At 35.8% G+C, this 144179-nt stretch overlaps 6 protein-coding genes across 9 annotated transcripts in view; 1 reads left to right on the top strand and 5 right to left on the bottom strand.

Annotated features, from left to right (window-relative positions):
- Positions 1 to 2153, bottom strand: part of vat1 (vesicle amine transport 1) — a 33818-nt gene extending 31665 nt beyond the window's left edge. Inside the window, exon 1 of the mRNA XM_051102153.1 lies at positions 1423 to 2153. Within this exon, the coding sequence (XP_050958110.1) occupies positions 1423 to 1878 (456 nt within the window). The 5' untranslated portion in view covers positions 1879 to 2153. The remainder of the gene's footprint in view (positions 1 to 1422) is intronic.
- Positions 2154 to 11989: 9836 nt separating this feature from the next.
- Positions 11990 to 31082, top strand: rnd2 (Rho family GTPase 2). The gene is made up of 5 exons (XM_051106542.1): positions 11990 to 12433; positions 14291 to 14378; positions 22792 to 22901; positions 28113 to 28247; positions 29987 to 31082. The coding sequence occupies exons 1-5, from the start codon at positions 12329 to 12331 to the stop codon at positions 30254 to 30256; spliced, it is 708 nt and encodes a 235-aa protein (XP_050962499.1). The 5' UTR covers positions 11990 to 12328; the 3' UTR covers positions 30257 to 31082.
- Positions 31083 to 45021: 13939 nt separating this feature from the next.
- Positions 45022 to 94779, bottom strand: mrc2 (mannose receptor, C type 2). Of its 3 annotated transcripts, XR_007827443.1 has the most exons (30): positions 94451 to 94779; positions 81716 to 82150; positions 77244 to 77417; positions 76921 to 77085; positions 76641 to 76754; positions 75525 to 75668; positions 75052 to 75243; positions 73591 to 73745; positions 70978 to 71082; positions 67454 to 67569; positions 67190 to 67338; positions 66859 to 67073; positions 65233 to 65375; positions 64708 to 64795; positions 63032 to 63194; positions 62724 to 62887; positions 62371 to 62539; positions 62065 to 62207; positions 60989 to 61103; positions 60575 to 60732; positions 58254 to 58362; positions 57921 to 58159; positions 57678 to 57843; positions 56596 to 56745; positions 56392 to 56511; positions 56118 to 56297; positions 54806 to 54832; positions 51998 to 52639; positions 47212 to 47283; positions 45022 to 46330 (listed from the first exon to the last, which is right to left on the bottom strand). XR_007827443.1 is itself a non-coding variant. In XM_051106084.1 (28 exons), exons 1-28 carry the CDS (start codon positions 94569 to 94571, stop codon positions 52419 to 52421), a joined length of 4440 nt encoding a protein of 1479 aa, XP_050962041.1. In that variant the 5' UTR covers positions 94572 to 94779; the 3' UTR covers positions 48404 to 52418. The 3 variants fall into 3 exon arrangements, 1 of the variants encoding a protein (XP_050962041.1); XR_007827442.1 differs by having other exon boundaries at positions 45022 to 47283; XM_051106084.1 differs by lacking the exons at positions 45022 to 46330; positions 47212 to 47283 and having other exon boundaries at positions 48404 to 52639.
- A 6958-nt stretch (positions 94780 to 101737) lies between these two features.
- tlk2 (tousled-like kinase 2) lies at positions 101738 to 122774 on the bottom strand. Of its 2 annotated transcripts, none has more exons than XM_051105922.1 (21): positions 122135 to 122774; positions 121159 to 121241; positions 118870 to 118941; positions 116783 to 116849; positions 116596 to 116639; positions 116387 to 116485; positions 114914 to 115021; positions 114734 to 114826; positions 114483 to 114593; positions 113695 to 113831; positions 112291 to 112443; positions 112138 to 112204; positions 110994 to 111091; positions 110770 to 110851; positions 110382 to 110473; positions 108972 to 109061; positions 107817 to 107986; positions 107553 to 107688; positions 107276 to 107387; positions 107060 to 107167; positions 101738 to 102903 (listed from the first exon to the last, which is right to left on the bottom strand). In XM_051105922.1, the coding sequence occupies exons 2-21, from the start codon at positions 121237 to 121239 to the stop codon at positions 102730 to 102732; spliced, it is 2094 nt and encodes a 697-aa protein (XP_050961879.1). In that variant the 5' UTR covers positions 121240 to 121241; positions 122135 to 122774; the 3' UTR covers positions 101738 to 102729. The 2 variants fall into 2 exon arrangements, with proteins under 2 accessions (XP_050961879.1, XP_050961880.1); XM_051105923.1 differs by having other exon boundaries at positions 110994 to 111088.
- Positions 122775 to 123268: 494 nt separating this feature from the next.
- Positions 123269 to 129800, bottom strand: mettl2a (methyltransferase 2A, methylcytidine). Its single transcript, XM_051105924.1, has 9 exons — positions 129593 to 129800; positions 129187 to 129275; positions 128039 to 128265; positions 127607 to 127656; positions 127459 to 127519; positions 127221 to 127360; positions 124303 to 124409; positions 123831 to 123896; positions 123269 to 123700 (listed from the first exon to the last, which is right to left on the bottom strand). Exons 1-9 carry the CDS (start codon positions 129754 to 129756, stop codon positions 123552 to 123554), a joined length of 1053 nt encoding a protein of 350 aa, XP_050961881.1. The 5' UTR covers positions 129757 to 129800; the 3' UTR covers positions 123269 to 123551.
- Positions 129801 to 138531: 8731 nt separating this feature from the next.
- Positions 138532 to 144179, bottom strand: part of itgb3a (integrin beta 3a) — a 16048-nt gene continuing 10400 nt past the window's right edge. The window contains exons 11-15 of the mRNA XM_051106559.1: positions 142968 to 143190; positions 142343 to 142440; positions 141141 to 141260; positions 140774 to 140940; positions 138532 to 140473 (exon numbers count right to left, since the gene is read on the bottom strand). Of these exons, the coding sequence (XP_050962516.1) occupies positions 140408 to 140473; positions 140774 to 140940; positions 141141 to 141260; positions 142343 to 142440; positions 142968 to 143190 (674 nt within the window). The 3' untranslated portion in view covers positions 138532 to 140407. The remainder of the gene's footprint in view (positions 140474 to 140773; positions 140941 to 141140; positions 141261 to 142342; positions 142441 to 142967; positions 143191 to 144179) is intronic.

Raw genomic sequence — 144179 nt, 5'->3', positions numbered from 1 at the left:
ACTATCAGGTCTCTGAATGTGAGAAGCAGCAATTGTTTGCTTGCTGACATGGTAATACAGCGAGAGCGAGAGAGAAAGAGAAAGAGAGAGATAGGCTGGACGGTGACCTTTAAATTCAATATCGGTGACAGAGGAGGCTGAGGAAGGGCTGAACCATTATCTTCCTCCTCCGCATCACCCACCAGCCAACGCCTAGTGCTCGCTCCCTCTTTCTTTCACTCACTCGTGTTAACACGCGCTCAGGCTTTAATCTGCAATTCACACAACTCTTGAACATCTTACCTCGACTGGTTCTCATTAAACATGTTTATTCCCGGTAACACAAATATCAAATCCTTTCAAGCGACTCTCACACAGAGCCGGTGCATGGCGTTGCCATGATACGTCGCCATGGAGACCAGCGCAGCGACCACCAGGCATGACTCATCGATTTGTTCATATGGAGCGCATAGAAAGTCAATTAGTCCACGTCATACTAAGACTCCACTGTGTTCTATTGAGCTTTATTAGGGCTGAAAGTAACTCGAGATTTGAATTTATTTATACTGCTTAACCACACAGATATCCGCTGGCCAACTATATCAAATATGGTAATAATAAGAAATTGTATTGCGCTGGCGCCGTGCCTACAGAAATAGGCGTTGACGTTTATATGAAGGGAAGAAAAACTTCAATTATTGTTTAAAGAGGCCAAAATGATGAAGAAGAAAAAAATCTGGCAAGACTGATGAATGATGTCAGAGTGTATGTCGGTGTCACAATGCGCTCGGCTGATGACAAAGGGCGTGCCTCGCCCTTTTTTTCTGCCCACTTGACACCGGCATCGCTCGCACAAATGGCTAAAAGTGAATTAAAACCATCGAAAGCACAATTTCGCCACTTTTTAGAACCGTCTGGAATGAAGGAGGATGCTGCGCGTCTCAGGTGCGACTTCACAAACGCTGAGAGAAAGAGGGGCGGTGGTTGCATCCACAATGTGACGCGACAAAACTAAACGCTTGCATTAGAGAACGCGACGCGAGAAGCGTTTGCATAACTGTGCATATAAAGTATCATCAGACAGTTTGTTGCGTTCAACTCGCCGCCTGCACGAGCAAAGCTCGCTCTCCCGTGAACGTTTAGCGTTCCGGCCCATTGCTCGGGTCAGCGCGACAAGAGCTCCGGTGATTCTGAAATGAGGCTATCGGTGCCCCTCCCGCTCCTCTTTTGTCTCCGGTGGCGATGTGACAGAGTTTGAGAATGAGTTGTCTGTTTGAATAGCTGACATTTATTTAAAAGGTATAAATAATTATGAACAATGGGGAAACATTTTCATAACAGGTTTTGTGCGCAGGTTGTGTACGAGCAATAAAATAAACACCGTAGGGCGAATATGAATTAATGAATGCATGTATAAATGAACGAAGCGATGACTTTACTCACTTTTCTGTCAGTCACGTCTTCACCGACAGCCTCGATGATCCCGGAGCACTCCATGCCCGGGGTTACTGGCGGGGACGGGAGCCGGTCGTACAGTCCCTGTCTCGCCATCAGGTCTGCGAAGTTCAGCCCGCACATTTTTACGCGCACCATCACCTCGCCGCTCTTAAGAGCCGGCTTCCCTTTCTTCACTTGGAGCTTCACCTTATCATACCCGCCGTAGCCGGTGAGCACCAGAGCGCGGTAGCTGAACGTGTCCTCCTCTGGGGCTTTCTCGGCAGCGGGCGCTGGGGTGTCGTCAGCGGCGGCTGCTGCGGCGGCCTCGGTGGACGCGCTGGTGGGCGGTGGGTCTGGTTTGCTCTCGGTTTTTGGGGACTCGGCGGGCGTCTTGGTCTCCTGCTGCTGCTGCTTCTGCTCCTCGGCGTTTTGCTGCTGGGCAGGTGCGTCTTCGCCGGACATGGTCGGAGTTTGAGTCGAGAACTTTTGAGGAGAAAGGACTTGGCGTTTGTTTTCCTGCCTCACTAATGCAGAGCTTCAAACCACCTCGAATTTACGAACGGCTTCGCGGTCCACGGGTTTCTCAGCTTTTGCAAAAAGGATGCTGGAGCCTGAGAAGGTGGAGGACAGGGAGACAGAGAGAGAGAAAGAAAGGGAGTGGAAGATGCCTCACGACGACTGGTGAGTGACCCGAGGCTCTGACAACTATTGAGAAAAAACGAGGCGAGGCGAGGCGTGGCGAGCTGCAAAGCCCGGAGAAATGGATTTAAGGCGGGGGGAATAATGGATTGAAGTCCAATGAGGGAGTCTGTGTGCTGACAGGCAGCTGTGCTGACTTCAATTTAGTAAATGCAGTAAAGCTGTTTTTACTATACTCAGCTGAAATTCACACAAGGGAACGAGAGGAATTCTGGCTGAGTGTTAAATACACTTTCACAAATTAATCGTTTTCTTCTTTAGGAATGTGTGCAGTTGAAATGCAACCAAGCATAAGCTGTTTTTTTTTTTATCTATGCTTCATGAAATTTTAATAGTAAAGTGATTTATAGGTTTAATTTAAAAATGTTAGGTTGTTTTAACTCAACTTTGGGTCAGATATGGACTAACCCAAATGTTGGGTTAGTCCATATTTGACTCAAAGTGGGGTTAAAAGATTTCTATTTTAAATAAATTTTATTCATCAAAGAATCCTGAAAAAAATATCACAGGTTCCAAAAAAATATTAAGCAACACAACTGTTTCCAGCACTGATAATAAATTAGTATATTAGAATGATTTCTGAAGGATCATGTGACACATAAGACTGGAGTAACAGCTGATGAAAATTCAGGTTTGCATCACAGGAATAAATTATATTTAAAGTTTATTAGAATATGTATAAAATTTATTATATATTGTAATACCATTTTGCAGAATTAGTGTTTTTTTCTGTATTTTTGATTAAATAAATGCAGTCTTGGTGAGTCTAAGAGACTTCTTTAAAAAACAAGTCTTACTGATCCCAAACTTTTGAGTGGTAGCGTGCATCTCGCTTAAGTTAATATATAGAGATATTTACATTTCAGAAAACATTTTGTCCAGTTAGTTGTTTTATTTCTTCTCTGGCAATGTAAGTAGTTTCAAGAGAAGCCAAAGCATTTGATTTTTATGTTCCTGAGGCAAGCATGTACCTGAAAAATGTTGATATATGCAGCTCAAAGTAAAGTCAATGTGTTGTATAATCATATTTTCTTATTTTTAAAAAAAATGCACAACAGAAAATTATAATAAAAAGCATAAGATAGTTTTAAAAAATGCAATAGGTTTTGATGTATTGATACTGTATGATTTTTTTACATCAACCACCAGTGCAAATCCAATATTCGTCCCAATTTTTGTCCCAAAACCATTAAAAAGCAAATCCAATACATGTATACCCAATCACCTGTCAAAAATGTATGGATTCAGTTCAGATCACAAACAGTGTTGTTCAGGATGTGCAGGTTGGAGGTTAGTATTTGTTTCAGTGCTGTGTAGGCAATCAGCACCGTGATTGACCAATGAAATCTGGTTTTGTGGTAAAAAAATAAATCAAACATTCAAATTTCTGTGTGGAGAGTAAAAATATCTTTCCCTAGGAAACCAAAAAGTTGCAGAATGCTTGGGTTGCACATGCATGCACAGCTCATAGCAGCTATAGCAGAGTTTCAAGTGTTATTTTTGTTAACATGAATGTAGTGGAACGGATGTGTGCATCTGCGAGCATGTGTGTAGAGGCGTGTATGTCCTTCGCGTGGCTGTGGAGGCATGCTTATGAGCATGTTTGTGTGCAACCAGAAGGCCAAGAGGAAATGTCTATTTATTCCTTCTATTCTCCAAGACCGATCTGGAAATCACAGTAAATTCACAAGCTATTGTTAACGCTTGAAGGCGGTGCATTGCGCTTTCTGCGTTTGTGAGTGCTCTGACATAAAACAACCGTGCTAGGAACAACTCCGACCTGCTTTTTCACACTAAATCAGCCACCACACCCCATCACACTTTACACAAACATACATACATACAGGCAAACACTTTAATAGTAAAGGTCACTGAAACTGCACTCTGACTCATCAACAAGTGCAAAGGAAGTGCTTTGAGAGAAACAGGAAGTGAACTGTAGGGCACAGGGCTGAGTGAGTTCTGAAGCAATGCATGTCACGCTATAGGACAAAGATTAAATAAGTGGAATTCTATTTTCTTTCATCACGTTGGCAGCATTCTAGAAAATTACATTGCTTTGGAAATCTAAAAACTAGCGATCTTGGAAACCACCCAATGTCTTGCAAACTGCAGCTTAGCTGCTTGAGCTCTGGCCCTAAATCTTTGCAAATAATGTCTGGTGTTTGTGTGCCAGTCTCACTCTACCCGCCAATGGTGACATAAATCGTCTAATGGCTAAAGAGTTGGGCAAAGTCCTGCTGGCAGGCAATCCCTACTTGCCAAATGATAAGAAAGTCAATTGCCTCAAGCAGTGAAAATAAAAAATATCTAGTAAATGGATGTCTCATTCTGGATTTCATTCTTTTTTATATATATAAATTAGAATTATATTTTTATTTACTTAAACTTTTTTTTATCAATATCTATCTGTATTTTAATCATAAATATAATCATAAATTATGCTGATAATTTTAATTAGGCATATTTTATCTATTAGAAATGATCTATTATATATCTATAATTGTTAATCATAAATGCAATCATAATTTATAATTATAGTTGTAATCATTCTCTATCTATCTATGCAAAATAATTGTTTTAATCAAATTATAATTTTATTTTATTATTATTTTATTGAATTATTCTTATTTTGTCAATATCTTTCTATGCAAAATAATTGTTATAATCATAAATTATAATCATATTTAACAATGCTCATTTTATAAATAATTATTTGTCTATGCAAAATAATTGTTTTAATAAGAAATATAATCACAAATTATGAATATAATTGTAATTATGCTTATTTCATCAATATCTATAAATCTATGCAAAACTGTTTTGATTATAAATTATAAATTATGATTATAATTTTATTTCATTATGCTTATTTTGTCAGTATTTATCTATGCAAAATAATCCTAAATATAATTTGATTTAGTTATTCTTGTTATCAATATCTATGCAAAATAATTATAATCATAAATTATAATCATATTTAATAATGCTTGTTTTATTAATATTTATTTGTTTGTGCAAAATAATTGTTTTAATCATAAATATAATAACAAATTATGATTCTAATTTTAATTGTGCTTATTTTATCACTATCTATAAATCTATGCAAAATTATTGTTTTAATTCTATTAATAATTGTATTTCATTATGCTTATTTTGTTATGTGTATCTATACAATATTATTGTAATTTTATTCAATTTATGCAAAATAATTGTTTTAATCATAAATATAATAACAAATTATGATTCTAATTTTTACAAAATAATTGTTTTAATAATTGTAAATATAATCTATGAATCTATTTGATCAATATCTATGCAAGATAATTCTTATAATCATAAATCTAATCATAAATTATAATCATATTTAATAATGCTCATTTTATTAATATTTATTTGTCTGTGCAGAATAATTATTTTAATCACAAATTATAATTTTAATTATGCTTATTTTATCAATATCTATAAATCTATGCAAACTTATGGTTTTAATTCTAAATTATTGTTATAATTTCATTTCATTGTGTTTATTTTGTCAATATTTATCTATGCAAAATAACTGTTTTAATCCTAAATATAATTATTAAATACTATTATAATTTTATTTTATTATTTTTATTTGATCTATATCTATGCAAAATAATTGTTGGCTAAACTGTGATTATAATTGTATTTCATTATTCTATATGTATGCAAAATATGCTAAATAATTCTGTTCTCACATATATTCAGAATTTCTTTAATACTTAATGTGTATCAGCAATGGCTTGAGCTATAATAGTGCAACCTCTGAGCAATAACATTTTCTCAGTGTAACCTTCTGGTAATTAAAACATCAAACTTAACCTCTTTCCAGGGTGACATATAAGGGGTAATAAAAGTTTACAAGGGCATTTGATTGGAGAAGATTGAACAAGAATAGAGACAGAGAGAGAGAGTAATCCTGACAATAGTTAACCCTATAGACCATAGCTGTGCGTGAATAAGCACCCTCTGCAGTCCGGTTAAGCTGTAAGTGGGTTAGGCTGTGTGCATCTGATGCATCCTGGGCCTGATATAGGTTGTGCACACAAACCAAGACAGAGAGAATGAGGCTGGAGTGCTGGATGAAAATTAGCTTTCCTTGGCCCCTTGAGATCCAGAGACGCGAGGTACATGCTCACACATACACTACAGTTGTAAATTAAGTGGACTACTTGTTTAAACTTGCTAAGACTTGTGCCAGATTCACATGCACAACAAAAAGAGGATGCTGCTACTGTTTATAAGAGGCTAAAGACACTAAGATACCCACTGACTGCTCTCCCTCTGACCCTAAACAAGACCAACAGCCCAGGAAACAGGCTTCTGTGTGTCCACAAGGAAAATATTTCAAGAGACAGTCCTTTACGTAACCAGGTCCACAGCACACTCATATTAAGTGCCCGACTGGACAGAAAAAGCACAGGAAATTGACATGACATTTTAAGTGGTGACAGGAGTTTCCTTCAGTGTGATACTGTACGTTAAAGGAATAGCTCGCCCAACAATGGATCCTGAATGGGTGCCGTCAGAATGAGGTTCCAAACAGCTGATAAAAACATCACAAGAATCCACACTCTTGTGCTTGTGAATGGGAATATTATATGTCACTCATCACTGTTTCTGGGTCCAAACGCTCCCTCAGATACCGAAAAAAAGTCACCTAAAAATCACTCCAAACACCCAACCATAGAGAAATACAGTAGAAACACTTAAAACACCTTAGCAATAGCATAGCAATGACCTGGTAACCACTCATGACACCATTATACAGTACCATCAAAAATTCGTCACAGCACAAGACCAATGAACTTCCCTTAAATCAGTGGTTTTCAAACCAGTCCTGGAAGTACCCCTGCCCTGCAAATTTTGTATGTCTCCCTTATCAGACACACTCAATTCATGTTGTGCAGTTTCTACTAACCAGCTGATGAGTTAAATCAGGTGTGTTAGATGAGGGAGACATACAAAATGTGCAGGGCAGGGGTGCTTCCAGGACCGGTTTCCTTAAATGAAAACTCTCAAAATAGCCAAGAACCTATATAAAATCCTTTACACAATAAAGTATACACTCTCTTTTATATATTAATTTCATGGCTGCCCCCAAATAGTTGACTAACCGTTAGTTGACGAGAAGAGGCTTGATCGACCAAAACTGTATTAGTTGCTCAGTCGCAGACAAAAAAAATTTCACAGGAAGTGCTGATGTCATGCAGTCCGTGACGGACAGATCATCGTGCAGGACATCCGATCATTTATCGACCCTCAAATATGGCTTATCATCCGAAATATGTAAGTAGTAGCAACTTTACATGGCAGCTCAATCTAATGTTAATGAAGAAAAAATAGCACTTTTCAACTGTCTGTATGGAGTGTGAAAGCCAAATATAGCATGCTCACTGTATAACAGATAGAGGTGCCGGTGTGGTTGCTTGCTCTTAAAATACTCCATCATTTTTGGTTCTACAGATAAAATTAAAACATCTTTTGAATCTGTAAAGACTGTACGTTCATTTGTGTACACTCAGAATAACAATGAAACATTGCGCTTTTGTAAAATAATGAAAGCAAACAGTATGCGCTTTTTGCCGTCTCAGTCTCTTTAAACTTTAGCGAAGAAAAAAATTAACCGAAACTCCATGTACAGACATGAAACATATATCTATCCACCTTTTTCTGAACGTGGAAGTCTCACCTGACTGGAGCGGTGCTTTACATTTCCGGTCTCTGGTGTTTCTAGTCAAATTAACATCTTTTCTGAGCCGAAAACGTTAAACCTGTGCACATATTTATATTTAGTTATACTGAAAAGGTTTAAAATCAGTCGACCTTTTTTACACCATTTTAACATGGATTTCTATGGAGACCGGAACACGAAAGCACCCAAACGGAAGTTAGAATCCTTCATGGCGCCGCTAATCGGTTACTCGGAGGAAAAAGGTGGAGCGAAATGTCTACTTTCAAAGGAATCTGTTCAAATGGAAAAAAAAAATATTCTCGGATTATGTCATCCGTCCCTGGTGAAAAATCCAGCATATGCTGGTAGGCATGTTTTGATGCTGGAATGCTGGTTAGGTAGGTTTTGATGCTGGTTTAAGCTGGTCCTTTGCTGGCTCATGCTGGTCCTTAGCTGGTTTATGCTGGTCCTTAGATGGTTTATGCTGGTCCTTTGCTGGTTCATGCTGGTCCTTAGATGGTTTATGCTGGTCCTTAGTTGGTTTATGCTGGTCCTTTGCTGGTTCATGCTGGTCCTTAGATGGTTTATGCTGGTCCTTTGCTGATTCATGCTGGTCCTTAGCTGGTTTATGCTGGTCCTTTGCTGGTTCATGCTGGTCCTTAGATGGTTTATGCTGGTCCTTTGCTGATTCATGCTGGTCCTTAGATGGTTTATGCTGGTCCTTAGTTGGTTTATGCTGGTCCTTTGCTGGTTCATGCTGGTCCTTAGATGGTTTATGCTGGTCCTTTGCTGATTTATGCTGGTCCTTAGCTGGTTTATGCTGGTCCTTAGATGGTTTATGCTGGTCCTTTGCTGGTTCATGCTGGTCCTTAGATGGTTTATGCTGGTCCTTAGTTGGTTTATGCTGGTCCTTTGCTGGTTCATGCTGGTCCTTAGATGGTTTATGCTGGTCCTTTGCTGATTCATGCTGGTCCTTAGCTGGTTTATGCTGGTCCTTAGATGGTTTATGCTGGTCCTTTGCTGGTTCATGCTGGTCCTTAGATGGTTTATGCTGGTCCTTAGTTGGTTTATGCTGGTCCTTTGCTGGTTCATGCTGGTCCTTAGATGGTTTATGCTGGTCCTTTGCTGATTCATGCTGGTCCTTAGCTGGTTTATGCTGGTCCTTTGCTGGTTTATGCTGGTCCTTTGCTGGTTCATGCTGGTCCTTAGATGGTTTATGCTGGTCCTTAGATGGTTTATGCTGGTCCTTTGCTGGTTCATGCTGGTCCTTGACCAGCTTAAACCAGCACCAAAACATACCTAACCAGCATTCCAGCATCAAAACATACCTACCAGCATATGCTGTTTTTTTCACCAGGGGTATGACAAGTATTTATTTATGCTTGTTTGTTTGTTTCAGGGCTGTATAATCAAACCCTCTGATACCAGAAGCTAGGCTAAAGTGCAACTGGCTTTACATACAATAAACCAGACAGACTGTACAAGAAATAGCGCTGAAAGAAATTGTGAGGACAGTACAGTTACGCAGTTCAGAAGGCCATAAACCCATTGTGTGAAAGTAAACATTGGTGACAGCAGGAATGTGCTAACCTCCTGTGGTTAGCAAAGGCCCATTTATAGTTTTTAAAATTTCTTTCTACAACTACAGAATAATATAATTATGTGTTTTTATCGGTGACAGCAGCTCAGAGCTAAATAAAACAACATAAAATGCTCGCCAAACATGGTGCTTACCAAAATAACGTAAGTGCTTGGCCTTGTGGTATTTGTCTCCCCCTGTTGGTAAGAGAGGGAAGGCGCTTAATGGGTGTGGCTGTGGATGATGGGTGTCTGTAGTGGTTGGGTTTAGGGGGTGAACTGAATGCCTGAGAGAAATACACAATACAGAAGTATTCAGAATCACGGAATACCATTTAAATTCCTGACCAGTACTGAATGAAATGTTACTATAATCTCTTTTTTATTTTTGTATTTTTATTTTAATACGATTTTAAAAGTAAGCTTAAGACCACATCACTATCTTAAAATACAATATAATAGCTCCATAATGACATTTAAAACAAATGAATTATTGCATTCGTATACAAACCTTGATGTGAGCTAAACTGAGCAAACGCAGATGCCCCCTCTTCAATCAGATTTAATACTTGTTATTCTATACTCAAAATACACAAAGTGAGCGCATGCACGTCGATCAACAATGATGAATCTGCAGTATCGAAATTGAACAGGAGATGGCGGTATTACATTTACAATGAATTTTAAAAAATTGAGTCTTGTAGACGCAACCTTGCACTGAAAACTTGTTTGGCAGAAACATACATTTAAATTAAAGCTATTAAAAAGTTACACTTTATTTTGATAGTCCACTTTAGGCATTCTATTAACTAAAGTAAAGTAACTTTGCAACTTCATGTCAACTAATTCTCATTAATTTGCAACTACATGTCTACTAACTCTTAGACCTGTTAGGTTGGGTTTAGGGTTAGTAGGATAAGCTGACATATAACTGCAAAGTTTAGAAGAGTGTTAGAAGATATTAAGCAGACAGTCTACTAATACTCTAATGACTGACATCCAGTTGCAAAGTTACTTACTGTTAGTAGAATGTCTAAAGTGGACTATCAAAATAAAGTGTTACTAAAGATAAAAAGCAATGGAACTAAAACTGCAACTTTGTTAACATGCTAACATGTTAAAAAAAAAGGTAAAAGCATAAAATGGTTATTATTTTTAAATATTTTAATTACATATACATGGCAAGTGGAGCCAGATAGATTAATTAAAATTTGTAGTCCATTACTGATTACAGATTACATGATAAAAACTGTAGTTAGTAACATAATCTAGATTACTCTTTTTTTGGTAATGTAATCTGACTACTTTTTTAGAGCACTTTTAGATCAGTTTTTAGTGAGTTTATAGAGAGTGAATAGTGAGTTCATAAAAATCGAATAATTAATTCAGTCATAAAATTGTAAAATAAAAGCAACACTGAAAATGTAAATATTTTATTTGTTTACCTGCAAGTCACTGTGACCAATAACCGACATCAGAGAGCTGTAAAGATGAGAATGAATTGTAAAATTATTGAAATATTAACTGTGGTATTTCAAGCAAATAGGGAGAAAATACGATTGCAGTTTTTCGACATACCCTAACTGTCTTGAGCCAGAATACACAGAGTTCAGAGAGAGCAAGACAAGATGGGCATTTGAGATTAAAAAGTATTTAAATTGTATTTTTTTTTTTTTTTTTGATGAAAATAAATAGTTTCACTAAAAAAGACCCTTCTTTCTCGGCTGGGATTGTTTACAACTGCATTAATCATTTGAAACCACATTTAAACAGCATTTTGGAAGTTCAAACTCGGGGCATCATATCAGTCCATTATATGGAGAAAAATGCTGAAAAGTTTAACTCATAAAACATAATTTCTTTACTGCTGAAGAAAAAAAGACATGAACATCTTGGATGACAAGGGGGTGAGTACATTATCTGTAAATTTGTGTTCTGGAAATGGACTTTAAGTCAAACAGTAACTAAAAATAATAGCAGTATAGCATGTCTCATAAAATATAACAGTTCAACATCTCTCCATTTTTATCAATTTACCGTTTTTATTATATTTTTTTGTCTTGAGTGTTGTGGTTCTAGGAAGATAAGGTTATTACCCAAAGAGCCAAAATGTGCTGGAGAAGCAATTAAATTAATCAAAGATATACAACAGGGTTTTCAGATGACTCATGCTATTCTTTTAAAAATCACCATTTTCTGCTTATAAAGAGAAGGTAGTCCTATTTGCAAACTTTCCTAATCTAAAATAGGCTGCAGTCTAGGTAACCTCACCAGAACTTTCTCAACACTCTGTAGCTAACACAAAACAATAGAGCATTTTACAGTAAGATTTAGAAACAGCATTATCATTTTTAATGCAAAATACGAATTTAAAATCAATTCATAGAGACTGCACTTACAATGAAGCAATGAAATTTCATTGCTTGTTGCGACTTTTTGACATTTTGTTAAATTGCACTAATGTTCCAAGTGAATGATTTTAATTTAATGACATTTTCTTGATATTTTTCATGACCTTGGGAACCCTGGATGGGCGAATCGGCGATGTGTTAAATCACATCGTTAAAACAATTTCCATACGCGAGCCAGAGGGGTCGCTTAATTTACACCATGCCCTAACCACAGCAGGAAGGCAAGATAACCACATCGTGTCATTAGAAATCAAGGGTAGTGAGTCAAGAGGCAGCAGCACGACCCTGCAAGCCCGGCTCATGACGCGCGAGAGGGGGTGAGACTCAGCGCGTGGTGTCACCGTGGGAACCGGGAGACTGACAGGCGGGCAGGGGAGGGGCGCACGCCACTGTGTGAGTGGACTCTCTCCCTGGCACATACCCGTCCACTCACTGTCTCTCCTCTGAATCATTCATTCGGCATTATAAAGGACCGTTAGCAGGCAGCGGATGGTGCTCGTTAAGCGCTAGGACTGTGCTGATAGTGATGATGGAAGGACAGTGCAGCCGCTGTAAGATCGTGGTGGTCGGTGACACTCAGTGTGGAAAAACGGCGCTGCTGCATGTGTTCGCCAAGGACAACTACCCAGAGGTGAGCGGACCATGCTATTTATCTTTAACACCCATCTTACTGTAAAAAGAAAACATAAAATAAGTTACTAAGTATGACGAATGGAGTGATGACAATACTCAGAGAATGTGTTAAAGCAGCCTGATATGAACTGTAGGTTGCATTAAAAGTTGTGTGATTTAAGTTCATAATATGTTATGAGTGATGTCCCGTGCTTGTCTATTAAGGGACTGGTCACACTGGAGTGCAAATGGATAGAAAGATGAGCAAGAGCCTCGCGTTTTTAACTTGGCACGGAGCCGTTCACTCCACGAGACGCAGAAGTGAGACTGTTAGTAACCAGGGTGCGAATGAAGATGGTCTCAAAATAATAAAAAAAACAAGAGGAAGAAAGAAAAAAACCCTTTACGCATTATTTTTACATACGCATTGTATTCGCGTTTTTAAACATACGCTTTTATAAGTTGGGGCCAGAATCATAAACAGCGACTATGTTTTATGAACTAGTCTGACAGTTTAAGTTAACCAAGGGATAATTCGCGATTCATTCTATTCTATTCTATTCTATTCTATTCTATTCTATTCTATTCTATTCTATTCGCATTTATTTTCCAACTGTCAAATAAAAAAAGACAGATAAACCAACAACTTGTAATAACCAGCGCAGTGTCCACCTTTTTCTTCAAAGGGTCATGAAACCTTAAAACACATTTTTTGAGATGTTATGACCTGGACCACAAAACTAGTCGTAAGTAGTTCGGGTATTTTTGTAGCAATGGCCAACAATACATTGTATGGGTCAAAATTATCAAATTTTCCTTTATGCCAAAAATCATTAGGATATTAAATAAAGATCATGTTCCATTAAGATATTTTGTGAATGTCCTACTATAAATATATCAAAGCTTCATTTTTGATTAGTAATATTCATTGCTAAGAACTTCATTTGGATTTTTTTGCACCCTCATATTCCAGATTTTCAAATAGTTGTAACTCAGCCAAATATTGTCTTACAAACGATACATCAATGGAAAGCTTATTTATTCAACTTTCAAATGATGACTATCATGGCCCTTATGACTAGTTTTGTGGTCCAGGATCATATATATATATATATATATATATATATATATGTGTGATCCTGGAATTGGAATTGGATCCTGGAAAAAAAAAAAAAAAAAGAATTTTTTATTTTTTTATTTTATTTTTTGGACCAATTTCGTTCACGAAAAAAGTGATTTATATGTGAAGAATTCAGATGCAAAACCAGGTAAAAGCCATCTCGGTCAAAAATGAGATAATGATACTGAGTGAATGCTCCTGACACATATTATACGTCCATCAAATACTTTTTCTTCAAACTTGCTAAATTCCAGCCTCAACCCACTCAGAAGTGCCAGTACTTACGTAGAAACCTATACAAAGTAGCCAGAAAGAAATGCTCATTTTAAAGAAAAATGTCAGATGAACATCTGCACTCTACATGTGTTAATTTGGAGTGGTGATTGACTGCCATAGACATCGACATAACCAGAGCTTTTCTTAGCTTTTCTCATTCAATAAGATAACACATTAAAATAATATGGTAAGACACACCAATTTGCAATATCAAGCAGCAAAACAAGCTGTTTTGTACAGCTAAAAATAGCTTGATGTAGCTGAGCCCAGAAGACAGACCCAAGTGGGTAACCACATAGCAACTGTAGGCTATAGGCGATGATTCACATTGGAAGGTACATCAATAAAACATAAACATCGTCATTATTTATTGGTTTATTCTTTATACTTAGCAATGGGATCATACAAAACTTTTTAAATATTTTAAATAGTTGATGTTTTGTTAAAGTGGACTAAGTAATATGATTTTTTTCATTGCAGAATTACGTACCCACAGTGTTTGAGAACTACACAGCGAGCTTTGAGATCGACAAGCACCGCATTGAGCTGAACATGTGGGACACATCAGGTGAGATCTGGCTTGGTATTAAAATTAAACAGTTACTCAGAATATCACGCTACCATACCACACATATTATTTCTGCAGTTTGTATCCACATTTATTTTGTCTGTAAGGGCATGGCCACTTGTAAATTTCATGGGTGTGGCTTCCGGTCTCATCCGCATCCAGCTATTTTTAACTGTACAAAACAACTCATTTTGCTGCTTGATATTGCAAATTGGTGTGTCTTACCATATTATTTTAATGTATGATATTAATTATACACAGTATACACAGTAGTTGCTAGCGCTACAGTTTTACCATTTTCTGCACACTGTTACTCTTCTCAGTATTTCTCTATAACAGCTAATGAACAGGAAGTCTCACCCACAGGATTACTTTCTCATTGAAGAATTAAGGTGGATACTGTTCATAGTAAACAATTTTTTTTTTAAATTGCAGTAGACAACAGGGCATATGATTATATATATTAAAATCAATATAAACTTAGGCAGTATGCAAAAGGTAGTACTAGTATTCCAGGACCAAACATGTCCAATTCAGTGATGCATTGTGACTCAAGCATTGTGCTCTTTAGTGGCGTCAAACTGATTTGGAAAGTCAGGGAGCGTAAATTTTGAAGCCTCTGCATGAATAGATAAACAGATAGATGCAATAGCAAAAGTTCTACTGTAACAAATCATGGTGCCAGTGTCGTCTATCCATGGACACGGTTCATTCCTGTCCCTCCTGGCTGTTGACCGCTCCCATGGCCTGGCTGACCCCTTGTGAATTTGTGCGAGAAAGATTGAACACAGCTTTTTGGTTGTCTGGAGTGTCTCAGAGGAGTGTTTCAGCAACATTTTCTCAAATAATATGTGATGTCTGAACTACAAAGAGTCAGGAAGAAGAACTCTCGCTGCTTTGATTTAACAATACACAATAGACAATGCAGGGTTTATGAATGCAGAGTAGGATATGATCCTGTTATATTGCTCTTGAGTTCTGGACTGTATCTGTGGGTGAGATCTCTAATATAAATGGCTTTGTGTGGATTCAAGCTTCTCGTCTATAAAACAAGCCAACAAGTTAGCCAGAACTCCAGTAATATGTTCAGGGCTGTGTATGCGTGTTTGGACAGTACTGTCAGTGTGGATTTTAGCACACTTATGGTGTTAAGCTACACCACTGCTGACACACAGTCGTCCTGACACACACTTTGGGGGTTTCTCAGCAAGCGTGACCCATAAATCCCCCGCTCTAGGCCTCTGCATGTTTCCCCACCCTGCTATAAAAGTCCTTTATGGGAATTTCTTTTCTTGTCATCTCCATTTTTAAGTTCCTATGGGAATGTTTTCCTCTCCTGCTGTTGTTGTTGGTCTGTAGGGTTGTGCTGGGTCAGACTGTAACCCTGTCTAGAGTAAATCTTCGCTTTACTGTAAGTGCTCTCATACCGCAGTCTGGGACACAAGAGACTGTTTCAGCATGGACTGTGTGATAATAAAGTTCAGCTGGTTATGAACTTTATCACTGTTTAAAATGTTGTCATTAAGCCCTCTTGACAACAGCCAGGCACCCAGCTTCTTTGTGTGCAAAAGTATATGTATGTTTACATCGTTTTATTGTCCAATACAGTGACCTAAAATGATTAACTCTATAAGCTGGTGGAACACCTTGTAGACCAAATTTAAGGCAAACAGAACCAAAGTATTTGAATATGTGTATGGTCACTTACATTACAGTAAATGTGCTTTTTGTGTGACTTGTGCCATCAAATGTCTCAAAAACAATGGCTATATTTGGAAATGCATACTACTGTTACTATTTTTGTAGTATGTATTCTGTGCACATTTTTGCATGCATAGAATACCCAGATGACCTTCTACATTTCAAAAAAATGTGCAGTATACTCTCTGCATGAAATACTGTATCCAACAATGCAATAAACTTGACTTGACCTTCTATCTCTAACGTGATGAACGAGCCAGACATAAAATCAGCTACAAAATCTTTTTCTTGACAAAAGTTAGTATGTTTTTTAATTAAATTTGGATTTTTTTATTCCCAAGTTAACCACTGCTTTTTATCATTTCTGCACATTAGGCTGGGATAAAAAGACGCAATTTAACATTAAAAAATTTTAAGTGCTACAAAATTATGAAACCATCTGAACAAATCTGTCACTACAAGTGAGCTAAATCTGATTAAAAAAAAATGTCACTTTAATAAATATATTTTAAAATCTACATACAATCAAATTTCCTTTTTATTATACTATTTTTATATACAATAAAATAATAAATACATTAACAATTAATAACAATGAAAATACTAAGATAACAATTGCATATGTGTCCATGGACCACAAAACCAGTCATAAGGGTTGTTTTTTTAAACTGAGATTTATACATCATCTGAAAGCTGATTAAATAAGCTTTTCTATTGATGTATGTTGGCCAAGATACAACTATTTGAAAATCTGGAATCTGAGGGTGCAAAAAAATCTAAATATTGAGAAAATCACCTTTAAAGTTGTCCAAATGAAGTTCTTAGCAATGCATATCACGAATCAAAAATTAAGTTTTGATGTATTTACGGTAGGACATTTACAAAATATCTTCATGGAACATGATCTTTCCTTAATATCCTAATGATTTTGGGCATAAAAGAAAAATCTATAATTTTGACCCAATTTGCTACAAATACACCCATGCGACTTATGACTGGATTTGTGGTCCAGGGTCACATATAGTTGTCTCTCCACATTCAGCTGAATGCCCTTTCAAAAGGTATTAATATGCACCAATATGCATTAAATACACATTTTAGGTAAAAGTATGTACCTTTAAGGTACTAATATGCGTCTTCTTAGATCTAAATAAGGTTACCGTGCCAGCAATGTAACATTTCTGTACCATTTTTTTCTTAGAGTGTGGGATAAAAGGAAACATTTTGACATGAAAGCTACAAAATAGTGTAACTGTGGATAAATCTTAATGTCAAGATTTGTTGGGATTTGTAATGAATGTGTGTGAAAGGTGAATTTGCAGTTGTAAAATCGAGAGTTGGATGGGTGTTTTGGCCCAGCCATCTGGAGAACTAGGGCAACTAATGATTTGATGACTAATGAGAAATGAGTAATGAGAATGCTGAATGGTAATGAGAGACTCCCTTTGTTTCTCTGTGTCTGATTTGTTTTGTTTGTTATATGCTTTCTTCAGCCTTTTCCTCAGTCATTTTGAATGGTCCCTCGGTTTGTATTATCAAACAAATAACATGCTGACAGAAATCCACTTACAAGGAAGTGTACAGGTCTGTAATTGTACGACTTCCATTGTATTCGCATATCTGTCAATGCAGTTTTTGTTTGTTTTGAGATACAGAGAAATGCGTTGAAAATGGTAATTGACAGCATGCTACAGATGTTGTTGATAGAGTTTACAAGGAACATTAAAATCATCATTTAGTAACATATCATTCCAGAGCTGTATGACATAATATATTTTTTTAAATGTCATTAACAAGACATTTTACTAACTACAAGTAGCTTTGCATGTACAGTTGAGGTCAAAAGTTTGCATACACCTTGCAGAATCTGCAAAATGTTAATTATTTTACCAAAATAAGAGGCATCATACAAAATGCATATTATTTTTTATTTAGTACTGACCTGAATAAGATATTTCACATAAAAGATGTTTACATAGAATCCACAAGAGAAAATAATAGTTCAATTTAGAAAAATTACCCTGTTCAAAGGTTTACATACACTTGATTCTTAATACCGTGTTGTTACCTGAATTATCCACAGCTGTGTTTTTTGTTTGTTTATTTAGTGATAGTTGTTTGTGAGTCCCTTGTTCATCCTCGACTGTCTGCTGTTCTGTAGAAAAATCTTTCAGGTCCCACAAATTCTCTGTCAGCATTTTTGTGTATTTGACCCCTTTCCAACAATGACTGTATGATTTTGAGATCCATCTTTTCACACTAAGGACAACTGAGGGACTCATATGAATTACAGAAGGTTCAAACACTCACTGATGCTCCAGAAGGAAAAACCATGCATTAAGAGCTGGGGGTGAAAACTTTTGAACAGAATGAAGATGTGTACATTTTTCTTATTTTGCCTAAATATAATATTTTTGTCGTTTAGTACTGCCCTTCAGAAGATACTTACATGTTTCTCAGAAGACAAAATAAGTTAAATTTACCTTGATGCATAGTTTTTCCTTCTGGAGCATCAGTGAGCATTTGAACCTTCTGTAATATTTGCATATGAGTCCCTCAGTTGTCCTCAGTGTCAAAAGATGGATCTCAAAATCATTCTTATGTTGAAAGGGTTTAAATACACAAAAATGCAGAAAAACCAATGAATTTGTGGGACCTGAAGGACTTTTCTGAAGAACAGCGGGCAGTTTATGAACATGAACAACTATCACTAATCAAAAAACAAAAAAACAACAAAACAAACAAAAAACAAAACAAAACAATAAAATAAATGATGTGTAATCAAAATGTCAATAAACATTCTTCAAAATATCAAACAGGTCATATAGGTTTGGAATGACATGAAAGTCAGTGAATGATGAAAGAATTAAAAAATTCAGATGAACTTTCCCTTTAGGTACACTTTCTTAAGTTTATTCAAATGTGCAAATTTTTGAATTTAGGTCACTTGAGTTCTGCCAAAATAGTCTAGTCTGTGTATAGGCCACATACACACTACACTGTTAATTCACATTTTAGTGCTTAATCCTGTTCGGTACACAGAGTTCAATAATTTATAGGAGTGACAAATGCATTTTACAACTGAATTGACTCCTGAAAAATGCAGGTAGTGAAAAGTACATTTGCAGTAATTCTACCCAGTGTAACAACCAGTAGTTGTTATGGACATATTTAATGAGTTGTGTCTCTCTACAGTATGCACGGTGTAAGAAATCACAGTGAACAAGGTCCATCTTGACTCATCAGTGTTGCCAGATACAATAAAAAACAGCAAATAAGAACAAGCCCATAATAAACAAATCCAAACGGGTAATTTTGGAAATAAGCCACATAGAAAAATATTGCGACCTGCACCTGACTACTTTATAAACTCTCACAGATGTTTAAAAAGCGTCACTTATAATGAGTGGACATGGCAACCCTGGAAGAGCACGCTCTGTAAAGCATCCTTCTAAACATAAACAAAACACAATGGCTCTGTCAACGTGGTTTAGGTGAAATTGCTGAACGTAATGAGTCTTTGGTCACTCTAATAGTGCTTAGGTCAAAAATAGCGAATGCCAAACGCATGAGTAGGTAAAACACTGCTATGGTTACCACAGTGTCAGTCATCCTAGTTTCTTTTCTGTATACACAGATAACTGTAATTTAGGCGATTCACTCCCATATTTAAATGCAGTTGTCACTCCTGAAATGTTATAGTGTGTATGTGGACATGCGACATTTCAGTCATAAGAGCTTCATCAGGCATTGTTTCTGACTACATCCTTCTTTTCAGTTTAACCTTTTTATGCATTACCCTTAGGCCTGTTTAGATCTAGAAAATGCAAACATAAACACACATTCACACAGGTTATCACGCTGTGTCTCTGATGGGTCTTAATGAGGTGTCTGTCGCTGTTTGTGTGAGCATATGTGTGCTGCTACTGAGCTAACTGACACTCTTGTGCTTACGGCTACATCTTCAACAATCTGTAATGACGTCCCATTGAGTTTTGCTTCATCCACACACACACACACACACACACACACAGCTGCACAGCTGGCGAGAGGTGAATCTAGGGACTGGAGGAGGAGAATGTTTACTGGCAAACATTCAGGTCAGCGTTTCATACGGACACACTGTTTTTAACCAGACACAAATTATGTCTAGCACTACAGACTTAATCACAGTAATAATGTCTCGAAAATAAAACAAAGAAAACAACCGGCCGAGAATTCTGTGGAGACATTTAACACCCACTGCAAACAAGACAGGAAATGAGTGGTTTTTAACATGGTGTGAATGTTTTTGGATTGGCAGAGGAGAGTGACCATAAATGAGAATGACTTCAAATTGTTAAATAGAAAAACATATAAAAAAAAGATGACAGGAGTCTTACAAAAAGAGCATACACACATACAAGATGCAGAGCAGCTGTACAGTAAACACTGTTTCTGTGTGTGTGTGTTTATTGAGCTATACTTTGGGGACAAATCTGTCCCGAGAAGTGAGCTAAATTTGGCATGAAATAAATTTGACAATGTCCCTTTGGGGACTTTCCATTCATAGGTAAGAAATAAAAGGAAATTGGTTCATTTAAAAATAAATAATAATAATAATAATAATAGTAATGTGCTTTGAGTGCCAAGAAAAAGCACTATATAAATATTATGAATTATTATTATTATTATTATTATTATTACATGGAATTTATTATTACTATGAATAAAATCTCTCTCTCTCCCTCGGCTTATTATGAATAAAATAAATATATAAAACAAATTCAAAATAGTAATTATTTTTATTATTATTATTATTATTATTATTATTATTACATGGAATTTATTATTATTATTAATAAAATAAATTAATTAAAATAAATTAATTATAGTAATTATTATTATTATTATTATTAATAACATCATTAAATTTAATCATGCCACCCTTTGGGGACTTTCTATTCATAGGTAAGAAATAAAAGGAAAATGATTCATTCAAAACAAACAAACAAACAAACAAACAAACAAACAAACTATCTAACTAACTAATGAATGAATGAATGAATGAACGAATTAATTAATAATTATTTTTATTTCATACATGATTAAATAACATTTTATTTTAAAAAATATATTATTATTATTGTTATTATTATTACTTCCCCCTCCAAATGTGTAAAGTGCTTTGAGTGTCAAGAAAGTACTACATAAATATAATGAATTATTATTATTATTATTATTATTATTATTATTACATGGAATTTATTATAAGTATATATGTATATATATATATATATATATATATATATATATATATATATATATATATATAAAGTAATTCCTTTATTTTTATATAAAAATAAATTAATAATAGTAATTATTGTTGTTGTTATTATTCATAAAATAATAGTAATAAATATTATAATAAATATTTTACTATGTGTGTAATTTATTATTATTATTAATAAAATAAATAATAATAATAATAATAATAATAATAATTGTTATTATTATTATTTCATACATGATTAAATTCAATGTTATTACAATTTTTATAAAAAATATTTCAAATTTTGTTGTCATTATTATTATTACTTCCCCCTCCAAATGTGTAAAGTGCTTTGAGTGTTATTTTTATTTATTATTATTTTTATTAATTGTTACTTGTATTATTGTTATTATTATTATTTCATACATGATTAAATTAAATTGTATAAGGATTAATATCCATTTTGTTGTTATTATTAATTATTATTACTATATATATATATATATAGTAGGTTTACTTGGGGTAGGGGTAGGGTTTTGGTGATTATAATGGGGTTTATGTAAAAAAAGACAATAGAAGTCTATGGTATGTCCTCATTTAAATAGCTAAGTAAACAAGTTTATTTTACAAGCTGTTGTAGAGAGAACAGAAAAAAACTGTTTCTGTGTCCCTGTGGACTAGCACACTCAACTTGGCAACAAATAACAAACAAGCAATATGACGACAGAAACCGTCTTTTTTCATTCCAGTCTGTCTCTCTACACACCTTTATTAGTTTTTTCCCGTCCTTATTTGCACTCTCATCTAAGAAATTAGATTTGACCATCTTTCCCTGCCCGTGGTTGACAGACCTGCCAGAGAGGATTGTGGGACATGCAGCTCATAGGGTGGCTCCTGAGGCCAGCCCATAATAACTGATAGCTTTGATCAGCGCTTCAAACACTCATTGTCACTCTCACACTTCCTCTCTCTCCCTATCGCTCGCTGTCTATGTCTGGATTTGTGTCCTCACTCGAGGGAAGGACAGGAGAGTGAGAGATGAATGCAAAGTTCGAGAGAGGAGATTAGGAAAGACAGAGAGTATGCCAATTTTAGACAGTGGCAGATCATAACCCCATTCAAAGTACTGAGCACATTGTGTGTCCATATTTTCTATGTGTCCTAAAATGTGCACAGCATACAGTATATATACTTTCTTCTGCAGAAATAGTATGGATGCTAATGTTAAAAATGCAATTCTGAACACAGCCAAAGAGAAAGAATTTACTGTGCTGGAATTAAACTTTAGAAACATCAGTCTTTTATATCATCTGCCCTGCCGTGTGACCCACTGTACATAATTCGTACGTGCCGCAGCATTCGCGAGCTCCATTAGCAGTGTTTCCTCTGTGATTCGAACATCAGCTTTGTCGTAATGAAGCGTTTTTTATCCTGACCCCTCACTGTGCTTGTGTTCTGCAGGGTCCTCGTATTATGATAATGTACGGCCCCTGGCGTATCCAGACTGTGATGCTGTGCTTATCTGTTTTGATATCAGCAGACCGGAGACGCTGGACAGCATTCCTAAGAAGGTCAGAATCTCCTCTCATTTCCTTTTTCTCTTCTCTTACCCTAAAAAAGAAAAATATCAGTATATACAAATGCAACCGCGCATTTTGGAATGACGTTATGAGCTGTAGTTGTAAACACGCGCATACTTGCAGCATTTGTCTCTCGCTGCGAAAACACAATGTAATTGTCGACTAAGAGAAGTTTTTGTTTGTGGGTGTTTATCAGTGGGAGGATGACGGCATTGTGGATTTACACAAAAACACAAGCTTTACCTAAACACAGATGCCAGCAATTATGTGGTGATGAGGGTGTGAGACTAGCGCTGAAGGGTTGCAATGGGTTTTTCGATTTGAAGTCTTTTTTAGTAGATGTCTGATGAGAAAAAGACATCAATGCTTTTATTACGGAAGCAATTCTGATTTTTTTTCAGAATTGCATGATATAAACTCACAATTCTGACTTTTTTTACTCAGAATTATGAGATGTAAATTTGCAACTGTGAGAAAAAGAACTCAGAATTGAGATATAATTGCTTCTGTAATAAAAGCATTGATTTCTTAAGAAAAAAAGTGACCTCAAACTTCTAAATGTCTTTTTCTCATCAGACATGTACTAAAAAAGACTTCAAATCGAAAAACCCATTGCAACCCTTCAGCGCTAGTCTCACACCCTCATCACATGCAATTCTGAGTTTTTTTCTCACAATTGCAAGTTTAATTCTGACTTTTCAACTCACAAGTGTGAGTTTATATCATAATTCGGAGCACAAAAGTCAGATTTGTGAGTTTATACCTAAGAATTGTCAGAAAAGTCGGAATTGTGTGATATAATTCTGAGGAAAAAAACTCAGAATTGAGAGATATAAATGTGCAATTCTGACTTTTTTTCTCACAACTGCGAGTTCATAACATGCAGTTCTGCCTTTATAACGCAATTGTGAGTTATAAAGTCAGAATTGTGAGATATAAACATGCAATTTTGACTTTTTTTTTTTTCAGAACGCGATATTATAACACAATTGTGAGTTATAAACTCTTATAAGAGAGATATAAACGTGCCATTCTGAGTTTTTTTCTAACAACTGAGTTAGAATTGTCAGAAGTCAGAAATTGATACAAACTCGCAATTCTGACTTTTTTCTCAGAATGTGAGATATAAACTCTGAGTTATGTTAAAAAATAAAAATAATATATAATTTTAGATTTGCAAGTTTATGTCTCGCCATTCTGAGTTGTCGTGAGTTTATATCCTGCAGTTCTGACTTCATAACTCATAATTGTAAGTTTATATTTTGCAATTCTAAGTAAAAATGTCAGAATTGAGTTTATATCTCAATTGTGTCTTGATTTTTGAAAACTGTGAGTTTGTATCTCGCAATTCCGAGAAAAAAAGTCCTAATTGTGAGATAAAAAGTCGCAATTACCTTTTTTTAATTCAGCATACATTAAGTTTACCCAAAGTGACAGTGACATTTATTTATTTATTTATTTATTTATTTATTTATTTATTTATTTATTTTTAACAAGATTTCTATTTTAAATAAATGCTGTTCTTTTGAACTTTCTGTTAATCAAAAAAAACATGAAAACACGTATCACAGCACATTAAATATATGACACACGTATTAAGCAGCACAAAGGTTGCTGACATTAATAATGACAAGAAATTTGACAATGAAGACTGAAGTACTGATTGCCGAAAATTCAGCTTTGCATCACAGGAATAAATTTCATTATACAATATATATAAATACATATATAAATTAGAAATGTTTAAATATTAATAAAATTTACATTCTTCACATTTTCAATTATACATTTTTTTTCTCAGAATTGTGAGATATAAACATAAACAACTTAATATCATGCAATTCTGATTTTATAACACAATTGTGAGTTTTTTTTCTAACAGTTGAGTTAGAATTGTCAGAAGTCAGAAATAGATATAAACTCATAATTCAGTTGTTAAAATATAAAATATAAAAAAGAAATATTTTTTAGATTTGCGATATCTCACCATTCTGAGTTTTCATGAGTTTATATCCTGCAGTTCTGACTTCATAACTCGTAATTGTGAGTTTATATTATGCAATTCTTAGAAAAAATGTCAGAATTGAGAGTTTATATCTCACAATTTTGTCTAGATTTTTGACAACTGTGAGTTTGTATCTCGCAATTCCGAGCAAAAAAAGTCCTAATTGTGAGATAAAAAATTTTTTTTATTCAGCGGCCGAAACAGGATTCCATATTTTATTCAGTAAGCATACATTAAATTTACCCAAAGTGACAGTGACATTTATTTATTTTGCTTTTTTTTTTTTTAAACAAGATTCCTATTTTAAATACATGCTGTTCTTTTGAACTTTCTGTTAACCAAAAAACATGAAAAACATGTATCACAGCACATTAAATATATGACACAAGTATTAAGCAGCACAATGGTTGGTGACATTGATAATGACAATAAATTTGATATTGAAGACTGAAGTACTGATTGCCGAAAATTCAGCTTTGCATCACAGGAATAAATTACATTATACAATATATATAAATACATATATAAATGAGAAATGTTTAAATATTAATAAAATTTACATTTTTCACATTTTAAATTCTACATTTTTTTTCTCAGAATTGTGAGATATAAACTATAAAATAAAAAGGTTTGGCATGCAATTCTGAGAAAAAAAGCCATAATTGTGGTTAGCTCTTATATAACACAGCAGACATTTTCTTTTATATATATATCTCATATTTAAAAAATTATAAAGGTAATTGCATCTTTTTCTTAATCTCAATTCTGAGTTTCACAATTATGACTTTTTTTCCCCTCAGAATTGTGAGATATAATCTTGCAATTGCAAGTCGTAAAGTCAGAATTGCGAGATGTAAACTTGCAATTTCAGGAAAGCAGAACTGTGAAATAAAAATTCACAATTAACTTTTTATTATCCTATTTTTTATTCACTGGCAGAAACAGGCTTCCATATTTACAGACCCTAAGCTTTTGAACAATATAACTTTTAATTATAAGATAGTGATTTATCCCAAAATGTCTCCAAAAGCCTTTCATTCTCTAAACCATCACTGTTCTTCTGCTGACCCTGTTATAGCAGACACACTGAATGTCTTTACACCAGTGACTTCAGCATCTCACCTCTGAGGCCACAGAGGCGGAGCTAACGGCTGTTGTGGAATGTTGAGAGGCAGGCGGTGACCTCCTATTGGCCAGTTAACGGTGGCATTTAAGGTTAAAGATCACAGCACTGTTTGATGGATGGTTGAACACATTCAGAACCTGTGAAATGGTGCCATAGCTGAGATAGCTGAACCTTTGCAGGGGCTGGTGAACAACACACACACACACACACACACACACAAATGCACCATGCCTGCTCACACACAAAAGCTGTCTCTATTTCTGGCTTTGGATGGTTCTGCATTAGCAGGAATGTTCCTGAAAAGGGTCTCGTCTGGGTCATTTTAAGCTACAGTGGTGTGAAAGAAGATTTAAAGCTGTTGTTGTTTACTATGCTGTATAGGTAATTGGTTAAAACTGGCATAAAATATTTGATTTGGATGTGCATGAGTGTAAGTGTTTGTGAGTAATCAGACAATTACTGGTCAAATTGCTTCCCTAATTCTCTCTCAGATGTACGCACAACTACATTATGCACTCATTATGTGTACATGAACTACAAGGAGTGAAAGCGATGCACCACAGGCTTGCTGTATCACAGCATAAACAACTACTGGCTATAAAAGTGAAATAAAATATTTAAATGTTACTGCCAAAATGTAGCTACTGCAGTCTATACATTGTTATACAATATACAATACTAGTTATACTGTTATACTATACATAGCTGGGTAAGGAAGGAAGAAAGGTACAGTTAAAACATTAATATTGCAAAATGTATTACAATTTAAAATAACAGTTTTCTATTTGAATAGATTTTAAAATGTAATTTATTCCTGTGCTCAAAGCTGAATTTTTAGCATCATTACTCAAGTCTTTAGTGTCACATGATCCTACAGAAATCATTCTGATATGATGATTTGGTGCTAAAAAAATGTTTATGATTATTAATACTGAAAACAGTTGAATCAGATAATATTTCTTCAGGATTCTCTGATGATTAGAAAGAATTTGTTTGAAATAGAAACTTATTTGTAACAATGTAAATCAGTTTGATCAATTTCATGTGCCCTTGCTGAATAAAAGTATTAAAGGATTAGTTCACTTCTAGGATAAAGATTTCCAGATAATTTACTCACCCACATGTCATCCAAGATGTTCAGATGTTGTCTTTCTTTGTTCAGCTGAAAAGGAATTAAGGTTTCTGAGGAAAACATTCCAGGATTTTTCTCCATTTGATAGACTTTATCGGGGATCAATGGGTTGAAGGTCCAAGTTGGAATTTCAATGCAGCTTCAAAGGGCTCGACATGATCCCAGCCAAGGAATAGGGGTCTTACCTAGCAAACAATCTGTTATTTTCTAAAAAAAAAAAAAAAAAAAAAAAATATATATATATATATATATATATACTTTTTAACCACATATGCTCGACTTGCACACGCATTACATACTCAAACGTCCATTACCTAAAAAGGTAAAATAACGATGTAAAAAAACATTTTTGAAGTTGGAGGAGAAAATGTGTTTTGCGTCCTACCTTTTTGAGTACACAGATGAAGAACTAACCACGTGTGACCTTTCCAAAGTGATTACGTAATGCGTGAAATCTCGGACGTGCATCACAGAGATGCAAGATGAGCATTTGTGGTTAAAAAGTAGTATATAGTATATAATTTTATTTTTTTTGGACCAATCAGTTTGACCAATGACCAATCATTTTGCTTGATAAGACCTTTACTCTTTGGCTGGGATTGTGTAGAGCCCTTTAAAGCTGCATTGAAACTGCAATTTGGACCTTCAACCCGTTGATCCCCATTGAAGTCTACTATATGAAGAAAAATCCTGGAATGTTTTCCTCAAAAACCTTCATTTCTTTGCGACCGAAGACAGAAAGACATCTTAGAGGACATGGGGGTGAGTAAATTATCAGGAAATGTTCATTCTGGAAGTGAACTAATCCTTTAATTAACCAAAAAATGTGACCCCAAATTTTTGAATGTTAGTGCAGATCAGTAGGTAGGTAAGTAGATGGATAGGTGCTTTTACCCAAACTGACTTATGTATGACAGATTCTGTCTTTCCCTCATTCAGTGGCAGGTGGAGGCTCAAGAGTATTGTCCTAATGCAAAGTTGGTGTTGGTTGGCTGTAAGTTGGATATGAGAACAGATGTCAGCACCTTACGAGAATTGTCCAAACAGAGACTCATACCTGTCACTCATGAACAGGTGAGCATACACACACACACACACACACACACACACACACACACACACACACAAACAGGGGATGGGAACATGAAGAGAGAAGAAAGATTGTTTTAGGACATTAGAGTTTATTCAACTGCTGCTACACAAACATGAGAACAAAGACACATAGTATTACACAAACATGCCTTTCGCAGCATAAATATGCCTTTTAGACTGTCAACTCAAGATCAAAAATAGATGTGTGCGAACTGTAAAATGTATACAGGAGCATGTGTGCGAATAAAATAGTCCCCTTAAAGGGTTAGTTCATGCAAAAATGAAAATTAGCCCATAATTTACTCACCCTCTAGACATCCTAGGTGTATATGACTGACTTCTTTCAGATTAATCCAATCGGAGTTGTATGAAAAATTATCCTGGCATTTCAGAGCTTTATCATTGCATAGACGGGTGTTTCTCTTCATCAGTCCAAATCAAGTCCAATAAAGTGCATCCATCCACAATAAAAAGTGCCTCACACAGCTCCAGGAGGTGAAAAAAGGTCTCCTGTAGCGAATTGATGCATTTTTGTAAGAAAAATGTCCATATCCCTGCTGAAAAAAACAGCTCCTGACCAGCTAAGACCAGCCAACCAGCTTAGGCTGGTTTTAGCAGCAGTTTTTTTTTTCAGTAGGGAACTAAAAAGTAAAAATCACTTTAACCTAGCTTGTGCTGGCTGGTCTACAGGACACCTTTATTCACCTCCCAGAGCTGTTTGAGGCACTTCTTATTACGGATGGAGGCACTTTATTGGACTTGTTTTGGACCGATGAAGACTGATGACCCACCTATGCAATGATAAAACTCAAAAATGCTAGGATATTTTTTCATATAACTGATTGGAAAAAAGGAAGTCATATACACCTAGGATGTCTAGAGGGTGAGTAAATTATGGCTAATTTTTGGTTGAACGAACCCTTTAAAAAGTCTAAAAATAATTCAGTTTTAAGGTTAAGCCCTGCCTTCCTTAGTGACTATATGGAAATATGTTTTAAATATTTTAAGATTGAAATATTGTATCTCACACTGCAGTTCACTGATGTTACAGCTTGAAATGTCATGTCAACCGCTCTTACATTGTGTTTGAAACCATTTCTTAAGCGCACACAGACACTAAAAGAAAGCTCTATAATTATACACAGAAACCAAACTACAGAGAGAGCGGTAGAAAATGTTCCCTCTATTACGTCAATGCTCTGAGCGGGTCAACTCACTGTAGCAACACTTCATTATAAAACACCTAGTTCTCTCTGTAATTCTGCTCTGTAATAAGAAGAATATACGGCATTACACATGAAAATGGTGCAATTCTACTTTACTTTTAAAGCATTAGAAGCACAAATTACATGTTTTTGTTTGAGGCTTATTAGATATGTTCATGTACTTTCACTGACCTTTTGTTGTGGGGGAAACAAATGGCATTTTAGAGGAGCTTCAGGTCTTATTTGTGCACCTTATTCGTTGAAAGTACTATGAGAAAAAAATACATTAGCTGACATGAACAAAAAGTGTGAGAAGGGAGGGGATGAAAAAGTTGAGTGGCGTGTTTATTTTTGCTTTGACATTTGGTTGGCTTTTGCTGTAATTCATATGAACATCAAAAAAGGTTTCCATTAAAGGGCGTGAGAGAGAAAGGACTGACAAGGAAATTGAGAAATGAGATGGGATATTTCTGACACAGTACAATTAAGCTGACTGTTTTTTTTTCTCTCTATCAGGGGAGTTCACGAGCACGCGAGCTGGGCGCAGTTGCGTACGTCGAATGTTCGTCCCGAATGTGCGTGAACAGCGTCCGAGACGTGTTTCACATCACCACGCTGGTGTCCGTCAGACGTGAGGCCATCCCGAGCCTGAAAAGGAGCTCCTCTCGCCGCGCTCTCAAGCGCATATCTAATCAGCCGCTGCTGCCAGTCAGCTCACAAGCCACGCCCCTTGAACCCACCCCGACCCTCAGGGAGGACAGAGCCAAGAGCTGCACCATCATGTAGACTAATGCACACACGGTCACAGCGGTGTGTGTGTGTGTGTGAATGAAAAGAGAGACAGATTCTCTGTATTTATGGGAGAGTCATATTGTCCCATATATGGCCCATGGGATTGTACAGCTGTGTGAATACATTATACAGAGGAGTTCTATTTATTAACTTCAAGTTTGCTTTTATTTTTATCATTGTGGTATTGCTTAGCAGACCTAAGTGTCACAAACTGTCTAAAGCTGATGCAAAAAGAATAAAAAAAAGGTTTGGAATTTTTTGTGTGGGCAACTTCAATATTTACGTTTACTGAAAACAGTGTCATGGTTTTGTTTTGTCACTTGGGACATTCTTCTCTAGAGATCACAGATCTGTGGTGAGCTCAGTTGTGTGGAAGTAAATCCCTGGAATTCTGGAGTTCTGAGAATCTTTCCCCAGCATTAGCCATGATTAGCATTAGCGTTAGCCGAACAAAGACATCTGTGACTTCTGCTGTTCGCTCCTTTACATGTGTGACAGCACCATCAGTCATGCTCTGTGACATTACAAAGACTTCATTCACACTATAGTGAAACACCAACGCAAATGCTGTCTAAGGATAGACATATTTTTGTGAGCCTAAACTTCTGTAGTCGCAAGCAAAGTTTGCGTTTTCTAGGTTACATGCAAGTTAAAGGGACAGTTCACCCAAAAATGAAGACTGTGTCATTATTTCATCACCCTCATGTCATTTCCAAACCTGTATGACTTTCACTGTGTGTATTAAAGCAAACTGGGACATTTTTCAGAGTATTTAATTGTGTGAATCACCGAGAAAAGTAAAATCATAAAATTTGGAACAACATGAGTGTGAGTACATGATGATATTTATTTTGACCAGTTTCATAGTTGAGTGAACTATCCATTTGAACTCTGTTGATTACTTTAGAAAATAAATTAATTTTATTCAGTTTGTAAATATGCAGCAATGTTTACTCATTTTATACAATGCACTTACAATGAAAATTCACTGCAATGTACCGTATAAACAACAGTACTGTGATAAAGTCACTTATTTGTGAAACAGGGTATTTCAGTGTCATAAGCACAGGTATATTTGTAGCAGTAGCCAACAATACATTGTCTGGGTCAATATCAATTTGTCTTTTATGCCAAAAATCATTAGGATATTAAGTAAATATTTAGATTTTTTGCACTCTCAGATTACAGATTTTCAAATAATTGTATCTCAACCAAATATCGTCCTATCCTAACAAAACATACATCAGTGGAAATCTTATTTAGATTTCAGCTGATGTATAAATCAATAACTCACTTTCAAAAAAACTACCCTTATGACTGGTTTTGTGGTCCAGCGTCACATATGGTACATACAGTGAAGATCAAAATGAGAGAACAATCTATAAATACTTGATTTTTTTCTGAAATATTGCAAACTTTGAATGAATATCAGCTTGTAGGTATATCACTGTTCTAACATGTTTGACAAAATATCCAAGGCATTTCAACCACTTTGTTTTTTGTGTGTGTGTGTGTGTGTGTAACACAAAAACCCAGTGATCAAAGTTAGAAAACAGTAACCACTGTAGCATGAAAGAAGATTACATCTAAAATTTTGGAGGGTTACAGCTGTCAGAAATTAGTAGGAAGCGTAGAGACTCTTGCCTTGAATGACTTCAGCAGATCTGCGGCCGCAGGACATCATTAGTTTCTGCGCTGGTGTGATCTTGGTCCTCTCTCTTCCGTAGTTTGGTAACTGTAGTGGGTTTCTTAATCATAACTTTGTCACCAAGGATTTTCCAGAGATTTTCAAGCAGGTTTACATGAGGACTCTGGCCTGGCCATTTCATTATTTCTGTGTTCTTAGCTTCAAGGAACTGTCGTACTCATTTTGCAGTGTGACGGGGGATTGTCTTGCATGAAAATTGCAGGCTGGTTGGGAAAATTGAACGCAGGGAAGAAAGTGCATGTTGCTGAAGGAGGTTCTGATAAACATTTGCATTCACCCTGCCTAATCTGTATAAGAGGCCCACATTCCCCAAACCCACCTTTCACTGACTTCTTTACACACATGCGCTTTAGTCTTTCCTCAGTTTGACGCCGAACAAAATATTTCCCATCAAACCCAAATAAATTAAACTTGCTCTCATCACTAAAGTGAACTTTAGACCAGTTCTCCTCTCTCCACATAACATGCCCTTCAGGAAAGGTGAGCTTAACCTTTTGATTCTCTCTGTTGATGAGAGGTTTGGTCACTGCAGAGTGTGCTTTCAGTCCAACTTCTTTTAAACGAGCCAAGACAGATTCACACCGTGTTCAGCACTGAACTGGCAAGCGATTCCAGCTGCAGTGTTGAAGCGATTCCCCATTGAGAATCTTTGCATTGTCCTGTCTTCTCATGCATTTGTCCGATGTGGACGACCAGCCTTTTTGTGGGACTTGAATGAAATAGTGTGATTGTAAATCTGCAATAATCGAGAAATCAGATTTGAAATGACCAACTTCTCCTGCAGTGGATAAGAGGGTCATCCCTTTGGCTTTCATCTGGACAACCTCCTGTCACAGGGTTTCAGTCACCTTAGAGTAGCTGCCATCTTGCAATCTCAGTAAAAAATGCTGCCAGTTAAATAAGGTTTGTCATATAATTAAGAAAATTAGCACCAGATGCCAGATTAACACCAAGAACTTGGAGGTATCTGTAAGTGTTCTCTAATTTTGATGAGAGTTCTTTTATACTGTGCTTCAGAACACAATTCATTTATGAAATATGCTTAAAAAAACTGCCCTTCTAAAATATAAATCTGTAAAATAACAGAAAAAGTACTGGTAGCTCACACAACATTATCCATTAATTTTACGGACATTTCTGTTAACTCCAAAACACAATGCAATGAAGTGTGAAATTCAAAACACTGATAAAACGCCTGTAAAAAATAAATACAGAAAGATTCCTTCAAATTATACAGTATATTGTACCCTATTTTCACAGATTTGTTTTAGAGTAGGATAAATTCAAATACGACTAAGCAGTGACCTTCAAATTTAGGAAATTAAAGGTTGTTCTCTAATTTTTATGTTCACTGTATATATATTAAAGGGGTCACCAGACAGCAGATTTTCCACAAGTTGATATGAATTTTTAGGGTCTTAATGAAAAGTCTATAATATACTTGGGTTAAAAATTTTCAATGGTAGTGCAAAACAACAACCTTTTTACCTTGCCAAAATCAGCTCTGCAAAAATCATCCTGTTCTGGTTGAGGTTGCTTTAAATGTTAATGAGCTCTGCTCACACCGCCCCTCTCTTCTCTCTGTGGAATAATGAGCCTGTTTACTTTAGCCACGAAACTTGCTAACTAGCACATTATTAGGAAAGGTGATTGCAGAGATTCATAAAAAGACCCTTATACTCACTTCTGCTGTAAGTGAAGCTGGATCATGAATGATTTGCGCAAACATAGACGGATATATGTAGGTCGGGAGGCGCATTCCCTTCACAAACAAACGTAATCCACTGCATCTTCAGCGGCTCAGATGTTGAGAGTAAATGACGACCGCTATGTTCATTATTACATCCAGCAACACAACACCTCAATCGCTCAATCGGAGATATTCTTGTCTAACTTACATCCCTGCTCCGGCATCGAAACAATGGAGGTCAGACTGTCACAACTGATCTGAGGTAAGACATTGATGTCAATCAACTATTGTGGGAGCGGCCTCTGTGGGTGTGGCGCCACAACGACAGGCATCTGAGAACGGCTCGATTTGAAAAAGGGGATATTATTTTTACAGATTAATTAAAAACCACTGCATGGATTTTTATCATTATAGGGTAGATTTGTACATACACTGCCAACACACATTAATGTTCAAACAACATGAAAAAGTGAACTTTGCATCCGATCCCTTTAAGAAAAAACTTTAATTCAGCAAAAAGGAATTAAATTGAGAAAACACAAACAAGTCAGTACAGATACTATAATGTTATGAAAGATTCTATTTCAAATAAATGCTGTTTTTAAACGTGTCATATTTTTGAGAAAACTAAAACTAAGTTTAACTAAAACGATGTAATAGATGTAATAGTATTTCATAAGATCATTGTTTTTTACTGTCTTTTTAAGCAAAGAGAGGGAGAGAAAAGAGAGAGAGCACAGAAAAATTGACATGACTTTATAAAAAATGCTTTCTGCCTTACCAAAAATATAAACCAACATTGCCTTGCCCCATAGATCTCCATTGTAAGTGTAATTCCGCAGAATTGATCGAAAATAAACAACTGCTCCTAGTGGGCTTTACACAAGTGCGCAGTAACAATTATAATTTTGTTTCAGTGTATTTCAATCTAATTTATATTGTCAAGGCCAGGAGAATAGGGAACATGGGCTTTATATGTCTATTCCAATTTGGAATAAAACCATAATCCAACCTCAAAGAGAAGCAACTCAAGAAATCCGGCTTTGTGCAGCATTACAATGTTCTGGATACAGCAAACAGTGGTTATTTCTGTATGCAAATTCTCTTGGAGCCAGTTAGATGCACGAAAAAACCACTAGGGCTTCATATCAGAAATATGCAGTCATTGCCAAGGCAACTGTGTACAGCCCTTTGTGACATCACAACACAGTCTAGCACGAGGGGAATGCTGTTGCCGTGGTTTCTGGAAGGTCTATGAAGAAGTCCATCTATTTGAACAAACAGAAATACATTCGAACACACACACAAACCGAGGTCATGCATCTAAACCCTGAATGACGGATGTGTCAGAATTAGTCGTGTTTGATTAATTTTACATGTTCCATATTATTGAACACTGCACACAATCACTTTCACTTATCGCCTCATGCCTCAGAGACACACACACACTCACACACACAAAGAAACATGTGGCATGATGAGCTTCTGACAGCAGCAGGTAGCTGAGGCAGCCAGCAACAGTCATGACCAACCGAGCCCTACAGCTCAGGCTGAGTGTAAGAGGATTAGTCAATGTGTGTGTGTGTCTGACAGTTAGTCATCATGTGCTCTCTGAATATTCAAAGACACATTCTTCCCTTCAAAGTCCTAACACTGTTTTGACTCTGGAATGCGAAATTGCTCATTTGCTGAGCAAAACAAAAATGATGAACTTAAAAGAAGCATGTAAACGCATACAGTCCTAAAATAATTTGCAAGCCAAAGATGACGCTCAAGTGTGTCTCTAGAGGGTGTTTATGAGTGTACCCATCAAGTTTTGGCTATATTACAGGGACCAAATGTCCCCACGAGGACAGTAAACCTTAAATCAGGAGCCAGTCGGGTGAACTGATGGTTCCTGTGAGGAAAATCACATAATAAACATATTAAATAACTGTTAATGACAATATAAACATGTATCAGGGTTAGGGGACGGAAGATATCATTAGATTAGTATACAACAGTAGAAGTCAGTATAAATGCGTGAGTGTGTGTGGCTGGCAGATCTTGTTGAATGGCAAAATGCCCTTTTGTCTGCGGGCAACCAAATGAACAGAGAACAGGAGTTGAATTAGCATTCGCATTAGTATTCTAGACTTAAAGTCACTATTTCAACTGAGAGTTCACAGGTGCGACGAAAGGCAAAACAAACACAGAGCTAAATATGAAATCCTCTGTGACAAGGTGTCGGTTCTGTTTGTTCGTCGTGCTCTGATTGTTTATGAGCATTTGTTTTGCCAACACATGATTTAATTTATGTCAACTCAAAACATTCTTGTAAAACAAAAGTTACAAAAAGTGGTCTGTGAGTTCATTGGCTGACAATAATGCATTAAAGGAGAAGTTCACTTCCAGAACAACAATTCATAAATAATTTACTCACCCCCTTGTCATCCAAGATGTTTGTGTCTTTGTGTCTTTCTGTCTTCAGTCGTAAAGAAATTATGATTTTTGAGGAAAACATTTCAAGATTTTTCCTCCTATTATGGACTTGATTGGTGCCCCGATTTTAAACTTCAAAAATGTAGTTTAAATGCAGTTTCAAAGGGCTCTAAACGATCCCAGTCGAGGAAGAAGGGTCTTATCTAGGGTCTATCTAGGGCAGGGGTGCCCAACCCTGTTCCTGGAGATCGACTTTCCTGCAGAGTTTAGTTCCGACCCTAATCAAACACACCTGTCTGTAATTATCAAGCGCTCCTTGAGATCCTAATTAGGTAGTTCAGGTGTGTTTGGTCAGGGTTGGAGCTGAACTCTGCAGGAAAGTCGATCTCCAGGACCAGGATTGAGCACCCCTAATCTAGTTCTTTTTTTGGGTCATTTTTTTTGGAAAATAAAAATTTGTATACTTTTTAAGCACAAAAGCTCATGTAGCACAGGATCTGTAGCGCGTTCACGTACTATTGAATCACATCGAAAGGTCACGCGGAATGTAGGTGGAACTACAGACCCAGTGTTTACAAAGCAAACGTGCAAAGACTAAGAAAGTGCAAGTAAGTCAAACACTGTTTACGAACAAAAAAGTATAAACGATGTCAGACGATTCTGAAGTTGTAGGAGAAAATAAGATGGAGTTTTTCGCCATACTCTACCTTTTCAAGCCGGAGTACACAGATGATTAACTTACATGTGATTTGTAGCAGTGATGGGAAGTCCGGATCATTTTACCGACCTTTGAGTCTCGTTCAGCAAAATGAATGAATCTTTTTTCGAGTCATTTCGTTTATTTTAGCAAAATATAATTAAAATGTTACGTGTTACTTCCCTAACACATCTACTGCTTACACAAACGTTGATCACAACACAAACAAGACAAAACTATAATGCTATAAGAAACAGAAAAGATTAGTTCATTGTTTACCTGGGTCTTTAGTCTATGATTAGCTCACCTCACCTCTTATCTGACAAGTTTTTGGGTTTGAGTCATTCATTCATCATGTGACAGCCCCATAAGATGAATGACTCGAAAAACCCAGACACTCAAAACAGGTGAACTAATTCCAGTACAGAACCTAATAGGATGTTGCGCATGCACAACTGAATGAATCACTCCCCGAGACGACTCGTTCTTCCCGAGTCACATTAAAGATTTGTTCAAAATGAACGAATTGTTCAAGAATGACCCATCACTAATTTGTAGCATCATGAACGCGCATCCCAGAGCCTGTGCTACACAAGCTTTTTTGCGTAAAAAGTATACAAATTTTTATTTTTCAAAAAAAATGATGGATCGTTTCGCTAGATAAGACCCTTCTTCTTCAGCTGGGATCGTTTAGAGCCCTTTGAAGCTGCATTTAAACTACATTTTGGAAGTTTAAAATCGGGGCACCAATCAAGTCCATTATATGATGAAAAATCCTGAAATGCTTTCCTCAAAACCCATAATTTCTTTATGACTGAAGACAGAAAGACATAAACATCTTGGATGACAAGGGGGTCAGTAAATTATTTGTGAATTGTTGTTCTGGAAGTGGACTTCTCCTTTAATTAAATTAGAATTAACAAAAAGCATGCAGATTAATATGGCTGTCTGAAAAATAAGTTCATAATACGTAAAATCAAAAAAGAATGCTGTTGTTCGATATCAGTATGACTGATTCGGTTGCAGGTAATCACAGTGAGTGGGCTTTTAACACAGCAGTTCAATAAACCTGACCTTAGCATTGAGTAACTTATGTTTTAGACACAGTATTGTTTGTTAGTTAGTATTTGTACATTTAAAATCATTTAAAAGGAATCAATTCATGCATCTCCTGTCAACAAAGTGTAGTATCATTCCTGAATGAATCTGTTGCGTGGATGATTCAATGACTCATTTGCTTACAAAGGTCACTTGTTTCATTCCTGAACAAATTAATGTGTTTGAATAAATCAAATGAGTGGGTGACTGAATAAATGACTCACTCTAGACATGTTGCCACCAAAATATGCAACCTATATAAAAAATCAATTTACAGATTGTATTCCTATTCAAATTACTGAACAATGTACAAAAATGTGCATTCAACTTCTTAGTTACCAAACAGTCAGCTTATTAGTAGTCTAGTTAAAGGGATAGTTCACCCAAAAATGAAAATTCTGTCATTAATTATTCACCCTCATGTTGTTCCAAACATACAAGACCTTCGTTCATCTTCAGAACACAAATTAGGATGTTTTTGATGAAATCCAAGAGCTTTCTGACCTTGCATAGACAGCAACGCAACTACCATGTTTAAAGCTCAGAAAGATAGTAAGGGCATTGTTAAAATAGCAACATGGTACTCTTGGAAGAGAGAAGAACTCTACTCACGGAGGAGAAGAAATTGTTAAAAGAAGTTGTGTATTTTTGTTTTGTTTATGCCAAAAAATTATTCTTGTGGCTTTGTAACATTACGGTCGAACAAATGCTGTCACATTAACTATTTTATCAATGTCCTTAATACCTTTATGGGCCTTGAACGTACCAGTTGTGGTGCTGTCTCTGCAGGTTCAGAAAGCTCTCGAATTTAATAAAAAATTTCTTAATTTGTGTTCTGAAGATGAACAAAGGTCTTACGGGTTTGGAACGACATGAGGGCGAGTAGTTAATGACAGAATTTTCATTTTTGGGTGAACTTTATGGATTAGTGACTAACAGGACTGGTGACAAAAATGTACATTTTGATTTATTGCTTAAAGTTGCAGTCACATTTACCATTGTTCAGCAATTTTTTGTGGGCAAAATCTAGTCAGTTTAAAAGGAATCCATCCAATCAGAAATTCTATGCTCATGAAGAAAACTTACCTGTTGGAAGATGCGAAATACAAAATCACTGCAGTTTCCAAAAGAAACGAACACTAAATGCAGTAAAACAGTGAGCACTTGTAATCATTTTCATAAACAGTTATGATTACAGCTCCATATGTTTCGCTTTCCTGTGTTGACCCCCACCAGATTACTAGCCCCCTAGTATTGGTAGGTTTAGGGTTAGGTGTGAGGTAGGGGTTAGGACTAGGCAATTTTAACGAGAGGGTAATAATTTTGCAGGGGGTTGAAATTGGGCACAACAGCAGATGTAACAAGCTTGCATATTGCTCAACTGGCATGGAATTGGACTTAGGATGCAGAATCCTTGGGTATGAATCCTGTAAACAGCATGACTCATGATGAAAGAGCTGAAAGATGAGAGATAACCTATCAGGTAGGTTTAGGTGTAGTGCAGATGATACACATTTTAAAACATCACGGAGCATTAGAGTTGTAGGGCAACTCAACAAACATTTCAAGTCCGAACTGCGGTGACACAAACAAAACCAACATCAAATAAAACATACCATATGTACATTCATCTGTTCAGGGGCCACCGCAGTGATATGTACTTATTATAATACTTATACTTATACTTATGTATGTATTTGGTGTCTTGTGAAAAAGTTCCCACAGGTATGTTTTCATCATGAGATCAGGTTGATTTTGTGTCAACCAACAGAAAACTGCTTGTTTTGAAAGTGACTTCTGTTACAGATGTGCTTCATACATCACTACACTACTAAAAATAGACAATTTTTGCCACAAAAAATACAAAATTTCACTAAAATGTGACTTCACATTAAATTACCTGAATATTGAAGTTTAAGGTATTGTGTACTGAGAAAGGAAAAAAACATCAACCAGCCTAAAGTGGTTTACTAGTCTTATAGGTGGTTTAGCAGCCTGGTCAGACTGGTATTAAACTGGCAGCCAGCTGGTCAGGCTCGGAGACCAGCTGGCTATCAGCTAAACACCAGCTTGTGCCCAACACCCCCTATAAAACCAACAAAACACACAATCTAACCACTGTAGGCTGGTCTAGGCTGTTCTTTTCAGCAGAGCTTGTGCGTGTTCACTCGTGACAGATTCTATGACTGATTTTGTCAGCGCAGTCTGTTTGTGTTTTGGTTGATTGACACATAAACACAGAGCTTGCGGAGCACTCGCTGGTCAGACTGAGTTTCATTGACACTAAGTGAGTCTCTAAGCGCACTTTGCTCTCTGCATGTGTCCACAGATACACACAAACACACTTACAGAGTAAATAAAAACTGATGAAACACTTGCTTTGGTGTTGCCTAGGAAACTTTCTATCTGTACTGTGTGTGTGAATGTGTGTGTGTGCATGCCTTGACATTGGAGTTCAGAAGCTGAATGATGGATGAGAATGTTGATGTGTTTTCCAGACGCGTTTTGCTGCTTCTGCTTTTTAAGTATGCAAAGAAGGTTTATTGGTGTCGCCCAGGCAAGAGGCCAAACCTGGTGCGGAAAGAGAAAACACAAAATGAGAAAGAGAGACATGAGAGAGAGAAATGAAAATGAAGTCTTTGAAGAGTGACATGCACACTTGACATGCACAAACACTGTCAACATGCACAAACATTCACAAGCAAATATTTAGACGTCCTCTCCCTCTGAGCCGTGGCACTGATTGGTTCACACAGATGCTCTCGCCGTCTCTATCTCTACGGCGCGAGTGGACGGTTAAAGGTGAAGGCTCAGTGAGATTCTTTTTAGTCTGTCACCAGTCTGCCTGACTCCTGAGAAACAAGTCAAGGGTTAAAATTCTCTGTTTGACTTTGTCTGATGAAACCAGAGGTTTATAATACCTGGGGGAAGCGATCAGTTACCATTAACATTCATCTCAACGGCAGCTGCTCGACTAGCGCAAATCTGCCATCTTTGTCATCCGTGTTTAGCTCTGGATGAAGTTTTTTTTTAAACCAATCAGTTGAGCCATAAAAGCCATGTGACTAATTACTCAAAAGATGACGTCACACAAAATACTGAATGGTGAAGGCTGTAGATTTAGAAAAAACTTAATACATGAGCAAAAAATTTCATTACTGACATAAAAGATGGTCTTTGCCCTTATAATAGTGTAGTTACAGCAACTACCAGCAAGGACAAACTGTGGTGCTAACTAGACAAACCTTCACCTTGATGAAGCACAAAAGGTGAGTATAGGCAATGGCTGTGTCTGAAATCGCATACTCTCTTGAGTACTTGAGTACTACTTTGTGACCACAAAAAGACTGTGCTCTATATAGTATAATTGCGTCTAGTATGAATGTAATCTGGACATAATACACCAATTTTTCATTGTCACATGACCTACCAGCGTCAGATGCATCGCACTACTGCTGTTCATAAATCCTCTCTCATGGCCTCATGGGATTGTAAAGCGTTCAGCATATGCACACTTAAGAAGCACATCAGAAGTAGTAGATCATCTTTGTACTTTTTTTAGCTACTCTTTATGACTACTGTGAAGTTGGACATATTTCTTTTGTAACATACTGTTTTTCACCTATACAATATAGGCCTAGTAGAGAAGTATGCGATTTCGGGATACAGCCCTTGTCCCTTTAAAGTTGTGTTGAAAAGGAATTAGCCACAGATCTTCCCCTATCAGATATTTTTAAAGGAGAAGTCCACTTCCAGAACAACAATTTACAAATAATTGACTCACCCCCTTGTCATCCACAATGTTCATGTCTTTCTGTCTTCAGTCGTAAAGAAATTATGTTTTTTGAGGAAAATATTTCAGCATTTTTCTCCATATAATGGACTGAAATGGTGCCCCGATTTTGAACTTCCAAAATGCAGTTTAAATGCAGCTTCAAACGATCCCAAATGCGGTTGTAAACGATCCCAGCCAAGGAAGAAGGGTCTTATCTAGCATAACAATTGGTTATTTTAATAAAAATAATACAATTTATATACTTTTTAATGCAAAACACTCATCTTGTCTTTTGTTCCTGTTCATGATGGTTAGGGTATGTCGAAAAACTCCCATCTCATGTTCTCCCTCAGCTTCAAAATCATCCTTTATTGTTGTTTTACCATTTTTGTTAAGGGTGTTTGATCTTTTTTGCATGTTCACTTTGCAAACACTGGGTTGGAACTTCTGCAATGATGTAGGATGATTTTGAAATGACTTTTTAAAGTTGAGGGAGAAAATATGGTCTGAGTTTTTCGACATACCCTAACTAGCTTAGATTTTGGCAAAACACCGGCATGAGAATTAGCACTATTTCGGTGAAAAGTAATTACAGAGAATGGTTAAATAGACTTAAATTAAAATGCTACTTTTAAATGTTACATTTTTTATTTAGAAAATGATTGCTAAACAAGTAAACTAAGCTGTATTCACCCAAATAAATTCAATTTGTCTTATATTTTTGTCCATGTCTCATCTTGCTTAATTATAAATGTTCATCTTTTGATTATTGCTGTTGCCAATTCTGTGTGACTTTTTATTTTCCAGCCCATTTTAAGCCAGCAGTATAATAACTTTTAAACAATAGTTGACTTTAATAAAACAACCCAGCATGTTGGGTAAAAACATTTAACCCAACCAGCTGGGTCAAAATAACCCAGCATGTGTTATTTTGCACACACCAAAATAAGCCTTAAAATGGCATGAAAACATGATCTGTGGGAGTTTTTAGTGAATAATCAACTTAAAGAAACGCAAAGTGTCTGTGACCAATATTTACCGAGCTTTGATGACTGATGACTCGAAAAATTCACAAATAGTTAAAAGTTAACTAACAATAAAGAATAGATGAACATAAGTCACCAAAAAATATATTGTTTAAATTGTTACTGCATTGAGTTATTATTTTGGAATAAATGTAAAATGCTTAAAAACACTAACTTGATGAGATTCATACTTGGCTTTAATAAATATTGATTACATTGTTAATGTAAAAATATAAAACCTAATTGTTTTTTTTTTCTTTTGTGATAGTGTAAGTAATTTATTTATTTATTTAACCAAGAAAATGTGAAAAAAGTAATACTTTTTAAAAAGCCTATTTTAATTGGAAGGATTCTATTCATTTTTCTAAGAGTGGTCTCTCTTTTCCTCCTCATACTGTCTTTGCTAATAGTACAGAATCTGAGGAAAAATAAACACGCAAACACAAACACATTACACCAGCAAAAAATGACTGTGCACATTGTTGACTGCATAATTATTGGGGGCTGATGCTAATGTTAGTACTAATTAACATTTTGCATTTAATTGCTGCTATCGTTTGCTTTTGCTGACATGTTAGGAACAGTTCATCCAGCAGTGAAAATCTAAAAAATTAAAATCTAAAAGTGAAGTGAAAATCTGGCATCATTTACTCATTTTGTTTCTGTGGAACACCAGAACAATATAGAGGCTGCTCTTTTCTATGCTTTTAACAATGAGAATCAAAAAGGTGAAAGTGAATTCGACCTCCAAAAATGACTGAAAAGTGATTTAATTTTGGAACAAAAACTACATTTTCATTACTGGGTTAGATGATGATATAAGCTTTCCCGTAGCTCATCTCGTTCCGCTTAGTGCTAACAGTGCCACGGTAAGTTGTTCTGGGTGAAATCATTTGTGCCTGAGACTGAGACAGTTTGAATGCAATTGGGCAGAATGCCCCGCCCATCATGGCTTTGAGCCAATCAGATTCCCTCTGCTAGGTGATTGACGCAGCAGGAGTGCAGACGCGGTCCCATATCGGCTGACACCTGCTGCTTTACAATATGTCATCCTGTTCCTCTGAGAGCACAAGAAAAACAACACTCATTCACACATCAGACCTTCCTCTCATTTTATGTTTACTCTACGCTGTTTTCTCACCTCCCGCTTCTCTCTCTGCATACGCGCACACACATTTGCCTGTAAATCTCCTAGTGGCAAAACACCAGGGAAATTAAAGCAAATCAGTCAGCCTTCACACCTATGCTTGAACGCAGCCTAAATCATCACCCATATCAGTGTCTTTCTAAACACACACGCACATTCTCCTTCAAACCTGCACACGCAATCAGATTTACCCTGCACGAGCCTCTAATTCAATCACTGTGCCTCACTTCTGTTTGCCTTCGATTACACCCTTGAGACAAACGGAAGGAGACACATACAGTGTGCAGTATTGTGCAGCAGGGCTTTAGGGCTGAGTTGACAAGCACAACTGCAGTCAGTGGGCAGCAGCTGCTATAATACAAATGTACATTTATCTGCTTTGGGACAAGAAAAAATTGATATCGCTCTACGAAAAGCTGAACAGCTCTTTTTCGTTCCTTTTTTCTTTTTTTCCTCAGTCTTTGCTGATACACAGGAGAAGATGTGTTCAGTGAAATGCAGTGGTCTGGTAAGGCAGCTTATGTTGACTGAACATCTAATCTAACTTTACTCTTTACTCATACACTTTCACTTAATAAACTTTCCAACTCAGGCATACAAAGCATACACACACATATTTGTATGTATATGCCTTTTGTGGCTTTGTGTCTAATATATTACTGATATAGAATAGAATAGAATAGAATAGAATAGAAGAATAGAACCGAATAGAAAACAATGCATATAGAAATGTAATACAAAATGTAAAAATATTATCTCATATTATACTAATAATATTTATAATTTATTGTGTGTATGTTGTATTACATTTCCAAGTATTTTTAAATTTCAAAATAAATATATAAAACTGCATAAAATATCTACCTGAATTAAATTATGTTATAAATATATTATATTATATTATGTTATATTATATTATATTATATTATATTATATTATATTATATTATATTATATTATAATGGGATATATTAGACACAAAGCAATAAAAGGCAATAAACATACATAGCATATTTTAAAATAAACATATAAAACATATAAAAAATGCATTAAACTATCTACCAGCAAGTATTATATTATTTTACATTATATTATATAATAATACAACACACACACACAAAATTTTAAACAATTTTATATCATAATATATTATATTCTTATAACACATAAATATAAAAAAATATGCACCAGCAGGGGTGAACAGCAAAAACTATATAAACACTGATCCCTTGGTTTGCAGAAAACAGGCAGTCTCTGCCCAGACTTTGAGAATTAGTTGACTTGAGCAGACACTGTTATGTCTAGCCAAGTCCATTTGGTGCCACTAATAGTATGCAGAATTTCAATACATCAACTTTAAAGAATTAAGGTACAAATAAACACTAACAAAAAAGGGTGAACAGTAGTTATATCAGACCAGTTTGTTGAGAGACAGAGACAATGGCTGATCAAAGCGTCCCTCTCTCTGTATCCCTCTCAACACAAGTCTCTATTTACACTCATAACCCCTCAACTGGGCTGTTGTTCGCCACTTCACTTGATGAATTCTATTCACTTCTGTTCAACAGTTCTCTCTCCTCATCCTCTCTCCCCCTCTCGTTCACCATTTATTGTCCAGGTCTCTGTGGATGTGTGTTGGCGCATATGTATGTAATCATATCTATATAGACTGCTAATGAGCTTATTGGAGCACAGACAACACACAGAGTACCCTGACGCACACACACGCCTCAGGGGCCGCCACAGGGAAGGGTGAAATTAACATAATCTGTCCTATTCATGCTCACATTCTACTCTTTGTTTGCTGTAAATGAACTCTAACCCTTGACACCATGACTGTAAAACGCCCACATACACACAGCCCGGCTTTACAAAGAACAATCAGATACAAAACTTTCATTAGGGGTGTCACAATATTGATGATAACTGTGATATTTAAATGTGACCATGGACCACAAAATCAGTCATAAGGGTCAATTTTTGGAAACTGAGATTTATGCATCATCTGAAAGCTGAATAACTAATTGATGTATGTAAACTTTCCATATGATTTGTTAGGATAGGACAATCTTTGGCTGAGATACAACTATTTCAAAATCTGAGGGTGCAAAAAAATATTGAGAAAATCACCTTTAAAGTTGTTCAAATGAAGTTCTTAGCAATGCATATAACTAATCAAAAATTAAGTTTTTATATATTTACAGTAGGAAATTTACAACATATCTTCATGGAACATGATCTTTACTTAATTTCCTAATGATTTTTTGCACAAAAGAAAAAACGATTATTTTGACCCATGCAGTGTATTGTTGGCTATTGCTACAAATACACCCGTGCTACTTAAGACTGGTTTTGTGGTCCATGGTCACAAATAATAAACCATCGTTGTTAATTAGGGATGTCATCTCTAGGTGCTGATCCACCATCTGGGCTTGGTACGGACTGGGTCTGTGGGTCTGCAGTGACCCTCTGATCTGGATACAGACTGGATCTGGTGGTGACGGTGACCTCGGAATAAGAAAGAAACAGACTAATATTAGCGTAGATGCCATTCTTCTGACGATGCACTGAGTACATCAGGTGTTATGGGAAGTGCTCCCGGTTCCGGTTGACCTAATTAATGCAGCCTAACAATCCTTTAACAGATTTGCATTATAGAAATGAGCTATGTGTAGGCCAAGTTAAAGAGATGGGTCTTTAATCTAGATTTAAACTGACAGAGTGTGTCTGCCTCCCGAACAGTGTTAGGTAGACTGTTCCAGAGTTTGGGTGCTAGATAAGAAAATGATCTGCTGCCCGCAGTTGATTTTGATATTCTAGGTATTATCAAATTGCCAGAGTTTTGAGAAAACAGCGGACGTTAGGGACTATAATTTGATAAGAGCTCGCTCAAGTACTGAGGAGCTAAACCATTCAGGGCTTTATAAGTAATTAGCAAGATTTTAAAATCTATACAGTGTTTAATCAGATAGATCAAGAAGAGTGCAAAAAACTGAGGAACAAAAGGCATTTGTGATTGGCCAAACTGAACCAGGATTTCCAGGGCAAGAATCTTAACAGCATTTGTGTTCGTTCTTATAATTTCCAGTCAGGTAGGTGAAATATTATGCTAATATCTTAATTAATACTGCTCATACTTATCTTCACCACCTATTAACTTTAGTTTGTCAAAATAGTGCGCCCTTTCCTGCTTACAAAGTCCTCTACATGATTTAACAGCTTCCACACATTTTTTCCTGTGGTTTAGACAGCAGAAATTAGCAGAATAACGTATTCAGTAGTACATTAACCTTGCAATCAACGCTGTTGTTTACATCAGAGTATTGCCAAAATGGCCGCGCATCCGTTAACTGACCAAACCGTGAGGTAAGTGCAAATCCTCTATCCACCTTTTTCCCGAGTAACCGATGAGCAGCGTCATGAAGGATCCTATCTTCCCTTTAGGTGCTTCGTGTTCCGGTCTCCATAAAAAAAAAAAAAACATGTTAAAATGGTAAAAAAAAGACTGAATCTAAAATTTTTAAATATAACTAACTATAAAAATGTGCGCAGGTTTAACGTTATATATCGGCTCGGAAACTGTTAATTTGACTAGAAACACCAGAGATCGGAAATGTAAAGCACCGTTCCAGTGAGGCCAGACTTCCGCATTCAGAAATTTTTTCAACTGAAGAAACATTAAGACAATCAACACACGATTGCAACACTATTTGTTCTTCACGCCATCTCAGGTATTTTCATAAGGTAATGCTAATCGACATAGCATTTATCACTGTATAGAATACTATAAATAATATAATTGCTGCCTCATTCTGTGATCAGAATCAGTTGAAAGAAGGAAATTACCAACTGAGCCATTGATATTTGGCTAACTTGAGCGTTATCAGCTAATAACCTTTACTGGTCAAGGTTTGACTGGTTAGCACAGCCCTTGCTGCTATACTTGTCATAGGCTAATTGCTACACATTTTGGCAGCTAATTCAAAGGTACGGGTTTAGGCAACGACCCATGAAGTGAGAGAGCCCTCTTTCTGTCGGCAGGCCTGTGACCTTGCGCAAAGCTCCACTGATATTATCACTACTCTGTGGGTATTGTATGATTTTCTGGATGAAAAACATCTGCCAAATGAAAGAGAATATAGGAAGCTCAGCACTTTTTCTGGGAACCTACACAGTGCTGAAACAGGCACTTCTGTTTGATTGGTTTCGAGATTTGGGAATTTAGCACAGATACACACACACACACACACACACACACACGTATAGGAAGACAAATCTGAAATTAACTGTCACTCAGGCGAAATGATCTATCTTACTGTTACACTCAAAGCATGTTTGCTCACTTTACTAATATATCCAAACCGCTAGCAGGGATGTCTCTTTTGCACACTAAGCCTGTATTTTTTTGATATAAGATACAGTGAAACTAGTGATATTGTGAAATATTATTCAAACAACTCTTCTCTATTTGAATATAATTTAAAATCTCATTTATTTCTGTGATGCAAAACTGCATTTTCAGCATCATTACTCCGGTCTTCAGTGTCACATGATCTTTCAGAAATCATTCTAATAGGCTGATTTGCTGCTCACAAAACATTTATTATTATCAATATAGAAAACAGTTGAGCTGTTTTTTTTTTTTCCAAGACTCTTTGTTGAACTTAAAGTTGAAAAGAACAGTATTTATTTGAAATGGAAATCTTTTGTAACATTATAAATGTCTTTACAGTCACTTTTAATCAATTTAATTCGTGCTTTCTGAATACAAGTGTTCATTTCTTTCAAAAAATCTCACTGACCACAAACTCGAACGGTAGTGTATATATATTCATAAACCCTGATGAAAACTCAAGGATACATTTCCATCCCGTCCTTCATTATTGATGAGAATATTTAAACGCCATCTCTGCCCCCTAGCGACACATACTGTTTAGTGCAATTGCTCAAACAGATTTGGACATCCACATTTTACAAGTATTCATGTAAAGTTACAAAATATCATTCTATTTTCTGAATCGCTGAAATGCATAACTCTGGATACTCTCAAGACAGACATTTTTTTTTTCTAGCAGTCACATAGCAAACATTTTTTTATTCTTTTTTTTTTAAGCAAATTCATAAAACAAAATATTCAAAAAAACATAAAACAAACATTTTTCATTGTCTTCACAGGGACTGAAGATGATTCATTTCTTTCTATCTATCATTCAGTCATAAAAAGTTTCCCGTTCTCTATTTGTTGAAGGCTAATTCAATCCGAACCACTCACACTGTTTCACAAATCTTAAGAATGATTATTGCATAAGCGCATGTGCAAATGTCCTGACGCCTGTGTGTGACATCACAGCCTATGTATATGGTAAAATCATATAATCTGATGCTCTGTATGATCTTTATGGTTATAGTCAAACGTGTCATTTCACAGCTGAGAAATAACCATATTACTTATGCTAAGATTAACTGCATGGACATATTACAGGCCATCTCATACAAAACCTACAAAATGAAATACTAAGCAAAAATGAAGTTTTAACAGTGAGCAAGAAAGTTTAAAGTGAAGAATAGTCTATAAGTGCTGAACTGGTGCCACCTAGCTCTCTAAAAACAGGCTTGCGAGTAAAGTTAGTACGGATATATGGAAGCACTGGTTACGGATTATTAGTGGTGTTTGCTAAAACAAGAATGACTATTATTATTCCTCATACGTAGGGATCTAAATAAACTCCTAAGCCTAAATAATAAACTATTAGACTATCATAGGAACTTGGAGGTGAGCTCTGTTGAATAAGCAACTGCATAGAAATGCACAAAAAACATAGTAACCACCGACAAACCCTGTCATCAGGCAATCGCTACTTACAATCTTAAAGAATAGACCCAAAAACAACAAAAAAAAATGCTTAAAATGTATTTAGCCTCAGGCCACCGACGATGTAGATGAGTTTTGGTGATACGGAGAAATGTAGCTTTTGACATGCAGCAGTTTATCTAACAAATGGATCTTCTACAGTGAATGGGTGCCGTCAGAATATAAAAATAAGTATCAACACGATTCCAGTCCATCAAGTAATATTTTGTGAAGCGAAAATCTGTGTTTGTAAGGAATAAATTCATCATTATATAGGGGCTTATGAAATTTGTTTTACTTTTTCCCAAATTCTGCTTTCTCTCATTTTAATCAAAAAGCATGTCTAATTAATTGAAATCATGAAAAGTATACAATTTATCATCAATTTATAAACAGTTGAACAAAAATTACATTTTTAAGGCCCTATGAAATCTGTTTCATTTTTTTCTCAAATGCAGTTTTATTTTTTCTAAATTGTTTTCTTTTATTTTTCTGGATTCCATTTTATGGTTTAACTCAACTGTTTTAATCAAAAGCATCTCCAATAAATTGATTAAAAATGTTTTTCTATATATATATATTTATTTATTCAGAAATACTGCATTTTTCTGGTAAATATTCTTTAAAAAATGTTTTAATAATAATTGTATTATTTGTATTGTAGTAGTAGTAGTATCATTACATTAAGTAATATATTTCTGTCACTGTTTCTTCAAGTTAAACCAAACTTTTATTTTGACCCTTAAGTTTCTGTTTGTATATGATGTGACAATAGTTTTTCTCACAAGGAACAGAAAAATGCTCATGAAATGACTCTCAGAGCAGATCTAGAGATTGTGTTCATGCGTTTACGTACTCATATTTTGAGGCGACAGAAGCTAAAAAACAGTGAACACCATGTACATTCAAAATTCAGTAAATTCCATGACATTCTGCATTATACAGTAAATTCCACTTTTATGACTGGATTCGGTCCTCGGTTTCCACATCGCGGAAATCACAGGGCTCTAATTATCTTACACTTAACTAAAACACTACCTCAGATATAAATTCTCAGTCCATAATTCTGCTTAAAAAAGGTCTTGTTGTTTCTTACCCACATGCAGCTTTTCACTTCACGTGACGTTAAGCGATGGACTGGAGTGGTGTGGATTATTGTGAAGCTTTTATCAGCTGTTTGGACTCTCAATCTGACGGCACCCATTCACTGCATAGGATCCACTGGTGAGCAAGTGCCACAATGCTAAATTTCTCCAAACCTGGTCTGATGTTTATCTAACACCACATCTTTGATGGCCTGATAAACTATTCCTTTAAAGCAATATACAAAATGTATACTGTTCCTTAAAACCTTGAGAAATAAATGGATAAAGAATGTAATGGCAACCCATTTGTAATAACATTTTGACTTGATTTCTTTGACCAACCAATCTACAGCACTAAAAACACTCTTAGATAAGCTATTTGTGCAAATATCCAGCAGAGAGCAGTAACGTAACTCCCCTTTCAGTTGCCAGCGCTTCCCGTAACTCCTGCTCACCTAGAAGTCCCATTCTCTTGCAAATCCCGCCTCGTACTGTCTCCTTCTCTCCATCTTCTCCTCCCTTAACCCCTTTTGAAAAACCCATTCAACCTTCATTTCTCTCTCTCTCTCTCTCTCTCTCTCTCTCTCTCTCTCTCTCTCTCGCTCTCTCTCTCTCCTGCCTTGCCCTCATCACTCCTGCATCCTGATTGGTTCCAGATCTGCTCCACTCGCTGACTCGACATTCCACAGCTGGCCACAGCACCGTTTCACCTCGAGGCCTTGCCAAGAGCCGAAGGAGAAAAAAAAAAGGAAGGCAAGAAAATAGAGAAAAGTTAAGAGCTGAAAAGAACGAGAGAAAGTAGAGATAAAAGAACAAAGTTTAAGTTTCATTCCCTGTACTGTTTGGATTCAGCTTTTACATGAGCTCATCATACCGGAGATCAAGCAAACCGTTACAGTGAGGTCAGACTTCCTGTTGGGCAGCTCTGTGTTCACCATGTGATTAGAGAGAGAGATACTGCGGTGCTTGTGACAGGCTCATTCTCATGCACTTTCATCTGTCTATTTCTGTCCGCAGCTTTTTTTTTTTGGTTCCGCACCACTGAACTTCAAACATAGCATTGTTTCATTTGATGTGTAATTATTATGATTATCATTTTCAGATTGATCCATGAGGGACCTGAATTCTGACCCAGAGAACATCAAATTCAGCTGCACAAGTTTTAAAAAACAGAAACAAAAAAGTCACAACAAATAACTTCAAAAGTCACAGTCTAAAAAAATACTGTTGTGGTGTTACCTTGTAGTTTGTGCGCTCTCAAGTCAATGTGATTTTTTTCCGGGGGGACTTTGTTCCCTTTTGGCACTAAAGAATAACTATTACATAAAGGACATGAAAAAATATGCATATAAATTGGATTTCTGAATAAAAACAAACAAAAAAAAAATCTTCCACACTAGCCAATCCAAACAGCTCCTCTGAGATGGTGGAATTTGATTGGTTGACAGGTTTAGATGGATGTGAAAGAGTTTCGCCTCTGTTGATTTTTGGTCGATCATCTGCTGCGCTCCACACAGCTCTTTCAATGTCTCTGGAAAAATAAACACAAAAACAAAACCGCAGCTCATTTTTTTCCTTAAACGTAAATTCTCTCAGTCAGTTGCTGCCGTAGCAGATTTGTTTTCCTAGGTGTTTCGAATCAGTTCGAACATATCCAGCATTATTCGCCCTGTTCGTTTAACTCCATGTCTGAAACGAGAATGTTTTTTTCTGCTTCTTCGGAGGGGTTGGAGTTAGTGCGGCTGTACCGAGCGCTCTCATAGGCGCCAGTGGAGCCGAAGCTCCGCCTACGATACAGATAAATCCCGCCCACCACCAGAGCAATCAGAACGAGCGCTGCAACCAGGACTTGAATTAATACATGGAGATGATCGACCTCGGCTGGAAGAAAGAGAAAAAAAATATTCAAACAAAACATTCAAAACTAATTCATTTAAAGGAATAGTTTACACAAAAATGAATTAACCTATGAGTTACTCACCCTCAAGCCAATCTAAGTGTTTATGACCTTTTTCTCTCAGACAAGTACAATTGGAATTGAAACATTGAAAAATGTCCTGGCTCCTCCAAGCTTTATAATAGTAGTGAATGGGTGTTGATATTTTGAGATCCCAATAAAGTGCATCCATCCGTCATAAAAAGTACTCCACACGGCTCCGGGGGGTTAAAAAAAGCTTTCTGTAGCGAATCAATGTGTTTGAGTGAGAAAAATATCTATATTTAAACTTTATAAACTGTAATCTTCTGCTAACTGTCGTACATGCGTTTACGAGTAGAGTGGCGTTACATGATGTATGATATCAGGCCCCGGTGAGAATATGCTAGTCTAGTGAGAGTCAAGTTTTATTTACAGCAAAGGAAGACCAGTCTCCTCTTGGCTTATATCAAAATCCTCCAACATTTTTCTTCACAAATCCTTGTTATATACTTCTTATTTGTGATCTGTGTTTTGTGATGTTTTTTCCACATTCATCACTTCTCACCGGAGCTTACACTATGCCTACGTTGCCATTATAAAGCTTGAAAGAGCCAGGACACTTTTTAAAGGAGAAGTCCACTTCCAGAATAACAATTCACAAATAATTTACTCACCCCCTTGTCATCCAAGATGTTCATGTCTTTCTGTCTTCTGTCGTAAAGAAATTATGTTTTTTTCATATTAGGGACTTGATTGGTGCCCTGAATTTGAACTTCCAAAATGTAGTTTAAATGCAGCTTCAAAGGGCTCTAAATGATCCCAGCCGAGGAAGAAGGGTCTTATCTAACAAAACAATCTCATTTTTTTCAGAAATTTGTATACTTTTTAAGCACAAAAGCTTGTGTAGCACAGGCTCTGGGATGCGCGTTCACGTTCTATTGAATCACGTCGAAAGGTCACATGGAACTACAGACCCAGTGTTTACAAAGCAAACACGCAAAGATCAAGAAAGTGCAAGTAAGTCAAACTCTGTTTACAAACAAAAAGGTACAAGGATGTTGGACGATTCTGAAGTTGTTGGAGAAAATAAGATGGAGTTTTTCGACAAACTCTACCTTTTTTAGCCGGAGTACACAGATGATGAACTTACACGTGATTCTTAGTAGTGATGGGAAGTTCAGATTATTTTACCGACTCTGACCTTTGAGTCTCGTTCAGCAAAATGAATGAATCTTTTTTCGAGTCATTTCGTTACTGTTACGAGTTACTTCCCTAACACATCTACTGCTTACACAAATGTTGATCACAACACAAACAAGACAAAACTATAATTCTGTAAGAAACAGAAAAGATTAATTCATTGTTTACCTGGGTCTTTCGTCTATGATTAGCTCACCTCAACTCTTATCTGACAAGTTTTCAGGTTTGAGTCGTTTGTTCATCACGTGAATGACTCGAAAACACCCGAAGACTCAAAACAGGTGAACTAATTCTAGTACAGAACCTAATAGGATGTTGTGCATGTGCGACTGAACGAATTACTCCCCGAGACGACTCGTTCTTCCAGAGTCACATTAAAGATTTGTTCAAAATGAACGAATTGTTCAAGATCGACCCATCACTAATTTGTAGCATCGTGAACGCGCATCCCAGAGCCTGTGCTACACAAGCTTCTGTGCTTAAAAAGTATACAAATTTTTATTTTTCGAAAAAAATGACCGATCAGAATAATAAGACCCTTCTTCCTCGGCTGGGATCGTTTAGAGCCCTTTGAAACTGCATTTAAACTACATTTTGGAAGTTCAAAATCGGGGCACCAATGAAGTCCATTATATGAAGAAAAATCCTGAAATGCTTGAAAAAAAAACCTAATTTCTTTACGACTGAAGACATAAAGATGTGAACATCTTGGATGACAAGGGGGTCAGTAAATTATTTGTTCTCCTTTAATATAACTCTAATTGTATTCTTCTGAAGAAAGAAAGTCATATACACCTAGGATGGCTTGAAGGTGAGTAAATCATGCGGTAATATTCCTTTTTCTGGTGAACTATCCCTTTAATACATGTTTTTCAACTTTGTCAACATATTTTAGGTAAATAAGAGGTTAAATAATTGTTAGAACTTACAGTGGGCTACAGGTTCTGCTGTGGGTCCTGTTGAAAAAGTGAAAAAAGGGAAAAATTAGGCTCAAAATGTGAATTATTTTGGAAATTATAATTATATAAGGATTCTCAGCTATTTTTTTTCCTGAGGTCATCTTATAAAATTTGTCAAAGTTTTTTGACATTTCTCATCATGGCCATGGACATTTTTCACCTGCGTAATGACCCTTAAAGCAAGACTGTGTTTTAATTGCTGTGCCTTTGAGATTTATATGCAAACCAGTAATTTTATTATTATTTATACAACAGCTCTTTCTGGTTCTGGCAAATCTAACGGGCAGTCTTTGGTCTCATCAATGTACTATTTGCTCAAGAGCAAATCATTTTGCAAAAACCTTATCATGTTTATGTAAATTCAGTGCTGTATGTCAGAGTGCTGCCTGTGTACTTTTGACTGAATTGCCTAGCAAATATTATGATGGCTGTTGTTTTTGTTGCTTACTAAAAATTATTATTCAATAAATAATATGTTATAAAAACAATGTTAGTTAAATAAACTAATGTTTTTTTCTTTTTAGCTGAAGAATGAACGCTGTATCAGGTAATCAGAGTCGCCCAGTCCATCTCTCTCATAATACTCTACTACACATAATACACTGCTTTTACTACATTAATACAATAAGCTTTTAATAAAGCAACTCGACGTTCCTTCCTTAATAGTTCTAAAGTGACGTTTTGGAATTGGTAACGGAGGCTTGGGTTCAGCTGTTCAACTGTCAACTCTAGATTTGAATCTGTGGCCGAAGGAAGTAGTTTTGCACAAAAGAGGGCTTTTAAAGACACTCCATTGTTATTTTGTTTATATATTTACACACTCGTGTTGTCGAACTGTTGTATAAATACAATATCACACTCGTAGACATGAGACATTGCTGTATATCAGCAAGCTGTAATTACCTACGGCCGATATACAGCCATATCTCACATCTACTCATGTGATATTGATCATTTATATAGTATTAGAGTACTCATTCATTTTTAACTAGCTTTTTTTATCCAATTTGTCTGGTTCTAGGTTATCAGTTTATATCTTTTTAATTAGTTTTAGTAATCTTAGTACTTTAACATACTTATTTCAGTATAAGAGCAACAGCACTTTGCTGCACTTAAACATGAGCTATGGGTTAGATTGTGCAATAACAACCTCTTTGCAAAGTCTGGATGACATTGTGGGTACACACAGGAATGTTTTAATTCATTTTTGTAGCTTTTACCCCAGTTGTATTTGTAAATGCAAATATATCATACATTTCCACATGTATGTGATGTTCCATACCTCGTGGTCGTTTACAGATGACTCCATGTGTGCGGTTTTTGCAGGACCCTGGCCTCCAGAGGCCTGTGTTGCTCTGAACCCAGAAGCAGCTGTTGGCGGAGAGCATGCTCAGATTAGCGTCCTGCTGCTCCCAGTTACTGTAGTCCACTCCTTGACTGTCTGACCACTCCAGACTGCCCTCTGTGGAATCATACACACACACACAGGTCTAGATAAAGGAGATCCAAATCGCAGGTCGATAAAGGAAACAAGTGTTGTTCATTAAACTTCTTGCCTTTGGAGTTAAAGATCATCCCAAGCCAAGCGCCGTGGGCCTGTTGTTGAAAACTCTGCATGTGCTCCCATACAAAACTGTTCTCGTTTTCATCTAATATTGACAGCAGTTTAGCGCCCGCTGAGAAAGGAAAAACAAGATTACTTAAGTTAGTGTGCAATATGCTCGATTTAGTTGGATATTTTCCCTGTGTGTGGACGTTACCTTTGTTACACATGCGTATGGCCTCATGTTTAAATTGTAGCTCGTGGAGGATGAACGAGTAGCAGTGATTTCTGAAAGGAACCCAGGACCAATTACCTACAGGCTGTGGGCATAAACCGGGATACATCCACCTGTGCTCTATCGTTCTCTCTGAAACAGAAACAGAACAAGCAAAAAGCTATTAAAACACACCTGCAAAATTTGCAGATGGATCCAAACACACACAAGTTACATCTGAAATGGAATACTACCATGCTGCACTGTACAAACTATTGAAGTAATTGAAGAAAAGTTGAAAAAAAATTTAATATGAACATTAGAAATTTTTATAATATTGTTTAAAAGGGGCATCAGGTGCAAAATTCTCATTTACATGGTGTTTGCACGTAAGTGTCAGCAGTGAGACACCCTACAATGATAACAATCCATTCACTCCTTTTTTAATCCCCATAAACCCTAAACAGTCTCAATTATCAAGCCGTTTTGATTTTCTGAGCAGTATGATGTCATGCTGATCAAGCCCCGCCCACAACCGCTGACGGCATGCCCCGTATTAGCATATTCCCACCCTCAGTCAGTTGTACTCTTTCCACCATTTTCTCCACGCTTGAGCAGCTGTAGCAACAACAATATCTTGGAAACAATGCAGGTGTTTTGTATTTGGATTTAAAAAGTGAACATAAGAGTCTTTATTTTCTCCCGTCATCAGAGCCACTGAAAACGTAGTGGGTTAGTTTTGTATTTGATGGTAACGCGCCACTGAATACACAAAAAAACAGAAGAGAGGGGCGGGGTGAGCAGTAGCTCATTATCATTTAAAGAGATATACACAGAGACGGGTTGCTGTGAACAGAGCAGTTTTTGACAAGGTAAAAGGGTGTTGTTTTACACGACCATTGAGGAATTTTAACTAAAGTGTTCTAATCAAACATTGAGTCGACCTTGAATGCATACTGCACACTTCGGACAATGTCCAAACCGAAATCAGAAATTCAATGCAAATACAAAATATACATACTGCATACCACAAAAACAGTATAATATGGAAGTATTCAGAAGCATACTCTTAACATTTTTCTTACCTGTGTTAATTTCACAGATGGCAGCGTTTAATTTTGTATTACAAGCAGCCACCGTCCACTGGCCTTCCACAGTCATATAACCACATCCATACATTTGATTAGGCTCTCCATCCCGCCAGTCACTGAATGTCAGCTCCTCTTCGCCCAACCACGTGTAGCTCCGAGCCTGAAAATACAAGAAACTTTTGCTGCATCTCTGACATGTCAGAAGAAGATACGCACAACACACACACAATGTCTCACCCCATCATTGTGTAGTCCGATCCAGGCGGGTTTGCGGAGCGTGCTGAGGAGGAGGGTGAGGTAGGCGTGCTGCCGAGGATCCCGTACCGCTGCCAGTGTTCCATTAACGGATTCACACAAGCCCAGAGCTCCACTCCAGTCTAGAGGCCTCTGCAAGAGCCGGTACTGCACGCCACCAAATTCTAATGGGATACCTAATAATGGGGGGAGAGGGTCCACGGCAGGGGGAAAGGCAGGGTCTGGAAACACATGTGCACAGGATATTTTAGTGCTTCAGGGTATGTAATACAAAGCATATTTGTGTGAGCATGTGAATTTGAGATATTCCCGTACCTTTATCCTTCATGCAGATGAAGCCGTGTTTCTCTGCATCACACCTGCGAGACGCCCACATGCCCATCACCCGGGGAGGACTACCATGGAGAAGCACTATGCAGTTACCCTAATGGGACACACATATACTCAGATTGATGGGTGAATAATGATAGATAATGCAGACAGATAGACAGACAGACAGATACAATAGATAGATACAGCTGCAATCAAAATTATTCAACCCCCTTGACCTGCAAGACATTTTGCTGCAGAGAACTTTTGTGAAACCAATTAAACAAAGGTGTCAATACAATATTGGAGAAAGTTTATTAACACACATTTGAGTAATTCTGAGAAGGTACAGTAAGTTGATGAATAATGAAAAAAAAAATTGGTTCTAAACGTTTGTTTAAAATTATTAAACTCACAAAAGTAAAATTTTGTGCTGAATCTTTGATTCTTTAAAACCACCAATAAACGCTACTTGGAAGTGCTTAGAAGCTTCTGTCACCTCTCTACTGCAATCTTGGCCATTCCTCACCTGAAAAAGCTTTCAGATCACTAATAAACTTTGCTTTTCACATTGCCACTGCTTTCTTCAAATTCAGCCAAAAGTTCTAGTTGGGTCACATCACTCCATAAAACATTCTTCCAGAACTCCATAGGTCAATCCAAACTCATTTTTAGTATGTTCAAGTCAACCTTTTTTGTTTTTCTTGGTGAAGAGTGGTTGTGTTCATTTTATACTCTGCATTGAAATGTTTTTTCTCCTTTTGTCGGGTCACCTTGCAAGTCTTTGGCTGTACATTGCAGGTTTTTCTCAGTTGCTCTGATCAAACATTTTATGATACTGTGCTTTTTTTGTTCAACATCCTCAAAGGTTTTCTGGTACAAGACAATTTATACTACGGAACTTTTAATGTCTTGCAAGTCTTCATGTAGCCTTAGACTTTCTAATAAAATAAAGCAATTTCTTCTCTATAGCTTTTGTGAAGGCTCTGTTGACTTTACCATATTTGCTAATCAACTTAAGCACATGGATGGACTAAATGTATGTATGTTTAACACCCCAAGCTAATTCTGCTTTTTTAATAGTTTCCAAAGACTTAATTGTGTTTTAAGATAATTTTGTTCCCCACCATAAAAATAAATTACTTAAAGGAGAAGTCCACTTCCAAAACAAAGATTCACATATAATGTGTAAAGAAATTATGTTTTCTGAGGAAAAAAATTCAGCATTTTTCTTCATATAATAGACTGATTTTGAATTTCCAAAATGCAGTGTAAATGCGGCTTCAAACGATCCCAAATGCGGTTGTAAACGATCCCAGCCAAGGAAGAAGGGTCTTATCTAGCGAAACGATCGGTTATTTACATTTAAAAAATTAAAAAAACAATTTAAATACTTTTTGATCTCAAATGCTCGTCTTGTCTTGCTCTGCCTGAACTCTGTGTATTCTGACTCAAGACAGTTAGGGTATGTTGAAAAACTCTGATCGTATTTTCTTCTCAACTTCAAAAAAGATTTCAAAATCATCCTACATCGCTGCAGAAGTACCGACCCAGTCTTTGCAAAGTAAACATGCAAAGAAGATCGAACACCCTTAACAAAAAAGGTAAAACACCGATATAGGGCAATTTAAAAGTTAAGGGAGAACATTTCGACATACCCTAACTGTCATAAACCAGAAAAAAAGCAGTCCAGGCAGAGTAAGACAAGACGAGCGTTTGATATTAAAAAGTATATTAATTGTATTATTTTTATGAAAATAACCGATCGTTACACTGGATAAGACCCTTCTTTCACGGCTGGGATTGTTTACAACCGCATCTGGGATCGTTTGAAGCCGCATTTAAACTGCATTTTGGAAGTTTGGAAGTTTACTTTTGGAAGTAAACTCAAAAAACATAATTTCTTTACGACTGAAGAAAGAAAAACATGAACATCTTGGATGACAAGTGGGTGAGTACATTATATGTGAACCTTTGTTCTGGAAGTGGACTTCTCCTTTAAACCAGTAATCTTGAATAGGGATTGAATAATTATGACAAAGTTGTATTATGAAAAAATCATATAACTCGAAAACATTACATCATATATTGACATTATCACTTTTAATATGCCAGTAAACTGTTGTAGATGCAATTTTTTATAAAGTCCTGAATCTTCAGAAAAGCTTGTATTTTTAAAGTACTGCAGTCTCTGGGGGGTTTCGACTGCAACTGTAGATAGATAGATAGATAGACAGATAGACAGATAGATAGATAGATAGATAGATAGATAGATAGATAGATAGATAGATAGATAGATAGATAGATAGAAACAAGCAATCCAGTACCGGGCTTTTCAGTTGTCTGTTGTCTACTGGTTCTCCAGGGGCCCAGTTAGTGTAGCCAAGAAACCCGGGCTCAAACCACCTGAACTGAGCCTGTGATTCTGAAGTGAGCCCCACCCATACATGGAAACTACTGTTGGGCAGCAGAGTCACAAGGAACGCTGAAGAGAGAAAGAAACAGATCAGATGCAGAGCTTATGCTATTTCCACTCACACAAGTTATTGCAACACAAAACAAATCGAGGCCTGTAAGCGCCACAGAAATTGGAGCATGTCAGTCCCAATATTCATAACAGTTGTCTATGATCCTTATACTTTACATTTTCTGTACTTTTTGTTTGTGAACTATCAATTTCATGTAACCTAGCTTCCCTTCTGTGGTGTGTGTGTCTGAGTGTGTGTATGGGTTTGATTTACCCTGAACCTTGTGGTTTGGCACTGTCACTAGCGTGGCTCCATGTGTCAGACACGTCTTGGAGGCAGATTCCCAAGTGCTACGACTCGACAGCTCCTCTCCAAACACCTTATAACACTGTTGCAATGAGGGGAAAAAAAACAGAATTCAGAGATTAATGATATAAAAAATGTTGCATATGTGCAACATGAATATTTGTGTAGAAAGTATTTTTGAAATAATTTTTGATAGATCTGTATTTTCTTACATTCCAAATGAAAACAAGGAATAAAAATGTAATATTACAAGAAGCATTTTCCTTTTTGGTTGACGTTAGCAAGAGATCTGATTTTTGAACCACCTCCCTTCCAACAAAATCTATATATAATATAATATATATAATCTATATATAATATATATAATATATATATAATCAAATATAGATAATTCTTCATGATCTAATCAATTCCTGACAAGTGGCGCCCTAGCATATTTCTCAATGAATATCCCATTTTACATAGAAATATGTCACACTACAAAAGTGAAATGAAATGTGAGGCTGTTTCACAATGAATTTTAGGTAGGCTTTGAAAGACAAACAACTGCAATTACTTTAAGTCAATGTAATCTTACATTTCTTAAACAAATATAAAAAGTAAAATCTAAAAAGTACAGTATACACAGCATATAAAAATTAGATGAGAATAGAGAAGGTTCAAATAATCAGCAAAACTAAATCTGAACGTAAACTGAACAGCAAAAAATTGTGGAGAAGAAAAATTTTGTTTCAGTCTCGCAAGTGTAATAACCCAGGAAAAAATGTACTTATTTTTAGCGCACTAATATTATACTTATATAACATATAAAAATTGTTCTTTAGTACTTCTTAAGATAATCTTAGGACCATCTAAGTGTACTAAAATATGCTATTTGGGACAACATGAATGTGAACTAGGATGAGCTTAACATACTTTCTCTGTATTAAAAAAAATGTATTTAGTTACCCATCTTTCATACAGTAGTGGGTTCAAGTTTTAGTGCATGAAAATAGAACACTTTAAGTACATTATAGAAGTGCACTGTTTTTGTGAATTTTCACCTTGTGTAGAAATGGACTCCAGCCCTGGGGACAGCCAGCAGGTATGAGAGGAGGAGCGGGTGTAGGAGGGATGGTACCCGTCACATTCACCCTCTTACACACATATGGAAGATCAACGTGACACTTCTGGTCTGACCAGTCACCTGAGAGAGCAATAAAGTAATTCAATAAACTCACTGTTGTTGAATCAAATATCATACCCAAAAATAACTTTATATTCATTTTTAAGTTGTGCAGAACCAGTGCATGTCAAATTCAAGGTGAAGATGGCACACTTTCTGTTTCTGTGTGTAATAGTGACCAAACCTTTTGAGGCGGATATTTGGACACATTTGGGCTCTTTGCTGATTGGCCGAGGCTGTCCTAGTCCCCAGGACACATAATTGAGCACCGAATGATCAGACCACCTTAATCTCCCATCGTTCTTAAAAGTGTGTAAACCAATCCACCACAGGTCATTTTCTTTGCGGGACATCTGAACACAGTAAACCCAATTCTTGGTTAGTATACAAACTAATACATACTAATATACATACTATAAAAAGGTACCACAACAGCTTTCGTACCTTACACCTTTTGGGTGAACTGATCCTTAATATGCTGTTTATTTAATGTCACAAGCATAACTTTTACAGGACAGTGTGTGGTTGTGTGCTTACCTTGCGTAAAGTGCTAACCAAAAACTGATTCTCCTTAGGAGAGTGCATGGAAACCAGGGAGGCATCAAACCAAGAGCAGATCCTCTGAGCTTGGTCCCATGTGGAGCGATGTTCGAACATTTTATACTGGGCCTCCTCAAAATCAACCCACTCTAAACCAGTGTCTACACACACAAATGTACAATTATGTCGCATTACTTAGATTCAAAATCATATTTAGCTTACAAACAAACGTGTTAGGCTTTTTCTTTTGATAATATTACACGTTTATATTCCTAAAAGTCAAAAAAGAGTGCATTGCGACAGACCTTCATGGCTCTCAGGTTCCTCTTCCACCTTCCCCTTTGGTATTTTGCAGATCCAGTCTAGTTCAGACTCGCAGTGTGATACCAGCCAATTGGTGTCAGCCATGTTAGCTGCTCCACACTCAGCAGACCCATAATTCCCCCTGCCAAAGTTCTGATAGGACACCTAAAAGAGAGAGAGAGAAAAAAGACTTACATGTTATAACTGCTAACAAAAAGCTATTATGGAGGAACAATGTTAAAGAAACGGAGGCAGAAAACAATACAATGTTACTTTGATATTTGTGATAGGAGTGAAAGATGAACATGATTTTATGGCAGTGGTTCTCAACCAGGGGGCCAGGGACCACTAGGGGGCATCAGCATACTTACAAAGGTCCCTCAAGGTTACTTAAAATCATTTAAAATTAGACTAAACAAGTACTAAAACCTTTACAACTTTATCATGATTTCTCTTTTCTTGATTTTCCCCATCAGAAACTCTTTTTATTTTTGAAGAACCAGGATTATCATGGTCTTGGAAAACCTGGATATATAAGAAGACAAGATTTTAATAGTTCTAGACCTGAAAAAATAATAAAAATGAACTCAACAGGCATTTTTGTAAAGAACTTACAATTAACCAATTATGCAAAGCTCTAGAATGTTTTATTTTTAATATATGTAATATTTTTAATAAATGAATTGCCTTTTTTTAAGAACATTTAGCTTCTAAAAGTTTTGGAATTCTCCTGAAATCTAAGTATTTTAATTATAATTACATAATTATATAATTACATTATATTGCCTATATTATAATCCAATTATAATATAGTTATTATATTATAATTATTATATTATATTTTGTATTTAGATACTGTAACTCTAACTATACTAACTATAGTAGGACTGCCCATTGATTAAAATATGTTTTGGGCCTTCAAATATTATTATGAGGGCCCTGAAGTCAAAAAGGTTGACAACACCTGCTCTATTGATATCTACCCTAGTAAAAAAATATAATGGATTTAAAATGCATTTATTTTTATACTAAGTATACTTCAAGTCTATTAACATATTTACTGACATATTGCTTGAGACTTACTGATATAAAAACTGTAATTAAACTTTATTTGGAGTACTACTTGTGCACAATGCACATATCTTAATATAAAGCCTAAAATATGTTTTAATGTCACTACTGGTGATGACTTTATGATCTTTAAATCAGATTGGTCTTTAAATGCAAAATATTTAAAGTGTAGCTTAAGTATACTTGCAACAGTTCCCACTTTAGCACAATTAAATATACTTCAGTATATCTTTAGTTGGACTTCAGCACTACTTCCGCACAATTAAACTGCATTAAGTACAAAATTAGTTGTTCCAGTTTAGCAGACTTTAAATATACCAGTTTAGTATACTAAAAGTACAATTGCAGGGAATTATTATTAAGTACATAACTTGTAAATGTATTTGTAGTATACTTAGCATGAAGTAAATGTATTTTAAATACATTTTAGTATATTCATTTTTCACTAGGCTAGTACAGTGTTTTCCAACTTTTATTTATTTGTTTATTTTTGGTTTGTTTATGCCATGGATAAGGTTCAGAAATGTGTTCCTCACCATTAACTATTATTAAAAAAAAAAGTAAGTATATACACATACACACTGGTCTAGCACAATGAAATACTCACAGCTGATCCATCACTCCATGTCCAACTGTCACTACTCCTGCGGGAAATTCCGATCCAGAGCCAGTGCTGCTCATGATCCTCTGCCTCCCTGCCCACACACCCAGTCAGATAGCAGAGTTGTTAGACCCTACTATACCTTTACCATGCCCACATGATGCATTCAAATTGTAAAATCTTAACTTATCTTAAACATAACAAACATAACCTCAAACTATTCTGACTAGGGCAGGGGTGACCAAACTTGGTCCTGCAGAGTTTAGCTCCAGCTCCAATTAGAAACACCTGAACCAGCTAATCAAGCACTTAATAGGCATGCTAGAATATTCCAGGCAGGTGTGTTGAGGCAAGCTGGAGCTAAACTCTGCACCGGTCCTCCCGGACTGAGTTTGGGCATCCCTGAATGAGAGGCATTTGAGTGTAGAAACCAAAGAATAAAGGAAATTTTATTCATTCTCACACAAATCACACCCTCATATAGTATAAATACACACAGTGTTGCTTTAGGGCTGGATTTTAGACACTTACCCGAAGGCCTCGTGGAGGATCTGGAAGACATAGGCCTCTTCCTCTGGCGTGCTGAAGCTGGCGAGCTGAGCTCCATGTTTCTGGCAGAACTTGTGAGCTTGAATCCAAGTCAATCTCTTTTCCAGTGCACCTGCATGAAAAACCTACAAAAGCACAGCGATGAGCTGACCACACAACCCAATACAGACAAACACACAGACACCACACTAGGACTGGCCAAAATTCAAAATGAACTGAATGAGCACAATCACAGGATATTGAAACGGAATGATAGAAAAAAGAATTTACTGCACTGTAACTCAAAAACTTTTGAGATTATTAATTTTCTGATGAATTTGCAATCATTAATTTGCAACTTTTATTCCCTGACATGTAAAACTGATTAAACTTATGGAGCGTCTGTTTACACTAAGCGAAAATAGCATGCCTTGTTGGCAGAGGCTATTTACACTAACTCCTCCCACCAACGTGTGATTAGACCGGTCAATATTACAAAAGACGCTTGTCAATGGTTTGCTCCAGTGGCGCAGATAGTAAAGCACGTCTTGTACTACTTTTGACGCAATTGACCCATGTTCGAATCCACCTTTTGGCAAACTTTTTTTCTCCCTTTTCAAATGTCATATCACATCAGAAAAGCATTTGTTTTCAATAAAAACAAAGAAATAATCAAAAAGTTGAAAATAAAGTATCAGGTAGAGTTAGGGTAGGTGTAGGGAGAGCTTCATTGTTCCAATAAGGTGGCATCCATTTAATAATTTGAATTAAAGTTAAAAATTTATACTCAATATGTTATTACTGTATACTGTTTTATACTGTACTACAATACTGAGGTGCAGATAATTGCCACTATTTGCAATAAGTAGTACAAATAGAAGACAAGATGAAAAGTGAAAAGTGTGAAAAGATGAATCTTAAAATGATACAGCCACAGCTGGAAAGCAGTCAAATATGCAAAAGATGCTAAAAGACCAAAGAAAGTGAAAGAACTGGAGGATTTTTCTGAAGAATAGCAGGCAGTTCAACTGCTCAGAACAAACAAGGGACTTGTGAACAACTATTAAAAAACATAAAAACAGTAACAGATTAGTATTAAGAATCAAGGGTGTGTAAACTTTTGAACAGGGTCATTTTTTATATTTTCAGCGATTATTTTGTTTTGTGGACCATATGTAAACATCTATTATGTAAAGTAGCTTATTCATGACAGTACTAAAAAAAAAATGCATTTTTTATGATTCTGATTATTTTGCTAAAATTCTTAACATTTTTGTAGATTTTGCAAGGGGTATGTAAGCCTTTGAACAGAACTGTATGTTAAACTAGAGCAGTGAGTTTTTCCATTCACCAGTCTATAAAATGAATGTTACATTTTTAAATATAATATATGAATTAGATTTTCTACAGCTGACATTTCCACAATTTTAAATCAGAAATGTTTACACTGTTAATATAATATAAAAATGCACATGGGTTTAAAGCAGAAAGCCATGATGGTAATGTTTATAATGTCTTAATATGTTTATGCCTTATAGTCACATTTAGCAGATTAGAACTGGGTGATAATATAGTTTATATTTTGCAATGATACAAGCAATCAACTCTGCACAACTCCAATGAACACACCTTGTAGCAGTAGCGGAACGTATTGGTGCTTTTCCATCCCGATGGGCATGATCCTGTTAGGGAGGGCGTAGGCTGAGGAACAGGGGGGCTGGGGATGAGAGAGTCCTGATTCTGTTTGCAAATGTACTTGGAGCGAACATTGGCACAGTCCCTCACCTTCCACAGACCCATGGCCTGCCCCGCCAACATCACCACACAACCTCCCTTTATCTGTGCTGCAACACCACAAGACAAAAGGCAGGCTCATCATTAGCATTTTTATGGCTTTGCACCAAAAGATGAAAGGAGTGATAGACACAAACTGTTCAGGTGCACACACAGTGGTCTGTACCTGGCTCGTCTCTGTTCCAGTTGGTGTATGTGAGCTCCTCTCCCGTTATCCAGCGGAACGTGCCTGTGCTGTTATCACTATACAGGCCTAGCCAGAACTTATCGTCGGATCGTCCAAATACCAGGCTGCTCACAAAGGCCTGTTCAAACCTGGAAACACGCAAATATGCACCTTTTAAGTCACTTTATAGTTCATCGCTTTTGGGAAAGAGCATTACAAGCTGAATACAAATCCAGTCCATGTTGCTAGGCTTGTGTCCAGTACCTGTTATTAATAATGACGAGTGTGGCATTGTTGCTAGCGCACATTCCTTTTGCTTCATTAAAGGTTAGAGACTCTTCTCCGACCTTGAAACAGGAAGGACTGTGCCATCTCCAACCCTGAGGAGATTCACCAGAGGGAGAGAGAAAGAGGTGTGCTTTGTTATAATGCATTGTATTATTCTTTGCATTGGTAAATGTTTCTGAATAGTTCAGAATATTTTTTAGACTAGTTATTTTTTTGCTATAAGTTAAATGTTCATTGGTAACTGTAAAACATTGAAGGGGGTATAATCTGGAAAATTCATTTGAATTTTAATTTAGTTTAAATTTTCTGATTAAATGCATTAGGGCTGGGTTTTGACACAAATTTCACAATTTGATTAGATTTTGATTCACAAGCTTGCAACTTCAAATGGAGAGAATTTGAAATCTACGACTTTGTTTCATATCAAAAGTAACAAAGCACAAAGCTTATTGCGATTTATTGAATAGGAGGTGCGCTACAATGTTCTGTTCATTAACAGAAAAACAGGCTAGACTAATCAATTCTTAGGATTTAAGAGTCAATATCATTTCGAAAAAATGAGAATCGATTCAAATCGAGGAATCAGTGTTTTTTTACCCAGCCCTAAATGCCAGGATAAACCAGTCTGGACTAGCAAGGAATTCATACTGGTCTAAGCCGGTTCTGTCAATAGGTGAATTTGACATATATAAATTAGGTAAAACAATTAAATTAAAAATAATTCTCAAAAAAATCACAAGAACAAAACACACACACACACACATTCACACGCATGCATTCACACACAGACACCCACATTTAAAGGAATGCATCTAAATTACACGTCAGCACTTGGCAAGAGGCAGTAACTTGACCCGTCAGCCGGCTGTCTGCTCTACTGCTTAAGACATTACAGAGAGTCAGATGTGTTCTCTCATTGTCTGACAATGACAAACTCACTTGGACTCCAAATTTAGCAGCTTGTTCCAAAAATGAAGATTAAATTGTTAAAACTACTGTAAATTTTCAACTACAGAAACTCACAATGCAGCAAAAGAATAGTTTTAATGCTTTCTAAAATTATTGTAATTTGTAAATCCAAATACAGGAAAAAAAAGAGGGGGGAGATTAATAATACTGTGCAATGTAGATAACATTCAAAGGTTTTTGATTAATTAACATCACTCTACAGGGATAAAGTCTGCTGGAAAACTGCAAGCATTAACAACCACATTAACTCAGACAACCATATGGTTGAATCCCACAAAACCCTTCAAGAACATTTCTGGCTATTTCACAAAATGATACTTTTGTCATGATTATTTTTATGTTCGCTAAATTTTCTTGACAATTAAACTCATTCTACATCACTGTTTGAATGTTTGGGGTCTGTGAGATTTTTTTCACCTTCTTGAAAGAAGTCTCTTGCTCACCAAGTCTGCATTTATTTAATCAAAACTACAATAAAAACAGTAATATTGTGAAATATTATTACAGTTTAAAATAACGATTTTCTATTTAAATATATTTTAAAATGTAATTTATTCCTGGTGATGCAAAGCTGGATTTTGAGCATCATTACTCTTCAGTGTCACATGATCCTTCAGAAATCATAATAATATAATTATTTGCTGCTCAATAAATATTTATTATTATTAAAAATGTTTTCTGTATTTAACTAATTAATAGCTTTGTGTGATTGTTTTTCAGAATTCATGGGTGAATAGAAAAAACAGCATTTATTTTACATAAATCTTACATAACTTCAGACTGTATATATTTTACTGTTAACGCTTGCTGAATGAACACTTGCTGAACAAAAGTATTAAAAATCTTACTGACCCCAAACTTTGAAAGTGGTGTAAAAAAAAAAAAAAATAAATAAATAATGTATTTGATTATACTTATTTATTTTAAGTATTGAACATTCTATCAGTGTAAGTCAAAACCTGCTGAAAATGAAATTCGAAAGGGGCTTAATTAGCTGAAAGAAAACCGTAGAGAAGAAATGAAAAGAAGCAACATAAAGTAAAGTATTTGAAAGAACTGTAATTATATATGAAGTTAAGGAGGCATGCATTAGTTTTATTGTGTATTCTTTCACTATTTTTATTCTCTCTCATTTGTGATTAAAACAAACCACTAACTACAAATATTCAGTTTTGACACTGAAAACTAGTCCACAGGACTAGCACCACAAAACCAGTCATAAGGGTTAATTTTTAAAATTGAGATTTATACATCATCTGAATAAATAAGCTTTTCATTGATGTATGGTTAGGATAGGACAATATTTGGAAGAGATACAACTATATGAAAATCTGGAATCTGAAAAAAAATCAAAATACTGAAAAAAAATTCATCCTTAAAATTGTCCAAATGAAGTTCTTTGCAATGCATATTACTAAACAAAAATTAGGTTTTGATATATTTACGGTAGGAAATTTACAAAATATCTTCATGGAATGTGATCTTTAATTAATATCCTAATGATTTTTGGCATAAAAGAAAAAATGTTAATTTTGACCTATACAATGTATTGTTGGCTATTGCTACAAATATACCTGTGCTACTTAAGACTGGTTTGGTGGTCCAGGGTCACATTTGTGTTATCTCAAATTGTTTGGCTATTACTTCTATAAGTTGTAGGACTTACACGTGATACAAACAACAACAAAATGCATAGACCTACATTAGAGGACCTGAATCTTATCTCTGAAGCAAAACATCACATAACAAAACACCCAAGCAACATACTAAAATTATCAGAACTCAGTAAATCAGAACACATTTACAACCAAACAGCAACATCCTGGAAACCCACAGCACCCTAGTTTTGCATAAGTAAGAACAGTTTTCTTCAGGTAAAAAAGTAACTTAGTCAAACAGACTGTTGTAAAGCTTTAGGGTATCCACAAGCAACCTCTGAACTCTGACCCAGGCGATGGCATCCAGGGTCACAGGTCTTATTTAAACAAATGCCTATTAACAGGGTCACAGCAAGGTAACAGCAATAATCCACACGCTCATTTAAAACAAAGACGGTTTCATGTAGAGCTGCTAGACCTGGATGAATTGAGTGGAGGATGGCAATAAGAAAAGCATGTTCCTATGCATTTTTGTTTCTGTGTGCTTGTTAGAGTAACTTGGTCCATGACCTCAAACGTTTTGTCAGCAAACAGTTGAGAGTTATGAAGACTAGCGTGTGTGAGTCAGACTTCTCTGTTTACTGTATGCTTGAGGCAGGTCTGGGTCTACTAACCACATCTGGAGTTTTAACAGCATGACACAGCAGCGACTGTGAATAGAGTCTTTATGCAGTGAGAAAGAGAGCAACAGAAAGTATGTAGGGGGAGAAATCCAGCTAAACAGAAGTAACAAACAGAAAACTGCAGGAGCTGCAGAGAACAAAACAAGAAAGGGTAATTAGAGGATTAAAACTAATGAAAAAGGAAGAATGACAAAGATGAATGAAAAACGTAAGGAGAAAGCCAACAAAGTGAAAGGCGACAGTGATTTACCCGTTTGCAGCCGTGATCCTCTATCCGGTCGTCAGACTTCTGAGCCGGTTTCTTGCAGATGGAGGGCAGCGAGTAATTACATGGGCTATCGTTCCAGCGGCCCTCCTACAAACACACAAGCATACTGTATAATGAGGGGGTATCATTATGAAGCTGCTATAAACTTAGACTTTCAGGATCACTGTCTTAATTACGAGTATAGGGAAAAGCAAATTCATGTCCATTAACATCACCATAAGGATAAGGTTACAAGTTTTATACTATTTTCTTGACAATTATGCTCATTTTACACTGCAGTTTAAAAGTTTGGAGTTTGGCTATGCTTAAAGGGACAGTTCACCCAAAATAAGTGAATAAAGAGTCATAAATGAACACAAATTAAGATATTTTTAATGAAATCCAAAGGCTTTCTGACCCTGCATAGACAGCAACAGAACTGACACGTTTAAGGCCCAAGGTAGTAAGGACATCATTAAAGTAGTCCATGTGACTGACATGGAGGAAATTGTTGAATAAAGTTGTTATCTATGTTTTCTATGCAAACAAATAGAAGATGATAAAAATTAAGTTTGAACCACTGATGTCACATGGACTATACTGATGTCCTTACTTCCCTTGTGGGCCTTGAATGTCTATGTAGGGTCAGAAAGCTCTCACATTTATGACTTAATTTGTGTGGTGAGGTTTAATTAATTTGTGAGGTTTGGAACGACATGAGGGTGAGAAATTAATGACAGAATTTTCATTTTTGGGTCAACTATCCCTTTAAGTCACTTATGCTTATCGTAAGTCTGTGTTTATTTAATATAACAGTAATACTGTAAAATATTATTACAATTTAAAACAACCGTTTTCTAATTTAATGTATTTTGGAATGTAATTGATTCCTGTGATGCAAAGCTGAATTTTCAGCATCATTACTCCATTCTTCTGTGTCACATAATCCTTCAGAAATCATTCAGATATGCTGATTTGCTGCTCAAGAAACATTAATTGTTATGATCAATGTTGAAAATGGTTGTGCTGATTAAAATTTTTTGCTGAAACCATGACACATTTATTTCAGGATTCTTTGATGAATAGAAAGTTCAAAACTGTCAAATGATTATATTTTACTATCATTTTCAATCAATTTAATGTGAATAAATATATTAATTTCTTTATAAAATTATTTGCATTTCTCTTCTATAGTTTGTTTTTGTGACCTAGCTGTCAAATAAACTTGGCTTTGTACATTAAGAATATTTTGGATCCTGAACAAATTGCTTTTGTTCCTCTTTTGTTCTTTGCTTTAAATAAAAGTGTCTGCTTAATGCATAAATACAAATTAATGATATCTCAAATTGTGTTTACTATTACAAAAAACAAACAAACAAAAAACCTACTGATCCCAAATTTTTGAACAACATACACTGCCCGTCCAAAAAAAGTCAGCACCTGGATTTAATTAAGCAAAAAGGTAAGAGCCTCCCATCGGATAATTACTGCATGGATGATTATGTTTCAGCTGGCAACAAGTTATTAAACCCTAACTGATGCAGTGAGTAGCTTCTAATTTCTTAAACAACCATGTCAAAAGACACATCCTGTGGTCGTGGAAAAGGGTCAAATTATTGGCATGCATCAAGCAAAGAAAACAAGAACTGTCCAATGCATTATTAAAAACTGGAAGCATAGTGGGGAACCAATATCTTCGAGGAATACATGTGGTTGGAAAAAAATCTTGAATGATCATGATCGATAATCATGTAAACATTTGGTGAAATCAAATCGTAAAAAAACAACAGCAGAACTTACGGCTATGTTTAATAGTGAAAGTAAGAGCATTTCCACACACACAGTGCGATGTGAACTCAAGGAATTGGGACTAAACAGCTGTGTAACCTTAAGAAAACCACTTATCAGTGAGGCTAATCTGAAAAAAAAAAAAGCTTCAATTTGCTGGGGAACATAAAGATTGGACTCTGGAGCAATGGAAGAAGGTCATGTGGTCTGATGAGTCCAGATTTACCCTGTTTCAGAGTGATGGGCGCATCAGGGTAAGTAGAGAGGCGGATGAAGTGATGAACCCATCATGCCATGTGCCTACCGTACAAGCCTGTGGGGGCAGTGCTGTGATCTGGGGTTGCTGCAGTTGGTCAGGTCTAGGTTCAGCAATGTTATGTGCCCAAAGAATGAGGTCAGCTGATGACCTGAATATATTGAATAACCAGGTTATTCCATTAATGGATTTTTCTTCCCTGATGGCACGGGCATATTCCAAGATGACAATGCCAGGATTCATCAGGCTCAAATCGTGCAACCACAGAGTCCAGACCTTAAACCCCATTGAGAATCTTTGGGATGTGTTGGAGAAGACTTTGCGCAGCGTTCCGACTCTCCCATGATCAATACAAGATCTTGGCGAAAAACTAATGCAACTCTGGACGGGAATAAATGTTGTGACATTGCAGAAGCTTATCGAAATGATGCCATGGCGAATGCGTGCCATAATCAGAGCTAAAGGCGCTCCAACAAAATATTAGAGTGTGTGACTTTTTTTTTTTTTTAACGGGCAGTGTATATTTACATGCATATATATATATATATATATATATATTTATATATACTCACAGGCCCCCAGATAGTGACACAGTCCTCATTAACATTTCGAAAATTGTTGGGTTCAAATGGATGCCAGTACGTGAAAATGACTGGAGTGCGATCCGTCCATTCAAAGTTCATCTGCATAGCTGTATCATGTAGACCAATCCATAACTCCTCTATATCTACGAGACAGAAAGATAGAGAGTCTGAAACATCATGAAGATTGTGCCAAATTATATAAAATATTAAGACCTGTTACCTTTACACAACTGGCAAATTGCTTTTATTTTTATTTTTTATATATTATTTTACTTTATACATTTAGTGAGGCTTACTGTATCACATTTACGATTAAATACTGGCAGCTGTGGTTGCCAGAACTTTACTGTAAAAAATATGGTAGTAACATTTTAGGTTTTACAGCCTTAACTTAAATTAACAGTAAAAAAATAAAAACATATTTCATTAACTGATGTAATGATAATATATCAACCCAATGAAATACTAAAATCTGTTTTGTAACTTTGAAATACACTGATAACCATCAAAAATATGTGATATTGAAAATGTCCCAAAACTCATCACAAGCTGAGGAGGGAAATACTTATACTGGACCACAAATCATAAGGGCACATTTTATTTTATTAGATTTATACATCATCTGAAAGCATAAGCTTTCCATTGATGTATGGTTTGTTAGGATAGGACAATATTTGGCCGAGATACAACTATTTGAAAATCTGGAATCTGAGGGTGCAAAAAAATCTAAATATTGAGAAAATCACCTTTAAAGTTGTCGTTGAAGTTCTTAATAATGCACAGTACTAATCAAAAATTAAGTTTTGATATATTTACAGTAGGAATTTTACAAAATGTATTCATGGAACATTATTTTTATTTAATTTCCTAATGATTTTTGGCATAAAAGAAAAATCAATCATTTTGACCCATACAATGTATTTTTGGCTATTGCTACAAATATACCCGTGCTACTTAAGACTGGTTTTGTGGTCCAGGGTCACATATATAGAAGGTGCACAGTGTCATTCAATGAAATACTAAACACTAGCATGCTAACACACGATACTGAAATAATGCAATAAACATTCATTTAACAACATTAAATGTCAGATAAAACCCTACACATCTTATAAGAAAAAACTAACAAGAAACAGTTATTTCAACGAAACACAGTTTTCACTGTAAATTATATAATGACCTGCTGTTTTTCACTTTCTAAAAACCATGATTTTAATATTACTTTACTGTAAAATCACGTTAAACGTAATCAGTTTAGCACCATATATAGTACAGAAACTTGCTGTTAACATAGCATTTTCACAGTCTTTACTATTAAAATCACATTCATTTTTTACAGTGTATCAAGATAAAGAAACACGCAGTTTCTTTTTTTACTGGAAAGACAAAAATACTGAAAAAGCAGGTGTGTTTCTGTATATTTATGAATGTATATTTCCATGTGTATACCTTTCTTCATATGCTTTGTGATGAATTCAAGCTCTGGGAGGGTGTGAATGCTAACAAGATTAGCCTCCATCTTTTGACACATTTTGTGGGCAGAGGTCCAGTCCAGGTTGTCTGAGTTCAGCCTGTAGCAGCCCGCCTGGAAGTTTTGCCAGCCTACATCACACTGGTAGCGCCCATCATCTGCCCAGGAGTCTGTTTCACACACAGACACAGGTGAGTGTGACCAAAGCAGAGTTTCAGGTAGATCAGCAGAATCCAAAATAAAAAACCTCTCGGCATGCAGAAAATCTTGCAATTTTGGTGCAAGATACTCAAATTGCATGGCTGGGCCAGACAAGGTTTACCACCGAAATAAATCAAGTCAGATTTAACCATTTAAAGTATAAGTGTAAGCAGTGGTAACGTTGCTCTTTACATTTATATGTGAACAGCAAGCCGCAAATGTGCATACACACACATACACACACACATACCTGTGGTGAAGGGGTCGAGTGTGGCGTTGGGTCGTTTCTTGCAAATGTAAGGCAGAGCCACTGAACAGTCCCGGTTGTGCCAGCGACCCTGAGCATCGGTGCTGATCACGCCACAGTTTTCCTCCTCATCATAGATTGGCATTTCTACAACACACACATTCATGAGGTAAAAATAATCTTTCCCAAGAGAAATGCAAATGAGCTCTTCTGTGCCAAATAAAATAAAACCTACTAAGAACTCTAAAGCAGCAGAACAATGAAGAAAAAAGTCTTAAAAGTCACTAAAGTACTCTTTTATATGTACGAAAAAATATACAGTCAGTTGGTCATAATTGGTTTACTGTTTGATGACTGGTCATTATCAGGAGGGCTAATAACACCAAACAAAAAAACAAACATACAGATGCACTACTGTTCAAAAATACAGTAAAAACAGTGATACAGTGAAATATTTGTACAATTTAAAATAACTGTTTTCTATTTTTATAATATATTAAAGAATGCTATTTATTCATGTGATGCAAAGAGGGTCTTTAATATCATTACTCCAGTCTTCAGTGTCACATGATCCTTCAGAAATCACTCAGATATGCTGATTTGCTGGAAATTTTCTTACTTTTTTAAAATGTGGATTATATTAATGTGGCTGTCCTGTTGATTTTTGTGGAAATTGTGATGTTAGAACAACATTTATTTGAAATTGAAATGTTTAATGTCTAATGAATGGGACTTTTTTATTATTGTAATCTATGTTTGTTTATTAAAAGCATTAATTTCTTCCAAAAAGAATCTTACATGAAACCTTTGAACTGTAGTGTAAATAAATAAATAAATGAACATTGATTCAATTGAAATAATTTCATTGCTATATGTGAGAAGAAACTATAAAGTGCTATAAGAGACATAAAATTACCACAGTTACGAAGACTAAACTTCAAAGGCTTTCATTATAAGAAAATATTGACTGCAGAATGCTGCAACTGTCCAGAATGAATTATTCAGCTTTCAATAGCTGAATAAAGTCTCAAATCTAGTCTGTTTTTCTAAAATATATGGATTTAATGTCTGAGTGGGTGTGGTTAAATAAGGGTGTGGCTGTAAAGGGTGTGGCCTCACCTGTTTCCCAGTTTAGGTATTTGAGAGGGGCGGAGTCAGCCCACTGCCAGCCACCTTTGAGATCTAAATCATTTAGGCCCATCCACAGGGTGGCACTGTACCCAGTTAGCAAACCTACAGTAAACACATACTTTATAAACACATTCCACTGAGTTTTAAACAAAAATGAGTGTAGCAATTTCTGTCCTGTTCGTACTGCATTTACCAGAATCCTTTCACTTTAATCCCTTTGCATACCAAATCATGAAAGCTACCATGTTTATATCCATCCATCTCTCACCGTTAATAAAAATTTGTTCCTCTACTTTAGTGATGCTGAGCAGGTCGGCTCCCTGCTGTTGGCAGCTGGTCCGTGCTTCACTCCAGGACAGCGTGGCCTGAAAGTTAAACTGGTAACAGTTATCCATCAAAGGGTTTATGTCCCAAAACGTCTCACAGTCAGTACCTTTGGAAAGAGAGAGAGATGCATTTTAGTCTGCAGGAATACGTGTACTATGATGTACAGTAGTCTCACATTCCAGCTTCCAGACAGTAAAAGAACGCTCTGAATTGAACAGGTCAGCTCTATGAATGATGTGAGCAGGATCAGCTGGATTCACTCACTCTTTACTGGGCAGAAGCCCCAGCGCTGGTCCTTTCCATAATCATGGGTAGTGGCACACCAGTGAAAGCCATCTTCCCTGCCCACACTGGTGCAGCTGTGGAACCACTGGCCATCGTACAGGAAGGGGAAGTAACATGGGCTGCCGTGAGAGTTTCCTTGGATAGTGTAGATTTCTATGGAGAAGAGACAGAGAAACATAAAGTCCATAACTTCCAGCAGAAAGTCACAATTACCAGGAAAGACAGATAATGACAGACACATAGTTTGAACATGGATACAAACTTCTGCTAAATTAATAAATGTGAATGCAGGAAAGGAGATGGAGCATTTTATTATGAAGAACATAACAGATGTACATTTTATTGCTGTCTACTGCTGTATGCGAGTTTTAGCATCAATAGTCCATTCCACCATGAAGTAGTCATCCCAGAGATAACTATGTAAATGCTACCTGGCAGTTATGGGTAAAAACTGCTTTTCATTTGGTCAGGCTGTGTGGCGGGACGTAACTGTGTTAAAATAGGTTCTGAAACCACTATAATTTTGCACTGTCATGCTACTCAAGAAAAAACATGAACATAGTCATTAAACTTAATTTTTTCACTGACTATACAATGAGAGGCGATAGACAGATAGAAGGATAGAAGAGACGTACAGACAGATAGAACAATAGATAAATAGAATGATCAATAGTATACTGACAGACAGAAAAAAGACAGATAGGACAACTGACAGACAGAGCAATTGATAAAAAAAACAGACCAGCAGAAAGATGTACAGACAGAAGGACAGACAAACAGACAGAGAGACAGATAAGGAGACAGACAGATAGAGAGACAGACAGACAGACAGACAGAGACAGACAGATAGGGAGGGCAGAGAGAAAAACAGACAGACAAATAAAAAACATAGAGAGACAGACAGACAGACAGATAAACAGACAGACAGGCAGATAAACAGACAGACAGATGGATAAACAGACAAATGGATAAACAGACAGACAGAGGCAAACAGACAGACGAACAGAGAGAGAGACAAACAGACAGATAGAGAGACGGATAAACAGACAAACAGACAGACGAATAGACAGACAGATGAACAGAGACAGACAGACAGACAGACAAATACCAAGACAGACAGACAAACAAACAGACAGACAAATACCAAGACAGACAGACAAACAAACAGATAGACAGATGGATAAACAGACAGATGGACGGATAAATAGAAAGACAGACAGACAGACAGATATTTAAACAGACAGAGAAACAGACAGAGAGACAAACATACAGACAAATAGACAGACAGACAGACAGACAGATAGAAAGACATACAAACAGACAGGCAGATAGACAGACAGATATACAAACAAACAGACTAACAGACAGACAAACAAACAAACAAACAAACAGCCAACAAAGAGACAGATAGACAGATAAACAGACAGATGGATAAACAGACAAACGGATAAGCAAACAGACAGAGGCAAACAGACAGACGAACAGAGAGAGAGATAAACAGACAGACAAATAGACAGACAGACAGACAGACAGACGGATAAACAGACAGACAAACAGACAGATGAATAGACAGACAGACAGACAGACAGATAGACAGACAGATGGACAGAGAGAGAGACAGACAAACAGACAGACAAATAGACAGACAGACAGACAGACAGACAGATGGATAAATAGACAAACGGATAAACAGACAGACAGAGGCAAACAGACAGACGAACAGAGAGAGAGACAGAGAAACAGACAGACAAATAGACAGACAGACAGGCAGACAGATAGACAGATGGATAAACAGACAGATGAATAGACAGACAGAGAGACAGACAGACAGGCAGATAGACAGACAGATATACAAACAAACAGACAACAAACAGACAGATAGATGGATAAACAGACAGATGGATAAACAGACAGAAAGACAAACAGACAGACAAAGAGACAAATAAACATACAGACAAACGGACAGAGAGACAGACAGATAAACAGATAGACAGAGAAAGGAAGACAGACAGAATAGATAGATAAAGATGCAGTGAAATATATAATACTTGATAGTCAGTTCATGTCTATGTGAAACTTCTGCCTCTCTTCCTGAACTCTGTCACCCCCTCCTCTCTCTTTCCCTCTTTGCATTTTCACACTTTCTTCCTCTCAATTGCCCCTCGGTTGGAATGCAGCTGTTACTATAGAAACCCCTGGGCATTCTGTCTGACTGTACAGATTAGCTCTTAGTCTACAAAGAGAGAAAACGTGAGGGTAGGGGGGACAGATGAGTTATACTAAGACAAAAAGAGAGAAAACTATATAGGAACAACAGAGAGCACATGTCAGACTGGAGTGAGGGTGTGTAGCTGTGTTACAGTTCTACTGCTGCTGCAGTTCAGAGCTGTGGAAAAGTAGGGCACATACACACTTCCAAAAACTTCACTCTCAGCTGAACTTTCAGAACTTACGCAGTCTCATTCTTGTATACGCACTCACACATATACACACAAGCATAAAAACAACTTTGTGTTGGCACATATCAGTGGCAACTTTCTGTCAGGAACTCTAAAGAAGCGACTCTCACAGAGACCATAAAACAGAGGTAAGAGGAAAAAAAGGGAGTAATATGTGCTGTGGAGCGTCTGCTTATGAAAGAGTTTAATAGTTCCGGTTTCAATTAAGTTGCCATTTCACTTAATGATTCTAGTTCCTTAATGAATCCATTGACAGTTTCTGCTAGTTCTTTTTAAGACCCAAATAACTATAATACCAGTTTTCGAAAAGTAATATTTTTAATGTTTTTTCAAGACGTCTCTTCTGCTCACCAAGCCTGCATTTATTTGATCCAAAGTTGAAATAACTGTTCTCTATTTGAATATCTTTTAAAATGTCATTTATTCCTGTGATTTCAACGCTGAATTTTTAGCATCTTTTTTGGCTAATAAAAGTCATTTGTTGATGAATCAGACTACAGTCTTGCTGTATGTTTGTTTCTGCGTGCAACCAGTAAAGACAATGCTATAGAAATAGATGTCAATTTATTGTCTTAGTATTACTGTCTTTTTGTATTATTTTCAATAAAGCGTTCAAAAGCATCTAGCATTCAGTAGCAACAAAACACACCTGCTAAATAACGGTGAGGAAACACTCTCAAGAGTATTTTAGGTCATTGCTCCATCAACATGGGCAGACAAATGCAAACATTCAAGAACTGTTAACATAACAAAACGTCATCAAATTTAAAAACGTGCAATGGCCTACTATAAAACCACAATGAAAACTAGTTATTTATTTATTTGGCCGTCTGAGAGGACTTTTTAGACAAATTTTAGACAAGGAAGAAACTTCCGGAGCATTACAAAAAATCCTCAGTCATTGTGAACTAACTAAACCACATGTTAACTACTGTGGAGTAATGAATGGCTGTGATTTCAGATCTATATTAGTCACTATGAGACAGATTGTCTGATGGGACTCTGAGAGACCACTGGTGAGACTGAGAGACGACTGGGCAACAGCGCCGTATGCAAACACTGGCCAGACTTTTTAATTGGCTTCTTTTTTGGTGAGTAGCCAATCGGGACAAATTTAGAGTTGCCCTTGGCAAAAAACGTCCATACACAGAAAATCCTAGTCTAAATATCACTGAGGTCCAAAAGACATGTGGCCTTGTTTAAATGTCCAGACTTACTTCCTTACCCTTTGTTTCTTTGTTTTAAAATCTTCCACAATTTGTAATTTGTATATTTTCTATAACACTGCATTATAAATATGTGTGACAGTGACAAGCAATAAAAATCAAGCTGCAGGAGTTTCTGTTGATTGCTTGGTTTTTTCGCAATCTTATAGGTCCAAATATCTGCTCCACATAGCTGTACTCTACTGTTCAAAAGTTTATTTTATTTATTTATTTTTATTTTTTATTTTTTTAAGAAATTAATGCTTTTACTCAGCAAGGACTCTTTAAATTGATCAAAAGAGACAGTATAGACATTTATAATTTTACAAAATATTTCTAGTTCAAATAAATGCTGCTCTTTTAAACTTACTAGTCCTAGAATCCTAAAATAAATCTTGGTTTCCACAGAATTATTAAGCAGCACAACTGTTTTTAACACTGAAAATCATAATAAATGTTTCTTAATCACCAAATTATCATATTCAAGTGATTTCTGAAGGATCATGTGACACTGAAGACCGGAGTAAAAATTCAGCTTTGCCATCACAGGAATAAATTAAAATATAGTTTAAATATATTAAAACAGAAAACAAATATTTGGTACAACACTGGTAAGCATAAGTGATTTCTTTTTCAAAAACATTACAAATCTTATTGATTTTGTAAATTAAACATCAAATAAATGCTGACTGGATGCAATTCCTATTAGTGTGGACAGGCAAATTACTGCTCAAGATATTGTGTAACTGTGAGAAAGAGAGAATGAAACAAGTTTTAATGTGCTGACCTCGGTATGACTTGGCGCAAAGGTCTTGACTGTCATAGACTCGCCACAGAGACTTTTGGGAGGGAGATTTTGCAGCCGGGGAGGCGGCGGCCGAGACATTGCCGGTGTTGAGGAGTAATTTAGGGGAAGGCAAGTAACTTTCAAGTATCTCCAAGAACTTGCTGCAGCTCCAGGTCCAGCGCACTCGCGGAGGCTCGTAGTCGCACCGAAACACGCCCAGTGGTGACTTGTCGCCAAATGAGCTCACGTTGCCCGTGGTGATGCCCAGGCAGAGGGAGGAGCCAATGTTGAAGAGCCGCCCCCTGGTCACCCATTTCCACAGTTGGGCATCACCCTTGCAGGACGAAGAGAGGTAGAGCATGTGATCTCGAACCCCCAGGCAGCCCTGCGCTCCCTCGTGGAAAAATGCAAAAGTGTCCGTTTCATCTGCATGTGCTGTTGCAGAAAGAGAGAGAGAGAGAAGTTATTAGCCTGACATGTTGTATAAGAGAAATTTGATAACACCGAAAGATCATTAATATTTAATTCCAGCCTAGACATTTACAGAGGTTTTTAATGATTTTACCCACCACTGAACCAAATGACTGATCCTACTGAGACTATTTTCATTAAACTCTCAATGTCATGTGACCAAAACTGTTTTTGTCTCAGCTATTTTCATAGTATATTATTACTGCAGCAGAATAAGCAAACCCCTTTTGATTCTCTTTCACCCACTCCTTTGTTCAACAAAAACAAGCAGTTTTTATCCAACACAAGCAAAGCACAAATTCTGTTCAAACAATCCCACAAAATGTTTTTATGTGCTTTGACTTGCCTCAATTGTAAAACTGTGATTTAATTACAGGTGAAAAGTAATTGTTTGAGGGAAATCTGGAGTTTCATGTGATCATATTCTGTGTGTGTGGCTTTCATAACGACTGCTCTTTATGATATAATATGGCCTGCAAACGGAGCTTTTCATCTGTTTTTATCTCTGCATGCTTTGGTTTTGGAACACATCTTATGTCTGACTGCAAATAGATAGTAATTTACAAAAACAAAACGAATGAAAACAGAAACTGCACTGAGAAAATGCAGACATTGGCAGTATTCCTCTTTTGTGCGAGCACACACATTTATCTCAGTTTCATCACAACTGCACCCAACAGTGGTTTGTGGTGGTCTTCTGAATCTGTTTTCTATATACATACACATACTCCATTCAAGATTTTGGGATGAATATGATTTTTTTATTTTTAATAGGTTTTCAAAAATATCTTTTTTGCCGTTTATAACATAGATATCCTTCAATGTAAACAGTCTGCAAAGTTGTTAATCAAAAAAATTATTATAAATAGTTATTTTAAATAAGCATTATAAATATAGTCTCTCAAAAGAAAGAGTCTTCTCTGAATCGCCTCAACAAGTCGTCATATTTTCAAATCTTCAGCTATCTTCGATCTACATCACTTGGTAACAGACCTGCCCACAAACAACTAAGCGAGTTTGTGTGTTTCCATCATGTCGAGGAGACGCAGTTCTGTGCTGTCAAAGCAAGTTTGTTTCGTTTTTACTGCTGAAAGATGATGATGTGAAGAATCAGTGGCTCAAATGAATTTTTTTCCACAATACCACAGTTATGTTTGCTCATCAATTTACTAAGACCTGCTTCTCTATTCTTGCATTTTATCTTTGTTGGCTTATAATCTTCTTTATTTAGAACAACAAGTGTCTCCGAACCACAACCATTAAGAACGATTGATACATTATGTGTACATTTTCAAATGAGTGCTAAAAAATATCTAGTTTTTTATGCAAATATGTGTATACCTAGTGCAGCTTTGGGATTCCAGGTAAACCTCCCGATCTACATAAATGCGTCTATGTTTGTGCAAATCATTCATGATCCAGCTTCACTTACAGCAGAAGTGAGTATAAGGGTTTCTTTTATGAATTTTTGCGATTGCCTTTCCTAATAATGTGCTAGTTAGCAAGTTTAGCGGCTAAAGTAAACAGGCTGGTCACTCCACAGAGAGAAGAGAGGGGCGGGGTGAGCAGAGCTCATTTGCATTTAAAGCAGCCTCGGCCAGAATGAGATGATTTTTGCAGAGCTGATTTTGACAAGGTAAAAAGGGTGTTGTTTTACACAACCACTGAGAATTTTTAACCAAAGTATATTATAGACTCTTCATTAAGACCCTAAAGAATCAACTTGTGGAAAATGGGTATCCGATGACCCCTTTAAGAATGGACTGGAAAACTGTATTAACTGTATGAAAACTAGTCCAGTCATATTTCAGCAGGGGTCCCCCATTAAAAATCACACTCCAGGGTGTAAAATACACATTTCTGTTGTCAGGGTTCCCCTGGTAAATTCCCATTCCAGTGGCTAAATATGACGTTATTGGGGTTGCTTCAACCCGTGGACATCAAAAACGACCACAGATTTGGCAACACTGATGGCAGCCTTCGCTAACTTGCTCAAGTACTCCTCTCTGTGCCAATCACAACAGGCTTGGAAAGCTGACCAATCAGAGCAGAGTAGATTTATGGAAGGGAGGGGTTTACAGACATTACGCTCAGAACTGATCAAACGAATCGTTTCAAAATCATTGTGAATTGACTCTATGTATAAATGTATATTCTGAGAGAATTACAATGTTTTCTGACCTTTGATGCATTTAATCATATTGTAGAGGACTCCAACACAATATTAGGACACTTTAAAATACCATACGCCCTGCTCTTTAAAGGTCACCTATTATGCCCCCTTTTACAAGGTGTAATATAAGTCTTAGGTGTCCCCAGAATGTGTCTGTGAAGTTTCAGCTCAAAATACCCCACAGATCATTTATTACATCATTTTGAAAATGCCTGTTTTTAGTGGAAGCAAAACATGCTGTTTTTGTGCTCTTTAAATGCAAATAAGCTGCTGCTCCCCGCCCCCTTTTCCGGAATAGAGCTGTGCCTTTACAGCTCATACCTCAGATACTCAGTTTAAACTTCTGCTACAGGGTTTTCTGAGCGAACACATCAGCATGTGAGTGCAAAACTGAGTTCTCTTTCATGTCTTATTGTGCCTAAACTGTCAAATACACACAAGTTTATGTTAAAAACACACAAGTTGGTTATGTCCATGAAGGTAAACAGCTGGGAAATAAATTGCATGTTTATATTATATCTGTGCATTAAGTGACAGCAGCGTAATATACAGTACCTATGTAACATCTGAATAAGTGCTCTTAATATTTTTGTGGAAATGCTCAAAAGAAACAAAAAATGTTCAAAATGTTCAAAAGACCTTTATATTCCACTGTAACATTAGAAATGTCTCCAAATGCACTTTTACACTCAATTGAGTTGATCAAATCAATTAAATTTGATCAATCTTTGCTGATTAAATACATTAAAATAATGTCACATAGAAATCTCATAAGGTGTATGTTTTTTAATTACATCGCTTTACTATAAAACAGATATTTCATGGTTTTATCTGAGTGGGTGAGTTATTTACACTGTAATGATTCCATCCATTATTAATTAATTATTGCTATGGTTTAGCCCTTTCAGATGATTTGTAGACTGCAAACATAATAGGCTTCATTGTCCTGTTGTCCTGTACTGCTGTCGAACTTTATTTACTGGTGTCACTGAGTTTAATCTCATGTTTCGCAATATTTGTTTTGAATTTGTACTGTTGATTATCTTCCTGCCCAAATTTTGAGGAGGCACTTCCTTTCCTTGCCTCCTTGGAAAAAATGTGCCATGCATTATAGAGCGGATCTGGATACTCGCATTACAGTAAGTATAAACACATATATTGGTATTTTACTAGGTATGTGTTGTTTAGTGAGAGAAGGACAGAGAAAAGAGATGGCTAGGAGGAGAGTCAAGTAGAAGGCAGAACAGCCAAACCCGGCAGTGATCCCATACGCCAGTCTGGTTTCTTTTTATACTTCTATTCTGCTTTTTTCTTTCTTTATCTGTCTCTCTTGTGCACCCTCTCATTCCTGCAGGGGGGAATGCAAGGTTACAACCACAACGTCAGAGAGAAAGAAATCAGAGCAAAAGAAAGAGCCTGAAGAAAGACCCGAGAGAAACACAGCTGTGTTTCCAAACAGAGTAGTTCTAAAGCAGGGAAATGGGAAATGGGATCAATCCAAAAACAAACAAGAACTTCTGTACTTTGAAAACAAAACAGAGGGAGAAAGTTGACTGAGACTCTGGGAGACTTTCTGAATATCATCAAGCAATGCTCAAACATATATTTCCATAGCACGCTGTTAAAAATGATACGAAGTTCTGTAACAACATAAAGCAAATCTGTGTTATTTAAAGGCAAATATGCATTGGCTATGAAAAGTACTTGGTCATTTTTTTTGTACCAGGATCTGGCAACAGAACACCTGGAAAATTCTAGATCAAGTTTTTAACTAGTGAGATGTAAAATAACAAAGAGTTGCAAATGTGAACAAATGTAACTAGGACAATTCTTTCCATGAGGTTCTGATTCCACTTACTAATGGCGTGCAATTCGTGACAAACCGGGAATAAAACAAGTCTTTCCATCTTCCTGCAGAACAGCAGAAGAATTTGAGGGCATCATGTGATCTGAGTGAGTCATATAATTGGTGGAGGTAAGACCCTGGGGAGATGTATTTCAGGAGAAAGGATGGTACAGACATGCGCTTTCACACAAACATCAAAGAGTTTCTCTCCACTTCTGACAGATAAAGGGCAAAGCAGGCTCAGGCATTTCATGAGCATCATCTTAATGCCTTCATTATAAATCAAGGCTTTGCCTAAATTAATAATTACGGGCACTTCGATAAAAACAAAAAGATCAATGACAGTGTTTCAGTGTAATTAGAATTTATTATCACACACTCTGATCAAAATACTCAGTTTAGGTCATATACAGTATATATACGTCACATGGGAGAAGACAATGCCTCCATTGCGATATGATTGGATATGACTGGTTATGTTCAGCTGTGATTGGTTCATGCGATAAATCCTGACTCCTGTCTCCGTGCACGTTCCGTGTTTGCGAATCAGAAATAATAACCAAAAATAACACTTGAAATGGCCTGAAAACATGATCTGTGGGAGTTTTTAATGAGTAATCAGCTTGGTAAAATTTAAAGTATATTTACCAAGATCTGATGACTGATGATCCGAAAAATTTAAAAATAGTTAATAGTTGAACCTAAGTTCACAGATATATTGTTTACATTTTTACTGCCTTGAGTTTTGGAGTAAATGTAAAATGCTTAAAAACACTAACTTGATGAGATTCATACATTTCATACATTTCGCTTTAAACAGAATATTGATTACTTTGTTAATGTAAAAACATAAAATAGTTTTTTTTTGTTTGTTTGTTTTGTTTTTTCTGATAGTCTAAGTAATGTTTAACCATTAAAGGAAAAATTCACTTCCAGATCAAAAATGTCTTTCGTTCTTCAGTCGTAAAGAAATTAAGTTTTTTGAGAAAAAACATTTCAGGATTTCTCTCCATATTGTTTTTTTAATCAAATGTTAAATAATGTCCCAGATACATTTTAAAGGAGAAGTTCACTTCCAGAACAAAAATGTACAGATAATGTACTCACCCCATTGGCATCCAAGTTGTTCGTGCCTTTCTTTCATCAGTGGTAAAGAAATTACGTTTTTTGAGGAAAACATTTCGGGAATTATCTCCATATAGTGGACTTTAATGGTGCCCGCGAGTTTGAACGTTCAAAATGCAGTTTAAATGCAGCTTCAAAGAGCTCCAAATGATCCTAGCCGAGGAAGAAAGGTCTTATCTAGCGAAACTATCAATTATTTTCTTGACAGTTTATATACTTTTTAACCTCAAATGCTTGTCTCGTCTAGCTTTGCGATGCGCACTCTGTAATCCGGGTCGGTACAGTTAGGATATGTCGAAAAACTTCCATCTCATTTTCTCCTCCAACTTTATTCCTCGGCTTTTATTGTTTAAAGCCTATTGAAGCTGCATTTAAACTGCATTTTGGACGTTCAAACTCGCAGACACCATTAAAGTCCACTATATGGAGATAATTCCCGAAATGTTTTCCTCAAAAAACGTAATTTCTTTACCACTGATGAAAGAAAGGCACGAACAACTTGGATGCCAATGGGGTGAGTACATTATCTGTACATTTTTGTTCTGGAAGTGAACTTCTCCTTTAAAATGTATCTGGGACATTATTTAACATTTGATTAAAAAAACATTAAAAACAATAATAATACTTTAATTTTTGGGCCAGATTAAAATAATAAAAACAAAGAAAAAGTAGAAGATTATAATTACAAATTCATTCACTTACAATTATATATTCATAAAAAAGAAAAACTATCAACTCATCATCACCACTGTGCCCTTGAGCAAGTTAGGTTACTTAAAACAAGTTGCTTCAAGGGAACCATTGCTTTGAATAAAAGCATCTACTAAATGACTACTTACTTCCAGAACTACTGCATAACATGAAACAGAAACAAATCCCATGACAACTGCCGCAGGATGTCAGTAAATAATGCATTAAAGAGCATGCAGTGATAAATAAAAAACAACAGTCAGACTGTAATGTAATGTGTCTGCAGATCAGTAGGGGTTGTGTGATTAAAGAGAAATGAACAGCTATGGGTGATTTGTCTGAAGTGCTTTTAGAGCACTGAGATGTTGAACACCATCCATTAGAAGCTTGTCGGACAGTTATTGAGTAGGCTGACAGCTTACAGGAAGGAACTTTTTTCAGCCTGTGGTTTTGGCATAAATCCTGCCGAACCACCTTCTTCCAGATGGTAGAGATGAGAACATACCATGGCACGGATAAGGCTGCAAAGCTAAATGAATTGTTTTTGCGATCACCGGTTACATAATGCTGATGATCACATTGATATGACTAGTGTGGGCGAAATTTGTCTCTTCATCAGAGACTGTGGAATGTTTCCGAATAATTGTTTTCTTAAGATTTAAAGTGGGCCTAGACCCTGTTAAAACAGGCCTGATTCAGAGCTTCCATCTAAAACAGTTACCACACAAACACCAACTCAGAGCTGCAGGCTAGCTAACACAAGAAAGACTGTTATGCTAATGATATTCCACCTTAGACAATAACCAATCGATTGCCTGAGGAAAAATGCTGTTATATTAGCAATTAACCACGCTCTGATTAGTGTTGTTCAGCTAATATTGTTTTTTAACAGCCTTTGTGCAGGGTGGCTGATTATTGCTAATAACACTGACGACAAATAAGATGTACACAAAATTGTGATAATGCAGTGGACATTTATTTTACATACCAAAATGAATGATTGATTGTTCAAGACATGGTTAACTTATCAGTCACTTTGTCTGTTTTACAGACAAAACTTATTTTGATAAAACAGTGATTTAAAGGTGACATATCATGAAAATCTTATTTTTTCATGTTTAAAGGAGAAGTCCACTTCCAGAACAAAAATTTACAGATAATGTACTCACCCCCTTGTCATCCAAGATGTTCATGTCTTTCTTTCTTCAGTCGTAGAGAAATTACGTTTTTCTGAGGAAAACATTTCAGGATTTTTCTCCATATAATGGACTGATATGGTGCCCTGAGTCTGAACTTCCAAAACGCAGTTTAAATGCAGATCCAAAATGCGTTGTAAACAAACCCAGCTGAGGAATGAGGAAGAAGGGTCTTATCTAGCGAAACGATTGGTTATTTTCATAAAAATAATACAATTGATATACTTTTTAATGTCAAACGCTCGTCTTGTCTTACTCTCCCAGAACTGTGTCTATTTTGGCTCATGACAGTTAGGGTATGTCGAAAAACTCCCATCTCATGTTCTCCCTCAACTTCAAAATCATCCTGTTATACCTTCATATCGCTGTTTTACCTTTTTGTTAAGGGTGTTTGATCTTCTTTGCATGTTTACTTGGCAAAGACTGGGTCGGTACTTCTGCAGCGATGTAGGATGATTTTGAAATGATTTTTGAAGTTGAGGGAGAAAATACGATTGGAGTTTTTCAACATACCCTAACTGTCTTGAGTCAGAATACACAGAGTTCAGGCAGAGCAAGACAAGACAAGCGTTTGAGATTGAAAAGTATTTAAACTGTATTTTTTTTTTAATGAAAATAACAAATCGTTTCACTAGATAAGACGTTTAGAGCCATTTGAAGCTGCATTTAAACTGCATTTTGGAAGTTCAAAATCGGGGCACCATAGAAGTCCATTATATGGACAAAAATCCTGAAATGTTTAACTCAAAAAACATAATTTCTTTACAGCTGAAGAAAGAAAGACATGAACATCTTGGATAACAAGGGGGTGAGTACATTATCTGTAAATTTTTGTTCTGGAAGTGGATTTCACCTTTAAGTGCTATAATTGGGTCTCTGGTGCTTCTACCAACCCAGAAAACATGAAAAAGAACAACCCAGTACTTTATTTTGGTAAGTCTTTCTCTGCAAGCTTGTGAAAAAAAAACAAAAAACAACCGCTCAGATTTCGCTCCCCCCGTGTCGTAGAAGGGGGATCTTATTATCATATTACCGCCCCTTAATCTGCAAGTTTCCACCCACAACAACACCATTATATTTTCACAAGTGACAACGGTGTACCAGTTCTAACGCTATGGCAAAAGTTCAAGCAAAGCATGATAACTGTTCTGTCATTGACTGCACGGAACACTATTTAGAGTCCCAGCCTCAAAGGAGACAAGAGAGCAGTGGATTTATTGATTTATTTACTGTATATTACTCTGATCTGATAGAAACATGCAATCTCTTTCCCAGCTGTTTACCTTCAAAGACATAACAGACTGTTTTTGTAACTCCTGTGTGTTTGTAAAATAATCTTCTGTGTATTTGACAGTTTAAGCACAATAAGACATGGAAGAGAACTTAGTTTAGTACTCACATGCCGTGTGACAGATGCTTTCAAATGTGTGCGCTCAGAAAACCGTATCAGAAGTTTAAATTGATATGGCTTAAAAATGCACAATTTCAGTGCAACAGACATGATAATTAAAACCAAACAGATGTTTCTTTTGGCAGAATATCTAAGGTACAAGCTGTAAAGGCACAGCTCTATTCTGAAAAAGGGGGCGGGGTCATTTGCATTTAAAGAGACATGCATGTTTCTGCTTCCACTTAAAATAGGCACATTCAAAATGACATAATATTGTAAATTGTATATATATATTGTAAAAAGGGACATTACATGTCTCCTTTAAAACTTTTAAAAACAAAGATTCATTATTTGACATCTGTGGTTCCATGACAAACCAGATATCAAATAAAGAACCAAGAGTTGTTCACTGAAATGCTCTATGGCATCACTATGAAAACCCTGAAAAAACTTTTATTTTTATCTGTACTTTTTTCAAATCTACTATCGCCAACGTATTAAAAACTAGTTGATGGCTTTGGAATTTGGAGTGTAAATCCCCATGAAAAATACAAAGGATACCGGAAAATGGAAAAGGCAGAAGAAACAGGCGCTCAATGGGGGGAACTCGACTCCAAGAAAGGGTGTGTGAGCTTAGTCATGTGGTGGTATGCGGTTTTCCTGAACCCTGATTCTAAGATACCAAAGCTAAACGTTTATTATTACGGCAGATGTACTTTTGTTTCTTCCTTCCCCTTTTTGGAGGAGGGTAATGAGTAAGGGATATGAGAGAGAGAGACAGAGAGAGAGAGAGAGAGAGAGAGAGACAGAGAGATGGAGTTAGGAGGAGGAAGGTAACAAGCCAGCTGGGAGACAGGGAGGAAAAAAAGGAATGAGGGAGCAAAAAGAAGGGTGCACAAAAAGGTCAGGGTTTTGTATAGATGATCCTTTTATTCTGTAAACACAGAAATTGACCAACACACAGGAAATTCCGGCCGGTATTTGTTTCTCTGCTCCCGTTACTGAGCCCTTAACCCAGCCAGAGCTGTGACCTGAGATCCAGCCCCAACTGAGATAGAAACAGATCTAATATATCGGTCTGCTCCAAGCTGTTTACTGTATTGGCATGTTTATGACACACAAAGTTTAAAAAAGCATAATCAATTACAAAAAAAGAGAGAGAAAGCTAAAAAGATGCAAAATAATAATAATAATAATATTACAACAACAATAATACATTCCAAAGAATAAAACAATTGTAGTTTTTATTTTAAAGTGTCAGTGGCCCAAAAAGCATGTGAAATAAAATTTATAAAATATTTAAGTTACAGGTGCTATCAGAAACAAGTATAAATCTGAGGCATTGAATGATCAGTGAAAACAAGTGCTAAATTGCAATTTTATGTAATTTTTTAACCAGGGTTTGCCCAGGTTACCAAAATGTGACCCTGGACCACAAAACCAGTCTTATTTGTAGCAACAGCCAAGCATACATTGTATGGGTCAAAATTATTGATTTTTCTTATATGCCAAAATCATTAGGATATTAAGTAAAGATGATGTTCTATAAAGATATTTTTTTTAATTTACTGTAAATATATCGAAATTTAATTTTTGATTAATAACATGCATTGATAAGAACTTCTTTTAGACAACTTTAAAGGCGATTTTATTATTTTATTAATTTTTATTTATTTTTTTATTTTTTTTTTTGGCCAAATATTGTCATATCATAACAAACCATACATCAGTGGAAGACGTATAAATCTCACTTTTAAAAACATTTCCCTTATGACTGGTTTTGTGGTCCAGGGTCACAAATGTGCATGGCAATTAAAAAGATGTACATGCCAAAATGTATAGAAAAAATTAATGTTAGACTGATTAACCAGATTCCAAACTGAGCATTATATATTAAATATTATATAAACATACAACGTTTTAATGATGAACTTTTAATTAAAAAACTATTTCAACTATTTAATTTAAACTAATTTTTTAAAAATGTAATACTACAATAAACAGAAAACTAATTCAGCAGATTAAGTTGTTGTGATTATTCAAAACTCAGGACCTTAGGTGACAAAAAAAAAAAAAAAAAAAAAAAAAAAAATAGGGCATAAATGAAAAGAAAAACTTGCAACTACTTATTGTAAATATCACTAATGCATATTCCACGTATGAAACCGATCAGTTGGCGGCTACAGCATTTTGCGCTGTCGGGTCTTTGGTGACGTATTAAGCTTGTTCAACAACACTGCTCTGTTCTTCTAAACTTTTTTTTTCTTTTTAATAAGGTTGTGACAGTCCCTGACACAGAGGTGCAAAAACCTATCCTGTCTCTGCCGGACTGTGAAGTTGAGAGGAGCACTAAAAACTATATAAGACCACCGAGACGTAGACAGCCCTCAGCTGCGGCTCGTTATTGTGTAACCGGATATTTAGGGCACATCTGCTTACAGGGTGAGAATCAAGCGCTTGAGAACACAGGTTAACAGAGCAGTGACAAAACAAGAACATGCATCTGCAAACAAGCATAACGACTGTCCCTTTATAACGAAAAATGTCCCTTCGACCACTAAATTTGCGCTATAAAACATAAACGCTGTGTGGTGATGCTGCTGCGTTTGTGAATGAGCTTTCTGAACGAATCTTTTAAGTGAACGAATCTAACTTTCATGAACTGACTAGTTCAAAGGCTCTCACTTTTAAAGTGAATCCACAAAACAAGTATTAAGTAGCACGGGTATATTTTAGCAATATCCAAAAATACATTGTATGGGTCAGTTTTTCGCTTTTTTTATGACAAAATCATTAGGAAATAAAGTAAAGATCATGTTCCATGAAGGTATTTTGTAAGTTTCCTACCGTAAATATCAAAACAACTTATCTATCAAAACAACAATTCTTGATTAGTAATATGCATTGCTAAGAACTTGATTTGGACAACTTTAAAGGTGATGTTCTCCATATTTAGATTTTTTTTTTTTTTTTTTGCACCCTCAGATTCCAGATTTTCAAATAGTTGTATCTCGGCCAAACGTCATATCCTAACAAATTTAATGGAAACATTATTTATTCATATTTCAGATGATGCATAAATCTCAATTTCAAAAAACTGACCCTTGAGATTGGCTTTGTGGTCCAGGGTCACATATCATTAGTCTGTGGACTACAAATGTGAAAATCATTTGTTGGATATACTAAATGAGCCAGGTGTTGGACTTAGTTGGACTCTATGAAGCAGCATTTAACAAGAAAGAAAATGAATCAAGAAATGAGTCTTATTTCTACAGTTTGATTTAAAGACATTACGCCAAACAGCTGACAGAATGAGGGGGAAATTACAGGCACTGCTTTGTTGTCCAGAAATACTTATGTTCAAACATTTTTTTCACTTTCAGTCACCAACAACTTCCAGTTTACAACAAATCCGAGTAAACGATTCAGTGAGTCACAAATACCACACAAAAAGAACATTCGCCTGTCGCCACCTACTGACGTATAACTAACGTTCGAAAAGCATCAACTAAAGTGAATTCTCTTGGCGAATCGATTCAAATGATCCGAGTCACTGGAATGAATCAATAGCCCCACCACCAGCGCTCGCACTCCCCTCCCCCGGTCTCTTTTCCTCTTCTCACATCTGGTTCCACTCAGAGTTTGGACTTTCGTGGCATTCCTTCACATCAGTGCAGCCGGAGCCAACATAACACAACAGCACCCCAAATAAAACCAAGCCTCACATTATTAGTATTATTTTTTAAATCACATAACACGTCTATAATCGTGACAACAAAGCACTCAGAGAAAGGCAAAGGTATAACGGAAAAAAAAGTGATAACGAAGCGCAATTGTTTCTTACCTGAGTGCACGGTGCTTTGCTCCAGGCTTAATAGTAGAAATAAATATAAAGTGCATCTGCAAACATTTATCCACGCGCGACTCCAACAGCCCTCCCGGTGCCCGCCGCCGTGCTGATGCATGCCCGCGGAAAGGTGAAACGGAGAGAAAAACGGCTGAATTTCTTCTTTCCAGTTGGAAGAGAAACAGGAACGGTGAAGAACAGACAGGCTTTGAGAGTGTCAGTGTCGCTGTGTGCGTGGACTGTGATGAGTCCGGAGTGAATGAGAGAGGCAGACCGCTCACTTTCACTGCACACGCACACACTCACACGTCCCAGGAAAGTGAAGCAGAAGAAGGCGGAGAAATAAGTTTGAATGACTACCCGATACCCAGGATCAGTGTCCAGGACTGAGAATTTACCAGAAGTTCGCAACACTTTGCTGCGAGGGAAGAGAATCACCACACTCTTGATTCTTTGTGTATATGTGCTCACATTCAGCACTAGTAGTACTTGGGGGAAAGAAACAATCAGGTACATACTCTCCCCCTGCCTTTCTGCTTTTCTACACATTAAGTTAGACTAATAACACATACTGTGTATTACAGACCAATAGTTTTTTTTATATGCATTTGTTTGACACTATATGACACTCAGCAAAAAGGGAACAATAGGGCCTAAAACCCAAATGGTCAACAGCTGGTTAGTGGAAGGAAGTGCTTAACCCCAGGAGGTGCGTCAAACTAAACATTTATTCATTAAAAGTGTTTAACATATGTGTGTGTGCGTGTGTTTTAATGATAAACATTACATTTTGGTCACCAAAACTAGTTTCTATGTGCAGTTGAGGTCAAAATTTAACATACACCTTGCAAAATGTTAATTATTTTAACAAAATAAGAGGGATCATACAAAATGCATGCTATTTCTTATTTAGTACTGACCTGAATAGATATTTCACATAAAAGATGTATACATGTAGTCCACAAGAGAAAATAATAGCTTAGTTGAATTTATAAAAATGACCCTGTTCAAAAGTTTACATATGCTTGATTCTTAATACTGTGTTGTTAACCACTGATAACCCACAGCTGTGTTTTGTTTTTGTTTTTTTTTTTAGTGATAGTTGATCATGAGTCCCTTGTTTGTCCTGAAGAGTTAAACTGCTCACTGTTCTTCAGGTCCCACAGATTCTTTGGTTTTTCAGCATTTTTGTGTATTTGAACCCTTTACAACAATGACTGTATGATTTTGAGATCCATCCTTTCACACTGAGGACAACTGAGGGACTCATATGCAACTATTACAGAAGGTTCAAACACTCACTGATGCTTCAGAAGGAAAAACCATGCATAAAGAGCTAGGAGTGAAAACTTTTGAACAGAATGAAGATGTGTACATTTTTCGTTTTGCCTAAATATATATATATATATTCATTTATTACTGCCCTTCAGAAGCTACAGAAGATTCCTGTTTCCCAGAAGAAAAAATATGTTAAATTTACTCTTAACTGTTTAGGACAAACAAGGGACTACTAGGGACAAGGGACAAACAAGGGAACAACTATCACTAAACACAGCTGTGGATCATTCAACTAACAACACAGAATTGAGAATCAGGTCATTTTTATAAATAACTTTTTCTTTCATTTGTTGACTATATGTAAACATCTTTTATGATAATACATTATTCAGGTCAGTACTAAATAAAAAACATGCATTTTGTATGATCCCTGTTATTTTGATAAAATAATTAACATTTTGCAGATTCTGCAAGGTGTATGTCAACTTTTGACCTTGATATAAACTGAATAGCAATTCAAGAGATTATATTGTGTTATTTTAGTTAGAAAGCTTTAGACCTGAGGTGACACTGATCAAAAATCATAATTTTAAGTGATGTAGACTACATACAGACAGTCACAGGCTCTACACCCTCCTAGCTCCACTCTTTCTTACGAGCGTACATCGCCTCCAGAAAACTGAAGTCCGTAATTGAGCAACACCTTAAGCCACCATCACAGAGAGGCACAATATCACGTTTCAGGTTTTTGTTCACTGTTCAGTGCTTGTGGAATGATCTTCCCAACCCCATCCAGAATGCTGAATCTCTGACAACATTCAAGAGACAGCTGAAAACTCATTGCATCAGAGAGCACTACAATGCATCCTACTGAAAAAAACAAACAAACCAAAAAAACAAAACAAAAAAAACAAAAAAAAAACGCTGTTTTAATTTTCCTTAATCCCTTCCTGTTGTAGCTTGTACTGAAACCTTGTATGATGAGCACTTCTCATATTTATTTGCGTCTTTAGCGTCTTTGTTGAAATTCCTATTTCCTCATTTTTAAGTCGCTTTACTTTTCATGCAAAATGAATGTTGTAATATAAAACATTTTCAAGATTTGCTCCTTCAATGTTTTAAAGTCATGTGACCACATTCATTTGTCTTTGCTCCATTACAGTTTCAGTAGCTTAAATAAAAAAAAAAAAAATTAAGTGAAAAAGTGAATTAGATTACTACAGACTTTACTTTTTTTTGACAGCTTACAGAAAAGTGGTTCAAACAAGGTAGCACATGTTGAAGGTATTTTAAATGTACTAATGTGCTATTGGCAGTTTCGGTTTCTTACACTTAAAAAATCCTTCAGGTCCCACAAGTGTGTGTTTGAACCCTTTACAACAATGACTGTGTGATTTTGACATCTATCTTTTGACACTGAGGACAACTGAGGGACTCACATTGCAACTATTACAGAAGGTTCAAACGCTCACTGATGCTGCTGAAAAAAGGGTACAAAAGCTTTGACAGTACCCTCTCAAAATGTACTAATATGTACCATTTAGGTGGTAGTGTGTACAGTTTAGGTACTATTATGCAGAGATGGGTAGTAACTGATTACATGTAAGCTGGATTATGTAATCAGATTCCAAAAATTACATATTTGTAATTAGATTAAATAACATTTTAAAATACTTGTAATCAGACTACAGTTACTTTTTATTGATTACATGATTACATATTATTTATACAATGGCAATAAATTATTCATCATTTATTGATTCTTCCTTATTCCTCTTTCATCTTTTAAATGTTCCTTTCTAAAATAGCCAACTGCTTATATAGACTCAGAAAGTCTCCCAGTTTCGTGGACATTCACACAAAGATCAGTCGTTATTCAGGTGGTGACACAGCACTTGACCACTTAGAAAGTGTTTTAACATTACATCAACTACTGATGAACACATTAATTTTTATCTGCATTATCACTTTAAGCATGTATCGTCAATGTAAGGCTTTTGTCTTTAAAATACATTAAAATTCACAAATTCACATTATTTCTTATTTACATGTAATGCAGGGATTCCCAATTTTTTGTCATCCGAACCTCTTTCACCTTAAGTACCTCTGAGATTTAAAAAATAAATATTTTAATAATAAAGTATCACATTTGCATGTTCATGGTTTTCTGTCGTTCATTAATGGTCACATGACATGCGGGTAAACAAATCAAATATTTCATCTGTTTAGTAAGTGTTTTATTTTGGCCAACCGTATTCTGCTGCTGTGTGAACGTGGCCTTTGTTGTTTTAAAAAGATTTATTTTTTACGTTTTTATGATTTAATTATTAGCTTTTCATTAAACTCACAAACCCCCTGCAGTTCCTTTAAGAGCCCCAGTTTGGGAAACCCTTACGTAATGTAATGTTTAATGCACATGTTGTTAATTACAACGAATGGAATGTGAAGAGTTCAGATGCAAAAAGCCTCTAAATCCATCTGACGCATTTCTTTCTGGCTGCTTTGTATAGGTTTCTATGCAAGTACTGGTACTTCTGATTGGCTGAGGCTGGAATTTAGCGAGTTTGAAGTAAAAGTATTTGATGGTCGTATACTATGTGTCAGGAGCATTCACTCAGTATCATTATCTCATTTTTGACTGAGATGGCTTCATGTATTTTCCTACTTTTTGTATTTTTATATCAATATGGTACAAAATTACCCTGTTTAAATCAATGTGATAAATTAGGTCAAAAGTAATCTAAAAGTAATCTGATTATATTACCTAAATTGTATCATGTAATGGATTACAATTTGTAAGTAATCTACCCAGCTCTGCTAATATTAAACTTCAAGTCACGTAATTAAGGTACAAAAGGACACCTTTTGAAAAGCTACGGCTCCAGTGACAGCTTTAGCACCTTTTTTCCTGAGTGTATTTTTATGGCCAGTAGAAACACAATTAAGTTAGACAAACTTTGTGAGACAACTTGAGATATGACAGGAGAATACTTTAATTCAAGCTGGGGATGTTTTTGACACTCCTTGCACTGCTTGGCAATCCAGGACAGGTTCTGTAATGTAATCGCGCATGAGATCACTAGGCCAGAGTAAATAAGTGGGTGGAGAAGCTGGGCTGGAATAGTAAGACAGGCCTGGTTTGGTAAAGCAATCATCCACAGGTTCTAGCCGCCGCTTGCCTACATGTTTGTCCAAAACAATCCCCAAATGGTGAGTCACAGAGACTGGAAGTCTGCTTAAAATGTAAATGACAGCTCTTTTTTTGCACCACAGCTGTGTAAAAATAAAAAAAATAAAGTAATTGTTCTATATATGTTATGTAAAGCATAATAATTAGGGTCTTTCCAGATTGTGGGGGACTATTCAGTGACTGTTCAAGTAGTCAGGTTCAGACTCATTACAATCCCTGTAATTGATTTTGACCATGAAGTCAAACAGCTGTTGAACATTGTTAAATGGTCCAAAAGCATTTGGCTGGGCTTCAGACTGAATAGGTCAATGATTCATCCAGCACCCATCCAAACTATCTGTTTCTGATTGAAATGAAAATTACAGGGTTTCAGAGATTTCACAACCGCTCCGCATACTAACGAATACAGTTTCTCAACCATCGAAATCCACTAGCTGAAAGTCTAATGCCTTGCCTTCCCAACTTACTCCAGCAGCTTTCACATTGAATTTGACTTCAACGCAGTCTTGCTGCAAAGGTCATGCGGTGGGAGCAGTTTCACCTCTTGGCGTACAACTGATAAATACTGCAAATCCAGTTTTGCTGGAAAGCTGGAAGGAAAACAGACCCAGATACCCTGAGGTGAGATGAAACCTGGATAACTGCAGTCTTGTATACATGTACATCCCGCCCACTGAACCATTGTGTGACAAATAACAGAAAAACACTGCTCTACCCACATTAGACAGCATTTCAGCATTTCAAACCAACATTTGACTTATAAGTCTGTTGTGAATTGATCGGGTCTAATAAAAGAACTTGAAAAATCTGTTTTGTTCATGTTCAAATATTCTGACACGAAAACACTGTGGTTTTGCTTTTTTTGCACTGTGAAAAAAAATGCTTTATGTATGTTTAACTGTGGACACCGCAATTTAGATTAAATGATCATTCTAACTCAAAAATGAACCAGTGCCTGACTACCTCCTTTCTATTTACCCTTCTTTTTATTTTTGCTTTCATTTTTAGTAATTTTAGTACTTCAACTTATTTTATTTCCATTAGTTGCTAACATTTCTAAATGTTAATTTTCTAAGCTATATTTTATAGCATTATATACTCTTACAGTATTAATATTTTTAATTAGCTTTTATTTTTTCATTTTAATTTTGAAGTTTCAATAATTTTATGCTTTTGTCATTATTTCCATTAGTTGCCAAAATTTCTAAGGGTTACATTTTTAAACTGTATTTCATAGTATTATTTATATAGTATTATGGTATTAATTCTCAATAATAATTTATATAATATATATTATAATTGTATTTGCTTTTGTCATTTTTATAATTATATATAATTATAATTTTATTTCAACTTTTTTCCATTAGTTGCCAATATTTCTAATGGTGTATTTTATGTTATACTATTATTTATTTGCTATTATATTATTCACTAATATTCTGAATTTATTTTAATTTCATTTTAATGTTTCAATTTCATGTTTGTCATTTTTATAATTACGTGACATTTAATTATAATTGAATTTAAGGATTTCCACTTATTTCCATTAGTTGCCAACATTTCCAAAGGTTACGTTTCTAAGCTGTATTTTATTTTATAGCATTATTTATATACTATTATAGTATTTAATATTTTGATTTATTTTTGTATATTTTTATTTTCAATTTTAAGGTTTCAATAATTTCATGCTTTTGCAAATTGTATAATTATGTATAATTAAAATGAGATTTAATTGTAGTATTTCGTCTTATTTCCATTAGTTGGCAACATTTCTAAAGGTTGCAATTCTAAGCTGTATTTTATTTTATAGTATTATGTACTATTGTAGTATTTATAAATATTTTGTTATTTACTGTTACTTATTTGTCTTGTATTTTTATATTTCCATTTTAATGTTTGAATACTTTCATACTTTTGTCGTTTTTATAATTCCATATAATTTAATTATAATTGTATTTAATTTGAGTATTTCATCTTTTTTCCATTAGTTGCCAATATTTCTAAAGGTTATGTTTCTAAGCTGTATTTTATTTTATAGTATTATTTATATGCTGATATAGTATTTATTAATATTCCGAATTATTTTTTCTTTTCTTTTAATTTCATTTTAATATTTTAATATCATGTGTGTCATTTTTATAATTATATATAATTTCATTAGAATTGGGTATTTCGACTTATTTCTTTTAGTTGCCACCATTTCTGAAGGTTACGTTTCTAAGCTGTATTTTATTTAATAGTATTATTTATAAACCATTATAATATTTATTACCATTTTTGATTTTTTTAATATTTTCATTTTAAAGTTTCAACTTTTGGCTTTTGTCATTGTTTTACTTTACCATATTTCTATTTCACTTTATTTTTATAATTCAGTAAAAACGTCCAGTTCAAACCTTTTTAGCCACTATCTGTAAACATCAAGCCATAAAGAAGACAAATAAAGCAGACAACACAATATATTAATAACCAATAGTATTTAATGATCGCTCCAAGTTCTGCCCTGTACCCCTGAACTAGCTCCGCCCCCTCTAGAGAGTTCTTTCCCACAAACAGTAAAACAGGATCAGGCAATTAGCCGTATCACCAGACCTAAACATATATGACTGTGTGTAATTTCCGAACGCATCTGTGTCTGTGTGTTTCTATGTGAGGCACAACACTTTCAATCAATGAAAAATAAAATCTAACTTCATTTCATTTTTCAACGTTAGATTCTGTCCAAAGACACGATGAGAAACAAGAACATACTTGGGGGGGACGGGTTGGGGTAGGAGAGGGGGAAATCAGTTAGTGTCGCTAAATCTAAACAAAAAAAAAAAAAAAAAAAAAAAAAAAAAAAAAAAGGCTTCCTAAAAATGCATAACAGCATAAAGCAAAAAAAAAAAAAAGAAAAGAAAAGAAAAAGAAAACGAAAATAAAAACACTCAAGTCAAACAGCACCACCTACTGGTAGAGCTCAGCTTTGGTCATAGAATAGGGGTGAAAGTGAGCAGGACATAAAGACAAAACATCTGGGCTAAACCTGTCCATTACATCTCTCACACACAGTACAAACATCTGATTCCCAGCATAGAAGATCAGCTATCCTAGAGGTCCTGATGCTGATTTGGCCTCAGCAATTGTGTTCAAAAAGGCGTTTAAACTAGGGTTAACTATTGTTGAAATGAACCCACTGACAGTATTGCTTCCAAAAGTTCATAGATCCGTTCCAGAGGCAAAAAAAAAAAAAAAAAAAAAATTTAAACAAGGAGAGTAGAGAGAGAGGAAGATGGGCCGGGACGGGCTTTGTGTCAGCAGGGAGCTTCTCCAGATTCTTTAGGAATATTGTACACGTGAATGCACATTAGTATGAACGGACTTGTCCCTTCGACGGTGTTGCCATGTAAGAAAAATCAAGCCGACCTCGTTATAAATGTTTTTATATGCGTGTATGCGTGTATTTGTGTGTTGTGGGGTGCAGGGCATATACCAGTCTCTTCCACCGGTCTGAGCCGTCGCAGTTCGGGCCATTTCACGGGTAACGCCCTCTCGCTCTGGCTCATTCGTGGGGCGCTTTTTAGTCCCCTCCCATCCGAAAAATAAAATAAAACGAAACAAATCAACCCTCCAGATGCCTGGGAGAGGAAGAAGGGTTGAGGGGGATGTGTTTCGTCTCCATCCCTCTCTTACCCTTTCCTCCCGCTCCCTTGCTCGGCAGGTAAGGGGTTCGCGACCCCTTCCAGTGCGCTGCAGAGAGGGGCGGGGCAAAATGCAAAGGCCCCACGCCGCCTGCTCCGGTCAGAACTAGCAAAGATGGGCGGGGCTCTCAATTTGAGGCGCTGCTGTTGGAGGAGCTGGAGGTGGAGGCGACGGCCATGCTGGAGTTACCGGTGGCTGCCACTGACTTGCGTATGTGCGGGAGGAGGTAGGGATCACTGGCCAGCTGGTGAACGTCGATGCGATCCTCCTTGCGGTACACCAAACATCTGCGAATGAAGGCCTGGAGTAGACAAGACGTTCATTAGAAAGGGTTCAGTTTATCATATCTAGGGTCCTATGAAATTTGTTTTATTTTTTCCCAAATTCCGTTTTATTTTTTTCCAAATTCTGTTGTTTCCGTTTAAATTTTCTGGATTCTCTTTTTTTTTTTTTCAGTTTTAATTTTTATCAACTCCTTTTTAAATTAAATTGTATTAAATCAAAGAGCAAAATTATGAAACATATACAATTTCACATCAATTTAATAAAGGTTTAACAAAAATGACATTTTTAGGGCCATATGAAATGTTTTATTTCTCACCATGTGTTTGTTAACAAATTCTGTGTTTTGCGCGTCTAATTATTTGAATGCATACTTCATTTATTCAAATTTATTCTTAAAATAAATAAATAAATAAACCCTCAGAAATTCTATGTTGTGTATTTAAAATTTTCTGGTTATCACAGGCATAAGACATTAATTTCATTAATCTTTTAATTATTGAAAATTAAGGAAACTTTATTTTTTTGGGGGGGGCAAAAAAGGGGAGTTTCCTCTTAATATTAAATGGAAGAACATGGAAGAAATGTTGTGTGATTATACCCTAAAAAATAATGTTTGTTTCATTTTAGTAGTAGTAGTTGTAATAGTAGTAATATATATCTGGCACAATGTCTTCAAGTTAAACCAGACTTTTATTTTGCAGTGTCTACCTTCACATTTCTGTGTGTATACGATATGATGCTAGTTTTCCTAAAATGGAACGGACAAATGCTCATGAAGTAAGCAGATATTATTCATGTATTTATGTCCTCATTTAGTGAGATGACAGACCCGAAACGAGTGTCACGCATGCTTTAGTGTGTGTAGTAAACAAAACCACTCGTCTGCTTCATTCATTAAAACAGAGACACTCAGAACATGCAGGATTCACATTTAAATGGTATTTTTGCAGCTTAATATTTACAGATATTAGTCCATATTGCGGTTTGATTGAAGTGTAATGACCTACTTTTGATTAACTCATTCAAACTTTGACAAATTCCGTGACATTCCGCGTTATTCAGTAAATTCCGTTTTTATGACAGGATTCCGTGCGCGTTTTCATCATAGGACCCTACATAACATGTTCCAGTAGAAAAGCATCAACAGCCAAGTGTGGAAGTAGGTTAGGTTTGTGCAAATAATCTAAAAATCATACAGAATCTCAATTTTAATTTAAAAGAGGCAGACAATAAACATTATTGTTCTAGAAACAGGGGCGAATATCAGGCAATCTGACTCACTACGTGAATAGTCATTATTATGACAAGTCTCCTAGCAACACACAACCACATTAATGACAGAATCCCACAACCTCTCTTACGCCACTAATTGAGCAAAGCATTTGGTTTTGAGCAAGCTGCTTTGCTACAAGGTTAACAACAAACAGAGCAATGCAAGGCAGGAAAAGATGCCCTTTTGTTTTAAAAGTAAATAATAAGAATAAGAAGAAGAAGAAGAAGAAGAAGAAGAAGAAGAAAAAAAGTATTCTAATATGCTGATTTGGTGTTCAAGAAACATTTATCAAATGTTGAAAACAGATGTACAGCTTAAAATTTTTGTGATAACAGCAATACATTTTTTTTCAGAATTCTTTACTGAAAAAGTTTTTGTAATATGAATGTCACTTGATCAGTTTAATGTGTCCTTGCTTAATAAAAGCATTAATTAAAAATGATCATCATCACTATTTAACAGTTGAGTAATTTTTTTTTAGGATTATTTGATGAATAAAAAGTTCCAAAGATCAGCATTTATCTGAAATAAAAAGTTTTTGTAACATTATACACTATACCATTCAAAAGCTTGAGTCAGTATAATTTTTGGAGGGGAGAAATTATAGAAATCAATACTTTTATTTAGAAAGGATTCATCTAGTGATTATAAAGACATTTATGTTACAAAAGATATCCATTTCACATAAATGCTGTTCTTCTGAACTTTCTATTCAAAGAAAACTGGAGAAAAAAAAAAAAAAAAAAAATTCTACAAATTTTTGAGCAGCAAATCACAATATTATATAGATTTGAAAGGATCATTCATGTGACTGGAGTAATGATGCTAAAGATTCAGCTTTGAAATCACAGGAATAAATTACATTTGAAATATATTCAAATTAGTGGTGCCAATCAATTAAAAAAAAAAAAAAAAAACTAATTAAAATCACATTTCTTCTGAACTTAATCGCCATTAATCCCACTTAACATTAAACTTTTTAATTATACTCTTACACTGCAATAATTTCACATTCAATCTTAATTAAATTACAAATTAATGTAGAAACATGGAAATATATTTTTGAATTTTGTTTAATGCCAACTGATGTCTCTATGAATTTCTTCCTAATATTTAACCATTGACTATAGTCATTCAATATTACAGTATAATTGAGAGCTTTCAACTGAACATATATTAGACTTGTAATTTAAGTGAACTTAAAACAATCTTCACATAAACCCATTATAATAACTGTCATATAGCAACCTGTGCCCTTCAGCAAGAAAATACAGCCAAAATTAAATAAAGTTATCAAACACTAAAATCTAAATTAAATAAAAGATAAAGCTTAAAACTAAAGTTATTGATTTCCTCTTTTTTATTTTACTCTTTGATTAACAGACATCACAGCAGCTGGTTATTAGGATATTTTGGCTGCTGTTACTTTAAAAGCTGCCACTGCTGAACTTGAAGCGGATCTGACATTGCTTTAAATGTGACTCTTAAATAATGAACACGTACATGCACAGTTTTAAGGCAGCTTTAGCCGCCTTTTTTGTAAATTTATGATTTAACTGAGGACATAACTACGACTACTACTTTAACTACATACTCCGAATCTGACTGATACATCATGAAAAAATGAATCGCCTGCATTAATGTGTTAATTTTGACACCAATTCAAAAAGAAAAGAGTCATTTTAAACAGTAAAAATAATTAAAAATTGTAAAGTTTTTTCTGTACTATGGATCAAATAAATGGAGGCTTGGTGAGCAAAAGAGACTTAAACATTAAAAATCTTACTGTTCAAAAACTTTTGAGTTGTAGTGTCTATTATATATGGGTCGGACATTAACGAGGGCTTGTGGCCAAAACTCCACCAAAATAAAATCACCACGAGCGTCACACGTGCTTCATTGTGTGTACTACAAAACCGCTTGTCTGCTCCATTCATTAAAACAGAGACACGCAAAACATGCAGGATTCACAATTAAATGGTATTTTTGTGGCGTAATATTTACAGATACTAGTCCATATTGCAGTTTGATTTAAGTGTAATGACCTACTTTTGATTAATTCATTCAAACTTTGATTAAAAATCTTACTGTTCAAAAACTTTTGACTTGTAGTGTCTATTATATGTTGTCTTAAAAATCGTACTTTTAAAAAAAACCCCAAAATCTTACCGTTCAAAAACTTTTGACTGGTAGTGTCTATTATATATGGGCCGGACATTAACGAGGGCTTTTGGGCCTAAACACAAGAATGTACTGGCCAATCAGAGGCACTTAGATTAGTCAGTGCTGAAAACACCAGAGCTGTTGTTGAGTGCGCACGCTCGCAAATTCCCTCATCATAAACAACAAAGTACAGATACGATGTAAATAAAAGATTAATTTCATAGCTTCAGTCATTATTATAACCAATTTTTGCAACTTGTGCTAGACTTGACCAACGTCATGGACCAAAATGTTTGTCTGTGAAGACAGAATATGATTTGCCCAAAATGAAACAAAAACATTTGATATTGTTTTCTATAATCCATACTCATAATCATTATTATAATATAAAGATCAATAATCTAAAATAATGAATTGTCAATTTTGCAGCCCTAAGAACTCCTGTTTTTCATACTTAATTTAGCTACAATTTTAAACAGTCTATTTTTATTGACAACAGTTTAAAAATATTGATTAAACGAAGTATTTGACATTAAAGACAACATATGGTTTTTACAATAAGGTGAATATAAAAAAAATGCCCTCACAAATATTTTCGCACTAGAGATTTACTTCTGAGGCAATGTAAAAATGAGTGATGGGAACCCAGTAACACTTGTTTCATAATACTCTCTACCTCTCTGGTCTGGGGTCTCTCACACACACACGCACGCACGCACACCGTCCAAAGAAGTACCTTAGCCTCAGGTGAGACTCCTGGTTTTGGTGGAAACTGCACCTCTGTGGCTTTGAGAATAGTGTTCTCCTGGAGGATGTCCTGCTGGGATTGATTATGACCGAACGGCTGTGTGGTGAAAAAAAGAAAAAGAAAAAAAGATAAGAAAATAAAGGTCATCTCAGTGGACAGTGACAACACAGCCAGTGTTAGAAAATGTACACGAGTGTCTTTTACCTTCTTCCCATAGAGGCACTGGTAAAAGATGACCCCAACGGACCAAACGTCCACTTTGTTGGAGATCTTAGGTGGCTCTTTTCCAACCACAAAACATTCTGGGGGAAGATACCTGGAGCACAAGGCGGCAAGAGATTGCATTTTGAGCTCAGTTGTATATCCAAACTTTCAGACCATAAACTACACAACACTTCCTTAAAACAAAATCAGTTTCATGTGGAGGGAGATTTCAGTTCATTTGATCAAATCCAAATCCTGGTCATAGCAGACCACTCACCAGTATGTCCCCGCCCCCTGTGATGTCAGCTCCATGCCGTCCACCCCGTAGTTGTCGTCGTCCATGATCTTGGACAGGCCGAAATCTGTGATTTTTATTTCCCCACATGCTGTGCCATTTACCAGCAGGATGTTACCTAGCCAAACACAAACACAAGGATCAGTTGTTCAACAGTCTCATCTTGCACGCCTTCTTCATTAAAATGGTGCCAATTCTCATGCTTGGCCTAACACAGAAGAGTTGAGTGGTCTGGGCATGTCATACCTGGTTTGAGGTCGTAATGGATGATTGGTGGGCGGATCTCGTTTAAGTACTTGAGGGCATTGACAACCTGCATTATGATGGATCGGGCCTCTTTTTCTGACATTAGCTTGTGCTGCTTCAGGTAGAAATCCAGATCGTTCCCCTCACAGTACTCCAGAACAGTGCAGAATCTAGAAACAATACCACATTAAGCAAGACCTCTTTCATTTCTCCACTTTAAAGGATTCACTTCTGAATTAAAATTTCCTGATAACTGACTCACCCCCCTGTCACCCAAGATGTCTTTCTTTCTTCAGTTGAAATTAAATTAAGATTTGTGAAAAAAACATTTCTGATGGATTTTTCACCATATAGTGGACTTCAATAGGCATCAGCAGGTTTAAATGCAGCTTCAAAGGTCTCTACACAATCCCAGCTGAGGAATAAGGGTCTTATCTAGCGGTCATTTTATACTTTTTAACCACAAATGCTTGTCTTGCACTAGCTCTGTGATGCATGTCTACAACTTCACACATTACTTGATCACGTTGGAAAGTTCACTTGTAGTTAGTTCTTCGTCTGTGTACTTTGATTCAAAAAGGTAGGGTGGGACAAAATGGTCTGACATTGTTTTTCCTTTTTCGGCATTTGACTCACATTCGCTTTGTGAACACCGGGTCGGTACTTCCATACATGACTACGTAATGCATGAAGTCGAGCTAATGCAAGACGAGGATTTGTGGTTAAAAAGTACTTTTTCAGTACTGACTGATCATTTTGCTAGATAAAACCCTTATTCCTCAGCCGGGATCATGTAGAGCCCTTTGAAGCTGCACTGAAACTATAAATTGAACCCTCAACCGCCTCCTCCTTCTCTTGGAGTGTTTTCCTCAAAAACCATTTCTTTTTGACCGAAGAAAGAAAGACATGAACATCTTGGATGACACAGGGGTGTGTAAATTACCAGGAAATTTTAATTCTGGAGTGAATTAATCCTTTAAGGAGTGAAGTAATGGAAAACAAAATTGCACCAAACAAATATGCTGACTGCAACACTTTCAAATGAACAACACAAAATTAGTGAAAATGACTTGAAAGCTTGAAAGTGGTTTCAAATCAGAGACAATTATTTGAAAACCGTACACATTTCAATTGGACAAGAGCAAGTTTACTCACGAGTCTGTGTCCAGGGAGAAGTAGTCATACAGTTTGACTATTCTAGGATGGTCCAGCTCCTTATGGATCCTATATTCTCGACAGGCATGCCTATAAAACATTACATAACCAACCATCTTAATTCAACAAACAGTTCAATAAATAGCACTGGATAAATTTTCCATTGAATGGAGACTTTGAATAGGTTTGAATAAAATTATGGATCATATGTAAATGTTCAAACATTATGAAAACAAGAACTTAAGTATATAAGCTTTGAATATTTCAGTCAAAGTTCCTACACAAAGCTCACAAAATCAATCACAAGCTTTGAGCTATTGTCTGAAAGAAAGGGAAGAGTTGTTTTTGTCAGAGCAAAAGAATGTTAATTGTAAAATACCGCAGTCCTGACAACACTATCATTTATCTCTCCACCCACTTCCTTTAAATCTGTAGTCAAACCCAGATATCAGGGGCCTTGTGTGTGTACACACACATACATATATACATTATATATATATATATATATATATATAAAAAAACGAATTTGACGAGAAAATAAACTGAAAAGCATGTGTACAAACTTTTTGCACTCACATACACCAGAAATTAATCCAGCACAGTTTTTAAAATGTAAAGGTAAACAGACAATCCTAATTTGCATAAAGGTACAGTACTCATCCTCACGTTGTTCCAAACTCATAAGACCTTTGCTCATCTTCAGAACACAAATTAAGATATTTTTGATGAAATCTGATAGTTTTCTGACCCTGCATAGACAGCAAGAGTCCTTCCACATTCAAGGTCCAGAAAAGTACCAAGAACATAGACAAAATGGTCCATGTGACATCAGTGGTTCAACTGTAATTTTATGAAGCTACAAGAATACTTTTTGTGTGCCAAAAAAATTTAAATAAAATAATAGACAGATTATCCTCTAAATGTAAACAATGTGTAGTTTTGTGCACAAAAATCACTCTCATAGCTTCATAAATTTACAACTGAACCACTGATGTCACAACTGACGTTTTTGGTACCTTTCTGTGTTTTGAACGTGGAAGGACCCTTGCTTTCTACACAAGGCCAGAAAGCTCTCGGATTTCATCAAAAATATCTTAATTTGTGTTCTGAAGACGAACGAAGGTCTTACGGGTTTTCATTTTTGGGTGAACTACCCCTTTAATATTATTATGGGCAAGCGCTCTGTCAATCACACTGTTTAAATGTTTTATAGACTGTTCATAGGCATATTTTGGAAACTGACATGTTTACAACAAGGATGATTCTAAACTCATCATTATGAACAGATTTCCAGTCTAGTTCAGGAAGAATAATGCATTCTAGAACAAGCAGCACACTTGGCTCCTTATATTGAATCAGAATATGCATTAGCTGTTAGGAAATAAGGATGGAAAAGGTGTTTGCGCTCACTTGTGATAGTTCTCTTTCTTCTCATCTCTCCAGTTCTTATTAAGCTGGTGAATCTTCACAGCCACGTACCTCTGCTCAGTCAAATCAAAGGCCTAAAGAAACAGAAAAGAACAGGAAGAAAAAAAGAAAAAAAAATGCAGACTGTAAATACCAGAAACAATTAAACTACCGACGTGCCAGAATGGTTGGCTAGTCTATTAGTGAAGATGACTAATTTATGTAATTTTCTGCTATTGTTTCGAAACCAAGAATGCATCTTATTTGAATGTCTCATGATTTTATAAATCTTCCAGGCATCTCAGTTTACTACCCACTGATGATTATGAAATACACAGATTTGTACATCCCCAAACCTAAAACACATTCTTTCCAATCGCAGATCTGTTACCTTGTAGACCTCACTGAAGCCTCCTCTACCCAGCAGATGCAAGAGCAAGTAACGGTCATTTAGCGTGGGATGATCTTTAAACCTGACAATCGGAGAGACAATTGCACAATTTAAATCCACCACAGACGTGTCTGAACTCTGAAAAACCCTCAAAAGCGCTCTCAAAAACTCTGTACTGAAACCAAAAAGGCTCAAGTGTGATAATAAACTTTCAAAGTGCATACTGGGAGTTATCTTCATTGTGGATTCTTTTGAGCTCTCGGATGTGAAGATTACGCACACGCTCCAACCGCTCCAACTCCACTTGAATTTCTGCTTCCTCCTGACGCAAATAGAGACACACAAAACACCAAAACAAAGACCCGTTATCATGACAGCACGTGTTTAAAGGAGAAGTCCACTTCCAGAACAAAAATTGACAGATTATGTACTCACCCCTGTCATCCAAGATGTTCATGTCTTTCTTTCTTTAGCCATAAAAAATTATGTTTTTTGAGGAAAACATTTTAGGATTTTTCTCCATATAATGGACTGATATGGTGCCCAGATTTTGAACTTCCAAAATGCAGTTTAAATGCAGCTTCAAACTATACCAAATATAGTTGTAAACGATCCCAGCCGTGAAAGAAGGGTCTTATCTAGCGAAACGATTATTTTAATAAAAATAATGCAATTTCTATACTTTTTAATGTTAAAAGCTCTTCTCGTCTTACTCAGCATGGACAGTTTTTGTTCCAGGTCATGACATTTAGGGTATGTCGAAAAACTCCCATCTCATGTTCTCCCTCAACTTCAAAATCGTCCTATATCGCTGTTTTATCTTTTTTTGTTAAGGGTGTTTGATCTTCTTTACATGTTCACTTTGCAAAGACTGGGTCGGTACTTCTGCAGCGATGTAGGATGATTTTGAAATGATTTTTGAAGTTGAGGGAGAAAATACGATTGGAGTTTTTCAACATACCCTAACTGTCTTGAGGCAGAATAAACAGTTCAGGAAGAGCAAGACAAGACGAGCGTTTGACATTAAAAAGTATTTAAACTTTTTTTTTTTTTTTAAATGAAAATAACTGATCGTTTCACTAGATAAGACCCTTTTTCTTTGGCTGGGATTGTTTACAACCGCATCTGGGATCGTTTGGAGCTGCATTTAAACTGCATTTTGGAAATTCCAAATCGGGGCACCATATCAATCCATTATATGGAGAAAAATCCTAAAATGTTTCCTAAAAACTATTTCTTTACAGCTGAAGAAAAAAAAGACATGAACATCTTGGATAACAAGGGGGTGAGTACATTATCTGTAAATTTTTGTTCTGGAAGTGGACTTATTTAAACAAGCATGTAATATGAATGTGACAACATAAGTACCTTCTTCAGGTGTCCGAGTCTCAGTTTAAAAATTTCTTCTTGCTCATGGTATTCTGCTAAAGATAACCTGTGAGGACATAAACAAATTAGGACAAAATCCAATTAAGCCAAATTCCTAGACTACTCAAAGCCTGAGACGACAGAAGAACTTACATCTCATTCTCTGCGCCGTTGCTCTTGCTCTTGCGTTTGTTGGGTTCTAGGTTTGGAGGAGGAGTCTGACTGGCGTTGGGCGGTTTCTTCTTCATCAGCAGTTTCCTCTGCCTTTCTATGTCCTCTCTCTGCCCATTGACTCTCTCCTGTTGTCTAAATAAAGACAAAGTCATTTTTATTTTACACAACACGTTTCCTAGTATCGTCATTTATACAATTCTACACATTCTCTCTGCATGTTCGTTCATTAAATACTTTACTACTTTTATATACCAAAAAAGGCCTGTTCACACAAAGATGAATGTCTGGTAGGTTAAACATTTCAGCTGGAATGTATGGGTGTTAATGTGTCTGTTCATGCTGACACAAACATTTGCACGCCATAAATGCCACAGATTTTTTATTTTTTTAAAATGGTGATGTGCTCCAATCTCTTTTCCATCGCACTGTGAAAAAGCTAGCCAGCTAATAAGATTCATGCTTTTGTTCATGCCCAGAGCTGCCACTCCTGTTACATAAAACTATGACTTGGTGGTGCTCATAAACAGAGTGCTTTCCTAAGCAAAAGAAAATAGCAGAGGAAGAACCCGAAACAGGCTGTTTTGTCTTTGTACTGGTGTTGGCGTTGTTTGATAAACACCGCAGAGAATACAAATATTGAAAACATGTAAATGTTGTTTGACTTCCTTTCCTCTCTGCGATAAGCCGGTGTCAGAAATGGAAAATTGTGCATTGACTTCATTCAGCCAGGCAACCACATTTCTGGTATTGAATGCACCCTTCAACTGCATCCTGGATGACTTCTCAGGGGACTAAACATAATTAATAGATAAATATGTACGGTTTAATCCAGACATTACTTGAGGTAGTCCTGAGGTAATTTACTGCTTGCCTGCAGCAAAACAAGTGCTGGTAGGTGTAGGTGGTCTATTGTAGTTGGCCTCAAGTGTGTGTGTTTTGGTTTAAGTGGAGTGGTTTCACCTTCTTCTGTAAGAAAACATCACTTAACCTTGTTTTGAAAGGACAGTGTTTACCAAGTTGTTTGTTAACACTTTAACGCCACGTCGCAGTGATTTTCACAAGTTAAAATACAAAAAAGGCACCTATGCAAGGTTTGCAAAATCTATTTTCCATAAAAACTGCAAAAGTGACTTCACTAAAAATCTTGTGTGTATCATGTTCATGTTAGAAGGTTCTGAGGGTCTGAGCAAATAAGAGCACCCATTCATTCATCATCAGACCTGAACATAGTCCTGAATGAGTCTTTTATGGCTAGCTCTCCACACGCACATGTGTGGAGAGAAACTGACCATATTTTGCCAGCGCGTGTGACGTGTGCGTGTATGCGATGCGATCTGACTAGGTTGTGAAGTTTGAGATGTTGTGCGTGTGCAGCTCACATACTTGACTAGATTCTGAAAGGCGTAGCCATCTGTCCACTGCTCGGTAAATGAGGCTCCGTGCCGTACGGTGGTGAAATGGCCCAGACGCAGCCGATCCTGCATGCTCTTTTCTCTGCATGCAATTTTCTCCTGCTTGGACTGAAAACATACCCACAATTTAGCAATTACAGAGACGCTACAATGGACATGCAATGCACTGTTTAAACTGGATAAAAACTACACATTAATCATCATTTTAAGAAAATGTAAAACACATATGGGCCATTCTACAGAATTGGTTCAATGTCAGAGTTGGAAATGTCTTGGAAAGATTACGGCGTATTTAAATTTTTTTTGCAAGTGATTGTGTTTGTTTAATATTTACTGTTCTTATTTTGGCTACTTTCTTATTTAAATGTATAATTTCTTTGATATTTACTTTAGTGTTTTGCAGGCTGAAATAAACACAAATGTTTTTTTATTTTTCAAAATTATATATCAACACCGCACCACCGATGGTAGTTGGTCCATCACCATTGCGGTGGAAAAAATCTGCCACTGTCACAGCCCTAGTAAGTACCCACTAATGATGATTTTATGTGTATTAAGCTTACTGACATTTGAAATATTATGGTGAATATTATTGTGTTCAATAGATAATAGAAGAATCTTAATAAACATCTAAGATTTGAATACTTAAATGCTTTTTAAATGTGTTTTTTTGGTTGTGGGACAGCAGTTTGCACCAATTCCGTAGAATGGCCCTTATACAGAACACTACCACACATTAACCACTGCATAAACATTTACCTTTTCAATAAGCAGTTTCTTACTCATGGTCACGCATTTATTGAGTCGTTCTTTACATCGCTCTAGCATCTTCTGTTGCTCATCGATCTGTCTGCGCAGGTCACAGTTTACCTGCAGCACACAAAAACACCAACATAAACAGTGTATTCATAGCACCTGGTAGGTTTTATAAACCGTATTTTATTGACAAAGTGAAAAGATTCACACTACAGACATTTTAACATTGATGCTTTGTGTGAACAAAGTCGTACCCTAAGCAAGTCATCAATACGTCCCTCTTTCTTCTCCAGATCTGAGCTCTTACTGCTCTCCAGCGCCGCTAACTTCTCCATTGTCAACTCAGACTGGGAAAGAGCAAACGAAGGTGGATATCAAAGTGATGATCTGAAAGTGCCTGTGAAGTTGTGAGTGTGTTTTTAGTTGTGTGTTACCTGTGTGGCTCGATGCTGAGTGTGTGTAGAAGGTGGCTTGTGGGAACAGGAGGAGTGGGAGTGGTCTGCGTTTACTGAGCCGATGGAGGAGGGGCTACCTTGCTGCACCTGTCAATCAAAACCAAAAACAAAAACATATTTCCATAAACACAAAATGCAACCAAAAAGGGTCACCGTTAATAAGAAAGCCACACTGCACTTATGTCAGTCCTCTGCACTGCTACCCTATAATCATGTTTTACTATAATAATAATCACTGTTACTGTGACAGAATATGAGCACAAACATAATTATAACTTCTATGATTATAATGATTGTACTGAAATGCTTATACACAGCTACAGCAATCACTTGTCATCTTAAGCATCAACTCTAAAGCATCAGCTACAGCAATATACAATTTGCAATGCACACTATATGTATTCCTGACCTCTGACCATCCCAGTTTCGTTTTTTATTGTTGCATACAAATGCAAGTTGAATATTTTGTTTCATACACGTATTTGTGGCTGAACTTACATTACTTTATACTACAGTACATTAATAGTTCATCCAAAAATTAAAATTCTGTCATCATTTGTTCCAAACCCATGAGACTTTACGTAACCTTTGAAACACAAACTTAAATGTGACCCTGGACCACAAAACCAGTCATAAAGGAAAAATGTAGATTTATACATAATCTGAAAGCTGAATAAATAAGATTTCCATTGATGTATGGTTTGTTAGGATAGTACAATGTTTGGCCGAGTTACAAAGTATTTAATCAAATGTGGAATCTGAGGGTGCAAAAAAAAAAAAAAAAAAAAAAAAAAAAAAAAAAAAAAAAAATTTCAAAACAGAGAAAAATCACCTTTAAAGTTGTCCATATTAAGTTCTTAGCAATGCATATTACTTATCAAAAATTAAGTTTTGATATATTTACGGTAGGAAATTTACAAAATAATTTAATGGAACATGATCTTCACTTAATATTTTAATGATTTTGGCATAAAAGAAAAATCTATAATTTTGACTCATACTATGTATTGTTGGCTATTGCTACAAATATACATGCTACTTGCGACTGGTTTTGTGGTCCAGGGTCACAAATATTAATGAATTATCCCTGCATGGCAAGTCAAGGTAACCAAAACTTCACAAGTCATAAAACAAACTATGTCGTTTACCATATGTGATGCAATCAATGTACAAGTGTTTATATGTAAATAAAATCCATTCATCATTTAAAGCAATCATATCAATCAATTTAACAATGACTTTATGAAACTTCTAGAAGGTTTGGTTACCTGCACAATCAATGGAGGGACAGAAACCTCTTAGGTTTCATTAAAAATATCTTAATTTGTGTTCTGAATCTTAATTTGGGTTTGGAATAACATGATGGTGAGTCTACAACACAATTATATTTGGGTGAACTATCCCTTTAATAGTTCTATCAACAAAAGGTTTGGCAGTAAGAAAGAGACTCACGGCAGCAGGAGGGTTTGAAAGAGAGTGCTGCGGAGAGGACCGTGCCACTGGAGGAATGCCACGAGCTGGACTGGTACCAGTGCCACTACCCCCTGCAAACTACACAAAAACAAATAGAAGTTAAATCAGAAGATGCGCACAAAAACTAAATTTAACCCAGAATGGGGATCAAATGGTTAGTAGTAATAGAATAAACTACATGCACCTACCTCAAAATAATCACTAATTTTGTGTCCTCTCCCTCCTCCTTTGCCTAGAGGGAAAAAAAAAAAAAAAAAAAACAAAGAGTCAGAACCATAGTCATGAGAAACAACATTTCAAAAGACATAACATACACCTGCTATAAGAACCAGTGCATTCAGCATCAATTACATCAAGAGTGTTACTCAAACTCACCCTGGTTGTCAAAAGGGTCTCCTTTCCTTTTACGTGTTCTCTGGTCATTAGATTTCTTTTCTGGGGTCTGAGTGGGAAGAGAGAGCAAGGGTTAGTGAGAGAGACTTTGTAAGCTACCAGGCAAATGCAAGAATCCATGACATCACCTCATTCCACAACCCTATTCATTCCAGAAGTTTCCATTGAAATGTTAGAGGCTACAAGCTCATACAACCTGAAAGACTGGACATCAACATCCAAAGACTGCAGAGACACAACAATCTCTGCCCGTCTGCCTGTTTTTAAATTAACAGGATCAGTTTTAGTTTGTGCTGTCCAGTAATGCTGTTTTTGAACAACATGGTTTATTGTTCTTCATATTCTTTTTCATCACCATCATCTTCCAAACACAAATTAAGTTATTTTTGATGAAATCCAAGAGCTTTCTGACCCTGCATGGACAGCAACACAACTGACACGTTCAAGACCCAAAAAGTTTGTAAGGACATTGTTAAAATAGTCCATGTGACATCAGTGGATCAGCCTTAAAGGTGCAATAGGGGATCTTGCTAAAAAAATGCTAACTTTAGCCTGATAGCAATGAAAGCGAACGGCCCATCTTCCCGGCAAATCGCCGTCCAAAGCCACGCCTCCCGAATGTATGAACGCACACAGGCTAGATAACCAGAGACAGCATTACTACAATATACTGTAACACTGAGTTGAAATGCTAAACAGCCCAAATAGGAAAACTGTGTGGTGCTAATAATGCACGAGAGACGAGAAAACGGCAGAGTTTAATAAAACGCCTCATACTCGTCCACATACATGGGGAACATACACAAGCATGCATTCAACTCAGGTCACAAATAGAAAGGAAATACATAAAATAAAGAGAAACAGATGTCGGTAGAGTGAGTAATCTCCTCACCTTTCCAGATCGTACAGATACATGTTATGCACATGCGCAATTGTCAGTCTGCCACAAAACTACCGTTACAACATCACGTCATTAACCGTGAGAACACTTTATAGCACAGTTAGTAAAAGTATTGCAATACCAGGAAAGAAAATCAGGTTGTTGATGCTTGCCTGTCATTCTTGCTCTGTCTGCATAGAGTATGGGAACGGGCTGAGGACGTATGCTGTCTGTGCAGAGGTATGCAAATACATATGTTGACAGGCAGGTACGTCAGCCTATCGTAATGTTCGGACCGAGCATTTTGATTGGGCGAACATTGCTTGGTCCTACACCTTCCACAGAATATATAAACACATATAAATACATTCAGACCACTTAACTTATTGATTGCTATCGAGATGTGAAAACTTTCAACCAGCATAACAAAAAATGTTTCTGCAGACAATCACCTACTGCATCTTTAAATTTATGAAGCTACAAGAATACCTTCTGTGCACAAATAAAACAACAACAATTTTCAACAATTTCTTCTCTTCACGTGAGTCTTCGTCGCACATTCACGAGAGTATCACAACGAATGTCCTTACTTCCTTTCTGGGTCTTCTTGAATGTGTCAGTTGTGTTGCTGTCTATGCAAGGCCAGAAAGCTCTCAGATTTCATTGCAAATATCTTAATTTGTGTGACAGAAATTTCATTTTTGAGTGAACCATCCCTTTAAATTAGAAAAAATGTAAACGCTGTGGTTCTTTCTGTTTTACCATCATGCCGCTCTCTCTGTTTGACTAACCAATAGCAGAGAGGTTTATAATTTCTGAAATCTTGTTTGTTCACACCATCTGCCCAGAAATTACACACGTAATCTTTGTCTGACTGCAACACAAGGAAAGGATTACAGATGTGCATTTCACTGATTAACAGAATCCAGATTCCAAATATTAAAGAAAGGAGCAACTAAAACCAGAAAACAAAAAAAAAAAAAAAAAAAAGAAAAAGTCCTTCCAGCCAGACGCCCTGGGTGATATTATTGGGTGAAATAAATAAAACATGGCGCCAACTACAACAGAGCTGGACCTCCCTGACTCTCATCATAAAACACGTCAGTTGACAACTGCATCACCTACTCCAGACAGAAACAGATACACTTCAGTGACTTAACAACTGTTTGAGCTTCAGATGTGTACTAACCTCCAGCTCTTTGTCACTGAGGGAGCCCACGCTACATAAGCTCTGGTTAGAGGACTCGTTGTGTCCAGAACCCTGCAGAGAGGAAGACAACAGATAACAGGATTTACATCTCCTAAAGGAAAGATCAGTGCTAGTAATGCAGGAAAAAACAGCGGCAAGTCTTCAGGTCTGTGAAAACAAACCTGAAGTGCATAAAAGCCATTTTGTTTCATGGTTTGTGTGAAGAAAAAAAAAAAAAAAAGAATCCTCAGATGTAACTAAGTCTTTGAGAAAGGTTGCATATGTGTGCGGAGCAGCATTTTATTAATGAGCCTTTGGTAAAAGGCCGTCCTGCTCTGAGCTAAACATGCAATGATATACAGAGAGAAAGGGCGACAGATGCTGGTCATTCTGGTCAGGTCAGGCTAAAACCCTCCACAATCCAATAACACGGCGATAAACGTCCCTGTGCTATGCACCTACAGACAGTCCGCTCAATTAATGCAGTTGCTGAAATTTCTCAGACCGAACCAAAAACATCCAGCGTTGCCTAGTCAGTGAAGCGGACTCTCACGGCCACGGCAGTGACCAGTGAACATCTAACGTCGAAAAACTGACAAATCAATGTCCTTGTGCCAGGAACCAATCCAAAACTTTTCCTCAAAAACACACTGCAAATGCTCTGCGAATGTTTTCCAAACACTTAAATCAAATCATTTTTTTTTAAATTGAGATTAATGCATCATCTGAAAGCGGAACAAATAAGCTTTTCATTGATGTATGGTTTGCTAGGACAATATTTGGCTGAGATACAACTATCTGAAAATCTGGAATTGGAGAGTGCAAAAAAAAAAAAAAAAAAAAAAATATTGAGAAAATCATCTTTAAAGTTGCCTAAATGAAGTTCTTAGTAATGCATATTACTAATCAAAAAATACATTTTGATACAGTTACTGTAGGAAATTTACAAAATATCTTCATGGAACATGAGCTTTACTTATTATCCTAATGATTTTTGGCATAAAAGAAAAATTGATAATTTTGACCACACAATGTTGTTGGCCATTACTACAAATATACCCGTGCTACTTATGACTATTTTTGTGGTCCAGGGTCACATATAAAAATATATTCATTTGGTTTCAGCTGAAGTAGTTTTCGAGAGCCGAAATTGACCGGAAAAGTAAGTGAAACCTATTTTTGTCAAAAATTAATTTCAGATTCTGGAAGTTCTGCTTACACAGAATGTGAATTCTGCAATTCGAATCACATAATTGTTCATATAAATCTTAAGAGCATGCACAATGCCCCACTCAGGATGTTCAGAACTGAAGAAAGCCATCAATATAACATCACCAGAGCTACTGTGAGTATCATTTTGACCTTGATTAAATGTCAGTCTCCTCCACTGATAAGTTCATAAGACATAAATAAAGACATGCATATTTGTACAGTAAGAAGTAAACGTACGTAGTACGTAAACAGATTATTTCAGGTCTACACCTTCCTTTTCAATCCAATCAAATCACATTGATTGAGGTGTTTACATTAAGGCTTTTCAATCTGACTGAGCCATCAGTCCAATTACTAACAGACTGTTAGGTGCATGGGAATGTAGATAATAGCATTTATTAGTGTTTCTACAATTACGTGTGTCTATTTCATGGACACAGTGTGAATAAGCTGCAATAGGCAAACTTGTTTGCTGTGTGGACTCACTTTACAGTGAGCAAAAATGATTTAGGTGTAGAAATAAAAACTTTTTTTTGGTGAAATATCAAGAGGAGGCTTGTTGTCAAAGAGCTTTTTTGCTGTGATTAATTTAGCGGCTGAGAAAATGAACAACCAAATTATTTAAACCAATTTAATCACTGAAACTTTATTGTTGGTTTTGGTTTGGGAGAAATGAGAAATGAGAAATTTAAGCCCGTTAGCAGTCTTCCCATGAAAAATGTAAGCCTATTTTGTTGCATCGTTATATGGAACTCTACCTTATCCCGGTTTTTAAATCTCCTTTTTTGTCCAAAAATCTGTCCTTCTTAGACTAATTTTAACGAAAAGCCTGAGCTTTTGTGGAAAACGACAGAAACAACAGGTTGATTCAGACAACTGGGCAAAAGCAGGAGGAAAAAATGAACTTAACATGTAACTTAATGCATGAAAGCAGACAGGCCCAGGGCCTAGACAAACACACGAATGAGAGAAGGAGGCGTACCAATGGATGAGGTCTAATGCAAGGGGGAAGGTATGTGCAGGAATTACAGATTATCATAAACAAATAGAAATATATCAGTTTGAGAGCAGACAGACCTTGGCAACTCCGACTCCTGTGAAACGGGCCTCTAGCAGCTCCTGCCTGCGAGGATCCAAGCTGTGCAATTCCTCCATCATGGCTGCGAGAGAGAGGAAGAGAGTGTGCATGACATTATGTAGCCATAGTGATGCCGACAGATTGATGGGACAGTCATGTGTGTGACATGTTGAGTCATGTGTCCCCGATACATGTTTTCGAGAGCATTCTGAGATTCATGACTCAGCCTCCCTACCAACACTCATTCAGTCATTAACTCACTCCCACCTAAAACCATATCCTATAGATAACCCACGAGAAAAACACCATGGTCATGCAAGATCTTCACAGATCAATTCATGTCAAACCACATGCAACACGTGACCTGCAGTGCATTTAACAAAGAAACATTGATTTTTAATCAATCAGACTTGTTTTCGACTTGAAGTCAAATGCAATCAGTGCAAAATCATACACTATACTTAATATGATCTGAGAAGGGGGCTGAGGAGAAAGAAAAAAAACATAAATGCACAAGGCTACCTGAACAACTCCATATACTTCCTAACTAAACAACCAACCAAACTATACAACGTTAGAGCAACCACCGATGTATATTTTAGTTAAATCTCATCCGTTACACGTCCAACTTAACTTAAACACCTCATTCAATGGAATCTGTAATCACTTGTTCCAGCATATTGTAGATTATTTAACGATTACATGATGAATTGGCTTGGTTAATAAGTTATCATTCTGAGTCCATCATTAGATGTGTGCGATTGATTGAATTAACGGATAACTTACAGAAAATCCGAAGAATTAACGTTTTAAAAAACGAAAAGGTTCGCAAAGGAACAAAACAAAAGAAACTGCATCTAAATACCGTCTCAGTATCTCTTTACCCCTGGGTTTTGCTTCTATTGTCTGTTGTTTCTCCACTGCCCAGCAAATCTTCTTGCTAGCCTCCTTAAACTGCCACATTTGTCTTTGTACCTGTTTTATCGGGGTCTTTTCTCCCTTTTGCCGTTTTATCTGACGTCTTTTCTTCGACCGTTCTCCTCCTCTGGTCTCCCGTCTCGCCCTTTCCGTCTCAGCCCGACATCTCAGCGCTAGGCCTTAGCCGAATCCCCGACCCTCGCCTGCGCTCGGTGCCTGCTGTGTCGCTAGGGGACGCCAGCTCCGCGTCCTACCGTAGTCCGAGGACTGCGAGACCTCCGAGGCCTTGATCTCCCGAACCCGCCTTTCTCCGCTGGCCTTCTGCGATATCTATTTTCTAGCAGATCTGAGGCATGTGGTACCTCGCTGCAGATCCACACCTAACGATTTCCCATCCAAAATGACGCGACTCGCTTCGAAGTTAGTTAATCGTGGTCTTGTTTTTAGATATTTTGTTTCTCGTTTGTCTTCGCAGCTCTGGGTCAGCACCGAACCGGGATCAAGTCCTGGAATGATAAATCGGCTCTTTAAATTCCGTTCCACCCCAACATCACCTTTCACAAAGATTAGTGGATGTAGATGAAAGAATCCTTTTTCCAATCAGATTAGCAAAATCAGAATTGATTCGGTTCGGTTCTTATTTTTTGCAATGTAAACAATAATCGGTAAATCTCATATTTTCTCGTGAGATTGTGCAAGACATTTCTACCTTTCAACCACGCCCATTTCCACTAGCAAACACTTATCAATGAAAGAAAAAAAAAAAATCAATTAATTATTTTTTCTGCTTTATTTATAGGGTTTAAGCAGTGTACATATAGCCGTTTAAAAATATATGTTGCCAACTGTTTTTTCTTTTACCCAGATCTTTCAGTCAAAAATTATGAAATAAAGCCTATAAAACCTGAAACGCAAAAAGGTGTAAAGTTAAAACTCACTGTCAACATTTAGATGAAAGCACACAGAAATAATGAATTCCACTATTAGTAAAACATCTCAAAGCATGTGCAAAATGTGAGAATTAATTTGCTACAATCAAGTGCAAGTCATGAATGAAAAAATGTTTGATTTAGTGATCTCAAAATGATTAACAACTCATTAAAGAGCCTTTTAAATGTTGGGCTTTTAACCATATATTAGCTGATAAAGGAGAAAATGGAGAAAAAACTGAGAAGCTCATAGTCAGACAGAGGCTTTGATTTAATACATCATGTAGTTTATTTGCAAGATTAAAAAAATGTCCATAAAAACATACACAAAATATAAAGTCCTCAGGTGCATCATGGGAACAAATAGTGTGCATAAGATGGAGTCTCACACCAGTCAGTGTGTTCAGCATGTTCAATCGCATGCGTCAGCATCGCAATCCTCCGTGTTGCTGCAACCTGTCCAACATCTTTAAAACAACCATATCTCAATACTCTCATTGTTCAGCGCAAATGTTCTTGATCTCTCCGAGTAAGCAGTCTTGATTCTAAGGGGGCGCCAGGACCTTGCGATATTTGCACTGTACCCAGACTCTGTACATTGTCAGCTGCTTTCCTCTGTTCACCTGTAAGCGTCGGTCCACCAAGTTCTGTACCTTCTCCAGGCCAGCACTGGAGAACAGGTCATGCAGTTCATCTAAAGGAAAATGACAAAAGTCAGACAAAAATCCCTGCATATGTGTGGCATCCTTTTATTATAAATAATTCATATTTTACAACATATAGTGCAACCAAAGTGTATAATGCAATTCTGAACATGCATTTACCTTGTGTGAAAAAGTAGACACGTGTTCCATCCCCTCTAACATAGAAATTTTCAGACAAGCACCTCCCTGATTAAGAAAAGAACAAGCAGTTAGGTTTTTGTTGAGGATTAAGGATTATTGCCATATCAGCTTCACAGGCATTTCATATTTCATAGCAGATACAGACTAAACATTCCATAAACACAAACGATACAATAAATACAAACATTTTAATTAGTTTAAATTTAATGAAAAAAAAGACTGATCCATTTTATGTGTGTAACTCCATTTTGAGATTTTTTTTGATAAAAAAAACGTTTAGCCTGATAAAAATCTTTGTTTTATTTTGCAAAATATGTAAACACAGACATTTTACTTGGTGCATTTTCAAGCGTTTCAAACACTATGCAAGACAAACCTACTCCGCAATCCAGACATGACCTACAGAAGTTCTTTGAACGGTATGGACTTTTCACACGAACGCATCATTTACCTTTTTTGAAACGAAGCTGTGCCATGTCATAGCGGCCATAGTCTCTCAATAACAGCACTCCTCCAGGTTTCAGCAATCGTGCTAATCTATTAATAGAGTTCTGCATTCTGAAAGAGATGGATTAAGAAGTTAATACATTGTTATGGTTGACATGAAGAGGCAGACAATAATATGCAAGGGATGATGCAGACAGATTACTCTGTTATGTTGATTTTGTGCTAATGTACTATACGTTAGCCTGATTTTTTAAGGTTTTATTCTCAATAAATAGACATGAAATAGTTGCTTGAGTTAAAAATTTTTAAGATGAATGTGAAATGACAGTCTGTTCAAACTGGCAACTATAAATATAACAATAAAGATTAAGTTTTAAAAATTGTTCTATTTCTGTGACAATAGTGAAGACCACAACTATACTGACAACAAAACAGAGGAACAATATCGTTAGAATCACTTTTAGAATGTTTTTCTTTTCAAGCTGATAAACAAAAAACTGACAGCCAATCAGAATCAAACGGAAGCCTGTTTCGGCCACTGAATAAAAAAAAAAAAAAAAAAAAAAAAAAAAGGTAACTGTGACTTTTTTTCTCAGAATTGGGAGATATAAACTCGTAATTGCAAGTTATGTCAGAGTTGTGAGATATAAATTCACAATCGTGAGACAAAAACTCGAACTCACACAAACTTTTGACTTTTTTTTCTCATAAACGCAAATTTGTTTCTCAGAATTGTGAGATACAAACTTGCAATCGCGAGTTATACAGTTCAATTCTGAAGGGGAAAAAAAGACTGATATGTTCTTAGAATTGCAAATATTATATTTCTGACTCAATAACTCGAGTTTATATCCTACAATTGACTACATGCACAGATTACTTCCTTGTTTTAGACAAGCCAACTCAGTCATTTCCAGTCAACTGTACTGTGCCGTAATAGGAGCTTCCTTTGCTCGTTTTCTCTACATAATCCATTCACAATTCAAAGAAAAGTTTTGTTTGTCCAAGCAGACCAAACATCCATGTAAACCGTTTCAAAAATGACAAACGCGAGCGTAAAAAATTAGGCGAGTAAATCCACTAAATATGTGCGAGTCATTGCTGTGATTGACAGTAATCGCCGAACAAAACATTTGACAAGCCGATGACAAAAACAGAGCTGTAAATTAAATGATTTAGACTAAATTCAGAGTAAGAAAACTACAGCAGTAACAAGTTTGTGTTGTTTGAATATAGGCTATTTTATAGCTTTAACAGTTCAAGATAAAACTTTACAGATGTAGTTATTAAATTAAATATATAATATTTCAAATTTATATTGATTCATATTGAATGCATTATTTAATTTGTATACCATTAATATTTAACTTAGTTAATTAGTAGTGAACTATATATAAGTATTTAAATAATTCACCCTTATAGTCTGTTTGTGTTTGAGCTTATTTATTTATTTATTTATTGTATTTTATTGACTTTCTGGTAAAAGTACTAGGATTTGCTTTACTAGTAATTTAATAAATCGAAAAGCAGGCCTGAAAAAAATAGGGAGTTAAAATGGCAGCTGCAGCCAATGAGTGATGCTCTGTTGCCATATTCTGGTTATAAGGGTAATTTCATATCATTTTCATCTTAAAAAGTTGTTTTCCGTAAAAGGACATTTTTTTCATCTCGTCTTTATGAATGAAAAGTGAATCTTTGAAGTGAATTTTACTGCATAGCTGTAGAGTTGAAAAAAGCTTTAGAGCTTTAAAATATTACAAGATTTTAAAAATGTGTTCATGACTATGAAGGAAAGTTATTGATTATCAAGAATACTATTAAGATGTTGGAGCATCGTTTGTTACTTAACATTAGCCTAAACAGTTATGACAGTGTTTAGCTGTCAGCATTTAAATGTACAACTATGTGTCTAGGTACCCTTCTGGGATTTCCAGGCTCTTTATATGCTGTTAAATAACATGAAACTGAACGTTCATGTCGCTATCATTATTTATGATGTTGCAGTTATTATTTTTCTCAGTTTCTGATAAGAACGAGGCAGGAGAGGAGTCTCAAGAGTCTCCACTTATGTATAGCACATATAAAATGAGCTTCACTGGAAGTTTACGAGCTGGCTTATTATTATGCGGAAGTTCTAAAGAACGTTCCATGCATATGGTCAATTCTGAGAAAAAAAATCTGATTTGCGAGTTTATATCTTGCAATTCTAACTTTATGACGAGTTCACATTACGCAATTCTGAGAAAAAAAAAGTCAGAACTGTAAGATCAAAAAACACAATTACCTTTATTTTTATTCAGTGGGGGAAACAGGCTTTCATAGAATCCACCTGACTTAAAGAGCTTAAGAATTTTAAGCGACAGATGACAAAACTGCAGTGTGCGCTTATAATAAAAAGAACGTTATCATTTGCTGGTGTAGATGCTAATATGTTTATCGATACAGTTATCTTTGTAGTTATTGTTCTTGGTGTAAACAGGCCTTAACAATCACTAAGCAACAATAACTGACAAGAGAATGCTGTGACGAAACAATTAAAATTAAATTTAATTTTACTGCCTATCACCAGTTTCGATCACTTTGAAGCAGTGATTTTCATCCTTCTTGACTCCAAGGCTTCCTTTGTCCAGGACAATATTTAAACAGTTCCCTATCTAAGTTGACATACACTTTAATACATTTAAAATGATGTCCGTTTTTCTTTTTGAGTTTATCTTTTTTACTATTTTAATTAAGATTATGTTAATATAATTAAATTTAAATAATTAAAATTAAAACTACTTAAGACTTATTGGGCCCCCTGGAATGTCCTTCTAGTTGAGGACCACTGTTTCAAATGTTATGTGCTTGATGAAATCAGATAATGTAAGACACTGTACATTTCATTCATCGTTGGTCACCCACAGTGTGTACAACACTCACTTTTGAGGATGCAGGGCAGACAGCACAAATATGAGGACAATGACATCTAGACTGTGGTCTGGCATTGGATACTCTGCAGACTCATCGCTCATATCACGGACGAATGCATGACAGCGCGATGGGTCATATTCAGGATTTGACTGCCAAAAAAAAAAAAAAAAAAGCATAAAGATCAGCTCAAAATGAAGAATACAGATTTCTTATTTAAAAAAAGATAAAGAAGCTTTCTGTTACGTACTTTGACAAGGTCAACAGCCGTGCTGGAGAAATCACAACAGTAAACAAAGAGTCCAGGGTCACTGTAAAGCAGAAAGTAAAGAAATGATTTCACCTGTGTTAGTGGCAAACACTGAGGACAGGTCTGGTTGGATTACATCTGCACTCACTTGTTGGTTTTTAAGATGGGAAAGACTGTATTGCCTACTCCACAGCCCACCTAAAGATCCCCAAACACACACACATACACAAGAAAAAGTGAGCATATTCAGAAGTTTGGGCTTGCTACTGACAAGGCTGTCATTTTCATCAAGGCTTTTCATCACAGAATAGTTGAACCAAAAATTAAAAACATCATCCTTCACTCACTCTTATTCCACATAATGAAAGTGAATGGTGAACACAGCTGCCACCGGTCCCCATTCACTTTCACTGTATGAAAAAACAGTGGAAGCATGGATGTTCTTCAAAATATCTCCTTTTGTGGTCCATGCCAGAATGAAAATGAGGGTGAGTAAATAATGTAACAGGATTTGGGGTTGAACAATTCCTTTAAATTCATACACCATTTAAAAAAAAAAAAAAAAAAAAAAAAAAATCACCTCCAGTATGCGATAGGATGCAGAGGCTCCAGGAAATTCAGCGTTGGTGTGAGTCGAGGCAACATCTTCACCATTTAACAGATTCTCCTCAGCATCTTGTGGAGGCTTTTTTTGAGGGGCCAGCTCAGGAAACTCTGTAAACAGCCAGTGGCGATCCTTGAAGAAGCGGTTCTCGTGAATGGTGTAGAAATCATTCCAGTACTCATTGGCCCTGTTGTCAAACTCCTCTGAAGAAGATAAAAACCAAGAGAACATTTAGCCACCAAAAAAATCATAAATCCTTGGATGATTTTAAACGGCATGCCTTTGTAAACAAGTAAAAACACCTGATACAGTGAGTTATTGTCAGTAACTGACAGATTAAATGTAATAAAATGTGTAACCCTGGACCACAAAACCAGTCATAAGGGTAAATTGTTTTGAAAGTGAGATTTATACATCATCTGAAATCTGAATAAATAAGCTTTCCATTGATGTATGGTTTGTTAGCATGGGACAATATTTGGCTGGAATAAAACCAGAAAATCTGGAATCTGAGGGTACCAAAATATATATATATATATATATATATATATATATAAAATCAAAATATTGAGAAAGTCACCTTTAAAGTTGTCCAAATGAAGCTCTTAGCAATGCATGTTACTAATCAAAAATTATGTTTTGATATATTTACGTTAGGAAATTTACAAAATATCTTTATAGAACATGATCTTTGCTTAATATCCTAATGATTTTTGGCATAAAAGAAAAATCGATAATTTTGACCCATACAATATATTGTTGGCTATTGCTACAAATAAACCCCAGCGACTTATGACTGGTTTTGTGGTCCAGGGTCACATATTAATATTAGATGAAAATGTAAACAATTCTAAATTAAATATGATGGCATTACAAATAACTGAAACAAGGTAAACAAAAATAAATGAAAGCTGAGTGAAAGTATAAAAATAAAAGCATAAAAATAATTTAAAATAGTACATTAATAATACTAAAATAACACTGGATACAGAGCTCCATCATGAGCAAGTATCTATTCATAGCTTAACTGTTTTGTTGTTACGCATCTATACATTTTTTTGCATTTTAAATTTTCTGAATTACATTTTTGTTATAAAGCAAACGTAAGTGGGTGATAGATGAACCTTGTTTTTCTGCTGGGAGAGGCTGACTGTTTTCCTGCACCTTTTTCTGGGCGGCCTCCTCTTGTTCTGCTGACCACTCCACATTATCCCTACAGGAGGTGAAACACCATCACAGTGAGTGACACAGGAAACAAAACAGGTCTATTAAAAAGATGCACAAATTTATTGAACAACGCTTTATGTCATTCTATACAGCATGCAATCTGATAAAGTAAGTACTATAAATACATCAGGACCTAAATCACTCTATAACACAAAATATTAAAAGCTACACGCTTTTAATGATCAATGATAATGCTATTAAAATGTCCAGACAAAATGAGTACTAAACTGACAGCATGGTCAGACTGTGGCAGTGACTGCAGTCTGGAGTGAGTGAGTGAGACAGACATCCAGTCTAACATACCACGCGTTGTGCTGAAACACCTGTCGCGGGTCTGTGAGGAAGCGAGTGCCGAACTGCGGTCGTTTCTGGGCCTCAGCGGAATTCTCCGTGGGTCCATTGGCAGTTTCTGGCATGTTTTCTGCGGAGGATGCTCCAGCATCAACAGCAGGAGCCGCCATGATCATGCGAACCGGATGCACATGGTTGTTCAGTGTCAGAGTCTCCGCCCAGCAGCTGCTCGCCAGGAAATATCGCCACCTATCGACTATTGTGAGACATTGTGCACAGACTCTGTCGCTAGAGTGTCCCAACCTAGTGATACAAAGGGAGAACTCAAAGAAGTATTAAAACAGTGGTCTCAAACTCAATTCCTGGAGGGCCACAGCTCTGCACAGTTTTACTCCAACCCTAATCAAACACACCTGATCCAACTAATCAAGGTCTTCAGGATTACTAGAAACTATTAAGCAGGTGTAGGTTGGAGCTGGTTGGAGCTAAACTGTTCAGAGCTGTGGCCCTCCAGGAATTGAGTTTGAGACCACTGTATTAAAACATATTGCATAAAACATAAGCATAAGAATCAAGTTCATACGAAAATTAAGTAATTTTTTTTTTTTCCTAGGCTATAATGTAGCTTATTGCATAACTCATAAAACTTTAAAAGACAGCAGCATATTTACACTAAAATATTATTTTGCCATTTTGGTTTCAGTGGTGGTATTTAGCAACTAACAACTTGCTCCTAGCATTTTTTAAATACGTTTCTTCATTTTTCTTACTCATTTTTCTTGGGAAAACCATTTTAACTGGTAGCCTATATTCATTTCACAGATTAATTTCATCTCACAGTTTGTTGCAATATCTTCCAGGCATCATCCTCCAGAAACTGACTTTTTTTTTTTTTTAATTGGAAAACACCAGCAGAAACATTAGTAATAGAGTTGATTAATTCTGTGAAGTTTAGAATTCAAAATGTACACTATCAATCAAAAGTTTTGAAAAAAAAAAAAATGTTTGAACATTAAAAATGGTTAATGTTTTTTTTTAAAAAGTCTTTCTGCTCATCAAGCCTGCATTTATTTGATCCAAAATACAGCAAAAGCAGTAATATTGTCAAATATTTTTACTATTTAAAATCACTTCTTTCTATTTAAATATATTTAAAAAATGTAATTTATTCCTGTGATAAAAGCTACATTTTCAGCATCGTTACTCCGTTTTTCAATGGCACATGATCCTTCAGAAATCGTTCCAATATGCGTTTTTTTTTTTTTTGTTTGTTTGTTTTTGTTTTTATTATTATCAATATTAAAACAGTTGAGTACATTTTTTTAGGATTCTTTGATGAATAGAAAGATCTAAAGATCAGCATTTATCTGAAATAAAAAGCTTTTGTGACATTATAAAAACCTGGAGACAGTATAATATTTTTTTTCTTTTGGGGGAAAAAAAAGTATAGAAATAATACTTTTATTTCACAAGGATGCTTTAAATTGATGTGACTGGAGTAATGATGCTAAAAATTCAGCTTTGAAATCACAGGAATAAATTACAAATTTAAAAATATATTCAAATAGAAATCAGTCATTTTAAATAATACAAATATTTCAGAATTTGACTGTTTTTGCTGTACTTTGGATCAAATGTATTATATATTAATAGGCTATATATTCATAAATACATTCCTAATTGGTGGAGTGAATAGTTCTTACTTTAGGTTGCAGAAAATAGGAAAATGTCATTAATTAATTCCTTTAAACCACTATTGAACATTAATTATATTTATATGCAGCGTTCCATTAGATGTTAGCACTTAATGACACATTCAGATTTTCTGTGACTAATCTAAAGTGAGAACTATTTATGGGTAATAAGTTGTTTACAAAGCATTTTCTAACTCTGTGAGCTAATTAAACAATGATGATTTGTTAACAGCTTATTTTTTATAATCCTAATGTGTTAATTACAGTGACAATGAATGAAGAACTCACTATTTGTAGAGTCTATTAATGTATTAACTACAGTTTAGAAAACTGTGGATGAACTATGAACAAACAGTTTGCAAGATTTGTAAGTACTTCATTAGTCTGTACTTATTATAAAGTGTTACCTAGTTATAAACAGGTAGTTTTGTGTATCTTTATATCCGTACAGAGCTATTAATACATTTTAATACAGCACCACAGAACCAGTGAACTTCTAGTGCAACTGCTGCCATGGAAACAACAGTTCCAGAAGAGTTCAGAGAAACTCCAGAAGCAAGTGCATGTCTTGTATCTATGGCAACAAAAGTTTCAGAGGCAGCTGCAGTCCATATGCAAGAATGTGTCAAACTAAGCCTGGAAGCGATGTAAAAGTGTTTACATTTTTTCCGGTCTTGCTTTGCACTTCGTGCTGACACTTCACGCATTGCAAGGCGGTCATTCCTCATATTCATGCCAAAACGATGAGCGTTCCTATTAGAACAATCTTTTCGTTAAAAATCTTTTCTCTATGGGCTTCGACACTTTATGCATTAATGAACCCACCTGTGACTGATAGAGACATGGAATGTAGCTGATATGATCATTATCGGTGCCTGACTGGGATATGACAGTCCCTGCTTCTCCTCTTCAAACTTGGCATATTCACAGCAGTCATGAGGAGTTTCCACATGAGTGAAAGCAGCACCAGCAACAGCACCAGTAATAGAGAGACCACCATGACATCGGGACCCTTAGGACAAAAAATAGACCAGGAATGACAGGTTGGGATGTATGTAGCAGTTCATAAGAGGGTCGTATATGAGAATGAAGGATTATGAGCAGAGTGTGTCTGACAACTTCATGCCACACAACTTGCTTCTCTCTCACTCACTTCCTTCCTCTCAGCTGGTTCTTTTACTGTGATCATTTAGGGAATCTTTATTTATTTTCTCTTTATTGTAGGCTAAACTTAATTTGTTTAGTAAATGTAAGTGGCTTTTTTATGTTCTAAATGCTGTTTTTTTTTCTCAACTTTCTCAGAACCATAAAACTTTGATGGCCTAAAATGTTAATGCCTGTAGGATTATAGCACCAAAAATAAATTAATAAATATATTGGCCTTCTTGCTCATCAATGGATCCTCTGCAGTGAATGGGAAATGAGAAAACATCACAATAATCCACAAGTAATCCACATAATTCCAATCCATTAATTAAGTCTTGTGAAGCAAACAGCTGCATGTTTTATAATAAACAAATCCTTATTAACTCTTTCCTTTAACTCTTTCCTCATTAATGCTTCCTCGCCAAACACGCTATTTATGAGACAACGCCTCCCTGCCAAACATGTAATTTTCCGTTATTTATAATAAGCCAACGCTCATAAAAACACAGAATTTACCGTTATTAATGAGACAACGCTTCCCCGCCAAACAGAAATTTTCTGTAATTTATGAGTCAGCACTTTCCCGCTGAACACAGAATTTTCCGTTATTTATGAGACAATGCTTCCTCGCCAAACACAGAATTTTTTATTAATTATGAGTCAGCACTTTCCCGCCAAACACAGAATTCTGTTATTTATGAGACAATGCTTCCCTGCCAAATATGTCATTTTCCATTAGCCAAACACAGAATTTTCTGTAATTTATGAGTCAGCACTTTCCCACCAAACATGGAATATTTAGTTATTTATGAGACAACACTTTCTCGCTAAACACAAAATTTTCTGTTATTTATGAGTCAGCATTTTTCTGCCACACTGTAAAATCCAACGGTTTATCTTACTTAGATATAATAAGTTATCTTTACTTAGTTGTTATACTTACTAGGTTTCATTAAGTTACAGCTACTTTCAAGGCAAATAAAACAATTTACTTGCTGTTTTGAGTGACACTTACTTAAACTATTCAAGTAATCACAAAGGAAGCAATGACATAAATACACCAGTGAGAGGCAGCAGTGCACTAATATGTTGCTGATGTGGAACATAACAATAGAAGAAGAAAAGAAAAATAAAAGAGTTTTTGAGGGGGCCATTTTTAGCCTTAGACTTTTTACTCATTTCCTCCACTTTGAAAGTAATCTTTTTCTAGTTACATTCAGTCGTTTCCCAAAGTCATCTTGAATGTTAAATTGTCAAAACAACTGAAATATTTGAGAGAACATCACATAAGCTGACTTTATAAATTGAAATTAATTTTTTCTAAAATATTTGTTTGTTTGATCTCACCATTATAGTGGTTAGTGATCCCTTTGGTTATGGTCATTAAAGTGTTTATAATTCTTTTTCTATCAATGCATCATGAAATCACAGTTGTTTGATTTCAAAGAAAAATAAATAATAATTAAATCGCTTTAAAAATATCATCTAACTTTTAATTAAATAGTTAGCTAGTGCACTTTTGATGTTGATTAATAATGTTTTATGATTTTATTGGTTTATTCATAAATACCTTGTTATAATCCTGTAATATTTAATAAATCAACCACATCAAAGTCACACACAGATTTCAACATTCAACGCACTAACCACAACAATGGTAATAATTCAGTAATTTATTTATTTTTATTAAATGTAACAATAACCATTTTTTGTTGTGCTACTACTGACATAAAACAGCTAATAAAAGAAACAACAACAGTAAAATAATGTAATTGCATAATTTATTCATGCCCCAGTGCATTCTGGGAATCAGTGATTCTGAGTTACTCTCAGTATTCCTCAGATCACAGATTCAATTAAAGTTAACAAAACTTAAATGGCTTAAGTAAATTGAACTTAAAATAAGTAAGGAATACTTTTAATATATTAGTAGATAAGACTTAAATTACACTTAATACAGTTAAGTAAAGATTACTTAATTGAATTAAGGCAACGAGTTTGCACAATTTAATTAAGTAAACTTAACAAATTACTTTTTTCAGTGTAAACTGGGAATTTTCAGTTATTTATGAGCCAACGCTTCCTCGCCAAACACAGAATTTTCTGTTATTTATGAGACAATGCTTTCCTGCCAAACAAGGGTATTTTTTGTTATTTATGAGCCAAAGCTGCCCCGTCAAACACATAATTTTCTGTTTTTTATTTGCAAATGCTTCCCCACCAAACACGGAATTTTCCAGGTTTCCAGGTTTACATAGGTTTACACTCTGAGGCCCTATTATGCATCTATGAGTCCAGAATCTCCTGATCAAAAACACAGGCAAGGAAGATGCATATGAAAAATAACACAACACACGATTTTAAAACACGATTTTCTCAGCTTTTTACTCAAAATGTTGCTTTTTAATGAAATTTACCTACATTCATATTGATATAAAAGTTTTTTTTTTTTTTTTTTTTTTTTTTTTTTAAAGTAGAGGCTCTGTTTTTTTGCTATATGGTGTATTGCATGTTCAGATATTCATGCAAAAAATATTCTGGGGGCGATGAAATTTTAGTGAAAATGATCAATACTTGTGGTGGCTGTTAACTTTTTTCAAAAACACTGGTGGGGAAAGAAATTTGAGTCCAAAATAACAACACTTCCTAGTAAAAATGTCCATGTTTCACATCAAAATCCACGGGCAACTGTTCTGGACTGTTTTGGCTTGCACTTAATGTGTGCATATTTCTCTCATGATTGAGGCTTTTCATTGGAGAAAACAACATTTGAGAGGACACGTTTTATTTGTTGGGGTGTTTGTTTCTTACAAACATGCATCTTTTCACTTCACAAGATGTTAACTGATGGTCTGGAGTTGTGTGGGTTACTTGTGGATTGTTGTGTGTTTTTATCAGCTGTTTGGACTCTCATTCTGACGGCACCCATTCACTGTAGAGATCCATTGCTGAACAAGTGATGTAATGATACATTTCTCTAAATCTGTTCTGATTCAAATTCATCTACATCCTGGATGGCCTGAGGATGAGTACATTTTCAACAAATGTAAAATTTTGGGTCAACTATTATTTTAATAAATTAATAAAGGAGTAAATTTTATATAATAAAATAATTATTATTATTAATGTTAAATAAGATAGTCTGAGCAATTAAGACATGCAATTAGCATCATATTACCTGAATTTTACCTAACAACGAAGTAATAGTTTCCCAAAATGTTTTGACATCCACTTATGACCAAACTCTTACAGATGAGCAGCTGAGTATAGGAACAGTTGGGGTTTCTTGAAGAAACAAGCCTCCCTGTAATTAGGAAGTGCTGGTTTGAGTTGCACAAGATGTAATTTGTGTCTTAGTTCTGAAATGTTTTTTCTCAACACCTGTTTGTATAAGTCACAGTCACAGATGAAGTGTGTGCTATTGTTGCCTCATGCACGGTTACTCCTATCTTGAGGGTCTAGAGGATCATAACTCCTCTGCAGTAGTATGTTAACAGAATCTGTAAATATATATTTTTTTATCTTATTTGTGGTGTCAGTGCAATCTGCTAATAATCAACATTTCCTGCTGACAAACATTTGCTACGCTACTCATATTTTACAGAAGATAGCACATCCTGACAGTATTTATCAGTGTTGAAATATTAAATATATAGTTCTCCGAAAATGAGAGTCATTTTTTACTGTTTCAAACCTCTATGACTTTCTGTCATCTATGGAACACAAAAGGTAACATTTATTTATTTATTTAAGAATTTTAATTCCCACTTTGTAGCTCAAAACAGAACAAAAAAGCACAATAAAAACTAATGAGCTTTGTGTGAGGAACAGACTGAAATGTAAATAATTATGTGCTGTAAAATGCTAGATTTTGGACAAACACAAATTATAGATGTGAAGCATTTTAGTACCTAAAGTTAAACTAAATGAAAATAATATCTGACAACTTAATGCCACATGACCCTGTTACCGCTCACCCACTTCCTTCCTCTTGCCTTTTTTCTTTTATAGTGTAGTAGTCATTTACTTCCTCTTTATTATCAAGTTAATTTGTTTGGTAATGTGTAAGTGACTTTTTATGTTCTATTTTTATTTATTTATTTATTTTTTAACTTTCTCAAATGTATAAAACTTTGAAAACTTTGAACATGAAAATTTTAGATTTGGACTAAAAAGAATTGTAGAAAAGAGGCATTTAGTGCTTAAAGTTAAACCAAATTAAAATGAGAAATGTTATCTTGGCGACCAGCTAAGTTATTCATATATTTAGGGTTTTTTTTTTTTTTTTTTTTTTTTTTTTTTCTAGTAACAAAAATCTTGTTTAACTTTAAAATCTCAAATGAACACAAACAGTGCAAATAAAATGAATCTGTATTGAAAATGAAGGTATATAATATTTGCACAGAAAGTTTTTTTATATAATGTTACATTATTTAATAGTATTTATCAACATAAAACAATAGATATTATATCATTACTATATGTAGACCTCCTTCATGACTTTGACAAGAAAAGCAAGTTTATAATGAAAATGTATTTCTTAAGCAAACTTTAAACTCCAAAGAGGTACTTTTTAATGAATATCAAAGAGTAGTTTAAAATTCACACTTCATTATCCACCTTTTTCTTCAACGTGGAAGCAAGCCTGCACGAGACTTCTGGTTCATTATCCACTATAGGGAAATAAGAGAAGAATAACAACATGCAGTAAATGGTAAAACTGTTTGTACTACAAACCAGCGTGCTCATAATTAAGATAATACATTAAAATAATATGGTAAGACATACCAATTTGCAATATCAAGCAGTAAAACGAGTTGTTTTGTACAGCTAAAAATAGCTGGATGGGAATAAGACCGGAAGCCCGAGCCATAAAATTTACAACTGGCCGCACCCGCTCTTACGGGAATTAAAAGGTGGATAATTTAAGCGACATGGATGCTATGTGTAGCCTAAATAATAATGACTCTAATAATGGCTGTTATCCATGCAGAGAGTGCAAATATTACTACCAAATAGCAATACTAAAACAAGCTAGAAAACATATGCAATATCTCATAGCCTTAGGTTGAGGAAAATGAGGTAAAAGCCTGCATTCCATTCTGTGACCAAGACATGCCCAAGACGACATTTATGTCTCAGCTTTAGTACTTCCTCAATGCTTACCTAACAGAGGCTTGTGAAACCAAATCTAACCTCCTCCTGAAGCCTTCAGTATATGTCATATCTGTAAACCATGATTTGCATTTGCTAGTCAGAGGCAGATGGGCTGAAGGTCTGACAGACACACTCCAATTATGATTTTTAATAACATTAAGTCTGAAGTAAATTTGATGTCCAACCACAGCAGTGTCTTATGCAAGTATATTTCCTGTGAGTCACTGAGGTGTGTTGTTAGACGGATAAACAAACTGGACAGAGAATCTGTCACTATTTCTACAGAGAGAAATGACGTCTGATGAGTCATACTTTCCAGAATTTCACATTCCTCTTTCAACATGGCTCAATTGGATTTCTTTGAAAATTGTCATTACAAAAGATATTATCTGATTTAGGAGTCAGTGTATGTCCCAGTTTGTTATTTTCACATTGGAGACAGACAACAGGAAATAGCGAAATGGTCCCATTCTCTAAATATTCTTACAGATAAGTTTTTTTCTTTGTTTGTTTTCAACTGGACACACTCCTTATGATGATAACATACAATTATTTCAACACAACACACTGTACCCCTGGTGAAAAAACCAGCATATGCTGGTTAGGTATGTTTTGATGCTGGTTTAAGCTGGTCCTTTGCTGGTTTATGCTGGTTCTTAGCTGGTTTATGCTGGTCCTTAGCTGGTTTATGCTGGTCCTTGACCAGCAACATGACCAGCATAAACCAGCTAAGGACCAGCTTAAACCAGCATCAAAACATACCTACCAGCATATGCTGTTTTTCTTCACCAGGGATGGGAAAAACAAACTGAAAAACAATTTGGCCATCTTAAAATTTGGAATATATTGGAATATCTACAAGATGGCAATTGTAAGACAAAATAATTCCTAACCAAGTATTGCACAGTTTTTACAGTGAATCACTAAAATGAAACTACTACATAGACAGGTTACCAAGTTAGAGCTTTAATTACTTTAAAAAGGAGTCTAGCTCAGTCATACAAATCATTCTTTAAAGAACACTCTTTCTCTCAGAAAATTAATGTAGAATTGTAAACATTACATTTGCGATGCGACGCCACAAAAGACAATAGAGGGTTTGCATTCGCTTCACAATTTGATCGGTTACCCGGATGCGCATCTATACTTGCGATAGATATATAAACAGCAGCATAGATTGCACCGGTAATGTACTTCTACGTTGTTCTGCTAATTTATGCTGTCTAAACCAAAACATGTGTAAGCTGCTAAATCATAAAGAGAAGGACTTAGTAAGCAGAAAAGGGTGCAATATTTTGACAAACTAAAGTTCATAGGTGGTAAAGACACGTAGGAGCAGTATTAATTAAGATATTAGCATAATATTTCGCCTACCTGGCTGGCAATGATAAGAACAAACACAAATGTTGTCAAGATTCTTGCCCTGGAAATCCTAGTTCAGTTTGGCCAACCACAAATGCCTTCTGTAACTCAGTTTTTTGCACTCTTCACCTTGATTTGTAATAACTTTTGGCTTTTCGGCACCCCTGACTAAAATTATGGTTATACTACAAATAATTAAAACAAACAAAAACATAGTTACTAATAGTTAAACCATGGTAACCACAGATTAACCATGGTTACTCCACCAATAGTGACACCAAATGGAATAGCAATAATAATGACTGTTTTCAGAAAGGTTTCCATAACACAGTCCCAGTCTGCAGTTGGCAAATCAAACAGACAGTCAGGTCCCTGGCTGAATATTTTTGTCTCTGTATATTAATGAGGGGATACAATAAAGTATTTTAACACTGGAAAAAGTTACACACATCACATTAAAAATAAACTGACAACATGACAATGCAAGTTTAAAAAATTCTTAAAATACAGCAGATGAATACCAGCAGTGCAATTCAAAGTAATTAGTGCAGGAATGTACAGTAAGAACAGAACAGAAGTCACACCAATCCCATAACAGCATTGTCAAGTTTCATTAAGAATAAAATAAAAAGTAGAAAAGTAACTGTGCCACAAGTGGAAAAAATTACTTGTAAAAAACATGAGTTATTAAAAATGGTAACTGAGGTCTCACTGAACATGTTTACACTGTAACTATAATTACTACTCCTAATAATCCTGTTCTGAATTTTCATCTTGTAAGATTAAAGATTAATCTTATTATTACAATATTTACATTACAACAATGGAGAAATAACAGGTAAAAATAGATTTCAATGGCCATACACTGTCATTCAAAAGTTTTGGGTCAGAAAGATTTTTTATGTTATGTTTTTGGTTTAGTCTCTAATGGTTATACATAATTTTGTAATTTAATTTAAATATTTCAGATTTCACCATCATTACTCCAGTCTTTAGTGTTACAGGATCCTTCAGAAATCATTCTAATATGGTGATTGGCTACTCAAGAAATATTTCTGATTAATCTGATGTTAAAATGTTTCTGGTGCGTTGTTTTTGTGGAAACCGTTATCATTTTTTTAAACTGGATTTATTGATGAATAGAAAGTTTAAAAGAACAGCATGTATTTGAAATGTAAACATTAGACTTCTGTGTCATTTAAAAAAAACGACACATCATTGTTGTATAAAAATATTAATTAAAAAAATAAATAAAATCTAACGAACCCCAAACTTTTGAACAGTAGTGTATTTTAATTGTCTAATACCTAGTAATAATATTTCTAAGAAATATGTTGATACATTCTGCATTAGTCGCCACAATTCTAGATAGTCACATGGCTGGGTGAACCAAGCTGTGATTGGCTGAGACGTGTGTTGTTGAGATGATCAGTAGTTGTGCTTAACAGAAGCAGAGGTGGTGTCATTCTTAACTGCCACGATATGTTACGTTTTGGAAGGTGCTGGTGGCTCCTTTGTAGAGTGGATTATTAGCCTAAAGGATGAGAGAGATTTTCATTAATAATACATATTAATAATTAAAGCACCAGCACATCTGTAATTCCCACTTTGACCACTTGGTGTCGAGAGAGTGTGTGTTGAATGATGTTATCTATCCTGAATGTTGATAAAAATCATATCACATAGGACCTCTGATGACAGGAGTTATTTTGCCTGAGATTAAACTGGCTAGACTGTGCATGTTGAACAATTTGTAAGGAAGAAACATTAAAAACATTAAAAACACACAGGATTTGGTTGGTTTTGCACCATACAGTCTAGATGTAAGTCTTACCGCCTCCCACTTAGCCCTGGCTTTCTCCTCTTCAAACTTGGCAAATTCATGACGGTCGTGAATGGTGATCAGAAGCTTCCACACCAAGAGTGCAGCCAGTCCCAGCAGCAGGATCGCACCAACGACCGAAAGAGTGACCACCAAGACATCAGCACCCTTAGGACAGTCTGAAGATAAATCAGCACAAAGAAATTGCCATATTGTATATTCAGTTTCCGTTTGAGTTGATCTCTTCAGTATCTAGTAACTGTAACAAAAAGTACAGCCAGTATCTCTCTCACACAGACAGAGAGAGTTTATCAGCATGAGCATTGTCTGACAACTACATGTCACACGTTGTCTCTCTCTGTCCCATCTCTCCTCTCACCTGGTTCTTTAACAAGATAGAGAAAGGATTTTCCACTGGCATCTTCATAATACTGGAAGTTCTGAACGCAGTCGTCCTCATCCTTGTAGCTGCAGTTCACTGAGTTCGTCTCATGAAAGACTGGAGAGAACAGATGATAATTAACTCAGCAAGACCAACTGAACAAAATATACTGCATGAAGAACTATAGTTGTAAATAACTGAACCTGTGGTAAATAATGGATATACTATACACTTGAGAATAGATTTATGCTGTGTCTGTGGCTTGGAGATGTATTATTCTGCATATAGAAGATACACAGATTGTGTAGATTAGAAATTCACACTACCATTCAAATGTGTGTGGTTAGATTTATGTTTTATGTAAAGATTTATGTAAAAATAAACTTTTATTCAGCAAGGATGCATTAAATTGATCAATAGTGACGGTTAAGACGGTTCATTATTATGCTAAACTCTCAGAGAGTTTAGCATAGTAATGAACAAGACATTACTTGGCGGAATACATCTACACTACCAATCAAAATGTTTTTGTTTTTTTTAAAGAAGTCCCTTCTGTTCACCAAGCCTGCATTTATTTGATCCAAAGTACAGCAAACACAGCAAAATTTTGAAATATTTTTACTATTTAAAATAACTGCTTTCTATTGGAATATATTTTAAAATGTAATTTATTCCTGTGATTTCAAAGCTGATTTTTGAGCATCATTACTTTAGCCAGATGATCCTTCAGAAATCATGCTAATATTCTAATTTGCTGCTCAGAAAACCTTTATTATTATTATTATTATGTTGAAAACAGCTGAGTAGCAGAGTAGCCAAAAAAAAAAAAAAAACGTATAGTGTATAATGTTACACAAGCTTTTTATTTCAGATAAATGCTGATCTTTGGATTTTTCTATTCATCAATGAATCCTGAAAAAAACGTTACTCAGCTGTTTTAAATATTGATAATAATAATAATAATAATAATAATAATAATAATAAATGTTTCTTGAACAGCAAATCAGCATATTAGAATGATTTCTGAAGGATCATGTGACACTGAAGACTGGAGAAATGATGCTGAAAATGTAGCCTTGAAATACACATTCTGTGTAAAAAAAAAAAAAACAGAGTACTGTACACCCTAAAAGGGATTTATATAGCCTATACTGCAGATGGGAGATGTGTATTATGGACTGGTTGGAGGTAGAGATTACCCAGCTCATCCACCGGCACAATCTCATCTCTGCAGACGTGATTGCAGTTCTTCTCATACAGATCCCCTCTTTTATAATGTTTACACTCAACACACTCCCTGCAGAAACATACATAAATCCACTTTAAACATTTAAGATATGAGAAAGCACCTAAACATGCTTATTGTCTATATAGATAGATATAAATTAATCAAACTATCCACAGTTAAACAAGCTATCCATAAGAGTCAGCATGGCCATTTGTAAATTTTATGGGTGTGGCTTCCAGTCTCATTCACATCTGTACAAAACAGCTTGTTTTGCTGCTTGATATTGCAAATCAGTGTCTTGCCATATTATTTTCATTTTCTTAATTATAAGCACACTGGTTTGTAGTGCACACAGTTTTATCGTTTACTGCATATTGTTATTTATCTCGCTATGAACCAGAAGTCTCACAAATAGGCTTACTTCCATGTTAAAGAAAAAGGTGGATATTTATTTATTTTTTTTTTTTTTTTTTTTTTTTTTTGCATATAATTGTAAATTATTAAAAGTGAATTATGTTTTATCAGGGTCTGCGGTTCTTTTAATATATGAACTTTCACTTTCGCCAACACAGAAAAACCTGCCGACAAGCACTCACTTTTTGATGGTGCAGGCATCTGGGCAGGTGGGGCACTTCTCACAGGTTGATCCATAGGCTCCTTGCTGTGTGCACTCACAGACACCACACACACAGTGGCCACGCCCACTACACAGCATTCCTCCACTCACTATGCAGGCGTCTGTGCGGGTCGAACAGTCACAGCTCTCGCCAGACCATCCGGCGCTACACTGACAGGTCCCACAGTTGCACTCACCATTACCTGACGGAGACCAAACATATGTATGGCTGTTAATGACCTACACTGTAAAAAACAATTTGTTGAGTCAACTTAAAATAATTTGTAACCTGGCTGCCTTAAAATTTTAAGTTCAGTCAACTAAAAAACAGTTTATTCAACTTAAAATGTTAAATTATACTAAGTGACAACTTACATATTTGAGTTGAATCAACTTAAAATTTTAAGGCAGCTGGGTTACTTACCCATCTGTTAAGTTTAGCAAACACAAATATCTAAGTTCGTACAACATTTCAAGTTGACCAAACTTATTTTAGTTGACTGAACTTAAAATTTTAAGGGCAGCAGGGTAACTAATTATTTTAAGCTGACTCAACAAATTGTGTTTTTTATTTTTTTACAGTGTATGGGAAAATACAGTGATCATGAGGTTCAGCCAAAATGAGCATTTGAAAAATGTATGTATTCTGTACATTGTTCAAAGGAACATAGAAGGAGAAATTTCGAAGAATCACCACACAGCTCTTGCAACACTGCAACTGCATATTGACTACAGATACAAAATGATCCCCGATTCTATATCCCACACCTTCTCAATTTATATAATAGCTATGTGTGACCAAAATTTAAGTTCACTGTTAAACTTTGCAATTTGCAAAGAAAATGGGAAAAAACCTATTTGTTTAAAAAAAAAAAACTCTTACTGACCCCAAATGTTTCAACAGTAGTGCATGAAAAATGTTTTTGAACTGTAAGATTTTTAAAAGAATTGTTTTTAAAGTAGTCTCTTCTGCTCACCAAGCCTGCATTTATTTGATCCAAAGTACAGCAAAACACTAAAGTATTTTTACTATTTAAAATAACAGTTTTCTATTTGAATATATTTTTAAATGTAATTTATTCCTGTGATTTCAAAGCTGAATTTTTAGCATCATTACTCCAGTCACATGAAATCATTATAATATTCTGATTTGCTGCTCGAAAAACATGTATTATTAGTATTAGGTTGAAAA

Source organism: Labeo rohita, chromosome 3 (genome assembly GCF_022985175.1).
Source record: "Labeo rohita strain BAU-BD-2019 chromosome 3, IGBB_LRoh.1.0, whole genome shotgun sequence".
NCBI classification, from domain to species: domain Eukaryota; kingdom Metazoa; phylum Chordata; class Actinopteri; order Cypriniformes; family Cyprinidae; genus Labeo; species Labeo rohita.
The sequence above is the reverse complement of the archived record's forward strand: the minus strand, read 5'-3'. Positions and strand labels throughout refer to the sequence as shown.

Bases quoted from the DNA above. Each gene is read 5' to 3' on its own strand.
- mettl2a (XM_051105924.1), bottom strand. From the start codon at position 129,756: ATGATCATGGCGGCTCCTGCTGTTGATGCTGGAGCATCCTCCGCAGAA. The intron at 127,657-128,038 runs GTGATTTTTTTT...GGGGATCTTTAG, and splicing joins CATCCTATCGCATACTGGAG to GTGGGCTGTGGAGTAGGCAA. The intron at 124,410-127,220 runs GTGAGTGTTGTA...CATCTCTTTCAG, and splicing joins TCTGCCCTGCATCCTCAAAA to AATGCAGAACTCTATTAATA.
- rnd2 (XM_051106542.1), top strand. From the start codon at position 12,329: ATGATGGAAGGACAGTGCAGCCGCTGTAAGATCGTGGTGGTCGGTGAC. The intron at 12,434-14,290 runs GTGAGCGGACCA...TTTTCATTGCAG, and splicing joins CCAAGGACAACTACCCAGAG to AATTACGTACCCACAGTGTT. The intron at 28,248-29,986 runs GTGAGCATACAC...TCTCTCTATCAG, and splicing joins TACCTGTCACTCATGAACAG to GGGAGTTCACGAGCACGCGA.
- mrc2 (XM_051106084.1), bottom strand. From the start codon at position 94,571: ATGCATCAGCACGGCGGCGGGCACCGGGAGGGCTGTTGGAGTCGCGCG. The intron at 65,376-66,858 runs GTGTGTTCATTG...GTGCTTTTGTAG, and splicing joins CGTTCCGCTACTGCTACAAG to GTTTTTCATGCAGGTGCACT. The intron at 62,888-63,031 runs GTCTGTCGCAAT...TTGTGTGTGTAG, and splicing joins GGAACCTGAGAGCCATGAAG to ACACTGGTTTAGAGTGGGTT.
- tlk2 (XM_051105922.1), bottom strand. From the start codon at position 121,239: ATGATGGAGGAATTGCACAGCTTGGATCCTCGCAGGCAGGAGCTGCTA. The intron at 118,942-121,158 runs GTCTGTCTGCTC...TCCTCTCTGCAG, and splicing joins CAGGAGTCGGAGTTGCCAAG to GGTTCTGGACACAACGAGTC. The intron at 114,594-114,733 runs GTACGACTTTGT...TGTGTGCTGCAG, and splicing joins GTATTGATGACTTGCTTAGG to GTAAACTGTGACCTGCGCAG.